Raw genomic sequence first — 109,303 nt, 5'->3', positions numbered from 1 at the left:
GTTTCTGTCTTATTCTTTAACTTCCTCTTAATTATTTACCTTCATCTATTGTTTTTCTTCTTCATCTTTATCGCCATATTCTTCTTTCAGAATTGGGTCGGATATTGGTCGTTTTATCTGACAAAACTTTAAATTCGACATCGATTTGATGTAACTTCAACATAAGGCAGCTGTATTTCGACTGGTGCGAGAATACGTAGACACAGTGTATGCCAAAGTACTTCGGCAATTCGTTTTTAAGATTAGGTTAAGTTAGTTAAGGTTAGGTTAGGTCGAAGTACATTAGCTACCTGTTGTCGAAATATTTTCGTACCATTGTGGAAATATAGTTGCTATAGCTGTTGAAGTTGCGTCGAATTGGCGTCGAATTAAAGTTTTGTTAGGTGAACGTCAATATCACGACCCGATTTCTTTTCTATTTTTTCCCCTTCTTTCTCTTTTCTTCTCTTCCTTCGCTTCCTTCGTGTGAATGAATGGAGCGTGGATTTGAAGAATGTGTGCAAAATTGTGTGTGTGCCTGTTGATTTTAATGAATGTCTCAATAAAATATCTTCAACCAAAACGACACAAAAATCTTATGTGTTTTTATAATTTAGCATTATCAATAGTTAGATTATTATTCTTAGTAATCATACACGGGAAAATGAAAAGGCGAATTAAACATGTTTTCTGACTTTTATCTGAAAAAGTAAAAAACAAAAACGCTTGCAAAAACGTTTGCTTTAAAAAGCGGTACGGTATACAACATGTTTTAGATTTCGTTGTCAATTAAGGATTCGAGGAACAAAAATTTAGAGTACACGAAATAACTGGAGTTTCTATTAGATAAATATTATTATTGTGACGGGTTTCGTGAAAGATAGCCTACGGTTCGTCCGGTTCAAACGAAAATTGTCTTTCATTTTTGTCTCCCCGAAATGGCTTGCACGCTTGCATCTTACATACAAAATACCGTTGCTTCTATTTCAAGCTGATTGTTTGAAAGTCATTTTACCGTTAAGATTTATTCGTCACCTTTCACCTATTTAAAGTACACGCGCTTTGCTCCGTATTTTACGTTGCCACTAGCACAAACTATGGACAGATTGCTCACAAGTGCTGCATAATAATAACATGATGAATAGAATACTCTTCAAGTTACGATGCAAATGCCATCGGCGTAAACGCTCATATGCGGACTTTCGTGGAATATAAAGAGCGCGGCCGACGAACAGAGGCCACGACTATCAATGCCGGCGGGCACGGAAGACTGCCGAAGTCATGATGAGCACGTAGCACGCGCTCACTAATTCAGTTTGTGTAACATTGTTATACGTATTGATCAAGAAAACTGGACGATGGTTTGGCATCAACGTAAAAAAAAAGAAGTAACGAAACTTGGAACAAGGCTTTGTGAGTCCAGGGAATAAAAGCGATAAAAAACACGAAATGGTGAAGTTAGTTTCAATATATCACCACCGCTCACGTAGGTCAAATATAAATTATGCGATTGGCGTCATCAGTCATTATTTAGTCAGGTGTTGGAGAACTTGCGAAAGCTGTTCCGTTGAAATTGATTTCGATCGACGACACAAATAATTCCCGAGAAAAACTAGGGGGAACTAAAAATCGCGATGTAAAAACGCAAGTGCGACGCAGAATATGCAGTCAGCGAGGCACAGTGTAAGCGAAAAGCAAGTTTCGTCATGCAAATATAATCATAAAAGCTATATAGAAAAAGTTTTTTTTTTTAATGCCAAAAAATACAGGGCATGATAGTATACTCGATATCCAACACCAAGCTGCGTTTGACGCGGACCTATCCGGACCTATCCCACTGCGAATTCTTGTTTTGAAGGAGCTGTCGGACCGATGATGTGAAGTAGCCAGCCCAGCAACCCACTTGGCTGTCAGAAATCTAGCTGCCTTTTCCAGCCGTGTTGCACAACATTGACACAGATGAGACCTAACGGTAGAAGTCTCCGTAGAAATAATCCCGGGTATTTTGAAAAAAACAAAAAAGAATCCTGTTTCACTCTACCTCAGGTTCACACTGTCTGAAATGAGTAAATTACGGTCCAGTCAACGACAGACAGGAATTTACAGTAAACCTAGTAAATTTGTGATATTTCGTGTTTTGCCGCCCTTTGTCAGGCCAGATAATATTATTGATTTAATTCCCTGATCGCCTTTTCCCACCGTAGAAGAAATTTTTTGAAAACGGACTCAAATACCCCTATAGGGCTTTACATTCCAAGGCTTTATATATTCCGCTTATTATAAAAATAAGCTTTTTAGGGTACGAAAGGTAAATGACGTTTTAGAGAAAATAACGCTGGAGTGCAACGTCGCATTCAAAATTAAACGAAACTAATACTTAGGATAAGAACATTTTAAAACGGGAGTTGATATATAAGAAAATTGGCTGAAAGAATTGAAATTGAAGGCTATTTGGAGTGGCGTCCGACGATAGTTTTACTTTTACATTCGACCGTTTTTTATTAATGATGAGCTTACGTGTAGGATATATGCATACACAAAAAGGGTATTACACAAGTGGGAAGGTAAATGAATTGAACACGGATCGTGTTGGTGATGTGCGGTGGTGATATCTGTTGAGCGATGAGTGCAATCACGATTTGAATTTGATCTCACAGAAAATCGCGCACGCAGCAAGAGATCAGATTCTTTGCAACGAATAAAGACAAAAATAGGTATGCCAATTAGGGAAACGGAAGGGGAAAAAATAATACATCTAAAACACTTTAGGTGCATTAATTCCTTGAACTTATCAACATTTGTCATCTTGGTTTCGACACGAATACTAAACTGACACTGACATCATCTTCCGCGTTTCATTCAAAAGTCATGCTTAATAATTTCGCCAGAAAAAAAAAAATTCGTTTGATAACGAGTTGCTGATGCGATTATGAAACATTTTCTTTTAAAAACCGAGAGCAGTTGTTGCTGGAGGCATCCAATTGTGGGCTAAGCTTAAACAGCTGAGCTCCAGCATTTTGTGATTGTCAGCTAATAAACATTTGTAAGCTAATGCAGTTCCACGAAAAAGAAATTGAAGACTGGAACGAAATATAAAAGAAGTAGGTGCAAATTTAAAAAGAAAGGATAAAAAACGGAGGAAAACGAATAAAGGATAGAGAATTAGAGAACTGAATAAGTCCGTCTTTTTTCGGGATTTTTTCTTTTCAGCGTCATTTTTTCTCCCTTTTGAGTGGCTGAGTTGTTGAGATGCTCTGTCGTCGTCACTTATTAGTCAAGCATAAGTTTCAGTTAAATTGAGTGATGCATATAATTGTAAACAATTCCACCACCGACATAGCATAGCAAAAAGGCAAGTCCGCCCAATTTTTGCGACGTTGAGGCCCAATAAAAGTGTGCCTGAAAGACGCAGGCCTCAACGTCGTACACCCTAATAAACACCAGTTAATAATGCTGATTTAAGTCGAAGTAAGAAGTGGAAGACGGTTTAAGGGAATCAATTAAATTAACGGGACACAAAAAAGCGAGTAAAAGAGGGGACGTTTAAACTGGATGACTTCTGCTCTAGAACAAGAAATAGTCATTTATCTTTCCGTTTAAAATTGCACCTCTTGTGTCTGACGGCGCAGACTCATTTAATGGCAAAGCCATGTTAAGGGTTAGTAACATTTTTAGACACAAATAAAGGTGGCACCTTGGACAGATGATTACGACAAACCGTGCGCTGTTTGGGTCAACTTTGAAGGAGTTGAAGTTGAGCCTCTTGAGAAAGTCATTTCGTTCCGTCGGATCAATTCTTTGCCGATATTCCTCCCCCCCCCCCCCCCCCCCCAAGTTTCGGATGGAATCTGGAATCAGCCAGTGTTGACTTGTCGAATCTGGATAAAGTTCAACCCTTTCAACCTCGGCGAGAGATTAAAGCTCTCACGCACTTGAAAGATGTAGTCTATGTGTGTCCAACAAAGAAACTGCGACACCCAATTCTATTTGATAGGAAACCAATCAGCAAGTTATTGGAGTCCATCATCATCCTTGTTAGACCGGGGGTCAAAGAGTCTATATATAAGACGATATAAGACGGGAGAAGTCACCATCCAAGATATCCAGCCAGAGATTTTCAAGCAATTGCTTCATTAAATTTATTTGGGCCGGATAAGTATAGTACACTAACCGAAGAAAATGTCCGGTCGCTATTTAAATGGATTGTGGCAGCCAACAACTACATATGACAGCTCGGATTGAAAAAAGGAAGAGTGCATCCGCTTTCTTTTCAATCACATCCGCGTGAACAACTCTATTGACTTACTGATCTGCGCGAACTTGAATTCGATTCGTAAGTTTCAAGATGCGGCTCTTGACTACTGCGTGATCCTGATTATTGGCAATAATACTTGAGCATTGGATGAATGTGAAGAATTAACAAAGAATCATCTGGGACTGAGTGTGTATGGCCGAAACACATGGTTCCGCCTACTGTTATTTTTAAAAATTTGTACATTTTACTAATCCTATGCCTATCATCATATATATAACAAGAAACTCAATAATGTACAAAAAAAATTCATAACCCTTAAAAGGTTTATCTATAACTTGGGAATTGGTTTGAACAAACGAAATTTCAAGCTAGAAAAAGAGAATCAAAATTTCTGTATTTCTGGAATCCAATTTCTGTGTCACTCGTTCGTATTACATTACACGAAACATAAAACGTGCATCAATGAAGGAACCTGTTAAGACCAAATGTTGTTGTACTTTCCATCAACAGCACGGCCCATCAACATCATCTGCATTGCCACAAAGCTAAGGTCCGGATGATTTTGGATCAGCTCAATCCAGTCTTTTCGGCAGCAAATAGTTTTCGAATTCTCCGACATGAAATCCAACGTAGATTGGTGCAGACTGGTTGAATTGTGAAGGCGAGCTAAGACAAGATTTTGGACGGCATTTTCAACGTTGACAGTTTGTGAGAGACGCAATAAACACTCTTCTTTCAATGAACCCATTCCGTATTTATCGGAAGCCACCAGCAGTCCAGGAACATCTACGTTGTCCAGGTCAGCGTCCCCCGTGTAGATGTAGCGAAGAAGATGATCGAAAACGTTCGGCTGGATATCTTTGATTTCCACAGTTCTTTCTATCTTTTCTTTGAAGTCATTTTGGAACATGGCGCAAAATACGGGACTTCCGGAGGCAACAATTGCGCTGTGAGCTTTGATGACTTTTTCCTCAAACTTGAATGTTACGTCAGCCAGCGTCTTTTCAATCCAAAGATTATCGAGGACATGCTTCGATTCTTTTTTCGCAATGGAATCAGATTTTAAATCAATTACCAATTCAAAGTAAAATGCACTTTTGCCGCAACATCGTTGTGCTTGTTCGTTACTGAAGGTAGCTTCCCATTTTGAATTTTTCAACTTCATTGTTTGGTTCACACCATCTTTGCTGGCCAAAATGATAACACTGTCCAGATTTTTGGGCTTTTTTTCTGGAGCAAATACAATTTCAATCTTAAGAACAATTTCTTTTCTAAAATCGTTCTTATACGACTCGAGTGTTAACGATTCAGCGATTTCTGGCCAATTTTCTTCCACATGTTTATTATTATAACTTTGTTGTGGACTCTTCCAAGAAATCTTGAAAATTCCTTCTCTTATTTTTTGCATTGAAGCCATCTGTGACTCTGAAATAATTCAAAACTAATCAGTAACATAACTGATGCACTACTAAATCCAATCACTAGAAACTTATAGAAAGGCACTGAAATTCAACAAAATTTGTGACTTACATGTTAGATGAGGAGCTTTCGATTTCCTGTTGACTGATAATGATGAAGACAATGCAAGCCTTTAACTGCTAGTTTGAAACGGTCCGAAACTACGTAGTGCTAACGTTAGTCCTTTTTTCGGCAAGATTTGATTGGAAGCCTAGAGGGATAAGGACGAATAAGACCTTGCCGTCAAATGTTCATAAGTTTCTGGTCCCTGAGGCAGTGAGGCTAAGGCTTTAGAACAGGGTTCCCGTAGACCTAAAAAGTCTCCCTGAAAGGAAATGGGAAAAGGCGGAGCTTAGAGAGAAAAACAACCACGTGACCGAAATCTGGCCTTGGTCTGTGGTTGGTCTGTGTGGGCCTGTTGATTTGAATGAATGTCTCAATAAAATATCTTCAACCAAAACGACACAAAAATCTTATGTGTTTTTATGTTTAGCATTATCAATAGTTAGCTTATGATTCTTAGTAATCATACACGGGAAATAGAAAAGGCGAATAAAATATGTTTTCTGACTTTTCTCTGAAAAAGTAAAAAACAAAAATGTTTTCTTTAAAAAGCGGTACGGTATACAACATGTTTTAGATTTCATCGTCAATTTATCCTTTCAAGGATTCGAGCAACAACAAATGTAAGGGCACGAAATAAAAGGAGTTTCCATTAGATAAACTTGTTATTGTGACCGCTTGTTGTGATGGGTTTCGTCATTTCGTGGAAGGTAGCTTACGTCGCACTATGTAGAGTATTGATTTTATTATAGCAATAGCGACATTTTCTGTCGTTGTGCGCTTCAACACATTTAGAAAATTATTGGATCACTAATGTCGCCGTTTCAATGACTAATCGAGCTTCTCTTTTGTATACGTTTATAAGGTACACTGATGGCATCAAGTGTGCGCTTGCAAAATATCAATCCTTAATAGAGGACAAAATGCACTTAATAATGCTGAGTACGGTACTCAGCTGTCCATTCAGTCAATTGCCATCATTTGATTAATAATTTGTAAGAACAAGATGAAGGAAATATACAAGTGATAATTTGGCTAGTTGGAAAGCAACAACCGTGATAGAAAAGAGATGTCTCACTATGGCCTCGTCAATGTTCAGCCAATTCGATTAAATGAGTTCAAACCATCAGACATTAGGATCACATCCGAACGCCGGAAAATCCTCTAGAGTCTTGAACCTCTAACAAGGTGCATGTGCCATTGTGCCTAATTCCAATCCACTGGAAGTCACTGGAAGTCTCTGACTGTCGGCTGTCCAGTCATCTCTATCGCACCTTCTGTTTCTCGATGGTGTTGTTGATCCAGTCAAGTCAGCTAAATCCACATCTTTTATTACGTCGAGGATGTTTCAATGGCTTACATGAGCGGATCGGCAACATCGGCCTTGTCCTGCGTCTTCGTCATTGAAAATTTTTGTTTGGCGGTTTACACCGTCGGCAGTTATATTTGCTCTTCGCGTTCAGCGTAACTCGGCGAGTGGAGCGTTTTTTTTTTTTTTTTTTATTAGAGAGGGGAGTTCTTGAGATTTGAGTTTTCAATTCTTAATTCTTCGTAAGATTAGGTAAGATAGCACCTCCATAACTGTTTCCGTACGAGAGTCTAGATGTGCCTAGACTATCAGAATTTTTAAAATTTTGCTAAACTCATCAAGCTGTGGAATCCCCAGACCAAAAGGTTTTTTTTTTTTTTAAATTTTGAATTCTCTATCTTTAAGGGTTGATCGTCGGTAAGCTATGCCCAAAGGAGTGAGGGAACGAGTCAATAAGGTGAAATATGGTTCATGGAATTATGCCTCAGCAGATTGAATTACCCACATAACCGGTTTTCGCATATAAGGCACTATATACATTATGACGCAAAAATGAATTCGAGAGAGTCAAGAGGACAACAAGTACCGGTAAAAATGTTTTCATATCAACTTTATTTTCAACGGAAAACAACGAAACAGTTCGATAGAACAATAGCAATTGGAGGTCGGTATCTACACCAAAAATAAAATAAGTGCGTTGTGTGTATTTTTTTTAGTGGGCCTACAGGCTATTAATTTACGTTTCATAGAAAACCTTAATTTTAGTATCAACATTCTGGAATTCTAAACGCAGCTTCCAATTTTTACGACGAGCAAAGTTGAGCCAATCCCAAACATTTTGTTTGGTTATCTTTTCACAAAATTGGAAAATAATTTGTTCAAGATTATTGTCATTTATCACTAATGGATCTAATCCCTCCTTTGTCACTAAATCACAGGATTCTAAACTTAGTAACTTAAGATTTTTCAGGAAGCCATTCGCTATGACTTGTTGTAACAAATCGTCAGTGAGCGCGTCACCATATTCTATGTAAACGCTCTCTAGTAAAGGACAAGATAACAAATCAAATAGAATGTCATGTGAAAGGTTGAAGCCGCAGACGAGATCCTTAAGATGTCGAAAGTAAACTTGCCCTTTTTCATTGCGCAGTTGAATTATTTCGTTTTCAGACAAGGCACTTAAACTGTGGCATTGATTGTCGAATGTCAAGGATATTAAATTGGGGCAAAACTTGACGAGGGTCCAAATGTCAACGAATTCAAAGTACGATAGGTCGAGAACTTGTAATGAACTTCCGATTACTTTCAGTACGGGAACCAAGCCCAAGTCAAAGGTAATTTCGTCATTATCCTCTTCATCCTCATCATACTCTTCATCCTCTTCACCTGAGCATGGGAATTTGAGTATCTGTAGGTTCTTCAAACTCGTTAGGCAAAACAGATCAATATCTGTCAATCCTTCTTTAACAGAAATAGTGACAGAGAAAAGCGAAGGGCAATATCGCACGACTAACCCCAGCTGGCCGCTTGAATATTCCCCAACTGGGCAAAGGAGTAGACGGGCGAAATTAGTGTGAGCTAACTCCGCTGACTGCTGAGCCACTTCCACTAAGACATCAAAGATGTGGTCATTCTCGACGACCCGCAGAGCCGGGCAATTCTGCAGAGCCATTATTATTCCTTTTTTGGTTACAACAGGGCAGGTCACCAACAATTCCTGGAGGGTCTTGCTCAGCTCGGCTGTTTTCGGAACTAACCATTCAAGGCCAGTATCCGTCAACTTATCACATTCATTTACATCCAATATCCTATTTTGGAAAACACAATTATTCATTGGAAAAATCGAAAAATAAGGAAAAATATTGCATATAGCCTACCTCAAGTTTTTACACCAAGTCCCTATGATTTTTAAACAAGAATCGTCAATTTTAGAATAACACAAGACTAATACTTGCAGTTTTTCAAGTTTGGGGAAGAAATTTGAGAATTGTTCATAGTCATACGGGTAACTGGGAGCATTTAACTTTTGAAGCTCGGTTGAAATGAGAAATCTGATGTTGAAATATTTCAAGTCCATCGTATATTTGCGACTACAAAGAGACTGGATGATAGCCTCCAACAGAACGACGGCTATTTCGTATAATTTACAGTACATACGAAATTTTTAAAGAAAAAATTCAATTAGGTTTACAAAATGAAAATAATTCGCAACTTACGCATTGTTTGAAAATGATTGATGTCGGACTCGCTGCCAGTCCTTTTTCTTTTTCGGTCCCATGGACTACCCCTCCATGTTGCTATAAGATTAACATCGAGGGGAATTTCAAACATTTTTAAACTGCTTTTAATACGGTTAATACACTGTGAGGAAAGTGAAACGACCGGCTTCACTTTAGGCATCCTATACTTTTTTGTTTCAATGTAACCAAGATAAACAACTCAATCAGCACAACTCATCGAGAAGCACAAAAAAAAAATCAATCAATTCCGAGATATTGGCCGGCACAAGCCGCACATCTTTCCTGGATCGACCCCCTCTCTTTCTGCTCTCCCCTTTCGCATCAATGTCGTATTCGTTTTCTTATCTTTTCTTAGCCCCTCCTCTTCAACGTCTGTTCGCCGTTTTACGAAAACAATACGTCATCGATTCCGAGTTTTATTTATCCCAAATCTCTTTTGCATCGTTTTCTCAATTCGTTATAATAGTGTTGTTAGTTCAGGTAAAAATGGCCAATTTTCCGTATAGGAATTCTAGTTGCCAATACTGGCCCTTAGTTTTCCGTCGCCACCGCTATGAATTAAAAATGTATTTATCGAATCTCATTGAAATGCAGGATTGCGTCAGACTGCGTCAGATTGCGTCTTTTCAGCGCTATAGTCAATTTATGCTCAGTTATAGTCAAAGCTATTCGGGAAAATACGAAACTACTCCAAGAAATGAAATATTTCATATTAAATAAATACGAAAAAATATAGAGTTGAAAAATATAGATATTGAATCGTGTGATCCTTAAATAAAAGCTTAAAATTGACTATAAAAAGGTGGTGATTATCACAACGTTCTCGGATAAGTATAGGCTAAGAGAAAAGTAAATTTTTAACTCGGTTAATTAAAGGTAAATTATTTTTATTTATACAATCATACTCAACGTTAACGCAAAGAAAACATCAAATATGACATCATTCAATCATTCATTGGTCCAATATAATTTATTATAATTTAATAATAACTGTTGCCGGAATAACCGAGTCCGGTGCGTTTGTAGGGGAGAGCGGGAGCAACTGGGAGTTCGTATTCATGGACGGGAGCGACGGGGAGTTCGTAGACGTGGACGGGAGCGACGGGCAAGTGGTCGCCCTTGGGTTTGAATCCCTGCTCATCAGCGACCCAGGTCAAAGTGAATTTCTCGCCTTCGGGGGAAACCCAGTAAGAAGATCCCTTGTTGGTGTTTCCCATCACATCCTCGTAAGTTGCTTTGCCGTAAGAGTCGTAGGCGACGCCTTGCATCTTCTTCTGAACCTGCGATTCCTCGCGGGTCGTGTAGTCAGACTGGGCGTAGCTGCACAAGTTATACAAGAAAATAATTAACCAATTAAATCCATATCGATTATTAACTACTAGTATAATGTAGAAATAGTATTTCGTCGACTTTTACCTCCACTGGCTGCTGCCGTCGAGATTGCGCTCATCAGATTGGCTGGTGATGGTGATGCCGGCGTATTTGTTATCCTTGGCGTAGGCCGGGGCAGCGTAGGCCGGGGCAGCGTAGGCCGGGGCAGCGTAAGCCGGAGCAGAGTAGCTTGGGGCAGCGTAGGCGGGGGCAGCGTAGGCGGGGGCAGCGTAGGCTGGGGCTTTGTATTCCGGCTTGTAGCTGGAAGGGGCAGCGGCAGCGACGGCCAAAACAGTGGCGATAACAAACTAGAAAATAATATTTCACTGAGTTTAGTCCAAGTCTGAGGCAATTAAAGCACAAATGAATTCGACGGCTGTTGACTGATTAAATGCCATTGGTGTGATTTTGTCGTCTCCTTACCAGCTTCATGTTGAATTCGGTTGATTTGTAGAACAACTGATACTTTTCATATTCTCTATCTGGGCTTTTATAGTTGGGTGTGAATGGGAACGGGTGAAGGGAGAAAAAATGATCCGTTTGGGAGGGGTCTGGGTGTGTTCGAATATGTGGTTTCTTCTTTTCCAATTGGGTCACGAACGGAACCAAGTCTTGCAAATATTACTTTTTCATTGTATTTGGGTGTCAGGTGCAAACGAATACCATTCACTTTCGCAGTCCTCTCTAATTGAATTGAGGTAACATTTTTTGTTCGAGAAAGAATCTTATTTTTCAGTAGAACTATTTTATCCCTTTGAAGTTTGAAGACTAATGGCTGCGGAAGATTTTCGAATCTTGGTAATTTGGTATGTCGTAAGTTGCGTTAAGTCGGAAACATGACTAAGAGCTAGCATCGGTCTCTCGGTTTAGCATTAAAAAGTTGTTAGTTGAAATGGAGTTCTTTTAGTTTTTATTTCTCTCGTTTCATTTTCATAAAGATTGATTATGAGCAACTTATTGTTTCTTTCAGAAACAGCATGTAAATATTCCAGTCTTTAACGTTCGGTATAAATTTGTTGTGTGCCTCTTTAGCTCAGTGGTAGAGCGTTGGTCTTGTACGTCAGTTAAAGAGATGATTAATAATTGAATGTAGCTAACCAAAGGCCGAGAGATCAATCCTCTCAGGAGGCAGATACACATGAAAATTATAAATGCGTGTCGAGAAACATTCGACTGAATTGGACATAAGGAATGGAAGCTTCCAGTAATCTTTAATGGTTTCCACTTCACGCTTTAATAAAACAAAATAAACACTATAATAACTTATTAAATATATGCCTCCTTAGCTCAGTGGTAGAGCGTTGGTCTCGTATTAAATTTAAAAGTATAACTTAAGTGCAAGATAGCAAACCAAAGGACGAGAGTTCAATCCTCTTAGGAGGCAGTAATGACACTATGAACAATACAATAATTTATTAAAACCTCTACTTCATTGATGAATAGCGGAATGTCGGTAAATTTGAGAATACTGAGTGAGTATCTAAACGTAATGAATTCATCCGTGTGAATCGCAGATAACACTTTAATTATCTAAATTTTGCGCAACGCGGATGAGCTTCCAGTGATCTAAAATCTTTTCCAAGTCACGCTTCCAGACAAATATTATTATTTAAAAAATAGCCTATTTGAGCACTATTTGTGCCCCCTTAGCTCAGTGGTAGAGCGTTGGTCTCGTACGTCTAACATTTATGATCTAACATTTATGAAGAAAAAGAACAAATATAGAAAATCAAAGGCCGAAAGTTCAATCCTCTCAGGAGGCAAACTTTAATTTGATATGAATGGTAATGTTTTGATCAATTAGCTTACACCGTGATCAAACGAATGGAAATTTGTTTAGATTGTCTCTGCGGAGGCTGATGTGACTGCCCGTTTGCACAAGTTCCAATTTCATCTTATCAATCCAGAGGGGCAGTTGGATTTATTTTTCTTTGATATTCTGATAAATAAACATCGTTTTATGAAAATCCTTTCTCTCCGGAAAGATAAAATCCAAATGGATTTATTATTTTTTCAACTAGAAAGTAACGAAGTGATTGTACTATAATTTCATAGATGGAAACGGAATTTCTTCTGTAATAACGTTTTCGTTTCTTAATTATATTTTGGATGACGTAAACGTAAATGCAAGCGCAAATCCACATTAAGAGGTTTTGTTCCTTCCTGATAAATTTAATTCTTTGAAATTACTACATACAGGAATAAAGAAAAATGACAGAATGATGCTACTTCGTACAGAACTCAATGGCCATTATATTTTCCCAGCCTAAAAATGGGCTGTATACAAAGATAGCGGTTACAGACCGTTCAAATGTGCGCGCCACTTTTTAATCTGTTTAAAGCGAATCGAAATTTTATAATAATAATTGGTCTCCACCTCCATTTTTAAAACGAGACAGGAATGTTACCTTGAAAAGTTCATTAGCGCCAATAGCTCGAGGTGATTTATGGATTCGATGAGACGAGATAAAAGGCCGACGTGACGTGACAATAGGTACGCAGATCCCATTTTATCTTCCACGGCACAACTTATTGTCTCTTCCAACTCTATTGAAAATGAAGGTATCAACACGTTTTTATCAAGTTAATCTGCTGTGATTTATTTTATTAATTCTTTTCATTGTGTTTGATTATCTGTCTTATTAGTCTGTAATTGTGAGCCTGTCAGTTTTGAGCTTGTTGGTCGGCGTTTCGGAGGCATGGTTCCTCAATCTCAAATCCGGCAAATCTGACATAGCGGCCACAGTGACGTCAGCACCGAATTCACGTAAAGTGATTCTGGTAGCCAAGAAGGTCTACGTTCCGATGTACGCGTCTGACGACACGACCTCAGCAGTTGCCGACCGACTTCTGCCCATCTCTCCCGCAATGACATCTTCTGATGGAACTGTGATGGCGGAAGGACGCCAACAGCCAATGGCCGTCGACTATTCCAGCTCGATGTATCTTCAACCACCTCCAGTTGCGTCATACGCCATGTACGCCCCCGCTTCAGCTAACGTGGCTGCCGCTTACGCAGCTCCTTTTCAGGTCCCTGCTGTTGTCGCTGGCCAGGGTGTTGCACCCCAACAATTCGCAGTTTATCCCGCAGGATACGGAGCTGCTGGCCCGCAGTTCGTCCAATACGCCGGTGCCCCGCAGATGTCTGATGGGGTAAAATTGTGCACAATCCAAAATATCATGTTGCCATAACATTTTATTATTTTCCGTTTTCGCATAGACTTGGGTGATGCAATACGGCGGAGCTGGCCAAGCTGTTGCTGCTGGTGCGCCTTACCCGCCAACAGGAAACGACAAAGAGACGGTTGCCGATGGATTTGCAGTTCCGGTTCCAATTGAAGCGTATGCAAATGTTTGACTGCAGTGATCGCGCACAGTTTTTACTTTTAATTTTACATGATTTAATTCGCCTGAATGATTGACCTTGCTATATTTACTTGACACAATCGATTATGCCAAAAAATATATAATACATTTGTGCTTTTAACAAACCTATATGTAAAGCGGTCAGGTCTCTGTCTTAAGGAGGTTTTACGAAGGTTAAAACTTGTAAGGAAGTTATTCACAATTAATTTTCGACTAAATTATTTCAATATTTAGTTCATCTTTACTTCGACGTTATCTGCTCAAATCCAAGAAGTCCCTTAGGGCATTGAATTACTGTGGAAAAATATATTGGATGGCGCTAAAATCAAACCGGTTAATTCTCTTACCAATCAAAATACAAACTGTTGTCTCATCGTAAAAAAGGCATCCCTATGCCCGTGAAAATTGGAGAATAGCTTATCACTACATTTTCGGATGAATTCGTGAAAATAGAACTTGGTTAATTATAGATAGCCTAATTTGTATTTATTTATACAATCACACTCAACGTTAACGCAAAGAAAACATCAAATATGACATCATTCAATCATTCATTGGTCTAATAATTTAATCATTTAATAATAACTGTTGCCGGAATAACCGAGTCCGGTGCGTTTGTAGGGGAGAGCGGGAGCAACTGGGAGTTCGTATTCATGGACGGGAGCGACGGGGAGTTCGTAGACGTGGACGGGAGCGACGGGCAAGTGGTCGCCCTTGGGTTTGAATCCCTGCTCATCAGCGACCCAGGTCAAAGTGAATTTCTCGCCTTCGGGGGAAACCCAGTAAGAAGATCCCTTGTTGGTGTTTCCCATCACATCCTCGTAAGTTGCTTTGCCGTAAGAGTCGTAGGCGACGCCTTGCATCTTCTTCTGAACCTGCGATTCCTCGCGGGTCGTGTAATCAGACTGGGCGTAGCTGCCCATATTAATCAATATCAAGAAATGATTAACCGATTGAATTCATGACGATTATTAACTACTAGTATAATGTAGAAATAATATTTCGTTGATTTTTATTACCTCCACTGGCTGCTGCCGTCGAGATTGCGCTCATCAGATTGGCTGGTGATGGTGATGCCGGCGTATTTGTTATCCTTGGCGTAGGCCGGGGCAGCGTAGGCTGGAGCAGCGTAAGCCGGAGCAGAGTAGCTTGGGGCAGCGTAGGCTTGGGCAGCGTAGGCGGGGGCTTTGTATTCCGGCTTGTAGCTGGAAGGGGCAGCGGCAGCGACGGCCAAAACAGCGGCGATAACAAACTAGAAAATAATATTTCACTCAGTTTAGTCCAAGTCTGAGGCAATTAAAGCACGAATGAATTCGACGGCTATTGACTGATTAAATGACGTGCGTTTCTTCTCCTTACCAGCTTCATGTTGAATTAGGTTGATTTGTAGAACAACTGATACTTTTCATCCTCCCTATCTGGGCTTTTATAGTTGGGTGTGAATGGCAACGAGTGAAGGGGAAAAAACTATCCATTTGGGAAGGGTCTGTTTGAATGTGGTTCCTTTTTTGCCAATTTGGTCACGAACAAAGAAATGAAAATATTGCTTTTGCATTTCATTTTGGTGTTATTTGCAAATGAAACCATTCACTTTCGCAATCACCTCTAATTGAATTGTAAGTAACATAGTCGTCTGAGAAATAATCGTATTTTGCTACGAAACTTTTTGATCTCAAGTTTGAAGGCTTATTAAAAACAGAAAATATAAAAATATCATTTGTAATGTGATGATGTAATGGCTATGGAAGATTTTCCAATCTTGGTTTGTTGTAAGTTGCGTTCATCGGAAACAAAATTAAGAATAGTTGCATCATCATAAAGTTGTTAGATGAAATGAAATTTAGATTTTTTGCATACAGTCGGATAATTTCACCAAATCGTTTCGTTAATAACATTAATGTACTCCTATATTTTAGCCTTCTTAGCTCAGTGGTAGAGCGTTGGTCTCGTACGATTATAATATGTATAGAAGAAGATAACCAAAGGCCGAGAGTTCAATCCTCTCAGGAGGCAAATGAATATGTAAAAAACGTGAAGGGAAAAACTCGAATGAATTGGAATTTTTTATAGAAACATTGTTAATAATACGATTTGAAGACACAGCTCCGCACAGCGCAACTTCTATTTCTATGCGCTTCTATGTGAATTTTGCATGGAACGGAAGCTTCCAGTAATCTTTAACGGTTTCCACTTCAGGCTTTAATTAACCAATAGTAAAAATGTCCTAAAATCACCCAATGTGTGCCTTCTTAGCTCAGTGGTAGAGCGTTGGTCTCGTACTCATGAAGTCTAGAAAATTAGGATTATACAGCAAACCAAAGGCCGAGAGTTCAATCCTCTCAGGAGGCAAATTATTATAGTTCCAATTTTTAATTGAATCAAGTATTATTTAATTATCCTGCATGATCAATTACAATAACTTATCTTGCATTGTGGCAAGTAAGCTTCTTTTTCTGGTTGACCATCCTTGTTCACTTTCCAAGGTAATCATCTAATGAATCTGATGAAATAACGTGAAATACTTGATCAAACAAATGAACACATTTTCAGATTTCCTCTTCGGAAACTTGCGGAGGACGTCCGATTTCATATCAATCCAGAGGAGAGCTAAGTGTGATTCCAACGAAGAAAAAATACTTTCATGACAATCCCTTTTTCTCCAAAAAGGTACCCGAACAGCCAAATGCATTTATTATTTTTACAATGAAAAAGTGTAACGAATTTATTATAGCCTAATAGAATTTCATAAATAATAGCGAATCTTTAATAACGTTCACGTTTCTTAATTATATTGGATGACGTAAATGCCTATAAGGAATTTTCCCTTCCCGAGAAATTTAATTTAATTCTTTGAATTCACTACATACAATACAGGAATAAAGAAAAATGGCAGAATGATGCTACTTCGTGCAGAACTCAATGGCCATTATATTTTCCCAGCCTAAAAATGGGCTGTATACAAAGATAGCGGTTACAGACCGTTCAAATGTGCGCGCCACTTTTTAATCTGTTTAAAGTGACTCTGAATTGGATTTTAGTTATTGGTCTCCACCTCCATTTTTAAAACGAGACAGGAATGTTACCTTGAAAAGTTCATTAGCGCCAATAGCTCGAGGTGATTTATGGATTCGATGAGATGAGATAAAAGGCCGACGTGACGTGACAGTTGGTACGCAGATCCCATTTTATCTTCCACGGCACAACTTATTGTCTCTTCCAACTCTATTGAAAATGAAGGTATCAACACGTTTTTATCAAGTTAATCTGCTGTGATTTATTTTATTAATTCTTTTCATTGTGTTTCATTGTCTTATTTCTTAGTCTGTAATTGTGAGCCTGTCATTGTTGAGCTTGTTGGTCGGCGTTTCGGAGGCATGGTTCCTCAATCTCAAATCCGGCAAATCTGACATAGCGGCCACAGTGACGTCAGCACCGAATTCACGTAAAGTGATTCTGGTAGCCAAGAAGGTCTACGTTCCGATGTACGCGTCTGACGACACGACCTCAGCAGTTGCCGACCGACTTCTGCCCATCTCTCCCGCAATGACATCTTCTGATGGAACTGTGACGGATGGACGCCAACAGCCAAAGGCCGTCGACTATTCCAGCTCGATGTATCTTCAACCTCTTCCAGTTGCGTCATACGCCATGTACGCCCCCGCTTCAGCCAACGTGGCTGCCGCTTACGCAGCTCCTGTTCAGGTCCCTGCTGTTGTCGCTGGCCAGGGTGTTGCACCGCAACAATTCGCAGTTTATCCCGCAGGATACGGAGCTGCTGGCCCGCAGTTCGTCCAATACGCCGGTGCCCCGCAGATGTCTGATGGGGTAAAATTTGGCACAATCCAAAATATCATGTTGCCATAACATTTTATTATTTTCCGTTTTCGCATAGACTTGGGTAATGCAATACGGCGGAGCTGGCCAAGCTGTTGCTGCTGCTGCGCCTTACCCGCCAACAGGAAACGACAAAGAGACGGTTGCCGATGGATTTGCAGTTCCGGTTCCAATTGAAGCGTATGCAAATGTTTGACTGCAGTGATCGCGCACAGTTTTTTTATTTTTTTATTTAACATTATTTAATTCGCGTGAATAATTGCCTGCGTAAGAAATTGAATGGGCTTTTTGACTTCTTCAAACTCGGCTTGCTGGGCTTGCAAGTGCTGTGTAAGTTGAAGGTGATTGCTTTCTAGAATATCCAATTTCGTTTCATAATCTAAACGGAGCTTTTCGTCATCGATCCGGCGTTTTTCCTCAAAACGCGCTTGACCTTCCTATATTTACTTGACACAATCTATTTGCTAAAAATATATAATACATTTGCGCTTTTAACAAACCTATTTGCAAAGCGGTCATTTCTCTGTCTTAAAAAGGTTACGGACGAAGGTAACCACTTGTTAGGAAGTGCTGTTATTCATGATGGGTAGTAGTCGTAAAATAAATGTTGTACTATTTTTGGGTTAGGCCAACCTTTAAGCAGTTAACATGCAACAACACGATAGTGTCGTCCTCAACAATCTATCGTTTGTGATGGAATATACTTGATTTGTTCATATGAACACCCTATACATCAATTTCAAGAGCTGTTATGCGAATAAAAACTTCTTCTAAAATGAAATCTCCTTTGGGGCAATTATTTATAGACAAATATCAATTATTGTTAGGTCTTTTTTTTTAAATATGTATTTTGAATAGTTTATCTCTAGTAGTAATATCAATTGTTAATCAGTTTACCTGTTTTCCGTGAGAGATTTGTTTTTTAAATGTTGTTTTCGTTGCCTTTCGTTTGTCAATTGTTTTGAAGAATTGGTGCGTGCAGAGCAGACGTTTGTTTACTTTTATTTTAAGTGTTTTGGATGTGGGAGATGATTTTCAAAATTCTAATTAAGTCTACAAAGGAATTAGAGAATTCCTTCGTGAGGTTGCTGATAGAAAATGAGAGGAGGATGAGATCAGGTATTTTTCAGTTATTTAGTTATAAATGACAACATTTTAAATTCATACTTGTCAGTTAGCGAAACGATGACCAACAACTCTTGACAGTGTGAAAACCTGATTTGGTTGGTCAGCAGAATGATCAAAGGTACATTCTAGTTACAATTAATGGAGGTGAAAGAAAACTCCTTAATAATCCAGTTATGATGAGTGATGATTCTTTGTCATTCATGAAAGCAGTAGTATACGGAATAAACCCAAAGGGAAGGATATCAATATGGTAAGTAAATTCTGTAAATGTTTTGATAAACCCATTATTAAACCCACTTCTCTATTTTAAAAATTTGACACTAGAAAATTGAAAAAAAGCTGAAACCAAACTGCAACAAAAGCAACCGACAAAGATACACCTTCAAATGCTACAGGATCTACAGCATTGACGAAAAAGGAAACCAGAATGGAAGTCAAAGGCACAAATAATTGCAAAGATATTCATATTGAAAATTTGTATACTGCCTACGGAGACAAGTAAGAAACAACAAATCTCCTCTTTTGTGCTTAATTCATGGATTTATTTTTTTTTTTGTTTTTTGTAGACAGTGTTGTTGTGTGTTGAAAGGTTTTTACTTTTCTTTTGCTCGTGGCCGCAAGCAGTATGGTTCTGTCGGCCGAAATGGACTTGGAAAAGCGACGTTGCTCCATGATTTCATCGTAAAAAAAATATACTAAATATAGCTCTTACATCTTGCTAATTCTTCCTTCTCTAATTTTTAGAGGGCAATGACGGACTCCGTCGCATATTTCCATATTACTTGTTGAACAGGAAGTCGATGACGAATCTCCAGCCATTCATAGCGTATTAGAGTGCGACTTCAAAAGAGTGGCTTTATTCAGAGAGGAGAAGAAACTTTGTGAAAAAATGAACGATCCTGAAATTAACGCGAGAACTTCAAGCTATTGATGCTGACAAAGCACCAACAAGAGCGGCGCATTGGTTTCTCTCCAGAGGGCTAGGCCAGTTAAGAGCGACTACAACTTTTTTCCGGCGGATGGAGAATACGTTAGCTTTGGCGAGAGCACTTTTCTCCAAGTAAGTCCTTGAATGTAATTCCATTTAAACAGGGATTTCAATGCTGTCTAACTTTTTAGTCCAGATTTTCTCCTTATCGATGAACCGACGAACTTGTTGGACATGAAAAGTTAACATTTGGCATTTTGGCTTCTTTCGGGTACACTATAATTATGTTTCTCTCTTTATCAGAGTGTTAACCTAGTCACCCATGAGCGTATCAAGTTAAACGTTATTATTCCGTCACGTCCAAACGTTGTATAGCATTAATTCTCATTGTTTATGCATAAGAATGGAAGTTTCCGAACTAATACGAAATGAATATCCACACAGGTATACTGAAAGGATTTTTCCCATCCGTGTGTCAAACTGTCGGCTGGATCCGACTCAAGAATCTAAATCGTAAGTCTTATGCAAATAACTTTAATCAATAAATAAAACCTATAATTTTCATAAAGCTTCAGTAATGATTCTTTTGTTGTATAGGTTGGTGAAAACAGTGCCGGCAAGACCACTCTTTTGAAGATTCTTACTGGGGAATTGAATCCCAAGTCTGGAATGCGGCACAATAGCAGACATTTACGCATAGGTTATTTCAGCCAGAATCTACGTTGATCAGCTTAATCTTTCATTACGTCCTGTCGAGTTGTTGCAAACCAAATTTCCTGGTAAGTAACGCCTTCATCCATTTCTGTTGGGCACAACAATTAATCTTGTGGTTTTTTTCCCCATCATCGAAGAATATCGGCTGAGTAGTTTTGGTGTATCGTTGACCTTGCCCCGTTCAGAACTTGAAAATCGAACATTGCTAGTCTCTCTAGAGGTCAGAAATCTCGCGTGGCCCGGCCCGGCCTAATTTCCTCATCCTTGACGAGACGACCAATCACTTGGATATTGAAACGATCGAAGCCCTTAGCCTTGTGGAAATTTCCGGTTAGTTTGACTTGCTATGCGAGAAACCAAGAGATTTAAGCTATTACATTTACGACAATTGTGCAATCGGTTTCTAGGGTGGTGTCGCTCTACTCTATATAGTTTCTTACGACGAGCGTCTTATCCGAATGATTTGCAAGGAGTTATGGGTCTGCGCCGGAGATGGTTCGGTACGCTCGATTGAAGGCGGCTTCGACGAACATTCGCAAGATATTGCAGAGTTAACTCCAAGAGATCAACAAATAGCTTAATTAATTGTAAATAAGCTCCTATTGGTAAAATAATGTTTTTTAACCGTCGTATGATTTTTTGGGTCGTGATGCGATGTGTTTATTTTTTAAAATTTTGTTATTTTCTGCTATTTAAAATAGAATTTGATGAGTTTGAAAAAGTGATGGTCAAAGCTGAATTTATTTTTTTTATTTTTTTTTTGTTTGTAGAACTCGATGCGCTTAATGCATTAAGAAGTTAGAGAATATGAGCTAAAACAAAAAGTGGCCCGGTCGCCTCACTCTCCTTTGTCAGTTGCAAATGCAAATGATGGTTTGCTTACGAAAATTTTATTTCTAATAAATGAGTAAAAAATTTATGAAACTGGGAAAAATTCCGTGGGGATATCTAGCCCTTAATATTGCAGAAGCGCAAGTCATCGTGACTGTGCACGAGTCGATGATGATCTTCACAACGACCAATATTATTAATTAAACGAAAACAAAGGCAGTAAAAAATACCAAAATGTAGTGACTGGTGTGACAGTGGCCTGGTTTGTTACATATTTTCTAGAAAACGACCAAGTCGAGTCCAGCTATGCCTGAGGCCAGTTAGCGCTGCGTGATAACATCCCTATCGGTCGCTCCCATATGGCGCCAATGAACAAGAGGAATACGCAATCGCCAACAACAACAACGTTATATCTTTCAGTAACATGTAGTACGGATATGAAAAATCAAACAACAGACTCGATCGCCAGCACTCTACACAGCCAAGTACTGTACGTGCTGGCTATAATGCGTGTTCATCCGTGTGAAATGAGCAGCCAAGAGCTAACTGTTATAAGTCGCGTCCTCGTAATACTTAAATAGGTAACGTGCTGTACAGTACAAAGCAACAAAGCCAGTTCAGACAACAAAGAGTATTTTTTTTAAGACAAAGTTTCCTTTTTTTTTTTTTGGTCTCAACTTCTTCCTTTATAATTTGGTCGATTTTGTCGGTAACACCATCTATATCGTATATTAATGCAGAAAGAAAGCGATAAATATCGCCCTATTTGCCTGGTCTATAAACAGAGTATACAGATTTCTTTAAGTACTCACCATACGGGTTTCAGTCGATTCCCAAAACTATTTCTACTTTTTTTATTTATTTTTTTTGGGGGCTTTAATACGAATTTAAATTAAATTATTTTGTAAAATTAAGAGCGCTTTCAAATGTTTGTGCGTAGGCTACTTACGTCACTTGCTGACTTGATAAATGCATATTGAGTACGGGACCTTTTCATTTCTCTCCGGTTCCGCATTTTCTGTACCACCCGTCTCGACTTTGTCGCGATGGTTTTGATGATTAATTGAAGTTTCTAGCGCGTGATCAGCGTCACTGCCGGTCTGCTACGCACGACATTTGGTTTTTCAGTTTTTAAAAAATGAGTTCTAAAACATTTTTTTTTTCTATCTTGTGTTGACCAGCAAAGAAACACTTGAAAGAGCGGTGAGACATTTACGGTACATTTTTACACCATCAGGGTAAAATTTAAAAAAAAAAAAGAAAAGGAAGAACTCGCCTTTCTCTCTTCTCTCATTCCGTGTCGTCTCTTTCTCCGCTGTCTCTTTCTCTCTCCTCAAACGGCTCTACTCGAGTGTTTCGAGACCGTGTTACGGCGACACACGAGAGTGTAGCCCAAAAGTTCGACAGAAATATATATACACCCAAAATATCGCGAACGTAATCTCTCCTTGGATTCTGAGCGGACTCTAGGGCGCGCGGGATATGTTATTAGCGTGTATTTGGTTCTGACGTCTGCCGTATGCTGGGCATTCGCCATTTCACGTGAAAAAAAAAAAGTTAATCCAAGATGCGGTTTGGGAGATATTGCTGCTTGGTGTTGATTTAACGGGACCCGCCGGTCATTTGTTTCTCGCTTACAAAGAACAAATCTCGTGATGGAATTTATATACCTTTCAGAATGAGCCATTGAGCCATTGAGTCTACAATAATAAAGACGACTTATTCTTATTGGACTGTGAGTAAATTTGGATTAATTTTGCAGTGAAATATTCGTTGCCGTCAAAGATGCGACGTATCGGTAAAATATTTCCGATTTTTCCTATGCGACGATGGGCGACGAATGATGATGCAACGCATTCGTTCCATTATTTCCTGTTGGCCGCCGTCGGTGGTCGCAGCAGCGTTAGCGCTTATTCGTATCCGGTTTTGAATGGTTAGATTTCTTTTGCTGGCTCCGTGCGCCGCGATCCGGCGACATATAACGCGTATTATAAGCCCCCACACGTGTCCATTGTTCCATTCCATCATGGAGAAACAATTTGAAACTGGAGCTGCGGCCCGCCTTCTTCTTTTTCTTTTTATCGCGATAGTTTGGGCGATTTATTTGTAATACAATTTTGTGAAACTGGACAGAAAGTGGGAAAGTGGCGGTCGGCGTAGTATTGTTGAAAGGCGGAACCGTAAATGTGGGTTAAAAAGTCAGCCGCGCTTCTTCCGTTTTTATCGGGCCATTTCTGAGCCGGCTATAATAGTCGGTAAACTGGTTAACACGAAATAAATACACAAAGAGACAGTCTGGGCTCTGCAGCAGCAGGCTCTATATACTGGAAGATTGTTGCTACTGCGCATTTCTTTGTTTTGTTTGTTTGTTTCGAAACCTGGCCGTGCTGGCCGTCAATAAGAACCGCAAAGGGAAAAGACCCAGATTGTCCTGCGATGTATAGATTGTGTAATATACCAAAGCTCTATATATTTATTTATTTGTAAAAATGTAGAACTCCCATAAGTGGGAGGGTTCAGCAGCACGTATATACTCGTAAATAAGAGAAAAGAAAGATTAAATATTAATAATATAAAGAGTTGAGAAAACAGAAACAACATGACGGCGCAGACGTTCCCGCGCTTATATAATCGGATTCGATCCTCACACAGTACGATATCTCTTAACATATACACAGTGAGAATAAAGATGCTGCTGATTCCGGGAGGTTTTGATCACGATCGCAAATTATATGTACCGCTTTCCAAAATTGTTTTTCTTACTTTTTTTTTTTCGTTTGAGATTTTCGGTGGTCCGAAGATGTCATGGGAATCTTATAATTGCTAGGAAGAAATCTGCCCTGCTAACACGGATTCCCTCGGCTGGCGATGGACATTTACCTTATCTATAAATTCAAAGGACGCGGGCAAACTTGAGGAAGTCTAGAACCGAAAAATACAATTCGGCAGATATCCCACGATTTGAAGGCGAGCGCGTTATATGTTATAGCAATACCGTTTCCAACAAGATAACGCTTTCTTCTTATTATACAGATATATTTTGAACCATATAATATCGGCGACACTATATACTTGCTGCATGGACTTATGAATTCTTTCTGAAAATAATCGCATGATTAAGCCAACGCGAAATGCCAGCATTCAACTGATGCTGAAACCGTTTCCAAAAATTCCGCCAAACTATACATGCGCATATTAGCGACATTACTTAACGATTTTTAAAGACATAATGAATATTCCCGTTCGATATTTTTCGTGCTGCTGCTGCTGTCCGTGCGCGTCGGCGTTCCCGTTACAGAATATCACCCGCGACTAGACGGGTGTGAAACAATCAAAGAGAGAAAAATTAAATTGTACCGAATTCAGCTGCCTAATCGGTCACTTATTTCTTGTAACGAAGAAAAGGAAACACTTTGCTTGAGCCGTAATATAGTAAAAGAGGAATGGATGGACTGATGCGTGTGCAGCAGCAATAACGGAGCGACGAATGGCAATGACGCGCTTTATTTGATGCTCATATGAGCATGGCCGATAGCACGGCTAGAGAGGATCATTGCACAGTGAAAAGAGGTTAGCATCCTTTTTTAAGAAAGTTTTACTGTACAATATGATGTAACGTTCGTCGCGTCCAGCACAGTCCAGCAATTTAGTTGAACGAATTGGCGGCCTTTTAGGTCTATGCTGCGGTCATTCTTCGGAAGAAAAACCGCACCCGTGCGGTTTATCGTGTTTGAAAGAATGCTGTGTATATAGGCCTATAGGCCTAGTATATCACAGGCTGCATGATGATTTAAAAGAAAAAAATCTTATTAATTTTACGAAGGTTTGATTCGTGTAATATTTTCTGGGAAAAAAAAACTAATTTAAAAGAGAGGAGGCGAAACATTCCCTGGAGATTGACTGGGAATCGCGAAATCAAAAGCTGCTGGCTTCCTCTATTATATTCAAAGCAGCAGCAGCTGTTAACAAAATGCAATCAAAGATTTTGTTTTTTCTCAGTTAGGCTCGAAAAAGAAAAGAAATAAGAAAATAACGCCCAATATACACGTATAGACGTATACGTGAACAAACAAGCGTCGTCTTAAACGGGACAAACGGGATCAATGGGTCTTGCGTAACGCGTGTATACACTCCGATGTGGTACGGGGGTTGGACAGGGGGGGGGGGTGTTTGGAGGCGGGCGGAAGACATGGAGGAAGCTTCAACTTTTGTTACAGGTGTGAAAATAAACTCGACGGGACCTACTTGTCGCCTTCTTGCAAGGAGGGAAAATGCTCGACCACTACCCAACAGTGGATTTAGTCTTCGATCGGACTTGACTCTGAACAGTACAGCTCTTCCAGTACTTGAAGATCGCGAGCTGGGCCGCGATAGTTTATTTATTGTATTTATTTTAACATCTCCCCCACCTTCTCCGCACCTCACCAGCTCACACTCCAAGTCCATTCACCTGGACTATGTTCTGGCACAATTGATCGTTCCGAGTTGAGCATTGCCATCCACATCGTAACTGCGGATTAAACGAGCACATCCGAAAAAAAAGAAAAAAACGAGTACCTTTTTTGTTCCAGTCGTTCCGACATCTTATTTAACCAATCCGAGACGCGATGCGTGCCCCGGCAATCGTCAGTCTCCTTCTCTTGACGGTAAGAAACATTGAAGTCATCTTGTATTATTATTTATTATTTCCTTTCATATATAGAATAAGAACGTATAGACCTTCATTGTGTTTTGGGGGTTGCTTTATAAGTTCTATAAATCTCTAACTCGAATCAATGGCAGCACGCACCGTCAAATACTCAATCAAGCACTTCCGTCCCGACGTGAGGGCTGAGAAAAAAATTGGGTCTTGTCATTTTTATTATTTCTTTGCCATGGTTCACTTGTTCGCTGTACACACTGGCCTCACAGAATGTACCCTGTAGCGCAGAAGAAAAAAACAGTGGGGTTCGAATATAGTTAGCTTAGCTGTATACTTATTTGGTGACCGCGAAGTTGAAAGAAATACTAAGAAGAAAAAAAATGACGTGTGCTATAGTTTTCTGATACCGTTTCATTTTTGTCTGAATACATACATAATATTTGATTCGTTACATCGAGGGATTTCCCCTAAAAATGTCTTCCGTTTGGTTTGCCCGGGTTGCCCCGATATAACGTGGGAAAATCGAGCGTTGTCTGCCCTTCGGCTTCTTTTTGGGGTTTCAATGAGTCTGCTGAATTCATAGTAAATCTCGCATTTATTTATCGCCGTGTGGCTTTGCATAGATTTTTGGTCGTCGTTATATTTTCACTTCTCATTACCTTTGGTGAAGCTTTTGTCTTTTTCCATAATTTTTGGTGACAGACGACCGTTAGTGGACACGCCTCGCCTTAGCTTATCTCGTGTGTAGTAACTCTCCCGTACATCCTCGTCGCAAGTTGATAAACCGCATTGCGGCGTGAGGACATGAGCGTCCCAGCAGCCTGTTATTATATACGTGGTAGATGGGCCAAAGTACTGTAATAGGGGCTACACTGCTATAATACATACGCAGCATCTGCCTTGTGCAGCAGCGCACTCGCTCGGAACTGAAGGAGCTCCTTCGGCTAAATTGTTATATTATTAGTCTGAAATGTTGCTGACCATTTCACACCAACTCTTCCGCAAGCGACGGATTTTTCACTAAACGGGTCTAATTAAAATTATTATTTTTTTTTCTTTCCCTTTGGCCGCCCACCCGCGTCAAAGCGGCCACTTTTCGTGTTGTTCCTCTCGCAGCATATAAACCACCAACCGTGTGAGAAATTAAATTGGAAATTGTTTTCGGTGCCCAATATCTTATAGACAATTGGGCGAATATGAGTCGAACAATCGATTTGTGTTTGAGCATTCCATTGAATTGTATTAGCAGATATTATACACTACTGGTGTAGACCCCAATTGACAAGTATACAGTATATAACCCAATCGAGGGACTTGCCGACAACTGTTGCACGAGAACCGGGTGAAATGAAGGTGAAAATTAAAAAAATGAAAAAAGAAGAAGAAAACCTTCATTATGTTCGAAAAGGGAACGAAGAAATACAAGAAAGAAAATGCGGCTATCATATCGCTACCGGGCAATATATTACTCCATTCAGAACAAAACAGAAAAGGAGGCAAAAGTTTGAATTACAACATATAGCTAGTGTGATGAGATGGTTTCGAACTAAGGGCATGTTATTCAACTCCTGGAATTAAAATTGGGGTGATTGTGTCAACACGTTATAACCGTCAGTATGTTGGCGAATTAAAGTTGAAGGCAAAATTAAACAAAAAAAAATGAACTGTTGCTGCAACGAAAAGTTTATAGACTTTTTTGAGGACGTCAGAAGAATAAAAATTCAGTTTACATACTGCACCCATAACAAGGATGAAGGAAGAGGAAACGTCCCATGCTTTCCACAGGTGGTTTTCGCATCAGATAGGCTCGATTGAATTCTTAACTTTTTATATACTACGTGATGGCTTGTATAATCGCTTGGCAATGTATAACGGTGTCGGAATTCAACAGGCCGTCGCCATGGTGTTGAGCGCGCACTCCATATTGACCATCGCTACAAAATTCGGCCTTACAGCGTGTTGCATGTGATGGGCATTGGACTTGCGGTGGGACCTCCCACAGGTTTGTCGGGAGCTTTGTGAAGACCAGCAACTTCCAGGGAAGAAACGAAGAGTTTCTACGAGAAATTTCATTACAATAGCGACCCGTGCCCAGCATCAATTTGGTAGTACCTACCTCGTCCAACGCAACTGACCGGATCGAAATGGCGTTGTCGTGTTGTTTCTTATTCTTGGGATTTGAGAAAGTCACGGCCGAGATCGCTGATGGTCCCGTTAATGAACGTCGCCAAAGCTTCACTGATGTTCGTTTCATAATAGTAAATCAGATCGACGAAAAGATGTGGCGCACATGTCTTTCCTCTAAGAGCCATTTCCCATCTTGCCATTTTTCTTCTTGCTTTCCCACACTGGGTGACAGCATCACATAAAAAATGTCTCACAGTCTTCTATATATTATACTCTTCGAAAACAGTCAGTGGTATGCATTCGATCTGTCTGCCGATTTTTCCTTCTCGAGTATAGGGAGTATAGACTCAACATATTAGAAGGTGTCTATCGATCCTGCTGTTTGCAATGTAGGCTATATAGGATGCAATGTATCATAGGCATTTTACTGCGTCACTTCATTTTTATAATATTAGTAAAAAGAACATTTTCTTGATTATATCACAAGGCATTTGATGTAGCCGTACTAACGGTAGTTTTTCGTTTAACGCACGACCAGAATAAGGAAAAAAATGGTATTTTTATTTTCAATTACCTGTGAAGCTTCACACTCGCAGGTGATTTAACGCACTAACTGGTTGTATAGTTGTTGTTTGTAAACGGCAGATTATTCTTCCTTCAGTGGGTCAACTGCTTGCTTTTATTGGGACTATACATATTTATTGACTGCTGGGAATAAAGGAAAACGGTGAGCCAGGCGCCGTCTGCCGTTCTTCTCACACCGTTATATGCTGCCTTATTCCCGAGCATGTTTTTTTTTTGTCTTCTTAGAATAGACCATAATTGAAACAGAACGTATACCACAGAGTCTAGCCTGGCACATAGGATATAATAGAAGTTATGATATAACTTAAAATCTATTGAACTAGCAAACGCCTTGAACGGCAATGATAGAAGCAGTCCAGATGATAGGCTAATAAACGGACGGAAAGGATGATTCTGTTGGTCAATATACGGGGAATCTCCTATTTGTGGATGGCCTATATATTGAATACTCGAATTTTATTAATTGAATTTTTTTATTTTAGAGTTTTGCGTCAGCACTGAGGGTGAGCCAACAGAGCAGCAAGAATCAACATGACGAGAAACTGTCCATCGGTGCTTCTTGCCTGGTTAGCTGGGAGTGTTTCAGCATGTGCTGCACACCCCTGCCGTCGAACCAGATAATGCCAGATGGACAGATTGCGTCCTGTTCGATCCGTGATGACGGCATCCTTGAAGCTCGCTGCATCCAAAGCCCGGAAGAGTGGGAAGATTCGAGCGAGCTGATGGAGCGCATGGGCTTGTCCGAACGCCTTGAGCAACTCAAAAACAATTTGAAGTTCAAGAAGAGGATCATTATCAACAGTAGCAGGTTGAGGAACAAGACGAGCATTCAGCAACCCATACTTCCAGCATCACCTGGCCAGCTGGAGTATCCTGGACGGCGCCCAATCTTTAACGAGCTACCCATTAAGGATCCGACATCGGCTGCGTTCCACGCTTGGAAGCCTGAAGAGGAGTCGCCGTCTTACAGCTTAGTATCGCCTCTTAACCAACAGGAACCTTTGGCCGTCATCAAAAGCAAATTTCAGGCTTCTCTGAAGGCCAATTTGACCCGCGATGCATCACCGACTGATTCGCCGTCTTTCCAAACGGACCTATCGGCCACGCCAGAAATCGACACCTCGGCCCTGTTGGAAGAACTTCTCAGTCTCTCAAATGAAGACAATACCCCGCTCGTCATAGCACCAGCTCCCAACTTCCCGGATGATTCTTTAGCGACGTCGACAACAGAACCAGAATTGAGCGTGGAGTTCTTGGATTCGGATTTCGGAACCGCCCCTTCGTTCACCCTTGATAGTTCTCCTCCGTTTCTTATTTCATTTCTGGATGACTCAGGATTCTCCACCATTTCAGAAGGTAAAGAAAGTCAACTGCCTATCTATAGTGTTGATCCTTTAGTCAAATACTGGGGACAATTTCATCGAGCATGCATTACCATTTAAATTAGTTTTTTTTTACAAGCATGAAGAAACTTTTTTTCCAGCTAGTTTTCCGACAAACTTGACTATCATTTCAAGCATCGAATCACTATTTTGTTTGCATAGTCTGAAGTTTATAGAAATCAGTTCTTATATAATCAGAGCTATCTATACATACTTCCTGGCGCTATTTGTTTCCGTTATATAGCTACGACGCGTCAGTCGGTCGGTTATTCCATCCCTTTATTGTAAATTTGATTCGGTCACGCATTCATGTAACGTGCTGGCGCCTATTTCGCACGGCCTGATTTCCAGGGGCAGCGCAGCAAGCGCGCATCATCGCAACAGCTGATGGCATGATAGCCTACTATTAGCGAAACGAAGCCAATACTGTATAGACACGATCCCCCGCTTTTATTTTACGATTCCCCCGATACCCATGCTTTCACATAGAAAAAATCTACTGGATGAGGCCCAGTCGTTTCTGTTTTCTCGTAAACATAATATGTGGTCCATCGATTAACAGCTTACGAAATCAGAGCGTCCTCTTTTAATGTTGATGCCATTAATAATAGAACCGATCCATTCGTTCAACCGAAAAATTTTTTAGGATCTTGTGATCACAAAATCACAATACAAGTAGTTTAAGGCAATAAGGGCAATGGTTCGCTATGTGGTTATGGGCCTGTATACGCTATGTACATAGTTGGTGAACTGCATGGGTAAGTCGAATACATTTCACGATGGATTTATACTATGAACGTGACGTATAATAGGGACTGTAGGAACGACAGAGGGATTTGAAGCCTCTTCATTGAGCACTAGCCAAGTTGAGACTACGACGACTCCTCAACCCATTAGCACTCAGCAAGAGACGACGGTGACGGAAGCGACTAGCCTCTCGACAGAAGCGACGACCACTCCTCTCGCCACTTCAACAATTCAAGGTACCATCCAGCACTTGGATCCGATCGGATTGACTCAGACGACGGACGCTCCGACGGATTCTTCCCACACTTTCACGACATTCTTGGTCTCTTCTACAACAGATGTTTCCTCGTCGCCTGCCGACGAAACTAACCCGACAGACGCGTCGCCCACACACGTTTTCTCTACCACTAATCCTATTGATACCACCTCTTTACTCACTGTCTCTACAACTGCACCGCTCGATAACAACCCGACCACTAACCAAGATACAATGACTATGACTGAAGGGCTCGATAATAGTTCGTCTATTAATGGCGAACTCTTGTTGAGCTCTACGACCACTGGCCCGTCGGTGCCAATGACTGTTACACCCGACGAATTGACTACCTTCTCTTCGTTGACAGAGACAAGTGATACGCCCAGTATATCAGTGTCGTCGTCAACAACTTTAGCTAGTCAAGAAACATCGTCTGTTCAGTCGACGGAAACCACTCCACAGCCATCGTCGGCTACGGAAGGGATTTCAACTGTTTCAGTAGATAGTCAGAGTGTGTTAGGCAATAACGAATCAACAACAGAAGGATCATCGGGATTTGCGTCGACGATAACTAGTCAAACCGAAATCGTCACACTTACAGATTCGATCACAAGCGAGCAAAGTGGAAGCGCAGACGAAACGAATTCATCGACAATGAGCACTTTTACCAATGACAACTTGACATCCGCGAGTCCATCCGTAACAGAAACTCTTGCTTTTGCGGATGTTTCCGGTACGACGTTGGTTAACATGATTCAATCTGTTACCGACGAGACAACGACAGAACCAAACGCTGTGACTACTGCAGGGCCATCTACTGCAGATGCTGTTGTTACACAAAATTCCGTTGACAAAACCACAATAACGATTGCAACGGAGCTGACGGAGCCCGGTTCTACAACCATGGTCGATACTGTTGCGATAACTGAAGAAAGTTTGAATTCTGAGCGGGAAACGACGTCGACGTCAAGACCTTCTACTACTCTTGAATCGACAACGTCTTCGCCGGAAATAACATTTACTCAGCACGAAAATCTAATAACCGATCCTGTAGGTACGGAAGAAACTCTGAACCAATCACAGGTTACTGGCAGCACGGTGGAATCCAGTACAGCGAGTACAACGTTCAGTTCAGACTTAACAGTTGACGAAACGACAACTGAGAAACAAATGCTGGAGATTGGATTGGTGACCCAACCGGAAGATTTAAGTACCGGTTCTTCTAGTTCCACTCAAGACGCTGATAAAACAACACAAACATCTCAGACAAATGGTCAAAGCGAAACGACTACTCTGTCGAACATTTTGTCGTCGATTCAGAGCACGCTTACGTTTATTAACGATGTTACGTCAACACCTATTGTACAGACTACCGAGACCGCATTTACGGAAACCGAAGAGATTTCTACTAATGGTCCAGCGCAATCACAAGCCGTGACGGAACTGAGTAGTTCAACAACCATTGAAATGCAAACTGAATTATTTACAACTCCAGCGCTGACTACTAATTCAGAATTTGAAACAGATGTTGTTGCTACACCTTCCTCACCATCAGCATCACCTACTAATTCCACCAATGTAACCGTAGGCCAAGAAACTACTTCCTTTCAGGAAAATGCGATGCTGGTGACTGAATCCCAGTCCGTCACTAGCACTACACTCGGTGATGCATCAAGTGAACCAGCTACTACAGAAGGTACAACCAATGAATCGACTATTTCTTCCAGTTCCACCCCATCCATCAATCCGACAACAGTTATCGGATTCCCAAGTCAAGATACAACTGTGGTCGATACCACAAATAATCCAAATGGGCAAGAAACAACGTCGATATTTAGCCAGTCTAGTACTTTCAATCAAGAAACAACAACAGAAAGTAAAGAAACGGTCATCTTCGGGGACACTACTTCTACGACAAGAGACGAAACTACACAAAATGAACAAATAACAACACCTTCGGTAGTATCAGTAGAAAATATCACTAATGAATCAATAACGGAACTAACAGAGCAAGCTTCGTCGGCGACAACAACTTTTAGACCTTCAACCACCCTGGTGTCGACAACTTCCCAATCAGAAAATAGTGCAACCGATTCTTCGGATTTTGAAACCACCCAGAATCAAGCGCAATTCACGGGAGTCCCCGACGAGTTTTCAAGTACCATAGGTAGTTTAACTTCTAGTACTTCAGCTGTCATGTCTACCGAAAGAACAACTACAGTGAAAACAACTACGGATATACAGGAGCCTGTCACTGAATTGTCCTCACAGACGGAGGACTTCACGACTACCATCAGTTTTAGTGCTTCTACTTCATCGGTAAATGACGAAACGTCTGGTGGAAGCGAGACGACGCGAGACGATATGTTCTCCTTCACAAACGACTTGACTACGTCGGCATTAGTGCAGACTACAGAGTCAACCGGAACCGACCAGGTTGAAACAACTGTTCAAAGTCAAACTGAAGAAACTCCATTCAGTACTACATTGCGTACTTCTTCTAGCGCAACTCAAACAGGCAATCTTACAGACTTCACAACAAGTTCGGATGTTGATTTAGCTATGTTAACAACACCATCAACAACTATCACTTCAGTCAGTGAGACAGCCAGCCAAGATTTAAGTACTACTATTGAAGAACAGATGCCTTCAACTGTATCTCAATCTTCTTCTAGTACAACTATACAGAGTCAGTCTCATGTGACGGAGGAAACAACAGCTAACAAAGAATCGACCGTTTTATTCAGTGTCACTCCATCAAGTAGTCCGACGACGATTGGTAATCAAGATACAATTGCGGGTTTCCCAAATGATCAAGAAACAACAGCACAGACGGTTAGTCCATCTAGCACTTTCAGTCAAGAAACAACTACTGAAACTACTCAGACTACTAATTCGGTGCTTTCGAGTACTGTCGGACAGACCCCACAATTTGAACAGCTAAATTCTACAGAAAGTCCTGCATTGGAAGTTATCACTGAAGTCTCTTCGGTTCAAACGGAAGTAGCTGAGAGTAGTGTTACAACATTCGCTGCAAGCGATACCACATTAAGTCAGGGAAGCTTTACAGTCGAGCAGGATTTGTCATCAATTTCAACGATTGCACCGTCGACAAATTCAGTTTCAACTACCTCGTCTTTGCCTGAAACAACTACTCAGCAAACAGTTGTAGAAAGCGATGTAGGAAGTACCACTTCCGAACAGGACCTATCGTCAACTACCACAACAACAAATCCCTCGTCGACTCCAGTATCAACCCAGTTTTCTTCTGAAACAACATCTCAGCAAGAAAATACAGAAACTGATTCTATAGGTACCGAAACAACTATTAACGAATCGTTTGTTACTACTGCTGTAAGTGCCCCGACACCAACTTCTTTCACAGTAGAGGAAAGTATTCCGACTCTGACAACATCTACAGAGAAAGAGGTGATCGTCACAGAGTCTACAACGCAGTCTGAAGTTGAAGCAAGTGCTAGCGTTTCAACATCTACGCAAGAAACCTTTCCTACATCAGAGCCGTCGACAACTCAAAACGAAAAGACTACATTGTCCAGCATTTTGTCGTCAGTTCAAAGCACCTTTGCCTTTACTACTATTTGGCCAACGCCTTCAAGTATAGAGAATACCGAGTCGACACTGTCTGAAACGGAGGAGATCTCATTAGTTGCTGAAACGCAATCTGGGGAATCTCACACAACTATCACGAATAGCGAAAATCAATTGGGAAGCAGTTCCACAATTATTACTGCCAGTCCAATCAATGAAACCACAATTGTCTTATCCACTGAGGGCACCATAACGTTTGGTTCCACAACAGTTGTTTTCTTTCCCTTAACTTCTTCCAACGAAGCTGGCAGTTCGTTGTCGGGTGAAAATAGTTCTACCACTACATTTTCGTCTACAGTTTCTCTAACAGAAAGTACATTACCTGATTTAGTTACATCCGATGCAGTCACTGAGGCAACACAGAGTACCTCTGTAACGGATTTAGTGAGTGAATTATCAACATCCGTTTCTAATCCAATCTTCACGGAGGAAGACGATGCAAGTTCAGCATTGGAACAAAACATTCAGACTGAAACAGCTTCATCATTGGCTCAGGGTCTTTTAAGCACCGTCTCTACGCAAGAACCTGCTAACACTGAAAGAACAACCGAATCTGTAGTTGTAACGTCTTCAATCGGACAAGAACATACAACGGGTGAAATTCAAACCACCCAGACCTTATCTACCGCGATGACAGACGCTTTTGGAACGTCTTCAACTATTTCCCCAGTCACTGTAACAAGCGGATCAGACACAAACCCCATCACAGATGATATTGTTACTGCTATGCATGGAGAACAAGTTACTTCTACCAATCCGAGTTCATCTGCCAGCAATGACATTTTTACTACTCCTGAAACGAGTGACTCTACTCTACAAAACGAGTCAACAGTTTCCCCTTCGGACAAACCGACATTATCCAGTAGTCCACCATTGGCTGAAATCACTACTCAAGAAAATGTAGAAACTTCAACACCGAACGTTCTTACAACGACAATTAATGTGAATGAGGGAAAACCCATAGAAGACCAATCAAGCACCTCTCTCACACAAGAATCTACATCTGAGAGTGAAGAAACAACTCTTACCGAAACTGAAACGTCCATTTCTGGGCAGCATACCACACAGTTCGAATTACAGGTCACTCAAACCAATATTGAAGTAACGAGTCAAACGCCCGAAATCCAAACAGAACTGACCAATTTTACTACAACAATGGTAAACAATTTTAATACATCCCTAGGGAGCTCAACGATCGACCAAGAATCCCATACCACATTTAGCCCGACAACAAACGCAGTGTCAACAGTGACATCTGTGCTTGAAACACTTTCAAGCACGCAGCAAGAAATCGTCACAACTGACTCTCCTGAAACTACTGTCAATGAATCGCTGGCTACCAATGAGTCAGGCCAATCAACAGTTAGACCAACAACTGAAGAAGGAACTTTTGATGATAGTACCACTACCGAAAGAACAACAACGGAGAATAAACAGACAGTCACTGAATCTCTGGTAACGTTTGAAAGTGACACCAATTCAACTATCGGTGGCATATTCACACAACAGAATGATCAATCAACAAAACCAACTGAGATGACTGTCGAAAGCGAATTGACTACGTTGTCAAGTATTTTATCGTCAATTCAAAGTACGATATCCTTTACTACTGGTTGGACGTCATCTAGTGATGTACAGAACACTGAGTCGACATTGGTTGAGAGCAGTAACCATTCATTTTCTTCAGAAACCCAAACGGAAGAATCTCTGAACATGACAACATTTATTAGTTCCGCTTTAACCCAAAATGATTCTTCCGTGACTGGCCCGGATTTAGTTCCCGGATTTGATTTAGATTTTGTTTCTACTACGTCTAGCACATTCATAGCATCTACTCAACCGCCTAATTCGATGAATGTTACAAATGACCAAGAAACTACTCCAATACCTCGTCCAACAGAAACACAACAGGATCTTTCGGTTGTTACGGAATCTCAATCTTCTATTGGCTCAACGATTGCTAGCGAATCTTCTACTACAGAAGAATTCCCTGTTTCGATAAGCTCTACACAATTCACTAATCCGACAACGACAAGTGAATCTTCTAATCAAGAAACAAACTCCATCGCAACTCAACCAAGCACAGAATTTGAACATTCAACTAATTTCGCACCTGACACTACCACTGTTGAACAAGGAACTACAGAAACCGAAGAACAGCCGAGTAATACTGAAGTCCCGCAAGTTACCACTGAGAAACTACAGACTTCAACGGGATTAGAGGAAATCACAACAATTACACCCACTGTCTTGATAAATCAGGGAACGTCTACTATTGAACAAATTGTTTCGACAACTTCCAGTTCCTCGACTTCGGTGCCGACGACATTTGTGACTGAATCTACAATGCAGTCTCAACATACAACTTCTATACCAGGTGCTTCCACGCAAGTGAGTGATCAAAATTCTGACTCAGTTGAAACTACCGAAATTAACGATATGCCAACATTGGCATCAACTCCGAGTACGTTATCCTTTACTACTGATGGGGTGTCATCAGCGCTGACCGATGTAACAACAACATTGAGTAACTTCTCAGCGCAAACGGAAACTATTACAGCAAACACCGATTCAGAAAGTTTTGCCACTTCCAGTCAAGGAACAGCAACTGAAACTCAACAGACGACGAATTTAGTGTCTTCAAGTAGTATCGGACAGACCACACATTTTGATCAGTTTAGTTCTACGGAATCACCTTCACTTGAAGTTATAACTGAAATATTTTCAGTTCAAACAGAAGTAGCTGAGAGTGGTGTTACTACATCTTTCGCAATTGATACCACCAATGAGGGAAGCTCTACAGCCAAGCAAGATTTGCCATCGACAACAGAGCCGTCGACAGATTTAGTTCTAAATACTTTGTCTTTTACTGAAACCACTACCCAGCAACCAAATTTAGAAACTGATTCCACGGAAACCTCGAATATAGAACAAGATTTATCGTCAACGACAACGATTCCAGCGTCGACTTTATTTTCAACCCAGTTTTTTTCTGAAACGACGACTCATCACGAAAATATTCAAACTGACTCTCTAGATACAGAAACAACTTTGAATGAATCGTTCGTTACTGAGGCCGCGAGTATTTCGATTGTATCAACCACGGTGGAAGAGCCGATCGCTACAGAGTCTACGACGCAATCTGAGATTTTAGTCAGTACTGGCGCTTCAGTGTCTACGCTGGAACCTTCTTCTACGTCAGAGATACCTGAGGGGACCAGCCAAAGTGAAGCGACTACATTGTCTAACATATTATCCTCAATTCAAAGCACTTTTTCTTTTACGACTATTTGGCCATCGTCGTCTAGTGCAGAGAACACTGAGTCAACAATCGGGGAAACGGAAGATATATCTATAATTTCTCAAACGCAAACTGGAGAATCTCAGTTTACGTCAACAATAAGTAGCGCAAATCAATTGGAAATTAACAGTAGCCCTTCTACATTAACTAATACTGACGCAAGCATTGGGACAACAGTCGTTTCGTTGACTGAGGATCAAACATCGTCGACCCCTGTTGATCACTTCTTCAATCCAGAAACAACAACTTCAAGTGATCTTACGACTATTTTGGTGTCTTCAGGTACAGATGGACAAGTCACACAGTTTGAACAGCTGACTTCCACGAAATTTCCTGCTGTTGAAGTTATCACTGAAGAATCCTCGGTTCAAACAGAAGGAGCACAGAACGGTATTACTACATCCGCCGCGAGTGATGTCACTTTAGATCAGGGAAACACAGCTATCGAGCAGAATTTGTCCATAATAACAACATTTGCACCGTCGTCGACCTCAGTTTCAACTATTTCGTCGTTGACTGAAACATCTACTCAGCAACAAAATGTAGAAAGTGATTCTATGGGAAGCTCTACTAGTGAGCAAGATTGGTCGCCAACTACAGCTATTTCCTCGTCAACTTTAGCATCAACTCAGTTTGTTTCTGAAACAACATCTCAGCAACAAAATTTTGAAACTGATCCTACAGTTACGGAAACAACTATGAACGAAACGTTCGTTACTGACTCCACAAATATACCAATTCCTCCGGCTGTCACAGTGGAAGAAAATATTTCCAATGTAGCTACAACAACAGAGTCAACAACGCCATCGAAATTGGAAGAAATTGTTAGCTCTTCGACGTTTACAGAAGTAACGACTACGTCATCAGAGCCATTTGATCAAACAACTCAACGTGAAACGACCACTTTTTCCACCTTTTTGTCGTCAGTTCAAAGCACTGTTGCTGCCTTTACTACTATTTGGCCACCTTCCTCTAGTGCAGAGAACACCGAATCGACAACAGTCGAAACAGAACAAATCTCAACAGTTGCTCAAACACAATCTGAAGAAACTCAGGTCACAACAACAAGTACCACTGATCAATTGGGAAGCAGTAGCACTTCTACAGTAGTTAATACTGACCCAAGCATTGAAACTACAGTCGTTATCGCTACTGAAGATCCCACATTGACGACTACAACAACTTTAAGTGATCTCACGACGATTTTGGTTTCTTCTGGCACTGACGGACAAGTTACACAATTTCAACAGCCGAGTTCCACGGATAAACCAGAATTAGAAATTATCACTGAAGGATTCTCGTTTTTTCCAGAAGTAACGGAGAGCGTTCTTACTACATCCGTCGCCAGCGATACCACTTTAAACCACGGAAGCTCTACCATCGAGCAGGATTTGTCTTTGATAACGACGAATACACCTTTATCCACCTCATTTTCATCTAGTTCGTCGTTACTTGGGGCAACTACTGAGCAACAAAACTTGGAAACTGATTCCATTGGAAGCTCTACTATCGAACAGGGTCAATCTTCGACTACCACGACAACAATTCCCCTGTCGACCCTAATTTCAACTGAGTTTTTTTTCGAAACAACTTTGCAGCAGGATAGTATAGAAATTGGTTCCACAGAATCCCCTTTGAGCGAATCGTTTGTTACTGGCGCCACAAATATTCCCACTACGACAACTACGGGGAAAGAGCCGATGGTCACAGAGTCTATCACTCCCGCCAAAACTGAAGAAAGTGCGAGCTCTAGCTCAACAACTACAGAAGAAACTTCTACGTCATCAGAGCAAAATGTAGAGACATCTCAAAGCGAAACAACAACATTGTCCGGCATTTTGTCGTCGATTCAAAGCACTTTTTCATTTACCACTATTTGGCCATTATCTTCTAGTACGGAGAACTTAGAATCAACACTGTCCGAAACGGAAGAGAGTTCAACTATTGCTGAAACGCAATCAGGGGAATCTCAGGTTACGACAGCAATGAGTATCGATAATCAATCGGGAAGTAGTAGTCCGTCTACAGTAATTAATACCGACCCAAGCATCACCACCACAGTCGCTGTGGCGAATGACGATCAGACATTCGCGACCCCTGATGAAAACATATTGAATCAAGACACAACAACTTCCGGTTACCACACAACTACTTTGCTGCCGTCGAGTACTGGTGGACTATTCACAGAAAATGAACATTCGATTTCCACGGAAAAACCTGTTATTGAAACTACCACTGAAGTATTAACGGTTCAAACGGAACCAGAGGACAACGGAATTAATACATTAGTCACGAGCGATAGCACACAATCTCAAGCTGTCTCTACTATTGAGCAAGATATATCGACCTCACGTCCCTATTCGACTCCAATATCAACACAGCATTCTCCTGAAACAACAACATCTCAGCAGGAAAATTTAGAAACTGATCCTCTAAATTCGGAAACGACGACTGGATCAACTGATCAATCACTGAGTACTGATGGAATAGACCAATCCAATTCAACAAACAATCCGACCTCTCTGGCTTTCACAGATGACAATAGTATTTCTACTGTGTCCACAACTACGGAGAATCAAATAGTTGCTACTGAATCTACCACTCCGTCTGAGGATGAAACCATCGATTCAAATACCAACTCTTCGATGTCTACAGAAGAAAATGTTTCTACACCAACATCTGAGAAACCTGGGGGGACAATTCAAAGCGAAACAGAGACATTCACTTCTTTATTTACTACCGATTCGACAGTTCCTATTGATTTACAGAACATCGGTTCGACACTGACTGAAACAGAACACATTTCAACAATTTCCCAAACACTAGCTGAAGAATCTGAGATCACGACTAGTCCTCTTGTTACAATACCTAGTTTTACCATGAATACTGTACCATTCAGCAGTCCGGAAAATACTTTTGAAATAACATCAGAACAAATATTTGACTCTACAACTATGTACGGTATGACAACCTCAGATGATGATGATAGGCCTACAACCACCCAATCAACAGTAGATGCATTTCCGAACCAAACAATTGAAACACTTTCTTCTACAGAAGAATCAACAACAGTGGAAATTACCCCGCCCACAGCAACTACAAATTCTGCCTCAATGGAAACTGGCCATGAAAACGAAACAACGAGGCCCTCATCAGCGACTGAAAATGACATCACTACGCCCATCTCGTTATCGACTCACTTCAGTGATCATATCTCTATGGCAGTAACTGAAAGTTCTGCACAATCTGGGACTTCAACGATAGGTCTGCTCAACCCTGAAGTAATAACCGAGGAGGAGATAGCTTCTTATGTTTCATCTGATGGTTCTACGTCTATTTTCGTATCCACTCATACCCCAGAAGATTCTACTGTGCAGCAAACAACTTCTAAACCAGTTACTTCGGCAGAAATGATAATTAATACCACACCAAAAATTCCGTCTGAAACACTGGATTCAGGTTCACTCCTTTCCAGTGCACCATTTATCCAATCTACAACACAACCCACTACTGTTTTCACAACGACAACGGAAATAATTACTAACAGTCCTGTTAGTATTGATTCAACGTCTCATTCAGCAAATTTTGACAGTTTCACTACAGAGACATCGACGCCAGATTCTTCTGTTTCTCTTCCAGTGACAGTTGTACAGCACACGACCTCACAGCCATTTGATCTAACAACGCCCATTTCAAATGAATTCCAAACTGACGGGAATAGCCAAAACGTACCAACTGCCATAGTCACTGAAACTTCCACATCTGGAGGAATTTCGTCTACAGATCAAACCGAAAATATTGTAATCATTTCATCCGACAACGTATCTACTGACGATCTTTCGAGTAGTGGAGCAACTGGTGAGCATGCGGGTAGTGCATCAACTGAAAGCTATATTGACACTAGCCAGAATACTAACAGTCCTTCCTCTTCCATATCCTTTGCCGAGCAAACCCTGTTTTCTACAACTTTTGCACCAGTTTCACAAGAGAATTTTGATACAGATTCACCTACGACCATCCAATCTTTCTTCTCGACAGAACATATGGGAATGACTCTTCCAAGTCTATCAACACTTTCTCCTCAGCACACTACATCTGATCTATCTTCTACTTTGTTTTCTCAATCAACTACTGTTATTTCCCCAACAGGTTCGACTTCAGAAGAAGTGACGAGTACGACTTCCTTCACTACCACTAATTCTCCTGATTACATCACTTCCGTTACTTTTTCCCAAATCAATGATGAAGAAACGGCTTCTTCCACTATCCACATCGATCTTTCTTCTACATTAGAGCTGGATACAGAATCGACTCATTCCAGTTTGCCTTCTACCCAATCTGCAATTCAATCTACTTCTTTCATAACGTCAGCAATCCCAAATGATACTACCACTCCAGTAAGTATTGATCCATCTTCACAAGAAACTAGCAATGCTGGTTTCATTGAAGAGGTATCGACAGTTGACACATTGGTGCCTACAACACAGACAGTAGACGGAACAACCACTCAGAATGAATTGATCATGACATCACCAACAACTGCAGTTACTGAGTTTCAAACGGAGGACGTTAGCGAAGCAAATTCACAATCCACCGCCTCCCCGACTTCAACGGAAAATGTGTTAACAACGGAAACAGGAGTGGCATTATCAACATTAGATAATACAGGACCTATGTTGACATTTTCGACCGCCGTACCAGAAACCGAAAAACCCTCAAGTAGTGAAACAACTGTCGACAATGAGAATATTTTCGGTGAATCTTCCACATCTGAACCCACTCCTGCGACGAACATTTTAACAGATGGTACTTACTCTACTGTATCTTTTGTTACACAAACCTTGCCTTCAACATTTACTACAGATTCTCAGTTTAATGCTGATACAAATTCTTCGTCAGTGCAATCTGTCATTCCGTTAGTTACTGATGCGCAAGCAGAATTGACTCTTCCCAGTCTTACTACAATATTTCCTCATCATACTACTTCAGATCTATCGTCTAATCTGTTTTCTGAATCAACTACTATTATTACCTCAACAGGTTTCACTCCAGATGAAGGGACGACTACCACTGCCTTCACTGTATCTAACTATCCTGACTCTACATCTTCCGTTACTGTCTCCCAAACGATTAATGAAGAAACGGCTTCTTCTGTCCAACCCGAACTTTCTTCAACATTTGAGCAAGACACGGAGTCGCCTCTTACCAATTCAGCTACTGAAGAGTTTACGTCAGATCCCTGTACAGCAACAACAGATGTCCTTACTGAAACTGTAACTGATTTTTCATCTACAACAGAATCAATTTTGCAAACCGAATTCGTTGAACAATTGTCAACCCTCACTCCACCCGAACTGTCTACAGTGCTTCAAGAAGAACAAACAATTCGCCCCACAGAAACTTCATCAAGTGGTGAATTAATTACAGATGAAAATATGGAATCTGTGTCGCCCATGTTTTCCGCTACCCAATCTTCAACCACCATCAATTCTGAAATCGTAAGTGATAACACGAGCCCTGTAAGTATTGAATCAACGTCCCAAACGGAAATGATGACCAGTCTATTTGAAGAACTGACATCTACATCAACACCCGGGATACAATCAGAACAGCAAACATCTTTTATAACTGAATCTACAATCATCCAATCAATTACTACAACACCTAGCACAACCGAAAATTTGTTTTCTTTAAACACCACCCAGAGTTCGTTCGACGAAGACGATATAACAACCTTTTCAACAGAACCGTCAGAAGAAAGTTCTGAGGTACAAGAGCAAGAAAATGGACTAACGAGCTCCGCATCAGCAATTGAAGTTGACGTCACAACACCCATTCCTTTAACCACACACTTAAATTATCAGAACATCACAACAGTAACTGAAAGTTATGTCCAAACTGACACGTCAACAACAGAATCTAACCAGGAAGTAACAATAACCGAAGTTTCTTCTTCGACGGTTTCACTATCAAGTGACGAGGTAGAGATAGAGTCTGATGGACCGAGTTCGGTTTCTATCGTATCCACTGTCGCGCCGGAATCGTCCACTGAAAATGAACAAACAAGCTCCTTTACCACAATTGATTCCGCAGTCACTAAACCCGAAATTTTATCGACTAGCCAAAACTCCATTGGAGTAACTGAAAATTTTTCTCAATCTGTAACGTCAACGATATCAAATCTGGAAATAACAACAGAATTTTTAGTTTCTTCATCAGCCCAATCACAAGCAAGTGAAGAAGTAGAGATAGAGTCTGATGGACCAAGTTTTGTTTCAGAAGTCTCCACTAATACACCAGAATTCTCCACCATGGAACAAACAATATCACCGCCTACACTTTTGGAAACATCAACCTCCATCGAAAGTGAAATGTCAACGATTTCTGCCATTCAAAGTTCAACAATCGAAGATGTGTCTAATTCAATAGATGCTGGGCAAACCGAGTCGACAACAACCACAAATTTGGATGTTGTTACTTCAAAACCAGATACATCGGAAGAAATTATAATTAACACCACACCCCAAATTCCAACTGGAACACTGGATTCAGATTCGCACCTTTCCAGTATGCCATTTACCCAAACTACAACCCAGTCTACTACTGTTTTTACAACAAATACTGAAATTATTACCATTAGTCCTTCTGATTCCTTTTTTTCGGAAACAACTTCTGGCACATCAATCATCACAGATTACGAAAACTTTGACACTGCCTCTACTGTTTTCTCAACGTCATCATCTGATGGAACAGACGGATTATTGTCGACGTCTTCGACAATGATAGTTACGGAGAATCTGGATTATTCTACTGAACCATCAACACAATCTTCTACTCAGCCGTCTTTTGTTGCAACTACACTTGAAACAGGCACGAGTTCTATCAATATTGATTCTACGACGCAAGCATCTACCTTCTCTGAAGAACCAAACACCGATTCCGAATTTTTTTCGCATTCGGAACAAACGGTCAGTTCAGCCGAATTTTCTTCGACCCAATCTGCATTTACAACCACCGAAAAAATGAATGAGAGTGATGACAACGAAACTTCTACCCTTTTTCCGATTTCAACCAATGCTGCAACGGAGCCAACTGCAACAACTGGATCAGAATCTAATGTAGCAACTGACGGTGGGTTATTTTCAACTTTTCCCATCTCAAATGATCCGGAAACTCAATCGACATTTTCGACTTTACCACCTGAAACTCAAACAAACACTATTCTGCCAACAGAACAAACAGAAACAATTACAACGTCAACCGAGGACACAACTTCACATTTTCCAAATAGCGAAGCAACTGGTGAGCATGTCAACAATTTTGGTGAATCTTCAGTGAATGATTCCTCATCTACGGTTACAAGTCAGACAAACGACCCTTTAACTTCCCAAACTGTTGTTCATAATATTGTGTCTTCTACTACTGTCCCCACTGACCCAGGAAATGTGGAAACAGAAACTGATTCTCCGTCAACTATTCAGTCTGTTCTGTCCACTTTAAGTGAACAAATGGGAATATCTCTTCCAGGTCTATCAACACTCTTCCCTAGTAATACTGTTTCCGCTCTATCGTCCACTGTGTCCTCCGTGACAGATAGTACTTCGAACGATGTAATAATTTCAACTTACTTTACTACTACTAATTCTCCTAGCTCTACTTCTATAACATTTTCTCAAATTAATAACGAAGAAATGGTTTCTTCCACTGAGCATCCTGATTTTTCGTCATTTCCTCAATTTTCTACCGAAGGGAACGGACTAGTTACTACTTTCATGTCTGATATTAACCAATCTACACCTTCTCTAGTTTCACAAACAAGCAGTGAAAGTGAAATCTTCCCTACAGTTGAACCTTTTCCTTCAACATCAGGCCAGACTTCGTCTTCGTATTCCACGATTGCATCCACATCACTATCAGACTCTTTACTAAGTACTGAATTTAATAGCGGTAACAGTGATTCATTTTCAACAACAATAGTCTCTGTTGGTCCGGAAACGATACTGTTGTCTACTCCAGCCCAAACGGAGAGTGGGGTACCAGAAACAACTGTATCAATGTCATCAACGCCACAACAGACTCCTGGAGAGCAAATAACTGAATTATACTACTCGACATCTGATGGTATCGATAGCTCCACGACAAAACCAGAATCACAAACCTCCAGTTCTGATATACTTACCACTACGAATTATTTTAACTTACCAACATTATCTACAGTAGAACAGACGTATGGAACTACTTTAGAAATTGAATCAGAGTCTTCAGCTTCTTTTTCCATTCCACCTTCAGAGACTACAGAGTCGCATTCTGTGCCCACAAGTGTAGTTTTTACCTCGACAGTTTTTGCCTCGACCCCATCTTCAACTATTATGACCACAGACATTTCCACTGATTCTACAACTACTAACAATGTTGAATCAACGTCTACGTCAACGTATACTTCTGTTGAAGAAACAAATTACACAGATAGTAACGATAATAGTAGCGAAAGTAGCATTACGCCTGCCGTTCTTCCTTCTGAACCAACTAATGATTCTCTAACTTCTACAACCGCATCAAGCGGAACTTCCGGGATGACTTTCTTCACTGAATCATCCACTGGCGAAACCATATCTTCGTCCACTTTTTCTCTAACTGGATTGACAACCGAAATGTTTAGTGATTTTACTTCTGAGTGGCCTTCTACAACACATTCTCATCAGAATAGTGATTCTGCTCCTCCTACCCCATTTGGTTCGATTTCTTCAACCACGCTGGAGCCAGAAGATTTTTCCAATTCAGAGACTACCGAATCACATTCTGCACCCACAACTGTAGATATTGGTATTGACACAGACTCTATTTCTTTAATACCTTCTACCTTTCCCACAACCGAAATTCCAGTTGATCTTACGTCGGAGATATCCACTCCTGGCATCCAAGTTACAGGCGATTCTGAATTAACTTCGACAACTGATGGCTCTACCACTCTCTTAGTTTCAGTGCAACCTACAGAACATTCAACGACACAGATACCTATAACTGAAACTTCATCAATTAGTGAATCAACAACAGGACGACCAGAATCGACTCAGTTTACTTCTACAATTGAAACATCTCCAACTTCAATTGAAAGTACTAGTTCTGTAAATATTGAATATACAATGGAAACTACTAGCACATCCGGTTTACCTGAAGAGTTTTCCACATTCCCTGCTTCGTCAACACAAAGGCCAGAAACCACATCTCCAACCGAATTAGACACATCTCATTATGTTACTACCACATCCGAATTTTTTTATTCGACTGAAAACACAGATGGTTTAATATCAGTTGTAGCCACGACAGATTCACCAGAGTTTCTAACAAGTGTATCACAAGCACAATCGACTGCTGATCATTCCGTGACCACTCCAGATTCTGATAACGGTACAACTGAAATTGAAACTTCAACGACAGATCAATCCGAAGACACAGATTTTCAAATTGTAACAGAAAAACCCATTGACTTATTGGATTCAGATTCACATATTTCAATGTCCTCTACCCAATCCTCCACTGTTATGACCACAATAACTTCTATTGATTCTACCACTTCTAATAATGTTGAATCATCTTCTCAATCATCAACAACCGTTAATTCCATTGAGGATGCATCAACAAGTCTCAGTTTTGCGTCTTCAACCTCAACTTCAGTTGAAGAAACAAATTTCACTGACGATTTTAGTAGCGAAAGTAGTATTACGTCTACCGCTCTTCCCTTTGAACAAACCTCTACCCCTGTTCAAGAAACACATTTCACGGACGATAACGATAATAGTAGCGAAAGTAGTATTACAACTACTTTTCTTCCTTCTGAACAAACTAGTGATTCTGTAACTTCTTCAATCCCATCGGAGGGGACTTCCGGGACAATTTTCTTCACTGAATCACCAACTTCACAGGAAGAAACCACAACTTTGTCCACGTTTCCTCTCTCTGCATCAACAACCGAAATTTTAACTGATTTTACTTCTGAGTTACATTCTACTACTCCTCCTCATCAAACAAGTGATTCTACCCCTTCTACCACAGTTGGAACCATTTCTTCAACCATCACAGTGGAACCAGTTTCCCAAACAGAATCTACCGAATCACAGGTTCTAACAACAGAAACGGATGCGGAACAAGCTTCCACAACGATGGGATCTACAATGGAATCAACAGAAGATTTCGTCGATTCGACTACAGCAACTACAGTTTTTGAAAATATTTCAGTCCCTTCTGCAACAGACTCTACACCAACAACATTTCCATTGCAAACCTCAGATTCACATATGTCAATGTCCTCTACCCAATCCTCCACTGTTATGACCACAACATCTTCTATTGATTCTACCACTACTAATAATGTTGAAACATCTTCTCAATCATCCACAACCGTTAATTCCATTGAGGATGCATCAACAAGTCTCAGTTTTGAGTCTTCAACCTCAACTTCAGTTGAAGAAACAAATTTCACTGACGATTTTAGTAGCGAAAGTAGTATTACGTATACCGCTCTTCCCTTTGAACAAACCTCTATCCCTGTTCAAGAAACACATTTCACGGACGATAACGATAATAGTAGCGAAAGTAGTATTACAACTACTGTTCTTCCTTCTGAACCAACTAGTGATTCTGTAACTTCTTCAATCCCATCGGAGGGGAATACCGGGACAATTTTCTTCACTGAATCACCAACTTCACAGGAAGAAACCACAACTTTGTCCACGTTTCCTCTATCTGCATCAACAACCGAAATTTTAACTGATTTTACTTCTGAGTTACATTCTACCACACCTCCTCATCAAACAAGTGATTCTACTCCTTCTACCACAGTTGGAACCATTTCTTCAACCATCACAGTGGAACCAGTTTCCCAAACAGAATCTACCGAATCACAAGTTCTAACAACAGAAACGGATGCGGAACAAGCTTCCACAACGATGGGATCTACAATGGAATCAACAGAAGATTTCTTCGATTCGACTACAGTAACTACAGTTTTTGAGAATATTTCAGTCCCTTCTGCAACAGACTCTACACCAACAACATTTCCATTGCAAACTTCAGATTCACATATTTCAATGTCCTCTACCCAATCCTCCACTGTTATGACCACAACATCTTCTATTGATTCTACCACTACTAATAATGTTGAAACATCTTCTCAATCATCCACAACCATTAATTCCATTGAGGATGCATCAACAAGTCTCAGTTTTGAGTCTTCAACCTCAACTTCAGTTGAAGAAACAAATTTCACTGGCGATTTTAGTAGCGAAATTAGTATTACGTCTACCACTCTTCCCTTTGAACAAACCTCTACCCCTGTTCAAGAAACATATTTCACGGATGATAACGATAATAGTAGCGAAAGTAGTATTACAACTACTGCTCTTCCTTCTGAACCAGCTAGTGATTCTGTAACTTCTTTAATCCCATCGGAGGGGACTTCCGGGACAATTTTCTTCACTGAATCACCAACTTCACAGGAAGAAACCACAACTTTGTCCACGTTTCCTCTATCTGCATCAACAACCGAAATTTTAACTGATTTTACTTCTGAGTTACATTCTACTACACCTCCTCATCAAACAAGTGATTCTACTCCTTCTACCGTAGTTGGAACCATTTCTTCAACCATCACAGTGGAACCAGTTTCCCAAACAGAATCTACCGAATCACAAGTTCTAACAACAGAAACGGATGCGGAACAAGCTTCCACAACGATGGGATCTACAATGGAATCAACAGAAGATTTCGTCGATTCGACTACAGCAACTAGAGTTTTTGAGAATATTTCAGTCTCTTCTGCAACAGACTCTACACCAACAACATTTCCATTGCAAACTTCAGATTCACATATTTCAATGTCCTCTACCCAATCCCCCACTGTTATGACCACAACATCTTCTATTGATTCTACCACTACTAATAATGTTGAAACATCTTCTCAATCATCTACAACCGTTAATCCCGTTGAGGATGCATCAACAAGTCTCAGTTTTGAGCCTTCAACCTCAACTTCAGTTGAAGAAACAAATTTCACAGACGATATTAGTAGCGAAAGTAGTATTACGTCTACCGCTTTTCCCTTTGAACAAACCTCTACCCCTGTTCAAGAAACACATTTCACGGACGAAAACGATTATAGTAGCGAAAGTAGTATAACAACTACTGTTCTTCCTTCTGAACCAACTAGTGATTCTGTAACTTCTTCAATCCCATCGGAAGGTACTTCTGGGACAGTTTTCTTCACTGAATCATCGACTTCGCAGGAAGAATCCACAACTTTATCCACTTTTGCTCTATCTGCATCAACAACCGAAATTTTAACTGATTTTCCTTCTGAGTTGCACTCTACTACCCCTTCTTATCAAACAAGTGATTTTGCTCCTTCTACCACAGTTGGAACGATTTTTTCAACCATCACATTGGAACCAGTTTCCCAAACACAATCCAGCGAATCACAAGATCTAACAACAGAAACGGATGCGCAACAAGCAATCACAACAATGGGATCTGCAATGGAAACTACAGATGATTTTGTCGATTCAACTACAGCAACTACAGTTTTTGAGAATATTTCAGTGTCTTCCGCAACAGACATTACACCAACATCATTTCCATTGCAAACTACTGAAACAGATGTGCCATCTACACTCTCCCCAACTTCAACAACATATACTGAAGCATTCACTAACGAATCTTCTACATCAAGCGATACGACGATTGGTTTAGTTTCTGATACTTCGTCCTCTCAACTTTTTCAATCTACTACTTCTTTATTGGACGATTATACTTCTTCTACGATAGCGGAAATTTCTACAGATTCAACCGAAGTGCTTTCTTCTACACATTCTCCAACAACCGATGAAGCTATGACTTCATCAGACAGTGACATAGCTACAACGTATACGACTGAAATTATTCTTAGTTCTACGACTTCCGCGTTTACTGCGGAGACATCTATTGTTAATACAACGCCTACTTCTATGTTTGGGTCTACTTCAGATTCTGTGACCCCTATTTTTCAGTCAACAGATGCCAATTTAGTTACCCTTGACGAAGATTACACTTCTTCTACAGTTGAATTTACAAGCGACATAGCTTTTGTGCCAACTACTGTTGTTACTCAATCGAGTGATGAAACAGTTCTTCCTTCTTCAACAACAGATCCAAATTTTGAAATTCTTTCATCAGAAATTTCAGGCACCTCTACACCTGAAGATTCGTCAACAACAGATATGCAGCAAAGTAGTACCAGCTCTTTTTCTTACTCCACACCAGAATCGTTCTCCACGACTACCATCGAGCAATTTTCAGAAACATCGCAAACCTTAACGGAATCTCCAATTAGCGAGTCAGTTATTACAACAGTTCCCACTATTGTCACAAGTGATTCTACTTCTAACCCTCAGTCAACTACAATTTTCCAATCTACCTACGAGACACAAGAAAACTATGATACAACTGTGGAATTTACTTCCACGGCGGTGAACTCAGACTCTACTTTTCCTGCATTTTCTACCATTTCGGAAAGTTCTCCCACTGAACACCCCACGTCTACTGATGGATCGTCCATAGGAACAACTAAAAATCCAGAATTAGAAACTGATTTTCCATCTTCCCCACATACATCGGAAAATGTTGTTTTTACCACTGCATTAGGTTTCGAAAGTAGCGAACCAATTGCTTCTTCGACAACTCAATCGTTAACATCCACTCCTTCTAGTGGGACTTCCGCCTCAGACTTATTTACAGAATCGTCTGTTGCACCAAGCGATTATTCAACTGAAACAAAGACAACAGCAGATAATAGCGTGACAGAAACCGACATGTCTTCTATTCTTGTAACCACTGAAGCATCGGACGATTTATTTTCTTCCTCGCTATCCACTACTACTGTTTCGTTTACCACTGAGCCATTTGATGTGTCTACTACTGATTTGTTGCCATTAACTACTTTAAGTCATTCTGTTCCACATTCTTCCACAGAATCTCTGACCACGGAAACCACGTTTACAACCGACTTAACTTATTCGACTTCTTTATTACCTGAAGTGTTAACTGAATCAACATTCTCTGATTTTACTTCAACTTCTGTAACAACAATGGGCTCAGGGTTTGCGTCGGCATCTGAACCTTTCTTCTCAACCACCACTCCCATAGACATATTTATAAGCACTACTCCCATGCTCACTCAACCATCGACTACGACTTCACCTTCATCAGCAGATACTCTATCGACTGAACCTTTTACGGTTACCAACGATTACGGTACTTCTTTATTCACGACGACTACATAACATATCAGACGATACAACTTCTTCTTATCTGTCCTTTTACATAATTTCGTATGTCCATAATGCAGTGTCTTCCTCAATGTTTGATACTATTTATTCTGTCACACTAGAATCGACCTCGGAATCTACTGAGTCATCGAGTTTAGCTACGACCGAAGAACACGATGAACAATCACCTTCTTCAGGTCCCCTTTCGACCGATAGTTCGATAACTACTTCCCAAACTTCTGTAACGTCTGAAACTACTGCTCCAGACCAGTTGATCTCTGATGTTACGAGTGAAGAAACTTCTCTTGGCACAACAACTGCAAATATTTTCATTACTTCAACTGAATCTCCTCATTTCACTTCCACGACTGATGCTGCAACTGTGATAACTTCATCTACCGATGTTTCTTCGCCCTTTTCTACAACTGCTATCACTACCGAACCAACAGAAGCTGTAACAACATCCCAGAGTTCTACAACTACGCATAGCACTCTTCCTTCCACTGTTAATTTTACTACACCGCAAAGTATATTTTCGCCAATCTTGAATTAATTTAAATGTTTACAGTTTGTTGATTTTATTAAGAATCATTTACAATGTTTTTATTTATTTATTTTTTTCATATATTTAAGGTACAACCTTGGTTGTATCGAATGAAGTTGTGGTTACAGAAGTAACGTCCATAGAAGAAACGAGTACATCAGAACCATGCGGTAAGTTTAAAATCATTAATGTTTTAAAAATAATATTTAAAGGTAGGTCTGTATAATTCAAAATAATTAATACATTTCGCGTTACGCGTGGCAATTTGGACGGAACTATTTTCACAACATTTAAATTTTTCAGCGGTTTTAAGTTTTGTGTCTTGTCTTGTGTTGTTTATAGATGATACCGAAGACGAATTTACCACCGAGTTGGCAGTGACAGTGACAGAACCAACGACTGGAAATACTGATTGCGATTCAACTACCATAACAGAGGCAGAAGTAACGGACACAGCGGAAACTACTTCTACAACTGCTAGTTTGTCGACTTCTCCAGATTTCACAACAGCCAATACATCGGAATCAACCACACCAACCGTATTCACTACACTAGAAGATGTAGTACAGACATCTACAATGTCATCATTTGAAAGCACCACTGAAGAAATAACTGATGCATTTGGGCTGATTGAATCCAATTTTGACGTAACGGACAGTACGGAAGACAGTGAGGATGAGACAGCGACCTTGGAATGTATGGAAGAAGAAGAAAGCGCAACTGTTCAACCTACAGAGGTTTCAGTTACCGAACAGATAAGTGTCAGCATGACTACTGAAGCTATGACTACAGAACAAACAACTACTAAAGCCATGATGACCACTGAAAAAACAACAACTGAATTCGTGACTACTGAAAAGGCAACTACGGAATCCATGACCACTGAACGAACAACCACAGAAGCCCTGATTACTGAACAGCAAACTACTGAAGCCATAACTACTGGACAAGACATCACTGAAGCCATAAATACTGAAGAAACGACAACTGAAACCGTGACTTCGGAAATAGCAACAACTGAAGCCATGGCTGCTGAACAAGAAACCACTGAAGCCATGACTACTGAACAAACGACAACTGAAGCCGTGACTACTGAAAAGACAACAACCGAAGCCATGGCTGCTGAACAAGAAACCACTGAAGCCATGAATACTGAACAAACGACAACTGAAGCCGTGACTACTGAAAAGGCAACCACCGAAGCCCTGATGATTGAACAAATATCCACTGAAGCTGTGACTCCTCAACAAGAAACCACTGAAGCTATGACTACTGAACAAACAACTACTGAAGCCGTGACTACTGAAAAAGCAACTACAGAAGCCCTGGTGACTGAACAAATATCCACTGAAGCTGTGACTCCTGAACAAGAAACCACTGAAGCTATTACTACTGAACAAACTACTGAAGCCGTAACTACTGAAAAAGCAACTTCAGTAGCCCTAATGACTGAACAAGTAACCACTGAAGCCATGACTACTGAACAAGGAATCACTGAAGCAGTGACTACTGAACCAACAACCACTGAAGCAATGACTACTGAACCAACAACCACTGAAGCAATGACTACTGAACAAGTAATCACTGAGGCCATGACTACTGAACAGATAACCACTGAGGCCATGACTACTGAACAAGCAACCACTGAAGCCATGACTACTGAACAAGCAACCAATGAGGTCATGACTACTGAACGAACAACCACGGAAGTCATGACTACTGAACACGCAACGACAGAAGCCGTGACTACTGAACAAACAACAACAAAAGCTATGACTTCTGAAGCCGTGACTACTGAACAAGCAACCACCGAGGCCATGACTACTGAACAAACAACCACGGAAGTCATGACTACTGAACAAGCAACCACAGAAGCCGTGACTTCTGAACAAACAACCACAGAAGCTATGACTACTGAAGCCGTGACTACTGAACAAGCAACCACTGAGGCCATGTCTACTGAACAAACAACCACGGAAGTCATGACTACTGAACAAGTAACCACTGAAGCCGTGACTACTGAACAAACAACCACGGAAGTCATCACTACTGAACAAGTAACCACTGAAGCCGCGACTACTGAACAAACAACAACGAAAGCCGTGACTACTGAACAAGCAACCACTGAGGCCATGACTACTGAACAAACAACCACGGAAGTCATGACTACTGAACAAGCAACCACTGAAGCCGTGACTACTGAACAAACAACAACGAAAGCCGTGACTACTGAACAAGCAACCACTGAGGCCATGACTACTGAACAAACAACCACGGAAGTCATGACTACTGAACAAGCAACCACTGAAGCCGTTACTACTGAACAAACAACAACTGAAGCCGTGACTACTGAAAAAGCAACCACTGAGGCCATGACTACGGAACAAGCAACCACTGAGGCCATGACTACTGAACAAACAACCACAGAAGCCATGACTTCTGAACAAACAACCACGGAAGCCCTCATTACTGAGCAACTAACCACTGAAGCCATGACTACTGAACAAACAACAACTGAAGCCGTAACTACTGAAAAGGCAACAACTGAAGCCATGACTGATGAACAAGAAACGACTGAAGCCATGACTACTGAACAAACAATTGAAGCCGTGACTACTGAAAAGGCAACTACGGAAGCTATGATTACTGAACAGGTAACCACTGAAGCCATGACTACTGAACAAGCAACCACTGAGGCCATGACTACTGAGCAAACAACTGAAATTATTACCACTACTCCGGGCCCAACTACAGAGAAGATGACTACTACAGAACAAGTAACAACGGAGTATGTCACCGAAGCACCCATTGTAGAAACTACTACAACTGAAAAGATAACAGTGAAACCCACTTCTGAACTACCATTGACTAATGCACCAACAGAAGTGCCGACGGAAGAGCTGACAGAAGCACCGACAAAACTACCAACTACTATGATGTCAGCCGTTTTTACTACGCCGATCTCGGATGTGCAACAAAGTACAACCTTCTCAACCACCTTTCAGGAAACCACCACTGAAAGTTACTTGACAACGCCTTTACTACCGAGTATTGAAGTTATCACCGTTTTCACTGATCTAATCGTACCCGTGCCCCCGCCCCCGCCAATCAATACTATTTTCGTACCGTCGGTATCTTCTTCATCATCCGGATCATCTCAAAGTTCGTCATCATCAGGGGATTCGTCAATCAGTAGCGGACCATCCTCACCTTGGGGGGCCTTAGTTCCTATTTGGAACGCTTTTCCAGTTTTAGGCATTGCAGCACTTATAATCGCTTCGCCTTTCCTGCTACTTCTTTCCGTGCTGTTCATTGGAACCCCTTTCGGTAGATCTATTGATGGCGGTGGTGACTTGCTCCTTGCTCTTTTCAACGATCTCTATGAAGATCGTACGCTGGACCATCCTTGGTTGATCGCCAAAATCCTATCGCAAATGTTTCCCGAAGAATTTAATCCATCTAGCAGCGAAGAAAGAATGGTTCTTACCAAATATGTTGCAAAAATGTTTCCGGAGCAACTTGAAACCTTGCAAAATTGGAAAGAGTTGTCGATACCTAGTGTGTTGATCCATTTGATTCCGGAGAAATTCGCTCAAGTAGACTATAAGCATCTGGATAAATATCTGACCGATGATACAATTGACTATACCGAAACTGGAAACCTAAGATTGTTAATGCTTCGCCTCCTGACAGCCGCAAAAGACAATCTTCCGGAATTCGCCCAGAAATATATAACTCCAGATGTCGAAGATAAACTGCGAGTTATAGTGAAAAACTCCGATTTCATTTCAAAGTTAAAGAATGTCATACCGGATTCGAGTCACTTGGATAACGAATGGCTTTTTGATCGACTTATGTTCAAAATCAAGAATTTCAAGAAATCCGATGAGGAAATCGAGGAATCAGCACCAACGGAACCAACAACACAAGGAACAACACAACCCGAAACACGCCCTACAACAACGTCCGTGTCACCACCTCCGAAATGTCAATGGGGCCCAATTCTCTGTTCAATTAATCGCGTCTCTTTCCAACGGAATGCAGACAAGCGTGGAGACGTAGATGCGGGGGCAATGAAGGAAATTGTTTCTAGGAAACCCAACAACGTTCCACAGTGGCTTCGTGCTGCAAGAAGGAAGAATGCAACTGAGAAAGCCCTGTCCATCAAAGAGCCACGACGCGTTCCCAACATGCTCTTCCGTCGTTTTCTCTTCGATCCAGTCCGGGCTTAATTCAACCAAGACAAATTAAATTAAATTCATTTCTGCTGCACATAAAAAAATAATCTTTATCATTCGTTTTATCAGTAATGTTTTAAAAATATTCACACAACATTGACAAGTTCTTTATTCTGAACTTACATTTTGCCCACACACGAGCTTATTTCGCTTACCCCAAATTCAGCAATGAGTGCAGTAGAGTGGGAAGTGATCTGGTAGATCTGGCTGAACATTTTATAAAGTTATAAAGCACCCATTATTTAATTCTATTTGTTGATTTGATTCATTTGTGAAATCTATTTATTAGTTATTGCTATATGTATCCATATATTGAAATATTAAAAGTTGGACACAAAAATCCAACAAGAAGTGTAATGAAACTTATGAATGGAAGTAATAATAAACTTTTAAAAATTTCACAAGGTTTTGTATTCGTGTGAATGACACAACGCATAATTTTTTTTTTTACACATTATTAGCCACAATTTTCTGCTTCTTAGTTGACGGCCCTTGCTGTCCATTTTGTTTGTTTTTTCGAACGTTGGCGATGATCCTTTCACGCTTTTTCCGCTTAATCTTGTCGGGGAGTGGTTCCGTGGAAATAGATTTTCGAGTAGGAACCTTCCGGGCCATCTTCTTGGCATCACTCCTCGAGGTTTTCTTCATTTGCAACATGTACTCTGGTACCTCGCATCCGGAATTCCGCATTACAGTGGCAATCCTACAAAGTAAAAGAATAACGACAATTGACACATAGAATATTTGTGCAAAAAACAAAATTATACTTGCGGAGATAGACTGCATCACACTCTGTGAAAAAAGTAATTGCTTTGCCTGGACGTCCGGCGCGCCCCGTTCGACCTGAAAATAAAAATTCTTCTGTAGAGGATTGAAATCGAGAAAAGTAACAATTTGCAGTAGTACGTACCAATTCGGTGGATGTAACTGATGGCAGATGGCGGAAAGTCGTAATTGACCACAAGGTTAACACCTTTGAAATCAATACCACGACCCATAAGCTCCGTACATATAAGTACCCAAATTTGACCGGAGCGAAAGCTTTTCACCACATTGTCACGTTGAAGTTGAGAACGCTCTGCGTGAATGACGTCAACATTTATACCGTCATACACAAGTTCAGTGTATAATTCTTTTGCTCGTTCTTTTGTCTGAACAAATACTAAAACTGGTGGATTAAGACCCTAATAAATAAATAAAACAATTTATTTTCTGTTATCGTCGTAGCAAAGGGAAAACTGCTTGTTACTTACCTCAACAATTAGGTTGCGGAATGCCATTAGTTTTCCACCTTCGCTCCCGGCGAAGATGAGTTGTTGTTCTACCTTTTCGGAAGCAGAATTCTTTTGTCCGATAGTGAGCATAACTACGTTGTCAAGATTTAATTTGCACCACTCTTGGACGTCGAATGCAAAAGTTGCACTGAAGAAAGCTCTTCTGATCTGATTAGAATCGCATGCCCGGTAAATTGCCCCCAATTGATCACGAAACCCTTGGCGTCCTTCTTCAAACAACTTGTCTGATTCGTCAACAATAAGCCACTCCACACTAAAGAATAGTGGGGCAAGATATGAAAGGAATCGATAAAATTAGAAAATATTAACAGATTTGGAAAACTGTCTTACTTTTTTAGCGAAATCGCAGGTGGTTCTTGCGAGAGCAAAAAGACCAATCGATTCGGTGTTGTGATAAGGATATCTACAAACAAATATGAATACAACAACTATTTTGAAATAGAAATCTTCTGTAAAATTGATACTACCGAATCTTTGAGATGACTTTGGCCCAAATTTCTGCGTAGCTTTGCCTACATTGTCAATGACGTGACAACGTAAACCAATTCCTTCCGTTAGTTTAACGCATTCCCTATGAGTCTGATTGGCTAACTCGCGAGTAGGAGATACGATGACCGCTCTGAAACCTTTTTTCTGTGGGGCTCCAAGACAATGTATGATGGGGACCAAAAATGCAGCAGTTTTTCCAGATCCCGTCGGGGCACAAGCCAAAATCTCTCTTTTCTTCAGCATTAAAGGAATAGCTTGCATCTGAATTGGAGTAGGGACTTCATATCCTCTTGTTTGAATATTTTTAATAAGTTCTTCTTTGATACTGAACTGCTGTGCAAGCTCTTCAAACCTGAAACATTGAATAAATAAATCATTTTCCTAGGACAACCATTTTGTAAAACTACTCACGTTTCAACTGGAGTTGGAATATCACTACCCTGGACATGTATTTTGTGGGCTTTTCTCTTTCTACTGATTTCCTCTTTCTTCAGTGCGGCTAACTCTTTTGGTGTTTTTATTTTTCTTTTCCTTTCACGCCGCAATGCTTTAATTTCTGCTCTAGGATCAACAATGTTTTCCACGGTTTCATTCTCTTCATTTTCTTCACATGAATTGTTGTCGATATCATTTTCTGGTTGATGATTATGCTGTGCTTGTGTAGTGTCAATTCCAAGAGTAGAATTGCTCAATGAAGTAGAGGAAGGTTGTTTTTGAGCTAGCTGAATGAGGAGAACAACATTATAAATAGAATTTTAAAAAAAATGTCAATAATGTGGTACCTGAAACTTAATAGCATCATTCTTGAATCTGTTTTTGTCAAATTTTGCGCCAGCTGACAGTCGCCTGAACAAGTCACGAGCATCCATTTTAATTGCCAAAAACAGTGCAACACTTGGAAAACTTGGTCAATTAATTTTATTAGAAATGGGTATTTCGAAATTCAAATGAGAAACGAATTCAATGTTCAGATTAAACGATTAAACTTTCAATACACGTGCAAAACAGCACACCGAATTTTCTACACACTAGCAGACAGCATTTGGTAACGTTGCCAAGTGTAAGTAAGTCTCCTTATATAAGTGGCGCCTCTGCTGATGAAGCGGAGGCCAGAAGCTGACTGCAAACTAGGCTAACTAGCACTAGCAGACTTGCAGAGCTCCGGAATCCGGAATCCGGAATCATGGAAATTATTAACGAAGAAGACTTAAAGATTACTTAAAGCCCTTTATCAATTTAACCGCCTCATCAGTTGTCTGCAAATAGTAGAAATCTGTAAATATCTAATCAAGTTTTAAGTCAGCAATAAATTAACAAACTTGGCATTGGAAAAAACGTTTTAGAATGTATTTAAAATTATGAGTTTTATCAAATTTATTTACTAGCATATAAATAACTGTAAAAAATCAGTTCAGACGCAGTCCTTTCTGAAGGCTAAGCTTCCGCAAGACCGCAACGCCATAATTAATTAATTAATTCACGCCAAGGTTAATACGCCAATGTCTAAGACCTCTAAAAAAATCAGCGAAACATCCCGGATGTAAGTTAACTTTATTCAGTAGTACATGCGCAAAAAGTTCAATCTGAGCTTTCAATCTGGTTCTTCTGAAGGTTAACCTGCTTTTTTTTTTTGTTTTTCGTATTTCACAGTTTTGCTGAATCTTGTGTGTTGCAGCATTTCGTCCTTAGTTAGTCTGGGGTTGCTTAATAACAACTCAATGGCCGGCTGACCCACTTATAATCAAATAAATCAGCGTTTTATCCAGGAAATGCTCGATTGGTTCGATCAATTTATCTAATGGTTCATGGCAGTGGCGTTGCGTATGTGTCAAAACAAACAACACATGCAAGCACGGAATTAACCTTCAGTTTACATTTAGCGCGTGTCAATGTAATGCGTATAAATGGCACATTGGAAATCAATATTTTATTTTTGCCAAATATAAAAAGGACACGAAAACGGTCACAAAAAATGGCGTTTTAAAATTACACGAACGCGACGTAATTTTTCTATTTGGCCATAATAGGAGAACACTTCTAGGATGCAATTGGCAAGGCGCAAAATTGAATAACACAATTCAGATAATTCGTATGAAATTTCGGAGAAACGGAGAATCGGTTTCAACATAAAAAAACATGTGCACGAGCTGTATAATACGAATGAATGCGAGTTCGGACAATTTACACAAAAGTAAATAATACACACGTATGAAATATTGAGACCTTTCGACACGCGGAGTCTTAGACCCCCAGAAGATCGAGACGTCCTTCAATTTGCGATGATAATATCAAAGATAATGTCGTCACGGATGCCTACACGAATTCGGAACCGTGGTTGCAGACTTTAGTGAGGAATAGAAAGAAAATATGAAAGAAAAACAAACAAAAAGGTGTGCATGACTTTGCATGGATGATGATGCTGTCGAAGAGGAAAAACGACATTGGTTTCTATTTCCACTTGTGGGGAAAAAATTAATTGACCGCTTATTATCGGCGATGAAAAATCGTTAGACACGTAACGAAAACAAAACTGGAATTTCAATAAGGAATAGGATCGCGAAGGTGAGCTTTCTTTTTCCACTCGTTCTGCGTGCACTTGCCCCACCAGGAACTCTTCTTGCAAACTTTCTCTGGTTTAAGCACAAAACATCTGTAAGAAAAAAATGAATTTGAAAAGATCAGAATTGTTTGTATAATATGAACAAAAAAAATTGACGTTTATTATACTTGATTTGAATGATGTTGAAGAAAAGCTTTCCCACTAGGTTAGAGGCGGCCGTGTTGGCTTGTTTCAAGCATGAGCGGAATCTAAAAATGTGGAAGAGAACATTAATTAAATATTCTTGGCACGGGCTTCCACGTCAGTATAAAACCATGTTACAGGCATAACGCAACATCCCAAAATCATTTCAGGCAAAAAAAAAATGTTCATTTAATAATTAGAATGAAAGTTCGGCTGAACCGCTGGAGGCAAGGCGATGTCGGCCAAGAAGGTCATCAGCATACTCTCTAGCCTGTTCCATTTTCTGTCTAACGGTCCCTAATAGACATACATACTATTATTTTTTGGGCGGTGTACATACGAATTCTTGGAATTTCAAATTTTAGCCTAAGCCTTTTGAAAAAACATTCGAGAAAATGATCGATCGATGGCCTCGTTTTCTGTTTTGCCGTCGCCAAATAATTATAAGCTTCCCACTTCGTCCTTGATTAAGGGCCCCCCTTTTCTGGTTTCGCTTTTTTTTTTCTTAAACGATCAACACAACGGAACTTTTATCATTTTCAACACCGACGTCCAAGTTGATTGGAGGCGAGGGGACGAACGTTACCTGTCGTCGCAAGTGCAATGCATGGCCGTGTAAGGGCGACTATTGTAAAGGCCGAATTTCTCGGACCAAGCCGTGATGTGCTGAGGGCACTCATTGTCGTGCTGGCGACAGCACCTGTCCGCCGCTGCGTAGCCGCCCAGGTGCGACGGTCCGTCGGCCCGATTGCCCTTACCGCACCACTTTGTGTGCGGAATAATGTAGAGATCGTCGTCGGCGTCCCGTCTTCTCCTGGAAAAATATTGCAAAGTGCGAGGTTCGCTTCGTTGGATTCAACTGGATTTTGATTCTGCTGGATCCGCTCATACTATATATCTGTTATATTGGTTATATGAAGTTGTCGTTGGACGAAAGAGGGGTTTGAAGCAGCTCGGAAACGCTCAAGTTTTAACTTGCGAGTGTGTTAATCAGGAATTGACCGCACGAAAACGGGAAATAACAGGCCGATGCAAGGACAGCGACGAGAAATAGAAGCCCGAAAAGTAACAAACAACAGAGACCTAACAGCTTGAAAGTGGCACATCAAAAGAGAATGAGAAAAAATAAAAGGCGAAGCTATTTTGGTTAAATGGATGAAAAAGTTATTTCAGTTTTTAAACGGCCCTTAAATTTCTAGACAATTCCTCGAGGACTTTTTTGTGTACACCGCCCAAAATTGTTTTCCATCATTCTATACATTAAATGGGCCCCCCAGTGGTCCATTATACGTGTTGGTGTATTCTTGTGTGTTTTTTACTACTTCACCTCTCGTCGCAGTCGCAGGCTGAAATGGTGATGGGTCGATTGTTGGTGATGTCGTACTTGGATTTGCTACTCTTGATGGTCTCCGGGCAATGATCGTGTCGTCGGCAGCAGCGGTCCACGGCCTGCTCGGCTCCCAAGTCCTTGTACTGAGTAGCCCGATGACCGGAACCGCACCAAATCGTTCCCGGCATCATCATGATATCGCGCTTCCTCCTGCTGCTGCGTCATCAATTTAGCGCAAGGTGTTGATGTCCGTGTAACCACATCATCATATATCCCGATCCCCCGAATCCCATTACCCGTTAAAGGAAAAAAAAGTCTCAAAATCGTTGTACTACTACCCCGTGGTGGATTAGTATAACCACTCGTGTCTTGTTTCAAACCCCCCCAAAGGAAAAATGAAAAAAGAAAAAAAAAGAGTTTGAAATTGGAAGTAGACTCAAGTGGAAAAGTAGCAATCAGTCACGGAGAGAGAGAGAGAGAAACAACAGCCCAAAAGTTAATAGGTTAAACCACAAAGTCGAAAATTACAACTTTGAATACCAATCAAGAAAAGAACCCGTTGTTATTTGGTCAGGTATAAAAATGATCATGAGATTTTTCTTTTTAGTATGCGGTGCTGGGCTTTTTCGTTCTACTGGGTTAACTTATAACAGTTTTTAAAAGACATTTTACCTGACGGTTGAGGGATTTTCTGATTGACGGGCGGCCTTTCGCATCCGAGAGTGAAGCTGCCGGCACTCGATTTTCATTCGGCGGTAAACCGCCAACCGCGCAAGGTCTTCCGGCAGATCCGAGCGGCTCTCGATGATTCGAATGCTGGTGTTTAGACTGATGGCCGATAATTGCCGATACTCGGCGGCCAGTTTTTCCTGGAAGCCGGTTGCCATTTCGATATCTGTAATGTATTCACAGTCCTGCAGTGACTGGTCGGCATCGTAGATGAGCTGGATCAAATGGCGGCCGTCGCTCAGCTGGCGAAGCACCGCTCCTTCTCTAAAAGAAAAATTACCATTTGGAAAAAATGATTAATTTAAGACACGAACGATTAGATAAAGTGAATCAATAATTTTACTTGGTTCCGTTGAGTGTGTAAACTGCGTTGGTTTCTTTGAGTGCGATGCCGTTCAAGTAAAAACGTCGCTCCACTTCGCCATCTTCCAGGACGTCAAAAGCGTAAAAATTGGGCATCAGCAGGACGGGATCTTTCGGGTCTGTCGATCCGGCGGCTTCTCCTTCATCCAACCCGTTCGCTCTGCAGAATGTGAACCAGATCGCCAAAACCGTGAGAATTTTCACAACCTTATTTATACAAGCCATGACTTTGGATAGTTTCTGGTGTGTGGACGGAACTGACAGAACGTTCGAGTTGAAAGCGCCAGACGAGACTGCCGCTTCAATGGCTCATACTCTCAAACCACAACGGCGGGGAAACAAAAAATAATGATGTAAAATAAAAAAAAGGAGGGGTCTCCGCAGGGGATATCCAGGTAAACGGAGCAATCTTACAATATTTCTAGAGAATATCCAATAGGAATGGTCGAAATTGCTGACGTCAAATGGCACCATATTCAAACCATTTTTTGTTTTTCCCCTCAAGGATTCCTCACTCAACCGAACGACCCTCCAGGCCAGAGTACCAGCCTCTCGCTTCGTCCAATCATATGCTCTCAAACCGGGCTGGATTCCGTGACGTCAAATCGTACGACCTCCCCATTCCCTCTCCAATTACACCGCCAGCGGAGGAAGAAAAGAAAAAAAAATAATAATTACATACGTATGTTCTCCTCACTCAAGAATTCCCTTCTCCCTCTGCCTATCTTTCTGGCCCGTTCAAACGAAATAATAGACAAAACCTTTTATTGTCTGCTCGGCCTTGTCAACGTCCTCACTCTTTCTATATTGTGGTGCGCTATACACACGCCGGCCGCGTTTTTCTTTTTCTCTTTCAGATTGTCGTTTAATCCGACCATTAATAGAACGACAACCTAGAGAGGCCCACAGCTGAAGAGAACTCGGAAAGTTCTAGACGGTGAGGGGAGACCCGGCTCGAATTTCTTCATCGTTCGTTGGTTGAATGCGGCATCCGCGTGATCCTTATCAACGCTCAGCGCCCTCATGTTTCCCCGGTCTGGGGAATCTCGTTTAGACCGTAAAGTAGACGCATCTGCTTACACATCCCCCCACCCCACTCTACTCTACTCCCTCTGATGTTACACAAATGGCAACCCAAACCATCGCACCCAGTAACTAAACGAACAAGAGACTATAGGAGCGGACGGACGCGCGAGCTGACGCGATCAAAGTTCATTGGGCACGAACGCCGGAAAAGAAATAAAAAAAAGTCAATTCCAAACTCCAAGTGGATCAACCAATTTCTCTGAAGATACAAAATCCGGTCTTCCGTCGGAGAGTCAACTGACCGGTGCTGACAGCACAAAATTTTCATTGGCCAAAGTATACGGGACACGTGTGTACTTTCCGTAAATAGAAACTGACCGGCAGACAGGACAGGATAGGAAAAAAGAGTATTCTTAGAAATAGAAATCGTAGTATGCATTTGGGAATATGAGGATATACATCAGCGGTTTTTTCTTGTTTTAGAGTGTCCACTCGGTCTGAACTGGTTCGAACTTCCATAGATCGGGATGGCCGATGTGGGACATGTTGACGAAATCAGATTCGCTCCATCGAAAGGCCGGGAGCGAGTCGAAGGTGGGACCACCGACGGCGATGAAGTCAAGCGAAGTCATGAGCTGATGCGAGGTGACCTTGCAGTCGGTGGCGCCGTGAGAGCGGTGACTGAGCGCGTGAAATGGGTAAGTGCCGTTGGCTGGATTCAAATCGTTTCGAGCCGAGATGGCGTTCTCTCCGGAATATTTCGGCTCGCACTTCTCACACCGAGAAAGCGGGTCGTTGCGGTAATCGTTGTACCGCATCTAAACAAATCGCCAAAATTTGAGTTTACGGCTTTGTTGCCTCAACCAAAAAACAAATAAAATAACATAGAAAGCACAAACACTCACCATACGGATCATCGAGTCCATGTCCGTGATTTTGGATTGATCGCGATTGAAAATGAGCGCGCGGGGAGTTTTGTCGTATGTGAACCAATCACCGTACTGTTCCACCAGTGCCGGTACCCCAGACAGATTGAAAATTGTAGGGAAATAAGGGCTGTTGTACGACGGCCAAAACGACTGCGATCTCAAAACGTCGGTGGCATCGCGAGATTCGATCAGGGTCGGTAATTGTTCCAGCACCCAAAAGAGGCCGTCACGAAGGGGTTTGAAAGGCTTGAAGAGTTTGTAATCGACAATCATCCACTGGTTGTTGTATGTGCCGCTGTTGTGACGGCTAAAGACTTCGGTCCATTCTTTCCCTACAGTAATAATAAAAATAAATTGTAAAACTTTCATCTTAAAAGAAAGTCACTCTTGATACCGCTTGAGGCGAGACGATTGGCGACCATCGATCGGACTCCTTCAAGAACTTGGCCAGTAGGTTTGATGTACTTGAATAACTCCACATCTAAAAATAGCCAGTAGTTAAAATCCGCATAATTAAAACCACAATCTAGAAAGGGGATTTACTGTTGTTTCCGATTGTAGTTTCCATGGAAACAAGACCAGAAGAGATGACGCTGAAGTCGTCTCCCGAATACAATAGGCCAGGGTACGAAGAAAACGACATGGAGTGGCCTGGAATAACCGCCGAGTCTTCGGCTGCCGTTCGATGAACCTCAAAGCTGTATTTTTTCAAAATCCTGATCATCGATTCGTAGCCGTTCCATGTCACGTGCGAAGTGTAGATGTCGGATGCGTCTGGAAGTACTTTAATTAAGGCAGAACACGATGCAAACATGTGGCGTCGGCCAACTTTATTGAGTCGCCAATCTTTCCCTGCTTTTTGCGGGGCAAACATTTGCTCGAACTCTTCCATATCACCAAAAATATTGAACCACCTAGGTGAACCAATCAAGAATAAAGAAAAGGATGTTTGACAATTCTCTTCAGATAATTATACTTACATAAAACCATAAGTGCCCATTGAATGGCCAGTATTTACTGCTGCTTTTTCCCAGCCTGCTGCCAAACCTTCCATTTGTTCATAGAACAAACCCACCTATAGTTAAATGACATTGTGAAAAATTGAGACAAAAATTAAGACTAAATGAATTTAAAGATACCTGATGCCAGAATGGGCTTGTGTTTCTGAGCTTGGTGTACATCTTGTTAACCCATTTGGTATTGGTGGCCAAAAAGGTTCGCAGCTTGCTGCAGTAGCCATCTCGACCCTTGCAGTAATCTTGCAGCGTGTTCAAGTACGAGAAATAAATGAGCTCGTGAGTAAGATAGCCTTCGAGGAAACCAGCTGCCTTAGACTGGACAGAATCTGGGAAATTGCCATTGGTCCAGACTTCAAAATTAGCCCACCTAACATACAAGATACAAGTATAATAATAAGGATTTAACATGTAGCACAGCAAATAAATAAAAATATTACATACCCTGTCTGATTGATGGCGTTGGTAAATTTGGCCCCAGCAACATATTTGTCGCGAGGTGGTTCGTGGTGGACGATTACAAATTCTTCATTGCTTTCATCAAACACAGCAAAGGCTGTTTTCGACTCTGGCGCTTGGCTAACTTGAACAGATTGGATACAGCAGATGAGCTGCAAGCTCACCAGCAAGCAGGCAAGATGAAACCTGTTCATCTTCGTCGAGTGACACGGATCAACTACTTGGAAAATTAGAAAACAGAAATGGAGCTTGTGTATTCTTCTTTTCTCTTCTATGTTGAAACGCCCCCCAGAAAATCCGTCGTAATAATTGGTTTGTTTTGAAGTAAAACAGCTGATTGAAAATCTTCTGGACCCCTACTGGCCGTGAGCGAAACTGTGTTCCCCTATATATTTGAAAAGGGAAAACCTGGAAAAGACAAACTATGTATAATTAGTCATAAATACCTGTTACGAGAAAGTTGAGACTTTCACAGGCTTTCACTCTCATTCTTATGTATTCTCATCATAACCGCTTTTATAATGGCATTGCTTATAAACAATTTTTGTTTAAATATCCACTCCGGCTGGCTGAAGCCGTTATGATAGACGCACACGTCTGTATTTCAGTATTTGTAATCCCACTTCGTAACAGTAAAATAATAATAATACAAAGTAATTGCGAGAATAAGAGAATGCGAAAAATGCACGAAAGGATGCACAATTTTAGCACAATAAATAAATAAACAGCTGGGGGCAACTGGATTTTGGAAATTTTCCTGAAAAATTCGGATTTTGCATAATTTTAAATTACGTTGAAGGAATTCAAATTTGAAATTCTTTAAAATGCGTACATAACAACAGAAGCATGGTGGTTTGCAAAAAATAAAAAATAAAAATCCCAAGATTTGGCTTGTGCGTCATGAATGAATAATTTCAGGAAAGAGAAATTGAGAATAATTTCAAAAATATTATCAGCGTTCATTGTTCCGTTTTTTCTCCGGTAACCTTGGTTTTTACATTTAAAAAATTTATAAGCTACAGTTTTTTTACTAAGGTTGCGTAATTGCAGTAAACAGTTACATAGAAGCGACACTAACATTACCACTATAAAGATCGAAAAAAAGAACTGAAGGATCTTTTTTGTTAATATGCAATTTTAAAATAGGAAAAAAGGTCACTGACTGGCAAGAGAGATAAGACGATGAGCTACTGCTAAACACAATATACCCACATCCATTTAATCAAGGGTATTGACAGCTGGAACGTATGATAAGCTCAATGAGTTCTTTTACTTGGCACACTTTAGAAAAAGAGGGGATGCTGACAGGAAAACATCGAATCGTGGAAAACATGACAGATTTTAGGAGACGTCAATAACCTCTAGAGAGGTTATAATTGCGAATATATGTAAAACTCGGTTTTAAGTAAATACCAGCAACTACTTCTCCTAAAACTTCATTCCGCGTTAGTTTGAAGACTTCCACAATTCTCGCTATAATTTTGTATAAATAATCTTGTTTTCTGCTTAACTCGAAATAAAAAAAATCGGTGTAATATGAATCACTTTCATTCGTTTGTCATCAAACACACTCATTGCTGTGTACTTTACTACGACAGAGAACCAACGTTTTACACAAGTCTGATAAAGTCCTCGAGATTTTATTGTGTTATTATACGTTTGTTATTTACAGCAATCATTCATGTCCATCGTGTCAATTTTTATACGTTAAAATAGAATTTGGTTGGATTAGAGATTAAAAACTGTGCGCGATCACTGCAGTCAAACATTCACATACGCTTCAGTTGGAACCGGAACTGCAGATCCATCGGCAACTGTCTCTTTGTCGATTCCTGTTGGCGGGTAATAAGGCGCACCAGCAGCAACTGCATCTCCAGCTCCGGCGTATTGCATCACCCAAGTCTATGCGAAAACGGAAAATATTAAAATGTTATGGCCAACATGAAATTTTGGATTGTGCACAATTTTACCCCATCAGACATCTGCGGGGCACCAGCGTATTGGACGAACTGAGGGCCAGCAGCTCCGTATCCTGCGGGATAAACTGCGAATTGTTGGGGTGCAACACCCTGGCCAGCAACAACAGCAGGGACCTGAACAGGCGCTGCGTAAGCGTCAGCCACGTTGGCTGAAGCGGGGGCGTACATGGCGTATGACGCAACTGGAGGAGGTTGAAGATACATCGAGCTGGAATAGTCGACGGCCTTTGGCTGTTGGCGTCCATCCGTCACAATTCCATCAGAAGGTGTTAGTGCGGGAGAGATGGGCAGAAGTCGGTCGGCAACTGCTGAGGTCGTGTCGTCAGACGCGTACATCGGAACGTAGACCTTCTTGGCTACCAGAATCACTTTACGTGAATTCGGTGCTGACGTCACTGTTGTCGCTTTGTCAGATTTGCCGGACTTGAGATTGAGGAACCACGCCTCCGAAACGCCGACCAACAAGCTCAACAATGACAGGCTCACAATTACAGACTAATGAGAAAGAAAATAAAACATGATGAAAAGCTAATAAATTTCCAAAATAATTTTAAACGTTTTCTACCTTCATTTTCAAGATGAGTTGGAAGAGACAAGTTGAGCCGTGGAAGATAAAATGAGATCTGCGTACCAACTGTCACTTCACGTCGGCGTTTTATCTCATCTCATCGAACCCATAAATCACCTCGAGCTATTGGCGCTAATGAACTTTTCAAGGTAAAATTCCTGTCTGCTATTGATGGAGGTGGAGACCAATTACTATTATAAAATTTCGATAAACTTTAAAAGATTAAAAAGTGGCGCGCCAAGTTGAACAATCGATATAACTAACCCTAGAGGCTAGAGGCCATCGTACTATTCCTTCATATCACGCATTGTTTCATTTTTTTAAAATTCCTTATTGGAATGGAATCGTGCGAGTTTCCGTGAATATGTTTTCGTAAAGCATTGTCAAGAGTAGAATTTTAACTGATTGATTGGACCAGGATACAATATTACTTGCCTCAATTGAGTTAAAAAATAGCGGATAAGTTGAAAACATAAGCCTTTGCCGCTGTTGCACCAGACAGTTGACAACAATATAGAAACTTGTTCATTTTCAGGTATTCGCACCATTTTTGTTTCTCTACACGAATGTCATCCAGACAACTATAATGAGATCAAAACGAGTTCAAAATGCGAACCTTCAGCTATCACGGTAAAAGTCAGGGATAAGTATAGCTCGGAAATGGGACCTTGGAAAATTTAATCGTCATCCAGATTTGCAGGAAATAGCACAGTCAATCGTCTTGTCAGCCCAAAATATAATCAAAAGGTAACGCGCTAAGTTTATATTGAAAATTGAAGTACTATTCTTGTTAGCGAAATTTTCGAAATATTATTTGAAATAAAATATAAAGGTAAAAAACTGAAAATGCTCAGCATGTAAATTGAATAAAAGACTACAGAACATTCATTTTTTAAATGGGATTTTACACTGAATTATTACCTGAAAACTGGCATAAAGATAATAGAACTTGCTCTATAAGCTGAAAATGACGATGGAAATCTAGCCTAAGTTTTTGAGTTACATTCTTCAAGAAAACATTTCCATTTCTGATTTAGACATTCAGTCTGCACGGAAACACAGACCCAATGGAACAATCTGATTTTTTTTTGCACGACAATTTTTTCTTAAAGAGCGCAAAAATCAGGTTAGTGTAATATACAATATTCAGTGTAGATTTGGGTTCCATTCCCCTCAAATCTATTTAAAATATTTTCTGATAAATAAAGAATATCCTCTCTTGAAATACATTCACATATTTTATAATATTGTGAATTGCAATCTCATTATTAATTGCCTCCTGAGAGGATTGAACTCTCGACCTTTGGTTTACCATTTCTTGACTTTTTTCTAGTCAATTGTTGTACGAGACCAACGCTCTACCACTGAGCTAAGAAGGCATTGATTGCTTGAAATAGTGTGTTAAATTTTATTTTTATCTGCTTGAGGCCTGTATTGAAATCCATTTGAGATCACTGGCAAAGCAATCGTTCTTAATTAGCGAAAAAATCAGATTATTAAAATTGGGCCCACAATTACATGATGGATGATTTTTTTTACTTTCAGCTAATCAGTCTTTTCTAGTCATATTTGTTTTTTTTCAACTTTTTTAATATTACTTCAATTTAGCCTAGTAGCATGTTTCATAATATCTCTTTTACGAAATTTTTTCTTGCCTCCTGAGAGGATTGAACTCTCGACCTTTGGTTTACATGGAATACTATGATAATTGTAACCATAACCATCACATATTGTTTACGAGACCAACGCTCTACCACTGAGCTAAGAAGGCTCACAAACGCCTAATCCTGGACATTGGCTGTGCCAAGGATTGTATTAAACCTTGAACGTCACCGACTTTTCAAAGTTAAACAGTAGACTGCAAATATTATGATTCCCTGACAGCGAAATCCGATATTTCTCAGACCGACGAGTGTTACCTCAATTCAATAAGAGAGGACTGGCGGAAAGAGAATGTTTAATTTGTAACATTTTCATTTTTATTTGCACCTGACACCAAAATCAAATGCAAAAGTGATATTTTCAAGTCTTTGTTCGTGACCCAATTGGCAAAGAAGGAACCACATTCGAACACACCCAGACCCCTCCCAAACGGACCATTTTTATCCCCTTCACCCGTCCCCATTCACACCCGACTATAAAAGCCCCGATAGAGAAGATGAAAAGTATCAGTTGCTCTACAAATCAACCGAATTCAACATGAAGCTGGTAAGGAGACGACACAATCACACCAATGGCATTTAATCAGTCAACAGCCGTCAAATTCATTTGTGCTTTAATTGCCTCAGACTTGGACTAAACTAAGTGAAATATTATTTTCTAGTTTGTTATCGCCGCTGTCTTGGCCGTCGCTGCCGCTGCCCCTTCCAGCTACAAGCCGGAATACAAAGCCCCAGCCTACGCTGCCCCAAGCTACTCTGCTCCGGCTTACGCTGCTCCAGCCTACGCCGCTCCGGCCTACGCCAAGGATAACAAATACGCCGGCATCACCGTCACCAGCCAATCTGATGAGCGCAATCTCGACGGCAGCAGCCAGTGGAGGTAAAAATCAACGAAATATACTAATTCTACTTTATTTACTAGTTAATAACCTTGAGGGATTCAATTGGTTAATAATTTCTTTAAATATTAATTTGTGCAGCTACGCCCAGTCTGACTACACGACCCGCGAGGAATCGCAGGTGCAGAAGAAGCTCCAAGGCGTCGCCTACGACTCTTACGGCAAAGCAACTTACGAGGATGTGATGGGTAACACCAACAAGGGATCTTCTTACTGGGTTTCCCCTGAAGGCGAGAAATTCACTTTGACCTGGGTCGCTGATGAGCAGGGATTCAAACCCAAGGGCGACCACTTGCCCGTCGCTCCCGTCCACGTCTACGAACTCCCCGTCGCTCCCGTCCATGAATACGAACTCCCAGTTGCTCCCGCTCTCCCCTACAAACGCACTGGACTCGGTTATTCCGGCACCAGTTATTATTAAATTATTAAATTATATTAGAACAATGAATGATTGAATGATGTCATATTTGATGTTTTCTTTGCGATAATGTTGAGTGTGATAACTCTGATTGTATAAATAAATATAAACCATCAAAGATAAAAGCAATTTTCCTAAGTTCTACTTTCACTTTTTACGAACTTGTAGTCGAGACTATAGTGACAATTCCCCCCCCCCCCCGAACTTCACATCGCTTCACATCCAATTTAAAGCTGTGCTGTTATTTAAGGAGAATTGAGAAACACTCGGGAACACTTTTATACTATTTGGCAATCTCTCTATCTTTTTGTATTTGATTTCATTGGAAGTTTTTTTATTTGCTAGATTTCTTTCGTATTTTTACGATTGGCTTTGACTATTAATAGTGTAGAAACTGAATGGCACTGAAAAGACGCATTCCACCGGCCATTCTATGCTGAATTTCAGCCTTTCAGGAGACCGAATAACTGGATAATGCCCATTTCTTGTGAATTAAAAAAAAATGAGAAAATACCTCGAAAGCATGAACAAGATGGAGTGTGAAACTCAAAAGCAGACTTTTATCAATTAGACTCTCTCCAGCAAATTACGATAATTTTTCAAAACAGTCCCTCACCCCCAAAAATGCGATAATCACGAAAAATTATTTTTTAAATCGAGAAACATGTGTGCGTGTTATAGATAAATAAACACTGTATACCCCCAAAAAGAATATTACAACTTTACGAGAAATTAATTTTTTTTTAATGGTGCTCAAGGCGTTGTTTTACAAAGCTGCGGGGAAATGCTTCCGGATATGGGTGAATTGGCTATTCACCAATTTATTCATTGCCGTTTTTTTTTTATGTATTGAATTAAAAGAATTTGTTTTTTCTCAACCACCCCCCCCCTTTAAAAAAAATTGATTAAAATTTAAGCGATGCAGTGAATCCAATTATCCAAAGATTATTTATCGATATTTATCGTGCTTAGCTTGCACAGAGGAAATCAAAAAAGGTCTTTAAAGGTTTCCGTTTGTTTAATCAAGAGTATGGATGTTATTATTTTATCATACAATTCGGAGTGTCTGATGGTGAAAACGCATGACCATGTAACTATAGAAAAATATAAACTTTCCTCTCTCGGAATACAATCAAAATTTGGCCACGAAGCATAAAGTAATGAAAGGCTTTTCTTTCGTCTAAATTCAAGCGACGTGATGCGATACAGAAAAAAACAATTATTTTGAAATACAAAAATTTTTGTTGAGCGAAATTTTGGGTGACTGGCCTTTAATTGGCTGATTTTTTCAAAGCGAATTGGAATAAACCATTTGGGTTCACCGGAAGCTAAGGTTCGTAAAGAGCGCAAAAATCACATTAATTAAAATATGAATTAATATTCAGTGTATCTTTCGAGTACGAATTTATAACGTTTTTTTATGGAATCTTCTCGGACCTATTAAGAAAATGTTATCTAAAGACTACTGGATAGTCAAGATGAGTTGAAATCACAAAAAAAATTTCAAATAGTTATGTATATGCCTCCTGAGATGATTGAACTATCGGCCTTTGGTTTGCTACATGATTCCATACATTTTTCACCTTTTACCCATTTTCCAATTATTGATATGAGACTAACGCTCTACCACTGAGCTAAAGAGTCACATTTTACAAACACAGAACAAGTTAAAATATTCGTTTGATTTCCAAAAGACGATGTGATAAATAAAATAAATCATTAAACTATGTTTTTACTCAGATGATTTGCAATTGCCAAGGGTCCATATAGTCCAATTCCCTCATCAACTCAGGCTGGACTCAAGTATATTATAGTCAAAGTAGCTCTTAATATATTATCACAGCACACGAATGGAATGTTACTTTGCGTATAATTAAGATTGCAAATCATTAGCAGCTCTTGTACTTCTTCTTCCCTAAAAACCGTATGCAATATTAACATTTTGAGCAATAAGTAATAATAATACAATACCGTACAATACAGACAAACGAACGATGGTATTATCTAGGCCTAATATATAGGGCTGGCATAAAACTAAAAACACATATTGATTACTGAGATGGGCTTCATTATACTTCTAAGCACGCATAGCCGAACTCAGCCGAACTAAGAAAAATGAAATTATTGTAATAAAAACTACAAAATTCAATTTCAACCAACAATTGTACTATATTTTAGTCACCGAGGGACTGTGATACTTTTATTCTTATTCATATAATTTTTCTCGTTAATGCAGCTGTGAAAACCCAAAGTATCTTGTCCTGCCATTCGCTTTACCAGGGATATCATATTCACTGTTATGGATGTATAAGCCTTCAAAACTTCAAAAACATTAAGTAGCTAGTTCCAAAGCGAAATACGATTCCTTCTCAGGTACGACAAATGTTGCCTTAAATCAAATAGAGAGAGAACTGACGGAAAGAGAATGGTTCGTTTGCACCTGACAACAAAATAAAATGCAAAAGTGATACATATTTTCAAGACTTTGTTCCGTTCGTGACCCAATTGGCAAAGAAGGAACCACATTCGAACACACCAGACCCCTCCCAAACGGACCATTTTTTCTCCCTTCACCCGTTCCCATTCACACCCGACTATAAAAGCCCCGACAGGGAAGATGAAAAGTATCAGTTGTTCTACAAATCAACCGAATTCAACATGAAGCTGGTAAGGAGACGACACGCAAGGCATTTAATCAGTCAACAGCCGTCGAATTCATTTGTGCTTTAATTGCCTCAAACTTGGACTAAACTAAGTGAAATATTATTTTCTAGTTTGTTATCGCCGCTGTCTTGGCCGTCGCTGCCGCTGCCCCTTCCAGCTACAAGCCGGAATACAAAGCCCCAGCTTACTCTGCCCCCGCCTACGCTGCCCCAAGCTACTCTGCCCCGGCTTACACTGCCCCGGCTTACGCTGCCCCGGCCTACGCCAAGGATAACAAATACGCCGGCATCACCGTCACCAGCCAATCTGATGAGCGCAATCTCGACGGCAGCAGCCAGTGGAGGTAAAAATCAACGAAATATACTAATTCTACATTATTTAGTTAAAATCGTCATGAATTCAATCGGTTAATCATTTCTTTAAATATTAATTTGTGCAGCTACGCCCAGTCTGACTACACGACCCGCGAGGAATCGCAGGTGCAGAAGAAGCTCCAAGGCGTCGCCTACGACTCTTACGGCAAAGCAACTTACGAGGATGTGATGGGTAACACCAACAAGGGATCTTCTTACTGGGTTTCCCCTGAAGGCGAGAAATTCACTTTGACCTGGGTCGCTGATGAGCAGGGATTCAAACCCAAGGGCGACCACTTGCCCGTCGCTCCCGTCCACGTCTACGAACTCCCCGTCGCTCCCGTCCATGAATACGAACTCCCAGTTGCTCCCGCTCTCCCCTACAAACGCACCGGACTCGGTTATTCCGGCAACAGTTATTATTAAATTTATAAATTATATTGGACCAATGAATGAATGAATGATGTCATATTTGATGTTTTCTTTGCGTTAACGTTGAGTGTGATTGTATAAATAAATATAAACCATCAAAGATTAAAGCAATTTTCCTAAGTTCTACTTTCACTTTTTACGAACTTCTAGCCGAGACTATAGGGATAAGACTATGTTATTGTTTAACTTATTTTAAATTAATTTAAAGGTTTTATTAAGGAGAATGGAGACACACCCGGGAAACACTTTACGTGATTCGATAAATCAATTTTGTTTTATTATATTTTATTCGAAATATTTCATTTGTTTGAGTCGTACGTTTCCTATTTTTCCGATTGGCTTTGACTAATGACTAATGTAAGAAATTGAATAGCGGTGAAAAGACGCAACGACACAATTTGCCAATTTCTATTTCACGAAACGGATATATTTCGGAATGGGTCTGATGCCATTTATTGGCTCTTTATACTATGAAGGCATGAACAAACGAGAAACGTGAAAATCAAAAGTTGATTTCATCAAATAGTTTCTCTCCAGAAAATTGCGATTCTTTCTCATCAATAAAACGATAATCGTCGAAAAATTATTTTGTAATTCCGGAAACATCAGTGATGCGTGATTCTAGATCTAAATAAATCGTGAAACCCAAAAATAATATTACAGCCTTGCGATAAGTGAAATCGCAATTTTTTTTTTGAAAGGACCCTCAAGGGCGTTGTCTGGCAAAGCTGCGGGGAAATGCTTGCGGATATGGGTGAATTGGCTTTGAGCTTGTTACGAAACACTTATGACCAATAGAAGAAGCAAGAGAGTATGAAAACGTATCTAGAAACCACTCTCTCTTATTTCTGGCCAGTGTATATAATCCGGTTTTCTACTAAACTCTATATCCAGTCCTATTTCAGCAGTTGTTGAACCCACCCAACAGACAACATGAACAAGCTGGTAAACTCACAGGATATTTAACGATTTTTTTGTATTAGAACTTATTCTTCTGTTTGGAATAATATTTCATCGGCGTACACATAAATAGCTATATTTTTATATTCTCTATATAGTTTATTGTCGCTGCTGTTTTGGCTGTCGCGGCCGCTGCTCCTTCCAGTAGTTACAAACCGGTGGAATACAAGGCTCCCGAAATCACCATCGTGAGCCAATCTGATGTCCGCAATCTTGATGGCAGCAGCAACTGGAGGTAAAGTTAATATCCACAGCATGTCTTGAATCTTTATTGATGCCTTACGATTTCATCTTGTCGCACAGCTACGCTGGATCTGACGGTACCACTCGTGACGAGTCCCAGGTCCAGAAAAAGATGCAAGGAGTCACCTACGACTCTTACGGCAAAGAAACGTACGGTGAAGTCCTCGGCAACACCAACAAGGGATCATCTTACTGGATCTCCCCCGAGGGTCAGAAATTCACTCTGACTTGGGCGGCAGATGAGCAGGGATTCAAACCCAAGGGCGACCACTTGCCCGTCGCTCCCGTTCACGTTTACGAGCTCCCGGTCGCTCCCGTCCATGAATACGAACTCCCAGTTGCCCCTGCACTCCCCTACAAACGCACTGGACTCGGTTATTAACTCAAATCAAATTTCATTCTTGAATTTCACACGAAATTTCTGTCACATGTTCCTAATTACACCAGTATGTAAATTATTGGTGTGGTAATAACAAGGGTAATAAATATATTAGTTAAAGTCCTTGTTAAATTTCACTTCTATCCTAACCCTAGTTGCGTCTTATATAAATGATCCAGCATATTTAATACAACGCGAACTGTTTTATTTAATAACCTCAGTTTGGTACATGAAACGAATACAAATTATTAAGCAATTCTTTTGGAGATCAAATAAAAAGACTCATACGATCAATGATGCGACGAGTTACCAGTACACAGAGGTCCGGATAGTTCTTGGTGAGATCTTCCCATTCTTTCAAATGACAAACTTCTTTTCCCTGCAAGGTCATGAAAGAGACGACTGTTTGTTGTAGCTCGTCGACCGAGTGAAGATGGGCCCATACCAAGAGATTGATGGCGTTTTCTACTCGAACACAGGTAAGCAGGAAACGAACGCATTCTTCTTTCAAGTCGTTGATGTCGTACTTATCGGCCGCCACGAACAGAGGCTGAGCTGTAGCTTCTTCAGTCAGCGCTGTCAAAAGCCGGCCACAGTAGATGTAGTGGTAGTAGTTGCTTGAAAATGTCCGGCTCTACGTCATCAATGACAACCTCACCAGTCGCTGCTTCCTTCATGTCGTGCTCAAACATCGCGGCGAACACGGGACTCCTAGCCACCAGGATATTAACATGACCGCCAACACGTTCGTCGCCTTTGAAAGTGAACTGGACATCGCAGTGATTCTGATGGACATACATATCAGCCAGTTGTTTGAGGACGTTCTTTTCTCCGCCGCTGAAAGTTTCGAACTCGATCCAAAGCGAACAGGTCAAGGGTTTCCACGGTTTCCATTCGTCAACTGAATAAAGACGTTCAAAATAAGCGAAGCTGCCGTCAAAGTTCGCTGATTCCCAATGATGATCCGAATTGAAAGACTTGTTCAGAGGGATAATTTTTGTCATGACTCCATTGAGATTGGCCCAAATAGCCGAGGGTGGGGGATGATGAGTTGAATCCTCTTCTTGTATTCCGTTGATGAGGTTCACCGCGTCTTTTTCACCTTCGCCGGTCGATTCCTCCTCGGCTGATGCGTTTGACGACTCGAGTTGGACTTGTGCCAGCGCCAATGAACCCACAATTTTCGTAGCAGACTTGGTGAAAGATGCCTTGAGAACGTAAGATTGCCCATCGATCATGAACTCGACTTGATAAACGACCCGCTGGTGATGTGACCCGAAAACTTTATCGGCTGTACCATTCTCAGCACAGTTTCCCTGGGTAGAACTGACTGGGTCCACAGCAGCAACTAAATCAAGATTCAATATCAAAATTGACACAAAAATTACAAATGAATGGTTTCAGCTATGCTAATAAGCCCTACATGAAAATTTTTGTGGTGACTGTGATCCGAATGCGAATAGTGATGATTTTGCAGCACGTAGCGTCTGTCTGCCATTTTTTGGGCTCGCTGGAACTTGAAAAGTCAATTTAACTGCTTGCTCCCGTGGCCTGCCAAATAAACCAGTCGGACCAATCTCTATAAACAGACGTGAATCAGTTTCTTAAAAAAAGAAGATGTAATTTGCAAATAATGTCGTATACTAACCTGATGAAAGTTGAGGCTGGACAACAGAGTCCACTAGAGTGGAAGAGGGCATCATCTCATCACATTTCTTACATGCACCCATCGAATCGTCATTGGATTTGCATTGCGGCTTTTCCCACTTGCTGTGCATGCAGTAGAGTCCCGATCGAATCCGTTCAACGCAAACCTCTGGTTCTTTCCTTTATTAGTTATATTCAATCGAGTCTTGTGAGTTTGCACATTAATGGAACTTGGTTACATTTAAAAAAAATCACCTGTTATCATTCTCTTCACGACGGATCGTAGGCAAACTACCAAAGGATGCTGGCACAGTAAAAAAAGACGAGCAAACAGCCATGACGTTTTTAGTTTCCCGAAATAGGATCAACGAATGTGAACGGGTTTGTACGACGAAATCCTCCAAAATTTGTGAGATTTACACTATGCACTATGCAACCAGGTGGAAAGTTACAACTAGAAAAGTGAAACAACAAATAAAAAACACTTGAAAACTACGGACATGAACGATACCACCCGAGATAAAACGTTTGAGCATTCAAGATAAAAACCGCCTTTTTGTCGAGCTTTTAATGGCACGGCGTCATTTCGAAGAGCCACTACTATCATACTTATTTTAAATATTAAAATAGTCTAACTTACACACAAATGTGTGGGGATTTCCAAAATCACTAGCCATCAACCAAAATAATTCTTTAGTTCGGCGAGAGTCGGAGAAGAATTAGCAATTAACTGTGACAACGCGAGTGGACGACTGAGTTGGTCAAATTGAAACGAAACTCTGATGTAATCGCAAGGTCTACGTTTCCAAGTAAAGAGGTTTAACAGGAAAGGAAGGGAATCCAAATCTTCCATTTACCCCGTGGGCATTTTAAGACTGGCGAAAAGATGGATGGGGGAGGGGCTTACGGAAGCTCCGCCTTCTCAAGATGGAATCGAGTCTGAGCTACTCAGATTTGTGAAATCAATGAGTTAAATATTACACATGGAAGGTTTAATCATTTCCAGTTAAGATCAAAATCACTTAAATCAGCTTTCTAAAAAGTTGTAGCATTTTTTAGAAAAAGATCATCATTTGAGAAGGGAAATTCTTAGCTGCAATCCTGCAAAGCTAAAGACAGCAACACTGATTAGGATGACGCAATAAGTTCCAACTAATGTCGTAGTATCATGGAATGGAATAATAAGACTTAAGAGGGGATAGTGATTGGGTTTATTTACTTCTCAGAAGAGAAAAAAAAAGAAAATGAGTGAGATCCCGTGAAATAACCTTTTAAAAACAGAAATTCAAAAAATCCTATTTGCAATAACAGTGATGGGGCACATTTTCGTTATGAGTTAAGGATAAATTTCTTGAGTTATCAAGTGTTATTTGTGATTGACAGAAAACTCACAGGCAATTAATACCCGAACAAATTAGTTCTTCTTCGTCGTTCCAGGAAATGGACATCCTGTCGGTAATGTGTCGCGTTACCAACACACACAAGTGCGGATAGTTCTTGGTCAGCATCTCCCAATCTTTCAGGATACAAACTTCCTTAGCGTTCAAAACCGTGAACTTGAGAGCTAGTTGTTTCAGTTCGTCCACGAAGTGAAGGTGCGCCCAGGCCATCAAATTAATCACCGTATCCATTCGGACGCAGGTCAATAGGAAACTGACACACTCTTCTTTCAAATCACCAATGTCGTACTTGTCGGCCGCTTCAAACAGCCGCTGGGCAGTGGTTTCCGTCAGTGGTAATGAAAGCCGGCCCGAGTAAATGTATTGAAGCAACTGCTTGAAAATGTCTGGCTGGATGTCTGGAATGCTGACTTGGCCCGTCTTCGTCTCCTTCATCTCGTGCTGGAACATTGCGGCAAAAACCGGACTCCTGGCCACCAGTATGTGTGAATGGCCGCCAAGGTGTTGATCACCTTCAAAGTTAAACTGGACATCGCACTGATTCTGCTGGACGAACAATTCAGTTAGTTGTTTGAGGGCGTTCCTCTCTCCGCCACTGTAAGTGTCAAACTCGATCCAGAGAAGACAAGTCAACGGTTTCCACGTGTTACATTCAAAATGGGGCTGAAGAAGAAAACTGCCATCAAACTGTTCCGACACCCAGTAGCGGTCCGAAATCCAAGACTTCTTTAAATGGCAAAATTTGTGTTGCTCTCCGTTCAAGTTGGCCCAAACAGCGCGCGGTCTATTCAAATCATCGTTTTCTTTTATGGGACTCGCTACATGTTTTCCGCCTTTTACCATTGTTCGGGGTTTTGATGATGGATGCGACAGTGTTAGCGACCCAAGAATTTTCTTACTGGACCTGGTGAAGGAGGCTTTCAAATGGTACTGTTGGCCATCAATCAAGAAATTGACGATGTATTCCATGCTTTCGTTTGAAGTCGAAACCGCGTTTATTATCTTCTGAGTACTTGAAACGCTTTGTGTCTGTGAATAAATAAGAAGAACTAGCAATAATATGCATTAATTCAGTGAGCGTAACTTCGTAAATACCTGCTGTGCACTCAAGTCGCTCATGTTGGGTGGTTGTGTGATTAATGGAGAAGCGGATTTGTTGGTTGTTGGGTGTCTAAAATTGGAACCTGCAGGACTTATTCCCAAAAAAGAGGATTGTGTTGGCTTCTGTGGCTGCTCTAATAACTGTCCAAATGATTTCGTCTGCACATTACCTGCAAAATGGATGCACATAGTAATTTTGAGCCTCAAAATAATACTAGTTAAGCGCTTACTTGACGCAGATAATCCAGATAAACATTTATCTGTCATTCGCAGCTTCTCCCACTGGCTGCGAACGCAAATCAATCCCGGTCGTATCCGTTCGACGCTGGTATTTCCCAAACATACTGGCTTTAGAGGATGTGTCAGCAGATCTTCTGGTACCTCTTCACCGTAACTAAACACTTTGGGATTTCCCAATTTCCCCCCTATCTACAGGTGCATTACAAAATCAAGTTAATTAGAACTGAAAAATTATTTTTGAATAATAAACACACAGTTACCGTACTTCTTTTCCAGAGACCAACAGCTCTACATCGTGAAGAGTGATTATTTTGTTGTAAACTTTGTCTGTCGCAGGAGCCTTTGCAATAACCGAGTTGACAGTAAATCTCACGACTTTTACAACGGTAAAAATCTCCAATTTCCCATCCGCAATCAAGTGATTGAGTTGAGCTGAAAGCATCGCAAACGCGTAGGAATATTTCCCATCGGAGAGAACAATTTTATAGCGATTATTGTTAGTTGCCTGGAGTAACCCTCTGAAGTCCTATTATTTTTAAAATATACACATTTAAATTAAGCGACAAAATAAAATATTTAGCTTGTATACAAGAACTTGCAGAACGGGTGTCTCGTTGTAAAGTCCATTTTTCTCAATAATGGCCTATAAATATATGTAAAAAATAAAAAATAAAAAAAAATAAAATTTAGAATTGAAATCGATTTTTAAAAAAGGAAAAAAAATTACCGGAATTGCTCCGTTAGTTAACACAGGTTTGCTGCTGCTATTCACTTTCGGTGGCGATGGCCACTGATGCATTGTTGATCAAGTAAGAAAGTTCTGATAGGCAAACACAAACAATCTGTTGTTAATGATAATACAAATTGAGGAAAATTATTTTCTAGATATAAGAAGGAAGAAGATACCGAATGCCTTATACCCTTTTAAATAAATTGTGACAAAATATAACCATCATGTACAGTACCGGTATCTAAATAACCACGTGGAACAAACAGATATAACAGTTGTTGAGAGTTATTCACCGTTCAAGCACTTTGTCTAACGCTTTTCTGTTACTAATTTAGCTTTTTTGCAGCTGTCACTAATAAAGATTACTTTATATCTGTCAGAGCACACCTTTGTCACCTGACCATCACCGATCGAAACCGAAAACTAACAGTGAAACAGTTTCGTGTCGATGTCGAATGTCGGTAAGGTAGTCAAACTGTCAAAGCCGAAAAACTAGGCGGGCTGGCGTAAATAAAGAAAATTAGAAAAAAAAAAAGACATTCATTGTTTAGCGCCATTCCAACCCTTCCCTCTTTTGCCTCTGGTGGTTATTATATACGTATGTTTGCGTTTGGATAAAACAAAAGGGAGAGGCTGGAACAGCATAAAAACCCATGATGGTGGCTTTGTGCGCTTCCATGGATATGGAGAGATCTCTCCATACCTCCATGCCTTGGCGCTTCTGAATTGAATTTCTGAATTCTGATTCAAATCAGAGCTATAGAATACAATATAGAATAGTATTCTATAGTTCTGTTCAAATATTTGGAAAAAGCAGGGGTATGGAGAGATGGAGAGATTTGAGGTTCAGATCAGATTAACGCGTTTCTCGTTCAGATTTTGCACACTTGGCAGTTTTTCGTCAAAAATAAAAAAATGAAAACAGTTTAGATCTGGAAAGCTCGGGTTGAATGAGACTGTACGAGTGCACGACGCCGGACTTTGGATAAGGATTTATTCGGACGATCAAGTAACATTCTTATGAAGTTAACTTGAAATCCAGCAAGTTCCTTTAATAACTTTTAGCAGGGGTAAGGAGTATGCATACCATGCATGCCCCTGCTTTTAGCCATATGACCGCATATGACCAATGATAAACAGCAGAGTTCAAACAGAGGCGGAAATGCCTCCTGTATATTTCACGAATTATCTGTGTGAAATCACTGACATGAAGTAAGAGTTAGGTGTAGAAAAATATAAAATAATTAAATATTTAAAGCTCAATTTACAAGCTGACACAGAAAAGTTTGACTTGTGACTTCGAACGAAGTTTGGACGTTACAAATTATTCGATTTAAAGGATTGTTTTACCTTTCTAAAAAATTAATTTTGTATTGAATATTATTTGTTAAATTGTAAGTTAACGAAAAATCAAATTTAAAAATAATTTTGTCCAATTCGGTCCAATTAATTCTCCGCAAATCTACAATTAACTTCCAGTTCGACAACTGCGGAGCAACTTTCCGTCCACGAAGGGCATATATACGACCACTTGACGAAGCGAATAATCATCAAACTAACACTCGATTTCATTCACCATGACGAAATTCGAAAAAGTGAAAAACGCACTTTCAAAAGTCTCCAAACTAAAACCTGATTTGAAAAAGGCTTTTTCAAAATCGACAAAATTCTTATCATCATACAAAGAAGTGATCATATTCCTGATGCTACTTATTATTGCATGGACATTTTTGCTGTGCTTTGTCAAACTACCTCCTGATCTACAAGACATGAGCGGAAAACCAATTAAAGTAACATGCAATGATGACAAAATCAACTACCCGATGGCACCCATCAAGAATAATCCGACAAAGGAAAATAACTATGTTACATATGAAATAGCTACAAGCTGTATTTGCCTCATTTTAAGCTTCCTATATGTAAGAGGAAGGAGATTAGTAAATTCTGATCCACCATGCAGTTCCATCATACTGCTTCTCGTTCAACTTCTACTTTGGATTTTATCTTTAATCACTGGATCAGTTTTCGTATGGCTATGGGTGAACAACGGCCCCACTGAAACTCTGGCCCCAAACTTCCTAGCCGCCTGCAAACCTCAGGGGCTTGATCTCCTTTGCAGTCCCAACAGTCATCCTGAAGATTGGAACCCGGTTGTTTGGGTGACTTGCACAACTCCTCCTGAAATGTGGATTCCGGCCCTATCCAATGCGCAGCTGCCCCCTATAGCTGCAGTACAAGCTTACCTGACGTTTGCAGCGGTAATTTATATGATTTACAACTGGAAGTGGGAGGGGCCGCTGACATTTCTCCCGCTTTGCCACTTGGCAGTCTCTATAATATCCTTCGGGTTTACTGTATACGGCGTCATCTCAGATAATGTTGCAAATTTCGACCAAGAATTTGTTTCCGGCTACCTAAAATGCTTCGCTGTAGCTTGTGTGTGGTTAGCAGTGGATAGTTTTTGGCAGAAAACTAAAAAAGAACCAACACTTCCACGTCACTGGAATGACCCCACACCCCAAACTGGACCAATTCCTACTAACCTGACACCTTCGTTGCACGAACCTTCTGCGGCAACAGAATCAACAACGCGAGAAACGGAAAACGCTTATCAAACCATTTACCCGGATCTGCCGCCGGAATATGAAAATCCCCCAAGTTACGGGTCCTCGGCCACCCGATACTAAACGTTCGGGACGAGACAGCTACCAATTGAGATCCATTTGTCATCAACAAATGTTATTGTCTGGATTAAAATGCATGACGATCGAATTCAATAAAATAAATTTCAAACTGTTCATTTCATTTGTTATTTCGAAATTATTTTAATTAAACCTAGTATCACAAGTTCTATGGCTCTAATTTTACGCTCAAAATCAATAATTGGTCTAATAACTGGTAAACCCATAGAGAAACATGAGCGCAGAAAATTTTTCTACGGCTCTGCTGATCACAGGTTTTAGTAAGAAAAAAAAGTCTTGATCAAGAAGAAGAAGAAGCGCGGGTTAAAATACATAAGATTTAAATGATTTCGTGATGTGAAAGGATTTTTTATTGTAAAAGATCACTGAATAGCAACATAAATTAAGCGTATTTGAATTACAAAACAATTTCTAGGGTGGCACTGTCGAATTTAAGCCAAGTGTACTTTTGTCGATGCAAATTTCGAGTTATGTAATTGTCGCAAGGTAGTAATTTCTTTTGAATATTATTCGTTAAATTCTAAATTAACGGATAATTAAATTTGAAAATTATTTTATCCAGTTAATTCTCCCAAAATCTGGAATAAATTGCCGGTTCGACAACTGCGGAGCAACTTTCCGTCCAGGGAGGGCATACATAGAAGCGGAGACTCATCAAACTAAAACTCGATTTCATTCACCATGACGAAATTCGAAAAAGTTAAAAACGCCACTTCAAAATCGATCAGATTCTTGTCGTCCAGAAGACGAGATTCGATCGTATTCCTAATTCTGTTAATTGTTTGGACGTGTTTGCTGTGTTTGGTCAAGAAACCTGACCATCAATCAGACACGGAGATAATATGCAACGACGAATGTTACATAAACCACCCGATGGCATCACGAGAAAGGATAGTGTGGAAACAAATCTGCCTTATCTTTGGACTAGCTTGGTCCTGTTTCAACTTTGCCACCATTGAAATTCTCCACGGATTGGCCGGAAGAGAAAAAAAGACGGCTTTACTGGCTTTACTCAAGTTTACCTATCGCGCTCTGCTTTGGAAAGCATCAATATTGACTGGAATCGTTCTCGTCTGGTTGTGGGGTAACAATCTTTATTATACCGAAACAAGATTGGCTCCAAACTTCTTGGCTGTCTGCCGACCACTTGATCTGACTTGCAGTCCCAACAGTATTGTTCGGGTGACGTGTACAACACGTGCTGAAATATGGATGCCGGCCCTATCCGATTCGCTGCCTACATTAGCGGCAATCCAAGCTTACCTGATGGTGATAGCGTCCGTCAAGATGGCTCACTGCGTGCTCTTAGCGGTGGCGACGGTGGATTTTAAGTCGATAATCTTTGGCCTGATTACGCTAGTCATCAATGTAGCGATTACTTTGGCCACTGCTTGCTTGATCATCACTTGCAACGAAGCAAGTCTCAACATTGATTTCGTTTCCGGCTACACGAAGAGCTTTATTGTTGCTTGTTTTTGGCTAGTGGGGGAATACTATTGGAGGCTGAGCGGAATTGAAGGTCCAACACTTCCACGTTATTGGAATGACGAAGAGCTGGGCGATGAAGATGCCATACCCGGAAACGACCAACTCCCTACAAACCCGACACCTTGGACCACAGCAGGAAACGACCCCACACCCCAAAGTGGCCAAATCCCTACTAACCTGACACCTTCGTTCTTTCTTCGAGAAACAGAAAATGCATATCAGACCATTTACCCGAAACTGCCGGAATATGAATATCCCCCTAGTTACGAGGACTTGGTTATACGGTATTAAACGAGTTCGGTATACAGCTACCAATTGAGATCCACATACCTGGTATGTCATGAAAAAATGTTATCATTGTCTCGCATTGTCTGGATTTAAATGTATGATGAAGATCGAATTGAATAAAATAAATTTCAAGTTCACTTCATTTGTTAATTTCACAATTATTTTTTAGTTAAAGTATCACAAGTTTCAGCTTTAATTTTACGCTTTAAATCATTTGCAACACATGTCTAATTAAAGAAACATGACGGTCGTGTCCAGCACTGTACTCACTGCTGGTTCTATTAGGTTGCAGGTATACGTAAGAAAAAGCAATGCAAAGCAATATTGATCTAGAAGCACGTGCGGGTAATAAATGAGATTTAAATCAATAAATGATTTCATGATGTGGAGGGATTTTCGAGATTTTTTAACACTGAGCAACACAGTCACAAGCAACAGCAGTTAAGCGTATTTAAATTTAAAAACAATTGCTATTAGAGGCTGGCACAAATTCAAGCCAAACGGATATTTTGGGGGAGGAGCTTATTCATGTCACGGACATTTGGGGGAGGAGCTTATTCATTTCAAAACATGCCCAAACATGCCCAAACTAATCACCACCAGATGTCTATAGCGTCGCCATGATGACGCAATCTTTGATGTCCCAACCATGACGCAACAACCAGATTTGCATCACCACCAGATGTCTATAGCATCGCCGTGATGACGCAATCTTCAAGTAAGGTACTGACTGGGCAGATTTCCCACGATAAAATCCATTATGGGCAGATCGTGCTATTAAATTACAGAAATGCGAATAGCAAAAGATTCTGACTTTACGCTAGACCAAAGTTCCCCGTATTTGACCGGGGCTCAAGTTACTAGCCCTTTTTAAGTCTTTTTAAGTCTTTTAAGTCTTTTTAAATAATACACGCATCTAACTCGAATCTATCGCTCATATGACTAATATTCAGATGTATGTCGAACCGGCGTAACGCCAATCCAAATAAGAGGTCCAAAATCCAAATTGAGATTAATCTACTGTACATGATTAGCTCATTGGTAACTTGGTAATAACGAGACTTTCTATATAACTGATGCTGATGGTGCAGTTAACCTATACGGCATAAGACGGTCATGAATGACATGAAAGCAGCAAAGAACACATTTTTACACGACTTTGCTAGTTGTAGGCTGAATTGTAAGAAAAAAGTCTTGATTTCAAAAGCCCGCGCGCATATTACATGAGAAGTAAATGATTTTTTATGTTGAAGGATTTCTAAAATGTAAAAAATCACTGAAATATAGCAACAACCAGGCAAAAATTGAGCATATTCAAATTAGAAATAATTTACAGGCTATACTGTCTAAAATTCAAGCCAAGTGTACTTTTGACGATACAAATTACGAGTTATGGGATTGTCACAAGTTCGTAATTTCTTTTGAACATTATTCGTTTAATTGTAAGTTAACGAAAAATCAACTTTAAAATAATTTTGTCCAGTTAATTATCCCCAAATCTACAATAAACTGCCAGTTCGAAAACTGCGGAGCAACTTTTCCGTCCACGAAGGGCATATATACGACCGCTAGACGAAGCGGAGACTCATCAAACTAAAACTCGATTTCATTCACCATGACGAAATTCGAAAAAGCTAAAAACGCACTGTCAAAGTTCACCAAACTAAAACCTGATTTCACAATGATGAATGAAAAAGTGAAAAACGCGCTTTCAAAAGTCATCAAACTAAAACCTGATTTCACAATGACGAAATTAAAAAAAATTAAAAACGTCGTTACCAGATTCTTGTCTAGACAAGATGTGATCGTATTCCTAATGCTAGCGATTGTCTGGACTTGTTTGTTCTGTTTCGTTATACCCATTGCAGATAACCTAGCAGACATGAAGAACAAACCAATTAAAGTTACATGCAACGACGAAAAAATTAATTACCCGATGGTATACAGGAGCGCGCGCTCGCAAATTGAAATGTTTGCACATGTAACGTGTCAAATATTTGCCAGCATGTTACTAACCTTTATATGGATAATACAAAGCCGATCAGAAAATAAATCTATCATACGTTATTTCGGTTATTTCTTTAGATTTCTGCTATGGATTTTATCGTTAATTACTGGAAGCGTTTTTGTATGGATATGGGTGGACAACGGCCCCACTGAAACGTTGGCTCCCAACTTTCTAGCCGCCTGCAAACCTCAGGGGCTTGATTTGCTTTGCAGTCCCGAAAGTCATCCTGAAGATTGGAATCCGGTTGTTTGGGTGACATGCACAACACCTCCTGACATGTGGATCCCAGCCCTATCGAATTCGCTGCCCCCTTTAGCGGCAGTACAAGCTTTCCTGATGTTTGCAGCTGTACTACAAATGATTTACTACTGTCAGTGGAAGGAGCTAGTGCAGCGGGTGGTGTCAGTTTGTAAGCTGGTCCACTTGGCAGTCTGTATGTTCGTCATCGGGTTAATTGTATCCAACCTCATCTCAGATAATGTTTCAAATTTCGACAAAGAATTTGTTTCCAGCTACCTAAAATGCTTTGCTGTTGCTTGCGTGTGGTTAGCAGTGGATAGGTTTTGGCAGACAACTAAAATAGAACCGAAACTTCCACGATACTGGAATGACCCCACACCCCAAGGTGGCAGATTTGCTACTACCCTGACACCTCCGTTGCACGAACCTCCTGCGACGACAGGATCAACAACGCGAGAAAAGCAAAATGTATATCGGACCATTTACCCGAATCTGCCGCCGAAATATGAATATCCCCCAAGTTACGGGGATTTGGTCTTCAGGTATTAAACGAGAGTTTGGTACAGCTCGAATTGAGATCCGTACTCGTATGTCATAAAAAAATGTTATCTGATTGAAATGTATATATGACGATCGAATCGAAAAAAATAAGTTTCAAGTTTACTTCATTTGTTATTTCAAAATTATTCGAATGCAACGTTGTGTATAAGTTCTTTAGCTCTAATTTTACGCTCAAAATCATTTCCAACAAAAGTCTAATATAACTGGTTAACCTATAAAGTAACATGACGGTCATGACCAGCGCAGAACATTCTTCCACGGATCTGGTCGCAGGGTTTTTGTAATAAAACCAAATTTTATTAATCTGGAAGCCGGAAGCCCGCGCGGATATAATACTGTCACGTGGTCAATGACCGCGATATGTGAGACGACTGGTATGTAGTCCAACTGGACGTATTGCATGACTGTGCCGGCCTCGCCGAGTATATAAGCATAGAGCATCGGGTTGTCCGTGGCTGTCTTACAGTGATTGTACTAGAATGTAGCAGTAGTAATACACCCCTTAACCTGTACGTTACATGGTGGAGATGCAGGCCTCATATAGGGTAAGTTCGTTTTTTTCCATCGTATTGTAATTTGTTCGCAGTGAGTGCCTTGAAATTGCGGTGGTGCGGATCTGTTCCGGCCAAGCTACGATGTGACGGAGACAACGGCGCCATGAGTGCGATCCCTGGTAACAATGGTGAGGAGAACGGAGCGGGGGATAAGTAAGAAATTAGGAGTAGTATTTGTTGTTATAAGCGCACAGTGAGCAGCGAGCTTTTGGCCGCGCGCAAGACTTGGGGTCGCTTGAAAAACGCACGTTGAGCGGAAAAAGCGCGAGCCTTTTGTCCGCAAGAAACGGGGTCGCTTGGTTTGTAAGCGCACAGTGAGCAGCGGGAAGCGTCAAGCTTCTGGTCGCGGGCAAGACCTGGGGTCGCTTGAGAGCGCACGTTGAGCGGCAAAAGGTGAAAATCTTTTCGGTTTCCGCAAGAAACGGGGTCGTTCACAGTGCACAGTGAGCAGCGGGAAGTGTCAAAGCTTTCGGACGCGGGCAAGGGGTCGCTGAAAACGCACGTGAGCAACGGGAAGTGTTTCACTTCTCTAAGGTTGCAACATGCCAGGGTCGTTTAGTGTTTTGTTCGTGTTCTTTTTGTTTTGGTTATGTTGTGGAGAAGTGAGCTGTGTACGGAAACGAAGACAATGACCGGAGAAGGACGGCAGTTGGACCGGTGGAGAGAGAGCTTGATCAGCCTCTATGGAGCGGGAGATCGACAAGAGAGTTGGCGATGGCGAGAGGGTCAAAGAGAGACCGGTGGAAGGAGCGGAGAAGAGAGACCAACGGAGAGGGCGATTGAAAGAGACCTAAGGGAGGAGAGAAGCTGGGAGACCGGCAGAAGGTCGAGAGGACGACAGCAAGGTGACGGTGAGTGACAGAGGAGACAACGGAGAGAGAGAGCGACGGAGGAGAGACGGAGAGAGAGAGCGACGGAGGAGAGACGGAGAGAGAGAGCGACAGAGGAGACAACGGAGAGAGAGAGCGACGGGGACGAAAGAGCCAGAGAGAAGTCAGAGGGACGACAGAGCGGGATAGAAACAATGGAACTAGAGACAGAAGACGGAACGAGAGGGACGAGCGGAGAGAGCGAAGAGCGACGAGCGACGGCGGAGAGAGCGACGAGTGACGGCAGAGAGAGCGATGAGCGACGGCGGAGAGAGCGACGGCGGAGAGAGCGACGGCGGAGAGAGCGAGAGAGGAGAGAACGACAAAAAGGCGAGGGAGAGAGAGACGGGCGGAGAGCAAGAGTGACGATGAGAGCGGTTGAGTGTAAGACGGAGGGCGGAGGTAAGCGCCGAAAAATTGTTTTTCTGGTGGTCACGTTATTTCTTTTTAAATTAAAAAACAGTGGTTGCTATCGATCGGAGAGACTAGCGGATGACGATCTGGAAGTCGAACTGAGTTTGTTTTTTTTTGTACGAGATTGATTTCTCAAATGGTTGCAGTATTTTGTACATTTTTTAAACAGTCTTAGTACTGTTCCGTTTTTCTTTGTGATAGAGATGCATGGATTAGTTATTGTAGGGATTCTGTGTGATAGGGAACCGTGATTGAATTATTGTTTTGTGCTGTAGATGCATGCATTTTTGTTCGTGTGGATTTATTTTGTTGCTATTATTTTTGGACGATTGCTTTGTTTTGTCCTGACTACTCGGTACGTTCACCTGCGAGATATTTCCTGACGAGTGATTTTTTTTTGCTGATGTGAATTATTTTGATATGTAGTTTTGTATGTTGTCGAATTAATTTTGTCGTTGTGCTGCCGCAGTCGAGGAGACGAGGATGACTGCGAGTTAAAGGGGGATGTCGTGTGGTTAATGACCACGCTATGTGAGACGACTGGTATGTAGTCCAACCTGACGTATTGCATGACTGTGCCGGCCTCGTCGGGAATATAAGCGTAGACATCGGGCTGTCCGTGGCTGTCTTACAGTGATTGTACTAGAATGTAGCAGTAGTAATACACCCCTTAACCTGTACGTTACATATCAATCGTGCGTATGTACGTACGTATCAAAAAATGTTATCTGATTTAAATGTTTACGAACGAATAGAAAAAAATAAGTTTCAAGTTTACTTAATTTTTCGAATGAAACGTTGTGTAAATTCTATAGCTCTAATTTTACGCTCAAAATCATTTCCAACAAAAGTATAATATAACTGGTTAACCTATAAAGAAACATGACGGTCATGACCAGCACAGAACATTCTTCCACGGATCTAGTCAGGGTTTTTGTAATAAAACCAAATTTTATTAATCTGGAAGCCGGAAGCCCGCGCGTGTATAATACATAAAAAGAAAATGATTTTTCGTGTTGAAGGATTTGTGAAATATAAAAAATCATTGAAATAGCAACAAGTAGGCGTATTCAAATTAAAAACCATTTACAGGCTGGTGGTGTCAAATTCAAGCCAAGTGTAATTTTGAAGATGCAAATTACGAGACAAGAAATTGTCACAAGTTCGTAATTTCCTTTGAATATTATTCGTTAAATTGTAAGTTAACGAAAAATCTAATTTAAAAATAATTTTGTCTAGTTGATTATCCCAAAATCTACAATAAATGGCCAGTTCGACAACTGCGGAGTTGTCGTTCACTTCGTTCATTGTACAGTAGCTGCCTGAAGTCTTTGGAAGCCCGAGAGGACCTTAACCTTATGCAAAAACTCTGTTTTTGCAGTCCTCTAATTGAGTACATGTCACTAGTACCTATTTTTTAAAGAACCTTCGTCATAAGTACCTTAGAAAAATAAATTGCCACGAGTACATTTGGTCATAAGTACCTTTCGTCATATGTACTTTATGACACAAGTACCTTCCGTCATAAATACTTTTCATTTTAGACCATAAGTACCTTTCGTCACAAGTACTTTTAATTTGAAAAGTTAGCATGAACATAAGTACCTCTACTGTTATTACTTTTCATTTATCGCATTATTATAAAGACTAGTGGCATCCAGCAGATCCGGTACAGTTAGAACTCAGAAAGCATAAGCATATTTAGGCAGTTTGTGCCAATCTTGTTTCGTGATTAACTTCTATTTTTCAATAGAATATATCATTTGTTAATAAAGTTTAAAAGTTTTGATATAATATACAGAATCCATATATAATAAAAGAACAAGCTTTTGGGGGAGGAGCTTATTCATGTCACGGACATTTTTGGGGAGGAGCCTGTGTCTGTGTCAACAATGTGTCAACACAGGCTCCTCCACCAAAATGGAACATGCCCAAACATGCCCAAACAAATCACCACCAGATGTCGTCGCCTTGATGACGCGATCTTTGATGACGCAACAACCAGCATCACCACCAGATGTCTATGGCATCGCCGTGATGACGAAATCTTCAAGTAAGGTACTGGGCAGATTTCCCACGATAAAATTTATTACGGGCAGATGATTAAGCTACAGAAGAGCGAATAGCAAAAGAGTCCGTTTTTACGCTAGGTAAAAGTTCCCCGGATTTGACCGGGGCTCAGGTTACTGAAACATAATGTCACGGATAATGTCACGAACTTTTTGGGGGAGGAGCTTATTCATGTCGCAACGCTGTGATTGGTCAGTCGATTCGCTGCCCAAACATTCCCAAACATGCCCAAACATGCAAATCACCACCAGATGTCTATAGCGTCGCCGTGATGACGCAATCTTTGATGTCCCAACCATGACGAGACAACCAGCATCACCACCAGATGTCTATAGCATCGTAGTGATGACGAAATCTTCAAGTAAGGTAGACACTGGGCAGATTTCCCACGATAAAATCTATTACAGGAAGATGATTAAGCTACAGGAAAGCGAATGGCAAAAGAGTCCGTTTTTACGCTAGAAAAAAAATCCCCGGATTTGACCGGGGCTCAGTCTCTAGTTTTTTTATATAATGTACCAACTTTTTTAATATAACAAACCAAATTTTTTAATATAATATGACAAATTTTTTAGTATGATATACAACATTTTAAATGTAATGTACCGAATTTTTAATATAATATACCGAATTTTTAATATAATATACCAAATTTCTTATAAAATAAACAAAATTTTTTATATAATAAAAATAAAATTTTATTAAATAATTTTTTCTTTCAACTTTCAAGTAAACAAGCAGAATTTTCAATGTAATATACAGAATTCGGTTGTTATGATAAACAGGGGGAAATTTACAAAAAGAATCCAAGATCGGATGAAATAAAAACAAACAAAATCATCTTTCTTGAATGTGGGATTAAGTAACATCAGCAGTTTCTTTTGATTGTATTTAGGCCTACTTCACAATACACATAATCGCTGTTGCTGGGCAAAGTAACAGGTAACAGGCCCATTTCAGAAAATCTTGAAAATCTGTTTCCTGGGCCTGAAAATGGGCAAAAAGGGGGTTTAATAAAGGAATTTATAGATTGTGTCTAGAGATCACATAGAAATTTGAAAAAAATTGACACAACATGGGGGATATCTAAGCTATATTTACACAAAAATTCACTATTGAAATGTTAATGGTTTACTTACAAATTTACGGTGTGTGAACACTCATATCAGTAGGGAAAAAGGAAAAATAATGGCTTTGGTAGAGTGCGCTCGACGCGCCACCATACGGCATAGGACGAGCATAGCTTCAAGGGGTTTATAGCCGTTCGTAGTCTTTATCCTCTTAGTCTGTGGTGAAAGTGATCGAGTGTGCTCTCCCAATTATTTCCCTTCCATTTTATATGCAGAAACAATTGTAAAACTTTTGCTTAGAGTTTTAATGCACACACTGTTGAAACCAAACATTTTGTTTTTGTGAAAAAGACATCATGAATAATAACCAGTAGTGATTCATTGGTTTCGTAAAGGCCTTCGCCTGCACGACAATCCAGCACTTTTGAATGCCCTCGAGAAGGTAAAATCGTGTTCAATCACGCGTTTCAATCTTGCGTGATTGTTGTTGACTTTCATAGAACCTGTTTTTTAGTTTACATTTTCCCTTTTTTCTCTTCTACAGGTTGGCGAAAGAATTTATGAATTGAGGCCTGTCAAATTCATTCTGGACCCATGGTAATAAGCCTAGACAAATTATGTATTATGTATTGTTTAATAGACATTAATTGTCAGTGTTAAGACACAAATATCAGAGAAGAGTTTTGTCAGTTTGATACTCAAGTAGAGTGTGTATTTTGTCTCCTGATTAACGTAGGAGACAAGATCAATGAGACTTACCAAACACAACAATTCAATTTCACACAGTATTACAACACACTTGTTCTTAGTCAGACAAACCACACAGTGAGGAAACAGTATCTTCCAACTTCTCTGCATCCACCCATCAACGTTGACAGCCAAGCGTCATCACTCCGACGTTGTCTTCAATGTATTTCTCAGTAAATCACAACACTGCCATCTAGTGCTGAATGAGTTCAACACAAACCTCAACACTCTCCCTCATTCAGAACTAAGATAAATTCACCACCAATATAAAAACACGCAGAAATGATTGAAGATTGATTCACTAGCTTTAGTTAGCGCGTCTGCCAATTGACGTTAAGTCCCCACGTACACAAATTCTCTAGAGCAATCACTAGCGGCAAAATAAACCGATTGCATGATAGATGTGGTGACGATGGGTTGACGTGGAGAACACCAACTGCAGATTGTAGCTGATTGCCCCTCCGTTCAGAACGAGAATATATCCAATTGCGGACTGTTTTGAATCCGGATCCCCAGCGTAGTCTGCTTCCGAATGCGCAACAACGATGTAGTTGTCATGGCTCTTACTGCCGAACTCGAGACCATGGTAGCGTGTTGTGCCGAGGTATTGAAGAATACGTTTAGCAGCTTTCCAGTGGATTATGGTAGAATTATGAAGGTGCTGAGCAAGATGACTCGCCATGAAGATGACGTCAGGTCGAACTTCGAGTCGAGCTTTGAGAGCCGCGTACATGTTACTCCCCACGAGTTGGCAGTAAGGAATGTGGTGCATAGTAGCGACGGTAGCAGGAGATGCTGCAAGGCATACGTCAGTGAGAGGAGCAAGAGTAGCAGCAGCACGATATAGAGTCTCCCCAGACCGGGATGCTGTTGGAATGATCGTCTTGTTTCGTTTGATGATAGCTTGTAGGCCAGAGAAAGAAACTGTAAATCCACTCTTGGTTAAGCAACCAAATAGAGATGAGATTCACGCCCAGTCCAGAAACAAACAGACCTTCTGTAACTTCGCCAAATGTAGACGAATCACCAACGTGTCGGACAAGTCGCATTGTTCCAATTCCACGGGCGTAAAGGACAGTACCACCAATTCGATTCACAGGCCCGCTATTGTCAGCGATGATGCGTAGATCACTTAATATGGATTCATCACCACTCATGTGCCTAGTTGCACCAGAATCAAGAAAAATGTCCTTCGAATTCTTAGCTGTCAAGCAACATGAAGAGATGAGGGAAAAATCGACTTCCTTCCCGAATGAATTAGTTGTATCCCGATCATCTTTGGGCCGTTTGTAGTGAAAGGAGCTGAACTTGATTTTCTCGTGTTCATTGGCAATACGAGTTCGACATTCGAATCCAAGATGGCCGTCTTTCCCGCAGAATGAGCAAGAGACAAGATCTCGATTGATCACGCTACTGATGTGCCCTCATGACTGGCCTCTTCCACCACGAAAGTGTCCTCTTCTACGTGAATCGTTGCCAAACAGAGCAGAACTCTCAATGGAATTGTCAGGGGGTCCATTGTCTGAATTCAAAATCAATGACCGAGCATTTGATTGTCCTTGACTGTTGTTGAACCTTCTTTCTTCCCCAACAATGCGAGCACGCAGTGCTTCCATTGTTCTATCAGCGTCAGGGAGATTGTCCCAAATGGACGTCAGATTTGCAAAACGTTCTGGAAGGCTACACAAAATGGTAGTGATGAGGTGGTGTTGCGTCACCTAGATTTACCACAATTGGAGATCAATAAAGAGTGCATGAGACACAACTCAGATACTAAGTAATTAATTGTCTCAGTTACCATCACTCCAAGATCATTGAGTTCAGCGGCTTTGGATTCCAATTCAGTGATGTGAATCATGAAATCTTGGTTGTCGACTGGTCTCAGATTCATGAAGTCTCTGTGTAAGAGATGTTTGTTGTCTGCATGAAGATATTGGGTTTCCAACCGAGTCCACATGTCGTAGTTAGTTCTACAGTTGAGAAATGCCAATATTTTAGTCTCATCATAGCAAGTGAATATGAGAAATTTGTCGTACCAATCAGTTGTCTTCCATTGATTGATCAATTCCTGATTGGTGACTACACGAAGATCACCTTCACCAGCAAATACTTCTTGAGTTTCGTTGTCTTCTCCTTGAATGAACTGTCTCATTTGTTTGAGAGTAAACAACATTTCCATGTGGTGTTTCCACGTAGTGAATTGAGTTCCATCAAACTTTCTTAATTGCTTTATAGCATCCAAAGAGTAGTTTTGAGCCATTCTGATAAGTTCGTTAACGGTATGGCGAAATCTGGGCCCATAACCTGTTAAGACACAAATATCAGAGAAGAGTTTTGTCAGTTTGATACTCAAGTAGAGTGTGTATTTTGTCTCCTGATTAACGTAGGAGACAAGATCAATGAGACTTACCAAACACAACAATTCAATTTCACACAGTATTACAACACACTTGTTCTTAGTCAGACAAACCACACAGTGAGGAAACAGTATCTTCCAACTTCTCTGCATCCACCCATCAACGTTGACAGCCAAGCGTCATCACTCCGACGTTGTCTTCAATGTATTTCTCAGTAAATCACAACACTGCCATCTAGTGCTGAATGAGTTCAACACAAACCTCAACAGTCAGGCTATTACACATGTCAAATTATTACTTTTAGGTTTTTCAAGAATGCCAGAATGCCAAGGTTGGTCGTAATCGATGGAGGTTTCTCATTCAAAGCCTTCAGGACCTGGATGACAATTTGAAGAAGATTGGCTCTTGTTTGTTCATACTTAAGGGATCATCAACAGAAATGTTCAAGAAATACTTCAAAGAATGGAACGTCAAGAAATTGACATTTGAGGTTGACATAGAGCCTTATGCCAAAACACGAGATGAAGAGATTAAAAAGCTTGCTGACCATCACTCTGTCCCTGTGGTCGCCAAAGTTTCTCACACCATTTATGACCTGTAAAAGTTAGTTTTGATTTCAAAATTCAAAGCTATATACAATTGATTTATGGATTGATTCATTTTTATGCAGGGTTTTTAAGGCGAATGGTAATAAAGCTCCATTGACATATGTAAAATTTCAATCTGTTGTGGCCAAATTTGGAGCACCTGAAAAGGCATTGAATGCTCCTGGAAAATTGCCCAAACAGTGTCAAACTTTGCTTTTATCTGACAAGTAGGGGAGACCGGGGCTATGTGGGACATTTTTTTCCTTTACGCTGCCATTTATATAAAAATAAAAATTCTGAAAAAATTAAAGTATAGGGGTGATTCCCTGGCATTTATTTACATTTGGTAATTTTCTGAATTTTTTTCGTTGATTCGTTTATGAGTTATGTGATGAAATGCCAACATGAAAAAATGCCGAAAAACAAAAAATTTAGGGTTAAACGGAACAGAGCCAGGGGTAAAATTGAACATCGTTTTTCTCTGCAACGGCTGAATTATATTTATTAAATAATGCACTGGTGAAAAGGAAATTCATTTCTCTTTCAGAAGTGCTGAATTTTTATTTATTTTATAAAGTAGAAGTGGAGATACTATCAAAAAAGTTTTTCGATCATTTTTCCTTTGTTTTTGTTACCAGGGGGCGTTTTTCTGGAAATAACGTTGATCTGGCAATACCTGTTTTACCCCGTTTTCCATGTCCCGTTTAACCCGAACCCAAACAACATTAAATAAACTAAATTATTAAATACTTAGGAACCCATAACAAAAACAAAATACACCACCTTAAACTAGAATAAAATTGCTATCAGATAGCTATTTGGGTTTACAAAAATATTGATTTAAGTATCAATAAAATAAAAAAACTAAACGTCTTAAATATTTTTTCAGATTCCCATTTTTTTAATTTCCCATAGAACAAGAAAAATAAATCACAATTTCAAGAAATAAAGTTTATATGATAAATAAAACGTAATTTAACATACTCTGTATTTATTTCACAATTTTTAAACAAATTTTACATGTTTTAATTGCCTTGTACATTATAGCCCCGTGTCCCACATAGCCCCGGTCTCCCTATAATGTTCCACTATTGGAAGACATGCAAGTAGATTTGACTGGGTTAGGGAAAGAACTCTATTGCGGAGGAGAAACTGATGAAACCCTAGCCAGAAGGATTAAGTACATGAGTCAACAAGTATACCTAATTTCTTTTCTATATTTGGCGCTGTTTTTTTGGCACACATTAACTGAAATTAAATTATTCATTTGTCAAGGATTGGGTGTGCAAATTTAGTAAACCGGACATGTCACCCAACAGCATTGAACCATCAACCACTGTGTTGAGCCCTTACCTCAAATTTGGCTGCTTGTTGACAGAGCGGTGCACGCTGCTGAGATTGCGGACTTTAAAAATATGTTGTCAGATATAACCACCATCGACGAAGTACGGATGACGACCGCGTCCGATAAAGTTATTAATGATTTCTACAACAAGTACGTATTTTTCCATATCGCATTAATGTATACAATGTATCGAATGAAGTCGAATGGATATGCCAAAATACAATGTATGCAGAACAGACGGAACTAGATTTTCGATTTCGTGTATAATTAATTAATTAATTAGTGTGTTAGATTCAATTTTTCACTGGAAAGATATATATAGCTTTCTTTGATTTGGCGATGTCGTTTACGTTGTTCGTTTTCCTGATTTCTTATTTGTTTTCGTGTATACACCTTCAACGTGAGTATTCCACATAACAATTTTACTTGGCTATATTTTTGCTTTAGAACTTGTCAAATGTTTTTAAATATGCCAACCCTAACAAAAAAAACCCTTTAAGTACATTTCAAAGAAATGCTGATTGTGTTAGCTAAATCAGTGGGTCACTTTACATTTATATTCAATTTTGCGCAATTTTGTGATGGAATTGCGTTATTATTTCACTGTTGAATGCATAAATAGAGAGATTCCAGCCAAAAATTTAATTGTTGTTCATCCAGACTTTACGCTTTATTTTTTTTTATTTAGTGGGCGGTTTCCATTTCAGTTCGTTAAGGTGTGTTCATTTCCCCCTGTTTATCATAACAACCGATCGCAACATCTTCTTATAGGGTGACGTTTTTCTAGTGGCACCGTTAATATGATCGCCGTTCTTCTAGTGTCGGCCCTGAAATTACTGCCGTTCTAGCGTCGCGTTCTAGTGTCGCCGTTCTAGTGTCGGCCCTGCTGCCGTTCTAGTTTCGCCGTTCTAGCGTCGCGTTCTAGTGGGGTTTTGATAATCTAGTGTCGGTCCGAAAATGATGAATTTCTAGTGTCGAGTTCTAGTGACGCGTTTAAAAATGTTGCCGTTCTAGTGTCGGCCCTGAAATCTCGAAGTTCTAGTGCCGTGTTCTAGTTACGCGTTAAAAAAGTTGCAGTTCTAGTGTCGCGTTCTAGTGTCGGATTCTTAAAGTTCTAGTGGTAATACGTTCTAGTGTCGCTATGCCCTCTGGACTCAACATCTAAACAACTGTCAAGCACTACAGGCCTACAGGCTACAGCGAACTTAACCTGACTGAACTGATCAACTGAACGGCAAAGCTACATGTATTTTCTAACAGTAGATGGCAATAAAATTAGTGAGATTTAGACCACTGATTATTGCCATGAAATTTGTCGTGGCGCGACGGTCGAAACTGTCTTGCCACGACATCTTTCGTCAGAAGAAATTCAGTATATTACATTGAAAATTCTGCTTGTTTACATGAAAGTTGAAAGAAAAAATTATTTCAAAACATTTTATTTGTATTATATTAAAAATTTTGTATATTATATTAGAAATTTGGTATATTATGTTAGAAATTGGCTATATTATATTAAAAATGCGGTACATTACATTAAAACATTTTGTATATCATACTAAAAAAAATTTATATTACAATACAAATTCTTCATATTATATTAAAAATTTGTCATATTATATAAAAAAACGAGTAACCTGAGCCCCGGTCAAATCCGCTTTTCTGTAGCTTAATACCGCCCGCCCGCCCAGTACCTTACTTGAAGATTTCGTCATCACGGCGATGCCATAGACATCTGGTGGTGATGCTGGTTGTTGCGTCATCACAGATTGCGTCATCAAGGCGACGACATCTGGTGGTGGTTTGTTTGGGCATGTTCCATTTTGGGGGAGGAGCCTGTTTTGACACATTATCCGTGACAGACACAGGCTCCTCCCCCAAAAGCTTGTTCTTTTATTATATATAGATAGATTTAGTTTGTTATATTAAAAAATTTGGTACATTATATAAAAAATTATGTATGTTATATCAAAATTTTTAAACTTTATTAACAAATCGGTTTATTCTATTAAAAAAAAACTAGAAACCGCTTTTTTTAAATAAAAAAAGGTATCAATGACTACAGTATTTGCTGTAAATTCTGAGGTATCTGCGACAAAAAAAAATAAAAGGAATCAATGACGAAAGTACTTTTTTGAAAAAGTACTTAAGGTGAAGTTACATATAGACTGTGGTAATTGTGACATGTATTACCAAATGAAGGTACTTGAGACGAAGGTTCTTAAAAAATGAGGTACACCCGTCTCCATAAATATGTGACCCTCCCAAACGGCGGGAAATATTGCAATGCCGCTGCAGTTATTCTTGACACTGAATATCATTGCAGCGGCATGTAAAAATTCTTTTTCGGGTATCTTTGACTTGTATTTTTTGTTTTAGCTAGCGCGAGTGGGGGTGGGAGTAGAAAACAAAAATTTTTAAAAAGAACGAAATGTGGATTAAGAAAAGAGAAAAATGTGGTAGTATTTGGTATGGCACGAGCATTAGAGCACATGGGAAGGTTTATTGGGCCTTTGCCAGAATTTCATCGTGAAACTTACAGGTTGTCTGAAGCAATCAAAATAGAAATAGTAAGGCTGCACAGAAATGAATTTGGAACTCCCTATAGAATTGCGAAACATTTAAAAATATCGAAGAGATCCGTTAATCTGTGGATTAATCGATATGAAGAAGAAAGAGAATTGCAATGTAAAGTTAATGCGAATGGTCGACCTAGTCTCACAACGGAAAACGAAGATTTTTTATTAACATGTTCAGGTTTCTATTTTATTTTATAAAATAATTAATTGACGTTTAATATTTATTTAAATTTTCCCAGCCGTTGTTAACAACTTTGATAATTCCCTGGCCATTGCGGGAAATGCTGGACTTGCCCACTTATCCCAAAACTCTATTCTAAGGCGTCTAACGAAATCGGGAATGCATTCTTGCGTTGCGGCAATCAAAGACATTTTGACTGAAGAACACCGTGCGGCACGTCTACATTTTGCAAGACGATACGTGCATTATCCGATAGAGTTTTGGCGATGGGTGATCTTCACAGACGAAAAATCATGGTCATCCTCAGCGCACGGACAACTCAGAGTTCGGCGACAAAAAAAACAAAGATTCAGTCGGAAAAATATTTATTCCATAAGAAGAAGCGGCAAAACAACAGTGAGTGTTTGGGGAGGCATGTGGTTGGGAGGAATAACTCCGCTTTACCGCGTTACCAACAATTTAACTTCCGCTCAATACGTGACAAACGTATTAGAAGGAACTTTGCTTCCGTATGTGACCGCGGAATTTCCAGCTTTTGACCCCGTGGTTTTTGTTCAAGACAAGTAATGATTTTGTGTTTTTTTTTGTCGATAAATTCATTACTTATATATATTTTTTTAATAGTTCTGCTATTCATAACGCGCATCACACTAGAGAATGGCTGGCTCTTCATCCGCAGCTCGTTGCACTGGATTGGCCAACAAAAGGTGCAGACATGAACCCCATTGAGAATATTTGGGGCTATCTTGTTTGTAAACTTGAGAAAGCTAGAACCGAAGAAGGGATGCCGTATCACGCGCGTGATGCTAACAACGCCAATTTGTTGTTTGAATTAGTTAGGACTGAATGGGGAAAACTGATCAATAATGAGGTTTACCTCCAAAGTTTAATTGAAAGTATGCCCCAGCGTCTTCAGAAGGTTATCGATGCGGAAGGTGGATGGACAAGATATTAATAGAAAAAGAAGAAAATAATTTTTACGTTTAGAAGATTTTTGTAATTCAGAAATAAATTATTTTTGTTTGTCTTTTTTCAAACAACCTCGTTTCCTTCTTTTTTCGATTCATCGTTTTCTACCCCCACCCACACTCGCGCTAGTTTAAACAAAAAAAAGTCAAAGATACCCGACAAAGAATTTTTACATGCCGCTGCAATGATATTCGGTGTCAAGAATAACAGCAGCGGCATTGCAATATTTCCCGCCGTTTGGGAGGGTCACATATTTATGGAGACGGGTGTACTAATGATATGACCCCCTCTAATTAGTACAGTTTTTAACCAAATTCTTTGAAATTTGGTGTGGAGATAGCTAGAGGTAGTGGCAACACCTCTGATTTTTGAAAGATTTTTTTTTTACATTTCCTGAAGTGCTTTTTGCCGGATGTGAAAGTCTTTGGAAAGCCGAGAGGACCTTATGCAAATTAGGTCACTTTGGCCTTTTTCTCCATTTGAACGGGTAGTGCTACGGAATCGCGACTTTTTTCAAAAAATCGACCAAAGCGTGTGGCGACCAAGTCGCCGATTTTGTTCAAAATTTTACTAGTTATAGGTCTATATGTTCAATTTTATATGTGAAAAGGATTTTTTTTTAAATGAAATACAACAAAAGTTATGGAATATTTAATTTTTAATGTTTTTATTTTTACGCGTTTTGCGCGTTTTCTGTTTTTCAGTATAATTTCCTAAATTATCGTTATATATTCTTAAAAATTAGTTGAAAGTGAAATTGTAGTCTAAGAAACAAAGTTCACTTTTTAAAACTAAAAATTTAATTACAATTTAGTTTTTTTAAAGAATTAAGTGTAAAATTGGCCCTTAAGTGTAATTCAGATTGCTAGAAACCCCCCAGGAATTTAAGAGATCCGATTATGTGGTATGGAAGTTAATATCGTACTATATTAATTGAAAGAATCGCCGAGGTTTTTTTTTATATTGTTCATGCTGTGTCCATTTAAAGATTTTTAGGATTCTTTCGTCTTTTCTCGGCCATTTTTCTTGCAAAAAAGGGGAAAAGTGATAGAAGGGGTAAGGAAAAATGGCCGAGAAAAGACGAAAGACGGATCGGAACCACTAACAAAGATTTAATGGGAACGTTTGAAGTTACCAAACGATTATTTACTTAAGTCTTTACTTTTTAAAAGAATCATAATTTTTTTATTGCTACTTTAAATGAACAAAAACCAAAAACAATCCTCGATCATGCATGTTTAACTTTCACATATCGGTCCATTCAATGTATGCGATTACAAGAACGCGAATTCGATCCATCGCAAAACTTACTTGACTCACCCGAAACGCAAACAATTACGCCCAAGGAGTGTAACTTAAAATGTATTAAATTAATTTTTCTTTCACTAAAATCAAGAACAATATTTATATTCCTCCGCGATAATGTCTCCATTTCCTTCTAGTTCCCAATTGTTTTCTCGGTAGTGAAATATGATACGTATTAAAATATATTTTCTTTTTCTTAAATCTAGTACGAGTAACCTGAGCCCCCGTCAAATCCGGGGAACTTTGGTCTAGCGTAAAGTCAGACTGTTTTGCTATTCGCTTTTCTGTAGCTTAATAATCTGCCCGTAATAAATTTTATCGCGGGAAATCTGCCCAGTGAGGCAGTGACTACCTTACTTGAAGATTGCGTCATCACGGCGGTGTTATAGACATCTGGTGGTAATGAAATCTGGTTGTTGCGTCATGGTTGGGGCATGGTTGCGTCACGGCGATCCTATAGACATCTGGTGGTGATTTGTTCATGAATAGCATGAATAGCTCCTCCCCCAAAATCGACTGACCAATCACAGCGCGTGCGCATTGTGACATTATCCGTGACAGACACAGGCTCCTCCCCCAAAAGCTTGTTCTTTTATTATATATGGATAGACGAGTAACCTGAGCCCAGTTCAAATCCGGGGAACTTTGGTCTAGCGTAAAGTCGGACTGTTTTGCTATTCGCTTTTCTGTAGCGTAATCATCTGCACATAATAGTTTTTATCGTGGAAAATCTTCCCAGTTACTACCTTACTTAAAGATTCGCCATCACGGCGATGCTATAGACATCTGGTGGCATCGCCATGATAATTTATAGAATCTAGATTTCAAAAATTTTTAAAATGTATTTTTTTAATTAAAAATGGTTTATTTTAGTTTTTCATTAGTTTTATTCGCCACTCTGTGAAGAATTATGAACACAATTATAATACGATCGGGGGAAATTTTCGCCTTTGCTCTAGTAGGCGATATTTACCCTTCCTACGAAAATGAAACAAAGGAGAAATCGCGACAACACCGCGGGGTGGGATAGAAGGGGAGAAATGGGCAAAAATGACAAATCTCATTTTCAATTTAAAATTCATTATATTAAATGAAACTCAAAAAATTTGAAAATGACACTTGTCATAGAGCTAACGAAGTTCTTTATTTTGCTTTTTTTGGCGTGTAGGGCTATTTTTTCCCTAATTAGAGAGCGGCAAAGTAGCCACTTTTTAATACGCTTCTACAGCGTGTTTCCAAATTTTTAGATCCATTTGTAGCTGCCCTCCCCTTAGATATAAAAATCTGAAAAAAAAATCAGGAAGTAGCCAACTATTATGGCTACTTCCAAAAAAAATTTCAACACCCTCCGTCAAAAACCCGATTTTTGGGGAACGCGGCGAAAATCGGCTTTTTACATAAGCTTCTCTCCGCTCCTCTCGCGCGTTTCCAAACTTCTGGTAGGTACTGTATATATATCAGAAGATGCCAGATCCGGAGAACCAGCGACCATAAGTAAGTGAGTGCAGCAAATATGACTTGAGAAGTAAAAGGATGGGTGACCCTGCATACAAAGGGAAATCGCGCGTTAAGTACCTTTTTCCCCTAGTTCTACTTAAGCTTGAAAATTTCAAGCTACCCTCAATCTAAGATTCCGAGCTAGAAAAAAAGCTAAAACTACCCTAAAATTCCCAATGTGGAATTTAAAAATTTTGATCTGAAAATTCCTAGCTAAATTTGTAATGACGTCACTCGGCGGAATAAACTAGACGACGATGAATTAACTGAATGTATTGAGTCGTGTCAAGTAATGGAGGGGCCTGAGCAGCGGGTGTGCACTAGGCCTCAGTCGTGTATCTACTGTGTGTCGATAAGACAAAGGGTAAACTCAAGGGGAGGATGGGAGGCTGTCAAGTAGCCGACGGGCAATACAATGTTGCAATATCGCAAGTCATCACACGTCCCCTTTTTTGAGTTAAAGTGGGAACTTTCACTTTTTGATTAAATTGATCACATTAAGAGAAGAGATAACATTGATGAAAGAGACGATTATACATTAAAGAAAAACTGAAATTAGTTATTTAGGGTATCGCGTTGGACGTTTAGTCTGGCGTGTTGATCGTCTCGGCGTATCGTTTAGCGTTCTCTTGGCTTTTCCGCGCTTCCGGCGGGTGGTTCCAGCTGTTCCATTTGGTCCGGGTTGATTTTCTTCCGGTGGAGTTGGGGCCGGCTGGATGGATGGCCCCGCAGGCGGATTGCCTGGCATGACCGGCACTCTTTTTCGTAGCATTCGTCGATTTCGGCGAAAAAGACGACCGGCTGGTGTCTTAACGATCTAATCCTTGTTTGGGCCGATCTCTACGACGATTGATGTTGTTGCCCAGCATTTGGAGACGGGGTGTTGAACAATCACATGGTCTCCGATTCCGAAGGGCTGCAATAGGTGAGCTGTCCGGTTGTAGTGCTCGATTTGCACCTCTTTTGCTCTTCTCGCCCTTTTTTCTAAGATGTCAGCTTTCAGCTGCCATTCAGGTGCAAAAGATCGGCGGTGTGCCGGTAGAGCGTCGCTTACTGGTCGGTTAAATACCATTTGGGCTGGCGATGCTGCACCTGAGCGAGGAGCGTTCCTGAAAAGTAAAATAGATTTTGCGAATTTGTTTGTGTCGAAGGAGCCATTTCTCCATGAGCCAGTGATGAGTTTCTTCATGCTTTTGATGGTCGCTTCGGCAAATCCATTTGACTGGGAGTAGTGGGGCGCTGAATTTCCGATTGAAACGCCCCAGTCTTTTGCAAAATTCTTGAATTCGACGGCATTGAATTGGGGCCCGTTATCACTCCAGAATTTGACAGGGGCTCCTGGACCACGGATAAAAAATTCACGCACTGCATCGACGACGCGACGGGCTGTCGTGTTTTTATTCGGGAATGGGATGACGTCTGGCCAACCGCTGTACTGGTCGGCGATGATGAGAAAATCACGTCCGTTCACTGTTGCAATGTCCGAATGGAGCTGTTCGAACGGGCGGGTCGCTGCTTCGTGTGGTTTTAACGGCTCTCGCGGAAGCGACGGAAGTTTTTCGGTGCACGACGGGCATGTTTTGGCGGCGTTGGTGATGTTGTTGTCCATTCCTGGCCAATACACGGACATTCTTGCGCACTGCCTTAGCTTCGTGGCACCTTGATGCATGTTGATTAAGTCTTGGAGAAGGGGTTGACGGCATTTGGCTGGATTTACGACCCTGGCTCCTGCCACGATCATTCCATCTGTCTCGTCTATTGCGAGCTGGGACCTAATATTCCAAAATGGACGGAAAGTTAGAGATAAATTGCATTTGTCGTTTGGGAAACCGTTGATGATAATCTCCCGCTACTCCATCATCTGCTTGTCTTTTTGGGCTGCCATTTTGATGCGTTCAAGCACGGGGTCCAGTATTGCTGCATCGGACCCACTGATGGCGTTGATAAGGGCCAGTTTTGCAGAAAATGACGCTGCTCCTTCTGCTAATTCGTCTTCTTTGGATGCGGTGTCTACCGGCGCTCTGGATAGTGCATCGGCTTCGACATTTTCTTTTCCCGGCACCCATCGGGCTTTAAACTGATAACGCTGCATCTTGAGTCGGAGACGGAGGATTCGCGGGTTGTCAAGTTTTTCGAGGCTGTGGTCGTTTAGGATCGGCACTAGCGGCTTGTGAACCGTGATGAGCTCGAACGTTGGCAGACCCTCGATGAATTG

General features: G+C 40.4%; 14 protein-coding genes, 4 long non-coding RNA genes, 7 other non-coding genes and 1 pseudogene across 42 annotated transcripts; 13 read left to right on the top strand and 13 right to left on the bottom strand.

Annotated features, from left to right (window-relative positions):
- Positions 1 to 4,709: 4,709 nt before the first annotated feature.
- Positions 4,710 to 5,651, bottom strand: LOC124198403 (TD and POZ domain-containing protein 1-like). The gene has a single exon (XM_046594232.1). It carries the CDS (start codon positions 5,649 to 5,651, stop codon positions 4,710 to 4,712), a length of 942 nt encoding a protein of 313 aa, XP_046450188.1.
- A 2,082-nt stretch (positions 5,652 to 7,733) lies between these two features.
- Positions 7,734 to 9,598, bottom strand: LOC124197566. Its single transcript, XM_046593084.1, has 3 exons — positions 9,281 to 9,598; positions 8,942 to 9,194; positions 7,734 to 8,872 (listed from the first exon to the last, which is right to left on the bottom strand). The coding sequence occupies exons 1-3, from the start codon at positions 9,462 to 9,464 to the stop codon at positions 7,801 to 7,803; spliced, it is 1,509 nt and encodes a 502-aa protein (XP_046449040.1). The 5' UTR covers positions 9,465 to 9,598; the 3' UTR covers positions 7,734 to 7,800.
- Positions 9,599 to 10,174: 576 nt separating this feature from the next.
- On the bottom strand, positions 10,175 to 11,149 carry LOC124198272 (endocuticle structural glycoprotein SgAbd-8-like). The gene is made up of 3 exons (XM_046594063.1): positions 11,099 to 11,149; positions 10,721 to 10,983; positions 10,175 to 10,624 (listed from the first exon to the last, which is right to left on the bottom strand). Exons 1-3 carry the CDS (start codon positions 11,105 to 11,107, stop codon positions 10,285 to 10,287), a joined length of 612 nt encoding a protein of 203 aa, XP_046450019.1. The 5' UTR covers positions 11,108 to 11,149; the 3' UTR covers positions 10,175 to 10,284.
- Positions 11,150 to 11,697: 548 nt separating this feature from the next.
- On the top strand, positions 11,698 to 11,806 carry Trnat-ugu. Its single transcript has 2 exons — positions 11,698 to 11,733; positions 11,771 to 11,806. It is a non-coding gene; the product is annotated as a tRNA-Thr (tRNA).
- A 145-nt stretch (positions 11,807 to 11,951) lies between these two features.
- Positions 11,952 to 12,059, top strand: Trnat-cgu. Its single transcript has 2 exons — positions 11,952 to 11,987; positions 12,024 to 12,059. It is a non-coding gene; the product is annotated as a tRNA-Thr (tRNA).
- Positions 12,060 to 12,315: 256 nt separating this feature from the next.
- Positions 12,316 to 12,438, top strand: Trnat-cgu. Its single transcript has 2 exons — positions 12,316 to 12,351; positions 12,403 to 12,438. It is a non-coding gene; the product is annotated as a tRNA-Thr (tRNA).
- A 712-nt stretch (positions 12,439 to 13,150) lies between these two features.
- Positions 13,151 to 18,374, top strand: LOC124198271. Of its 3 annotated transcripts, none has more exons than XM_046594060.1 (3): positions 13,151 to 13,237; positions 13,322 to 13,828; positions 13,896 to 14,170. In XM_046594060.1, exons 1-3 carry the CDS (start codon positions 13,232 to 13,234, stop codon positions 14,031 to 14,033), a joined length of 651 nt encoding a protein of 216 aa, XP_046450016.1. In that variant the 5' UTR covers positions 13,151 to 13,231; the 3' UTR covers positions 14,034 to 14,170. The 3 variants fall into 3 exon arrangements, with proteins under 3 accessions (XP_046450016.1, XP_046450018.1, XP_046450017.1); XM_046594062.1 differs by lacking the exons at positions 13,322 to 13,828; positions 13,896 to 14,170 and adding exons at positions 17,363 to 17,866; positions 17,934 to 18,374 and having other exon boundaries at positions 13,188 to 13,237; XM_046594061.1 differs by lacking the exons at positions 13,151 to 13,237; positions 13,322 to 13,828; positions 13,896 to 14,170 and adding exons at positions 17,169 to 17,278; positions 17,363 to 17,866; positions 17,934 to 18,374.
- On the bottom strand, positions 14,596 to 15,441 carry LOC124198273 (endocuticle structural glycoprotein SgAbd-8-like). The gene is made up of 3 exons (XM_046594065.1): positions 15,401 to 15,441; positions 15,061 to 15,293; positions 14,596 to 14,956 (listed from the first exon to the last, which is right to left on the bottom strand). The coding sequence occupies exons 1-3, from the start codon at positions 15,407 to 15,409 to the stop codon at positions 14,617 to 14,619; spliced, it is 582 nt and encodes a 193-aa protein (XP_046450021.1). The 5' UTR covers positions 15,410 to 15,441; the 3' UTR covers positions 14,596 to 14,616.
- Trnat-cgu lies at positions 15,957 to 16,054 on the top strand. Its single transcript has 2 exons — positions 15,957 to 15,992; positions 16,019 to 16,054. It is a non-coding gene; the product is annotated as a tRNA-Thr (tRNA).
- Positions 16,285 to 16,390, top strand: Trnat-cgu. The gene is made up of 2 exons: positions 16,285 to 16,320; positions 16,355 to 16,390. It is a non-coding gene; the product is annotated as a tRNA-Thr (tRNA).
- Positions 18,375 to 18,523: 149 nt separating the features above from the next.
- Positions 18,524 to 21,370, top strand: LOC124198402 (annotated as a pseudogene).
- A 4,366-nt stretch (positions 21,371 to 25,736) lies between these two features.
- On the top strand, positions 25,737 to 57,605 carry LOC124198267 (mucin-12-like). 7 transcript variants are annotated; one of them, XM_046594052.1, is made up of 8 exons: positions 25,737 to 26,122; positions 29,313 to 30,186; positions 31,025 to 42,931; positions 43,166 to 52,408; positions 52,545 to 52,949; positions 53,056 to 53,136; positions 53,309 to 54,780; positions 55,096 to 57,605. In XM_046594052.1, exons 1-8 carry the CDS (start codon positions 26,084 to 26,086, stop codon positions 57,196 to 57,198), a joined length of 26,124 nt encoding a protein of 8,707 aa, XP_046450008.1. In that variant the 5' UTR covers positions 25,737 to 26,083; the 3' UTR covers positions 57,199 to 57,605. The 7 variants fall into 7 exon arrangements, with proteins under 7 accessions (XP_046450008.1, XP_046450005.1, XP_046450007.1 ...); XM_046594049.1 differs by having other exon boundaries at positions 25,738 to 26,122; positions 31,025 to 31,195; positions 31,298 to 42,931; positions 53,309 to 57,605; XM_046594051.1 differs by having other exon boundaries at positions 25,738 to 26,122; positions 43,166 to 45,256; positions 45,359 to 52,408; positions 53,309 to 57,605.
- Positions 57,592 to 60,067, bottom strand: LOC124198268 (probable ATP-dependent RNA helicase DDX52). The gene is made up of 8 exons (XM_046594055.1): positions 59,771 to 60,067; positions 59,400 to 59,710; positions 58,967 to 59,340; positions 58,830 to 58,902; positions 58,458 to 58,752; positions 58,115 to 58,388; positions 57,972 to 58,047; positions 57,592 to 57,907 (listed from the first exon to the last, which is right to left on the bottom strand). Exons 1-8 carry the CDS (start codon positions 59,855 to 59,857, stop codon positions 57,652 to 57,654), a joined length of 1,746 nt encoding a protein of 581 aa, XP_046450011.1. The 5' UTR covers positions 59,858 to 60,067; the 3' UTR covers positions 57,592 to 57,651.
- Positions 60,068 to 60,900: 833 nt separating this feature from the next.
- LOC124198269 (group 3 secretory phospholipase A2-like) lies at positions 60,901 to 64,477 on the bottom strand. 4 transcript variants are annotated; one of them, XM_046594056.1, is made up of 5 exons: positions 64,134 to 64,477; positions 63,734 to 64,054; positions 62,318 to 62,545; positions 61,716 to 61,796; positions 60,901 to 61,638 (listed from the first exon to the last, which is right to left on the bottom strand). In XM_046594056.1, the coding sequence occupies exons 1-5, from the start codon at positions 64,376 to 64,378 to the stop codon at positions 61,527 to 61,529; spliced, it is 987 nt and encodes a 328-aa protein (XP_046450012.1). In that variant the 5' UTR covers positions 64,379 to 64,477; the 3' UTR covers positions 60,901 to 61,526. The 4 variants fall into 4 exon arrangements, with proteins under 4 accessions (XP_046450012.1, XP_046450013.1, XP_046450014.1 ...); XM_046594057.1 differs by lacking the exon at positions 62,318 to 62,545 and adding an exon at positions 63,059 to 63,277 and having other exon boundaries at positions 64,134 to 64,474; XM_046594058.1 differs by lacking the exon at positions 62,318 to 62,545 and adding an exon at positions 63,059 to 63,274 and having other exon boundaries at positions 64,134 to 64,473.
- Positions 64,478 to 65,516: 1,039 nt separating this feature from the next.
- LOC124196722 (putative phospholipase B-like 2) lies at positions 65,517 to 67,939 on the bottom strand. The gene is made up of 7 exons (XM_046591898.1): positions 67,569 to 67,939; positions 67,248 to 67,494; positions 67,089 to 67,183; positions 66,652 to 67,022; positions 66,503 to 66,589; positions 66,085 to 66,440; positions 65,517 to 65,997 (listed from the first exon to the last, which is right to left on the bottom strand). The coding sequence occupies exons 1-7, from the start codon at positions 67,775 to 67,777 to the stop codon at positions 65,659 to 65,661; spliced, it is 1,704 nt and encodes a 567-aa protein (XP_046447854.1). The 5' UTR covers positions 67,778 to 67,939; the 3' UTR covers positions 65,517 to 65,658.
- Positions 67,940 to 69,202: 1,263 nt separating this feature from the next.
- Positions 69,203 to 70,284, bottom strand: LOC124197788. Its single transcript, XM_046593334.1, has 3 exons — positions 70,128 to 70,284; positions 69,554 to 70,057; positions 69,203 to 69,485 (listed from the first exon to the last, which is right to left on the bottom strand). Exons 1-3 carry the CDS (start codon positions 70,131 to 70,133, stop codon positions 69,345 to 69,347), a joined length of 651 nt encoding a protein of 216 aa, XP_046449290.1. The 5' UTR covers positions 70,134 to 70,284; the 3' UTR covers positions 69,203 to 69,344.
- Positions 70,285 to 71,403: 1,119 nt separating this feature from the next.
- Positions 71,404 to 71,509, bottom strand: Trnat-cgu. The gene is made up of 2 exons: positions 71,474 to 71,509; positions 71,404 to 71,439 (listed from the first exon to the last, which is right to left on the bottom strand). It is a non-coding gene; the product is annotated as a tRNA-Thr (tRNA).
- Positions 71,510 to 71,782: 273 nt separating this feature from the next.
- Trnat-cgu lies at positions 71,783 to 71,901 on the bottom strand. The gene is made up of 2 exons: positions 71,866 to 71,901; positions 71,783 to 71,818 (listed from the first exon to the last, which is right to left on the bottom strand). It is a non-coding gene; the product is annotated as a tRNA-Thr (tRNA).
- Positions 71,902 to 72,296: 395 nt separating this feature from the next.
- LOC124197690 (endocuticle structural glycoprotein SgAbd-8-like) lies at positions 72,297 to 76,664 on the top strand. Of its 3 annotated transcripts, none has more exons than XM_046593224.1 (3): positions 72,297 to 72,338; positions 72,454 to 72,671; positions 72,772 to 73,237. In XM_046593224.1, the coding sequence occupies exons 1-3, from the start codon at positions 72,330 to 72,332 to the stop codon at positions 73,109 to 73,111; spliced, it is 567 nt and encodes a 188-aa protein (XP_046449180.1). In that variant the 5' UTR covers positions 72,297 to 72,329; the 3' UTR covers positions 73,112 to 73,237. The 3 variants fall into 3 exon arrangements, with proteins under 3 accessions (XP_046449180.1, XP_046449179.1, XP_046449178.1); XM_046593223.1 differs by lacking the exons at positions 72,454 to 72,671; positions 72,772 to 73,237 and adding exons at positions 75,883 to 76,115; positions 76,212 to 76,664 and having other exon boundaries at positions 72,315 to 72,338; XM_046593222.1 differs by lacking the exons at positions 72,297 to 72,338; positions 72,454 to 72,671; positions 72,772 to 73,237 and adding exons at positions 75,692 to 75,775; positions 75,883 to 76,115; positions 76,212 to 76,664.
- Positions 76,665 to 77,397: 733 nt separating this feature from the next.
- Positions 77,398 to 78,914, top strand: LOC124197401 (larval cuticle protein 65Ab1-like). The gene is made up of 3 exons (XM_046592846.1): positions 77,398 to 77,502; positions 77,616 to 77,752; positions 77,821 to 78,914. Exons 1-3 carry the CDS (start codon positions 77,491 to 77,493, stop codon positions 78,140 to 78,142), a joined length of 471 nt encoding a protein of 156 aa, XP_046448802.1. The 5' UTR covers positions 77,398 to 77,490; the 3' UTR covers positions 78,143 to 78,914.
- A 729-nt stretch (positions 78,915 to 79,643) lies between these two features.
- Positions 79,644 to 83,759, bottom strand: LOC124197400. Of its 5 annotated transcripts, XR_006876124.1 has the most exons (9): positions 83,493 to 83,740; positions 83,255 to 83,347; positions 83,117 to 83,170; positions 82,793 to 83,053; positions 82,518 to 82,716; positions 82,282 to 82,457; positions 80,042 to 82,215; positions 79,788 to 79,966; positions 79,644 to 79,718 (listed from the first exon to the last, which is right to left on the bottom strand). XR_006876124.1 is itself a non-coding variant. In XM_046592845.1 (7 exons), exons 2-7 carry the CDS (start codon positions 83,324 to 83,326, stop codon positions 81,175 to 81,177), a joined length of 1,803 nt encoding a protein of 600 aa, XP_046448801.1. In that variant the 5' UTR covers positions 83,327 to 83,347; positions 83,551 to 83,759; the 3' UTR covers positions 81,138 to 81,174. The 5 variants fall into 5 exon arrangements, 4 of the variants coding, with proteins under 4 accessions (XP_046448801.1, XP_046448800.1, XP_046448798.1 ...); XM_046592845.1 differs by lacking the exons at positions 79,644 to 79,718; positions 79,788 to 79,966 and having other exon boundaries at positions 81,138 to 82,215; positions 83,551 to 83,759; XM_046592844.1 differs by lacking the exons at positions 79,644 to 79,718; positions 79,788 to 79,966 and having other exon boundaries at positions 81,138 to 82,215; positions 83,255 to 83,369; positions 83,448 to 83,725.
- An 11,986-nt stretch (positions 83,760 to 95,745) lies between these two features.
- On the top strand, positions 95,746 to 99,677 carry LOC124197774. The gene is made up of 4 exons (XR_006876340.1): positions 95,746 to 95,963; positions 96,066 to 96,118; positions 98,930 to 99,228; positions 99,296 to 99,677. It is a non-coding gene; the product is annotated as an uncharacterized LOC124197774 (long non-coding RNA).
- LOC124197775 lies at positions 95,957 to 98,905 on the bottom strand. The gene is made up of 4 exons (XR_006876341.1): positions 98,679 to 98,905; positions 98,305 to 98,572; positions 98,067 to 98,238; positions 95,957 to 97,986 (listed from the first exon to the last, which is right to left on the bottom strand). It is a non-coding gene; the product is annotated as an uncharacterized LOC124197775 (long non-coding RNA).
- Positions 99,678 to 99,919: 242 nt separating the features above from the next.
- LOC124197773 lies at positions 99,920 to 100,875 on the top strand. Its single transcript, XR_006876339.1, has 3 exons — positions 99,920 to 100,182; positions 100,260 to 100,408; positions 100,488 to 100,875. It is a non-coding gene; the product is annotated as an uncharacterized LOC124197773 (long non-coding RNA).
- A 1,921-nt stretch (positions 100,876 to 102,796) lies between these two features.
- Positions 102,797 to 103,439, top strand: LOC124198222. The gene is made up of 2 exons (XR_006876526.1): positions 102,797 to 103,314; positions 103,376 to 103,439. It is a non-coding gene; the product is annotated as an uncharacterized LOC124198222 (long non-coding RNA).
- A 4,466-nt stretch (positions 103,440 to 107,905) lies between these two features.
- On the bottom strand, positions 107,906 to 108,757 carry LOC124198401 (uncharacterized protein K02A2.6-like). Its single transcript, XM_046594231.1, has one exon. It carries the CDS (start codon positions 108,755 to 108,757, stop codon positions 107,906 to 107,908), a length of 852 nt encoding a protein of 283 aa, XP_046450187.1.
- Between the last annotated feature and the right edge of the window lie 546 nt (positions 108,758 to 109,303).

The sequence above is a fragment of the Daphnia pulex genome, chromosome 7 (genome assembly GCF_021134715.1).
Source record: "Daphnia pulex isolate KAP4 chromosome 7, ASM2113471v1".
NCBI classification, from domain to species: domain Eukaryota; kingdom Metazoa; phylum Arthropoda; class Branchiopoda; order Diplostraca; family Daphniidae; genus Daphnia; species Daphnia pulex.
The sequence above is the reverse complement of the archived record's forward strand: the minus strand, read 5'-3'. Positions and strand labels throughout refer to the sequence as shown.

Excerpts from the sequence above, each read along its gene's own strand:
- LOC124197400 (XM_046592845.1), bottom strand. The coding sequence starts at position 83,326 with ATGCATCAGTGGCCATCGCCACCGAAAGTGAATAGCAGCAGCAAACCT. Across the intron at positions 83,171-83,254 it reads TAACTAACGGAGCAATTCCG|GCCATTATTGAGAAAAATGG; the intron begins GTAATTTTTTTT and ends ATATATTTATAG. Across the intron at positions 83,054-83,116 it reads CACCCGTTCTGCAAGTTCTT|GACTTCAGAGGGTTACTCCA; the intron begins GTATACAAGCTA and ends TAAAAATAATAG.
- LOC124198267 (XM_046594047.1), top strand. The coding sequence starts at position 26,084 with ATGCGTGCCCCGGCAATCGTCAGTCTCCTTCTCTTGACG. Across the intron at positions 26,123-29,312 it reads TCAGTCTCCTTCTCTTGACG|AGTTTTGCGTCAGCACTGAG; the intron begins GTAAGAAACATT and ends TTTTTATTTTAG. Across the intron at positions 30,187-31,024 it reads ATTCTCCACCATTTCAGAAG|GGACTGTAGGAACGACAGAG; the intron begins GTAAAGAAAGTC and ends GACGTATAATAG.
- LOC124198268 (XM_046594055.1), bottom strand. The coding sequence starts at position 59,857 with ATGGATGCTCGTGACTTGTTCAGGCGACTGTCAGCTGGCGCAAAATTT. Across the intron at positions 59,711-59,770 it reads ATGATGCTATTAAGTTTCAG|CTAGCTCAAAAACAACCTTC; the intron begins GTACCACATTAT and ends CTCCTCATTCAG. Across the intron at positions 58,753-58,829 it reads CCTGCGATTTCGCTAAAAAA|TGTGGAGTGGCTTATTGTTG; the intron begins GTAAGACAGTTT and ends ACTATTCTTTAG.
- LOC124198271 (XM_046594060.1), top strand. Across the intron at positions 13,829-13,895 it reads CCCCGCAGATGTCTGATGGG|ACTTGGGTGATGCAATACGG; the intron begins GTAAAATTGTGC and ends GTTTTCGCATAG.
- LOC124198269 (XM_046594056.1), bottom strand. The coding sequence starts at position 64,378 with ATGGCTTGTATAAATAAGGTTGTGAAAATTCTCACGGTTTTGGCGATC. Across the intron at positions 64,055-64,133 it reads TACACACTCAACGGAACCAA|AGAAGGAGCGGTGCTTCGCC; the intron begins GTAAAATTATTG and ends TTTTTCTTTTAG. Across the intron at positions 62,546-63,733 it reads GAAAATCCCTCAACCGTCAG|GAGAAGACGGGACGCCGACG; the intron begins GTAAAATGTCTT and ends ATATTTTTCCAG.
- LOC124197788 (XM_046593334.1), bottom strand. Across the intron at positions 69,486-69,553 it reads CCCCGCAGATGTCTGATGGG|ACTTGGGTGATGCAATACGC; the intron begins GTAAAATTGTGC and ends GTTTTCGCATAG.
- LOC124197401 (XM_046592846.1), top strand. Across the intron at positions 77,753-77,820 it reads GATGGCAGCAGCAACTGGAG|CTACGCTGGATCTGACGGTA; the intron begins GTAAAGTTAATA and ends CTTGTCGCACAG.
- LOC124198403 (XM_046594232.1), bottom strand. The coding sequence starts at position 5,651 with ATGGCTTCAATGCAAAAAATAAGAGAAGGAATTTTCAAGATTTCTTGG.
- LOC124196722 (XM_046591898.1), bottom strand. The coding sequence starts at position 67,777 with ATGAACAGGTTTCATCTTGCCTGCTTGCTGGTGAGCTTGCAGCTCATC. Across the intron at positions 67,023-67,088 it reads ATGGGCACTTATGGTTTTAT|GTGGTTCAATATTTTTGGTG; the intron begins GTAAGTATAATT and ends TGGTTCACCTAG. Across the intron at positions 66,441-66,502 it reads CAATCGTCTCGCCTCAAGCG|GGAAAGAATGGACCGAAGTC; the intron begins GTATCAAGAGTG and ends TTATTACTGTAG.
- LOC124198272 (XM_046594063.1), bottom strand. Across the intron at positions 10,625-10,720 it reads GACGGCAGCAGCCAGTGGAG|CTACGCCCAGTCTGACTACA; the intron begins GTAAAAGTCGAC and ends TAACTTGTGCAG.
- LOC124198273 (XM_046594065.1), bottom strand. Across the intron at positions 14,957-15,060 it reads GACGGCAGCAGCCAGTGGAG|CTACGCCCAGTCTGATTACA; the intron begins GTAATAAAAATC and ends TAATATGGGCAG.
- LOC124197566 (XM_046593084.1), bottom strand. The coding sequence starts at position 9,464 with ATGCCTAAAGTGAAGCCGGTCGTTTCACTTTCCTCACAGTGTATTAAC. Across the intron at positions 9,195-9,280 it reads CAATCATTTTCAAACAATGC|CCGTCGTTCTGTTGGAGGCT; the intron begins GTAAGTTGCGAA and ends TATACGAAATAG. Across the intron at positions 8,873-8,941 it reads ACTTGGTGTAAAAACTTGAG|GATATTGGATGTAAATGAAT; the intron begins GTAGGCTATATG and ends TTTCCAAAATAG.
- LOC124198401 (XM_046594231.1), bottom strand. The coding sequence starts at position 108,757 with ATGCATCAAGGTGCCACGAAGCTAAGGCAGTGCGCAAGAATGTCCGTG.
- LOC124197690 (XM_046593223.1), top strand. Across the intron at positions 76,116-76,211 it reads GACGGCAGCAGCCAGTGGAG|CTACGCCCAGTCTGACTACA; the intron begins GTAAAAATCAAC and ends TAATTTGTGCAG.